Source organism: Lepisosteus oculatus, chromosome 7 (genome assembly GCF_040954835.1).
Source record: "Lepisosteus oculatus isolate fLepOcu1 chromosome 7, fLepOcu1.hap2, whole genome shotgun sequence".
In the NCBI taxonomy this organism is placed as follows: Eukaryota; Metazoa; Chordata; class Actinopteri; order Semionotiformes; family Lepisosteidae; genus Lepisosteus; species Lepisosteus oculatus.
Genome location: NC_090702.1, coordinates 28,911,177 through 29,040,180, shown reverse-complemented (window position 1 = coordinate 29,040,180; position 129,004 = coordinate 28,911,177). Strand labels below are relative to the sequence as shown.

The 129,004-nt window shown below is 36.9% G+C and overlaps 2 protein-coding genes across 2 annotated transcripts; one reads left to right on the top strand and one right to left on the bottom strand.

The window, feature by feature from the left end:
* Positions 1–10,848: 10,848 nt before the first annotated feature.
* Positions 10,849–86,892, top strand: arid2 (AT-rich interactive domain 2). The gene is made up of 21 exons (XM_015352936.2): positions 10,849–11,393; positions 11,518–11,611; positions 12,423–12,520; positions 54,153–54,286; positions 55,783–56,001; positions 56,657–56,724; positions 57,467–57,536; positions 57,661–57,911; positions 58,274–58,370; positions 58,472–58,681; positions 59,562–59,729; positions 67,282–67,363; positions 67,571–67,705; positions 70,045–70,238; positions 71,924–74,664; positions 79,550–79,707; positions 80,314–80,452; positions 80,540–80,622; positions 81,882–82,005; positions 84,304–84,395; positions 85,002–86,892. Exons 1-21 carry the CDS (start codon positions 11,302–11,304, stop codon positions 85,111–85,113), a joined length of 5,361 nt encoding a protein of 1,786 aa, XP_015208422.1. The 5' UTR covers positions 10,849–11,301; the 3' UTR covers positions 85,114–86,892.
* An 8,477-nt stretch (positions 86,893–95,369) lies between these two features.
* On the bottom strand, positions 95,370–128,438 carry scaf11 (SR-related CTD-associated factor 11). The gene is made up of 15 exons (XM_069192366.1): positions 128,190–128,438; positions 116,434–116,496; positions 115,818–115,978; positions 114,330–114,407; positions 113,290–113,396; positions 113,088–113,158; positions 109,917–109,975; positions 106,206–106,312; positions 105,636–105,758; positions 105,044–105,147; positions 101,723–104,203; positions 99,469–99,818; positions 98,315–98,518; positions 97,064–97,183; positions 95,370–96,907 (listed from the first exon to the last, which is right to left on the bottom strand). Exons 2-15 carry the CDS (start codon positions 116,474–116,476, stop codon positions 96,788–96,790), a joined length of 4,128 nt encoding a protein of 1,375 aa, XP_069048467.1. The 5' UTR covers positions 116,477–116,496; positions 128,190–128,438; the 3' UTR covers positions 95,370–96,787.
* Between the last annotated feature and the right edge of the window lie 566 nt (positions 128,439–129,004).

Below are 129,004 nucleotides of genomic sequence, written 5' to 3'. Positions count from 1 at the left end.
GTATGTTGTGCCACCTCTTCTGTTGGAAGGAATATGAGAATGAAAATACATTGGAAAATTTAATTTAAAATCACTGCAGGAGAAGTGGCACTCAAGGTCGATCTTCACCCAAGAGTGGTGGCAGGAGAAATGCAAAAATACTGAAAGGACTAATGTTTTTTTTTGGAATGACAAACGCATTCTTCACAAACACAAAAAAGATTACAGATTTAAAGTCTGCTAAACTAACTTAACTTTCAATATATTGTTTTCTACATAAGACGTTTGGTGAAGGGCAGCTTTTATTTATGGTTTGTATTTTTTGTTTGTAGATTTTTGTATTTTGGAGTACAGATGTTTATATTTTAAAAGGGAAACAAGGTCTTGTGTGAGTAGCTGTTAGGCGAGGAGCGGTTTCTTGGATAGCTTGAATGACAGTGGAGAAACAATGAGTGAAAAAAGAACTGTGCTGCTCTGGTTAGGTTTTGCTTTTAGATTACTATTGCCTTCTCTGTTTGAGAGAAGAAATAAAATCAGTTTATTGTAGCTTGATATCACATCCGAATTGCCAGGAGAACACAGAAATCCCTTTTAATTGCTGAAATTTTGAAAGAGTATCACAACATATTTTAAAATAAGTAGGTTTTGAAACATGAATGACTTAATCAGTAATACAGTTGGCCTTAAGTTATCACTGCTCCTCAAATCAGTCACTTGTATGGCCTGTGCTGTTTGTTTCTTTTTTCTGTTCATCCTGTGAGATTTCCTGTTGTTTGTGCTACATAGAGTAGTTCTCTTACTGTACCTTTGATGCATAAATAGCATCTGAAAAGACTTCAGAGCTGTTCACAGGAAAGGAGGGTTTAGTATACCCTAAAATCCAGCAGTGGTTCACAAACTCGCAGAGTTTAGTCAAAATAATAATACAAGAATCACACAAAAAAAAAATACATGGTAGAATTTAACATGCAGATCTGAAAATGAAGATCCTTATAATCTCCTGAAACAGGGTTAGCAGGGCTCAATGTTCATTTCACAAAATGAAACTAAATCAAGCAAAAAGATAAAACCTTTCACTACCTTCACACTATCAGAAACAATAGGACTAAGGATCTTTGAAATCTTTTCATTTGTAAAAAGGGATATTTTTAAAATTTAAGAACTTAAGATCATTATTGTCACTTTTTGTAAACACACTACCAGGATAATATATATGATTCTGTGATTCTAAGGCAATGGGATGCAGACCAGGATTGAATGACAAGCAGTGAATGCCAGGACAAGACAGGATTGAGAGCGTTTGTAAAATGATTAGATGTTGCCATAGAAAACAATGATTTTAGAGAAGACAGAAAGCCTTGTCCCATATAAGGTACTGGAGTAGTTGTATTTTGAAAAAACTTTTGTGCTACAAATTATAGAACAAAGTAGGTTGTACTGTTGCATTTTAAAGCAACCCTTTTAGTGCTTTCATAAAACGCATAAGATTTTACTAAATTTAAGTAAAACATAACTTTTTCTTGTCTGAAAATTGTGGTTAGTACTTTGTAATTCCTGACATGATATTACTTCTCATTGATGCTGGGAGAAAAAAAACACAATAGAATAACATGGATATATTTATTGTCAATGAAGCTTGGAAAATTTATCTTGTACATAACTGTCAGACTCAGACCAAATTTGTAATTAAAGCTTATATCTCAGAGAAAACCTTCATGAAATTGTGTCATCACAAATTCAAATGAAATCTATCAATTAAATGCTTGCACATCATGTGAATCAATTTAAGCTGTAGCCCCTTTGCAGAGTCAAAACTAAATTAAATAGATCTGTCTTTCCTTTCTATCCCCCAAGAACCAGCTCTCAATTTATCTTTCCATATTTAGAGCTTGCCCCCAGTAAAGATAGACAACTGAGAGCATCCAAAGTAGACCTACAGTACATGCAATCTAATTTTAATGTATTTTAGTTAATCTACTTGTAGATCAGTAAATATTCCTATTCAATAACAAAGTGAACAATCTGATTTTTAATTTTGTTTAAATGATTTTGAACTTTTTATACTCAGGAAACAAATACAGTAGACCAATAAGTAGATTGATGATCTGTGTAGATCTTAAGAAGTTGGTTATAATAGTCCATCCATCCGTTTTCTGACTGCTTCATCCAGTTCAGGGTTGCAGGGGTGCCAGAGCCTGTCCCAGCAAGCACCAGGCACAAGGCAAGATACACTCTGGAAGGGACACACAGACACAAATGGACACACAATCAAATCAAGGCCAATTTTCCCAGAAGCCAATTAACCTGCCAGTGTGTCTTTGGATTGTGGTAGGAAACCTGCGAGTACCCAGAGAAGACCCACGTAAACACTAGGAGAACATATAAACTCCACACAGATAGGACCCAGGGTCAGAAATTGAAACAAGGGCCCAAGCACTGTGAGGCAGAAATGCTAAACACCATGCCTCCGTGCTGTGATGATAATTATAACTATGTAATAATTATGTGCAGTATATGCACTATACAACCTAGTGTCAACAATGTAGTAGAAAGATTATGACTATAAGCTCTTTAGAATACAAGCCGCTTGTTATCTAGTTGTTTTTGTTCTCTAAGGGAGGGATTTTTTTAATGTAAGAAAAATGTTTCTTGCATTGTGAACATCACACTTTGCTAGTAATTCTAAATTGTGAATCCCTACTATTTTCATGGAATGAAACTTTTACAGAACAAATTTCTTCTTCCAAGATTTCACTTGTTATTTCATGGTTTTATAAACATTACTTCTATTACTCTTTAGTTTGGGCTTCACCATGCAGTATTGTTCTTCTGTTTGAATATCCAGAATTGACCATAAAACTATCAATAGCTTAATAAATACTGAGTCACTGTCTGAAATTTTTTATGATGCCCAGAGTCATCACAAACACATGCACAACAAGAAAATCAATATTTTTCAGTGTTATGTAAATTGCTCAGACATTGGACATCTTTCTTTATTTGATACAGTAGTGATAAACATCAAATGTAACTGAATTCAAATTCAACTGTAAACAAATTAAATTTCCTAAAATGTGCATGTACTAACATAGCAAGAAAACAAGAAAATAAAATAACAAATTGGATTACATAACACTGAAAATGAGGACGATATTTAGCTGGATTTTGCCTTGCTGATGTTTAATTCATAACCATTCTGCTTATAAATGAAGTAGCCTAGACCATTTGAAAAGCAATAGCAACTCCTTTAGAAAGTTGATTATAAAATAAGAGTTTAAAAAAACAGTCTGAGAAATGAGGAGTAATTAATTCAGAAAACCTGTATAATAATTTCAAAATTTGTTGGTATTCTATTAACTTAAGAAAGCCTGGTTTACTTGATTTGAAGCTGCCATTTCAGAGTTAACAACAAATGTAATTTTGTAAATACATCATGTACTGTTCTACAAGTGTTTTCTCCTTTTTGTTATGTTCTTCTGTTAAAGCTATCAATAGCCCAAAAACCAAGATGTGGTTTACAATATATGTTGAATGTCTTCTCTTTCTCTAGATTCATATACCTGTATTTATACTGCTAACCAAAATGTGTATCTGTTCCATGTAATTGCAAATGTTATACCTACATTACTATACAGTAAATAAACTTGATACATGTTCTGTATTTAAATTGGTTTAGCCCTAACAGGGTATCTATTTCAACCAATATTAAGGAAAACAGGAACAGCTGTTTACTAGAACACAAATTTCTGCCACTAGATGGCAACAATTGCAATTCCAAATATTATAATTCTACTTGTGGAGCACAACCTGGCTTATTCATTTGTACAGTCATAACCTCATGGCCTCAGGACCAGTTGACACAGTAACAATGAAACAACAGTAACATTTAAGAATCTGTGTAAAATGTTGATTTTTCTATATACCGTATATTGTGATGAAACTTGTAGTTTATGGGTTTTCTCAGGAGGTTTTACTTGTAGGTAAACAGAACCTGGTAGTGCTCCTTAGCTCTAAGCACCAAGTGAATATCTCAGAGAAAATAAGGAGATTAAGACACAACAGATGCTTGGACAGGGGTGAACATTGATGAAATTCACCCAACCAATACTCTTACTCCTACAATGTCCACACAACTTTAACTCCTAATATAGACCTCATAGAGCAGCCAACGAAAATAAAGTGACAGGTACCTACTAAAAAACATCCACTACATGAGACAAAGCCTTTATTTTCTCAAAGAAGCACTTATCGCAGTACCTTATTTGTTAGCATGACTGCTTCCCCCAGTGTCCAGACCTTGATGCACAACAACTGCAGTTCAGTGCTTAAACATTACAAAACCCAAACCCTTATTTTCTATTTCACAGGGTTCTTCAATGATTTTTAGGAACTAACTAAAATTATAAGGCTACTAAAAATGAAGTACTAGTTTATGAAATAATTTAATACATTTACGACATTTACAACCATCTGTCATCACATTTGAGTGGCAAATGTCCCTGCACTCCTTTAAGGTATCAGCTGGTCCCATCAAGCAAACACAATTGACACCCTCATTCTCATCTGGCCCTCTCACATTTTGAGTTCAACACGGGGTCTGACATTGACGTGCAGTGAAGGTTAACCATCCAGTCCATAATGTCTCTTATATTAGCCACACCCCTAGGAGATGCACCGAGTTGCTGGGTTGCAGGGTTCTGGCTGAGCCACTCCAGCACTCCTTTGCTGCTCAGGTGCAACAGTGTGGGGCAGATCTTCCAGACCCCAGGCTACTTGCAGAGCTCCTGAAGTAGCAAGGATTCAGAGTTCAGTTCCTGTTCACCATGGAGCAGGGGACTCTGTCAATACCATGGCATGGAGCCAATGATATCCATGCAAGTATCTATCAAAGCTGGGGGAAAATTCCTCATGGACAGAGATTTAAGGAGCTGAGAGAAGAACATCCAGGAAAATCCGAACTTTTTGATAAGCCATATTGTCAGTCAGCTAATCCCTGAATGCTGACAAGAAGCAGAATTTGAAACAAAATCTCCTCAGTGACCTAACCTGTCTTCTTTTCATCCTTATTTTGCTCACTTGCCCTTGCAATCATTACCAAGAGGCAGACCTCTGCAGCAGGCCTCTGATGAATCAGGAGAATGTAGGGTAAGTCAATCTGAAATCGGGGGTAGGAGAGGCTCGTTGACGGCCTGTTGAACATCACACTAAGTTTATCTTACCTACAGTACCTGCTGGACAAATTCATGAGTTTCAGACCATCATCTGTCTAGGACTGGTTGTTACTAAGGAACTTCTGTCATTTCCGTCTGGCTTCAGGCAATAGAACTTTCGAGATGTCCTCTACTGCTCAGTGTAATTCATCTAAATGCTTGTTGAGGTGCTCCACCTGACGTATGTCAGTGTTGGCATGCTCAGACCCTTCAAGTCCATTGCTGATAACTGTTTATTTACCATAGAACACATGTCTCCCCAAGGTTATTCTCCCATCACCTGAGATAGAGCCCTTATTTCTGCAGAGAAGCACCTCTCACACTATAGTGTACCCAGACAACCTTGTCCAGTATTCATCTCCAAAGACCCAAGCCGGAGTGCATAAGTATTACAATATTTACACTTTTTTCTGCATTGTAAAATCATTACATTTATATTTAACATGGCACCCCAAAGATGTTCATGAAATAACAAGAATTGTAAAGCTACTGGGCTAGGAACAAATGTTAAATTTAAATTTTATTTTGAGTGACTTCTTGAAAACATTATTTTTACATTTAGCAAATACAATGTTGTACTTTAAATCTTTCACAATCCACTTCTATTGTTTTTCGTATTCATGTGGTTTTTTAACAAAGAATCTATGCAATTTAAACTATACAAATAGAATTGCAACTCTAGAGGTAACATTGAAAGCTCTTTTTCTATAGAAATCAATTTGCTTTCCACTAGTGGAGCTAAACATCTCTGAGATCAAGAAATGCCACAGTGAAACAAATGTTCCACTCCCACTAAATTCAGGCAGAAACCGGGGGCACAGGGCAGTTTGTCACCTTGTATCTGACATAGTTACGAAATCAAGACACTGGTCTACAAAATGTTTGCAAGCGTTTGGGATAATATGTACTTGTAAGCTCTCCAGTGAGCTGTCGTCTGCTCTTCACTAGGGAGGCAAAATTTGGTGCTCTAACCTGAGTGGGATTTTTAAAAATACTAGAACAATTCTGAAAGTTTTAAAAATAATTTTAGAAATCGGTTACTATATAAATAGAATACATTGATTCGCCTGTCCTGCTTTAAACGATTTAATATTTTACACATCTCACTGTATTCACGCTGAGGCCATGTTTTAATTGTCGGAATGCAGGCAGTAATTAGACCAATTACTACTTGACCAGTTAATTATCTACTTAGTGAGCAGATACATAGTTGTAATTCTTGATCTAACTTCGCGCTTGTACTGTAGGTGCAACAATAGAATATGTGTGAATAACAGACAATTAGTTAAGCAGTTCTAATAATAGAACATTTTAATATGACTGGAATATTATTGGCCAACTATTCTATTATTATAAGTTAAATAATAAATACTATGAAACTATCTGTTTGGCTGCTGCAAACTATACCACTGGTATAATTGTGTTTGAAGATTTACTTTAAAAAAAACATCTCTATGTTGAGAAAACAATATTACTTTTTTATAGTTTCGTGTTTATAAAATAGTAGAATATTTCTGGTATAGTCTTCATTGAGAACAGTCACAGCAGTGCTGTATACTCTCCTAATCTGTATCGCTTTCATAAATAAACTGAACTGCATCTACCCTGTAGAGGGAGCTATAAACTAATTTGTTGGCGACAAACCTGGCCTGCAGCTGCAACAGTCAGGTGGGTACAGCTTATTTTTTTATAGTTCTGAGGCTGAAGGTATTCTTCAGCATTCAAGGACCTGAAAATTAACTAATCAAAAATGTTGACCTAACCCCTGTAATGCAAATATATCATGATTTGTAGAGAAATGTGAGTCCAGCATTCTAACACTATTTTTTACATTACCAATTTACAATGACTTCCTAAAAATCTGATTATTGCTACTTCATTAGCTTCCTGATTTTTCTTGTTTAGTTTATTGAACAATTGCAATGCTCTTAAGCTGTACCATAGTTAGCTAAAAAGCTCATTTACATTTGTTATCCCTGGGCAGGACACAACTAACAAAATACAAGGCACAAACATATAAAAACAACAAAACATTTAATGATATATGGTATAATAAATAGAAAACATATATTACAAATTGTAAAATGCTCAAGAATAATTGCATGTTAAATTAATATATCAAAAGTTGCAAAAGGATCACTTTAGAAAACAATAACTTGTTTCCAGATTAACATGAACATTAATCCAGATTAATGACATGACCTATTTGTATACAGGTTATTTGCCTGATTGCCTGTTCAAGTGAATGTCAGGAATTATGCTCTCAGTTGTAAAAAGAAATCTGTTGAAGAAACTTCACTTCTGAGAACATCTATATATCAATTCTGATTTATGTTAATTCAAAATGTGGAGATTCCACTTTAGTCACTTAGTTTAAGATATACAACAGATATGAAGCACTGGAAAGTAACAAAGGTAGGCAAATGCAACATAATCCAAGTTTTATTTCATTTTATTTTCATATAGTGAAATGTTGGTGTGTTGTAGTTTTTCATTTCAAACTGATTAAATGCATGACGTAGTATTTGTGTAAATTAATTTCAGTTACAAGTATCAATTTTTTATCAGTAATTTGAGAAAATGTTGTATTTTGTACTCTTAAAAATTGCTTATGCATGAAAACAAATGAAAGTGAAAGGCTAGAGGTACATTTAGTTACGATGACAAATTAACAGTTACACTTATAAAATATATATATATATGTTTCCCTTAAGAGCCAGTTAATTTACACATGTTTTCAAGTCCACTATTTTATACTTCTTTGTCAAACGTAATATGTGATAAAGCCAAGAATATTAAGGTTTTAGGGTAAGGGAAACATATGCCTTTTCCTCCCACAGGGTGGAGCACTGGGTCACCCGTTGTTTCAAATTTTGCTCAATTTCCTCAATTCAGTTTCAACATTCTGAGATAAACATGTACAGACCCAGCCGATATATTTTAAACAATAAAATAATTATCTGTTGTTTCTTCGGAATATATTTATATATAATGCGAATAAATTAATTTAAAATTACACATCTGCTTTAAATATGTATAATGGTCAGATCAAAATGTTATTTTGTGTAATTAAGATAATGTAATTGTGCACTAGAGTAAATTAAAACTAAAGCAGTTAAGAAACCGTTTAAATATTTCCGTGAAATCTCTAACCAACCGCCTGTGAAGAAACATACTCAAATCCTGCCGACTACTTATGTTTCGGGGCTTCACTAAACCGGAAGCACGTGTTCAGAACAATACAACAAGATGAACTAGAAATTATCCCCATTACCTCGGTTAAATATGCAAAATTTGAGTCGGTAACAACAAAGTACTATTCACTGGTAACATTTTAGCACATGCGAGTTTCGTGTGCGTCCTCGAAAAAGCTAAAAAGAAACAGTCTAAGAATACGCTACAGCACACCACGTGCTCCTGTTAAATTAGTTTCTTAGCTTTCGGTTATAACCATTTACAAACCGACAAGACTATAACGTGGACCTATTTTCTATACAGAGGTGCGTGTGTATACTTCTCCTGACATCTCCCAACAAAATGGGGTCTGTCAGACGCCGGGTTCCGCCATTTTGTGAAAGTGCCGGAGCGATAGGGGTACGTGTAATGGTTGAATACGGTGACCCCCTCTCGCAGATATGCGTCTGGCAGTTATGAAAAGGGATCGTGAGCAATTTTCGATTTTCCCAGCACAGACAGATCCTCCCCCAGCGTCCTCATGAAGTTAACGCAAGCATACTAAATACCTCCGTTACTGTCCTGTTGTTTTTTTTTCTGAAACAGCTTTCCAAGACTCGCTGAAATCCGGCTTCATGAGACCGTGGTTATTTTAAGGGATGTGCTTTACCGACATTACAAAAAAAAAATAAGACAACGTAGCCTTGTCTATAGCAAAATGCGAGGAAAGACGAAATATCACAAAGGGTGCTTGTGGTACACTTTAACCTGCCGTCGCTTGAACATGTACACTGCGTCTCTGTCCCCACGGCTGTAAGAAATGAAAACCCAACAGTACCAAGTCCAGCTCTGCTGCAGGCCGGCTGCGCAGGAGCAGCCTAGTCTGATCGCCCCCTTCCGTCACGAAGCTTGGTTGTTCTGTGAGGCAGTGCTGTGGTTAAGGGCCGTTCACGGCGGCAAGAAGGGCTATCAGGGAGATCCCTTGCCGAAAAGCACCACTTCGCAGATGTAAACACTGAATATGGGAAACTACAGATTCGCCGTTTTAATCAAACGTATAGCTTCAGTGCTGTCAGTGCTGAGTTCATGGGAGATTTCCTATTATGTGCAGAATACGAATACTGATACTCTGTGTAGAACAACAACAATTCTGAATCCTACAGCAGCATAATAAACATTGCACACTTTGAAATGACATCTGACAGATGACAATAATGATATAGATGATGATGATAGAGTGCTGCTCTGCTTAAGTCATTGATTCACACAGTTCACACAAGATCTTCTCTGTGCTGCCTTGTTATAGCATTTATTTTTAGTTTTTGTCGAAATTTACGTGAGATTTAAAATGAACACTATTCAAAAATGAACTTAAGATAGCTTAGTAGTGGATAGTGGAGTTTAATATACGACTTTAATACCCTTTAAGTAATTCGCATTGATCACTTCAGAGTGTACATGATTTAACATCTGGACAATTGCGCTCCAGCTCCAGGGTGAAATTGTTATAACTGAGGTACAGTGACGTAAGACACCTTTCAAACTACTACTACTACTAATACTACTACTGTATTGCTCTGTCGAGGAATTTCGCGGGGGTGACATTAGGAACAGGAGCACTTTGGTTTGCCAATTTTAAGCTTATTAATTTGATCTGTCTTCAGCAATAATCAACGCACGCATTAGAAAATGACTGCACTGTAACAGTTTCGGAATATCCTGACCTTCTATTATTCACTGAAATAGTATGAATATAGTAATAATTCATAGAGCATTTATAAACTAGACAATCACCTAATATAACTATTATTAGTAGTATAATTCAATAATAGTGTTGCATATAGGCCATTAGTGTGAAACTTCGATCTCAATTAAAATTTAACTAGACTTATTATTAAATAATAAAGTGTTTTTTTTTGTAAAACATGATTCTCTTCATGCTTCTTTTAACAAGTCCCCCATGTCTTGATAAACATCTAGTAGTACAATTACCAAAAATAATTTATTTTTCTGTTTAAGTGTATAGTTATTACAAGTTAGATGGTTACGCTACTTACAAATGATCATTATTGTTCTCAATTGAATTATCTATTTTCATGCACTTCATTTAATATTAATATGAACATTAACCAAGGACTCCTAATTTGCACTGGTTACAAGGTGTATTAGTATGTCACTGTTCAACTTCTATGCAGATAACCAGAAAATGAAAGCTGAGCAAAAACGAACAGATTTCAGTGAAATGTGTAATGTGGAGTCCGCAGAGTACTCAATATGTTATTTTTGGCTGATGCTGACTTAAGAATGTCGATTCAAGGTTTTTTTATAACTACCTGTAGCAAGTTTCATGGAGGAGAAAAAAAAAAGAAAGGCGTCCCATCCCCCACCAACATTTAACACGGCCTTCTGTTTTAACGGGTTTAGGAAGTTTCCGATGAGCCCTAAGCAGAAAACACTGTCTATTGTTCTGGTAACCGCTCAGGGTAGTGCAGTGCCGAGCTGGCTGCTAGAGGGCGCTGCGCGACGCTCGGAGCTCTCGGCCTCAGGATCTTTTTGTCTGAGAACTGGATCCCGCTGCCGCTTATACAGTGTGTGTGAGATTGCATGGAGCCGCGTCTGTAACACACTGTCAAACCACTCCAAAACGAACACAATAGCAACCAAAACAATTCATTTACTATACAGAACAATGTCAATTTTAGTTTGCCGTCAGAATCGGTCGTAATTCGGATTGCTTGGTGGAAGTTATAGTAGGCTAAATCGGGTCTTGTTTTCTCTGTGTGCATACACATTATTATCACTCTTCTCGCTCTTATTTCTTTAACTTTTTAAAACACTCAGCTTTCTCGTCAATGACTGAGCGCCGGCGGAGTATGGGATCCTTGGTATCTTAGGAAGCGAATGAGTGGGGTTTTAACTGTTTTTTAATATTTTTAAAATGGCAAATTCGACGGGGAAAAATCAACCTGATCAGCGAAGGAAAGGACTGGCTTTCCTGGACGAGCTGCGGCAGTTTCACCAAAGCAGAGGGTGAGAAGGGGGCGGCTTTTAAACCTAAAAATATAACTTTAAAAACACGTTTAACGACAAATAAACATAGCCGGGGGCTCGCGGAAAGGCAATCCTGTATTAATTTCACGCTTTTCCCTTGTAGCTCACCGTTTAAGAAGATCCCAATCGTGGGTGGGAAAGAGCTGGATCTTAATGCTCTGTACACCCGAGTCACTACTTTAGGTGGATTTGCTAAGGTGAGTGGAAGTTTATATTCGCATTTCCCACTCTCAGCTCACGATATAACTGCCCGGGTCCGCTAGGAAACTCGTGGAGAAGCGGCTGGGCTCCTGCAAGGTGTTTGGCTGGCTCTGAATCGGCGGTGGTAAAGACGGGTTTGACGATGGCCTTGCGCTGGTCCTGTGAGTGTAGTGCTGTGTTGTGTGTCTGTGCGAGAGTGCTGGGTTTGCATTGAGAGTCAGTCTCTCAGCTGCTCCGCTTGCTCGGAGTCTGAGTGCAGTTTTAGTGCAACTCAAAATTAGCGGGCATGTTTAACATCGATAATCGGCACAGAGCATGGGCTAGGAAATGCTCCTCGCCGCGGGGAACGGCTCTCCTGCCTCGATTTTAAGCAGAAAAATCACAAAGAAGCCAGCCATGAGCCATAGCCATCTTAGGCTTCATGGCTGAAAACAAAATGTAGGCCTCAGACAGGCCTATATTTATTGAATACCCATAGAAATGTAAAAACGTCCCAAAATCATGACAGACCGTTATTGGAGGTATCGATCGCATCAGAGCGGTCTCGAAGTGTCACCGAGAGTCTGGACCGCTTTTTAGTTGACATTTCAGAGTAACGGGGGGAGGGGGAGGTCCATTGTTTCATATGGGAAAATAATACAAAATTGTAAACAAAATACATTGGATAGCTTGCTGACAATTAATATTGTAACACTGCGGTGTTTGGATACTCAAAAGTTTTGTTATTGACGTTATTGTGGGGCTTTTAGATACTCAAAGCGTGCTTGTTGAAGTGAATTTAATTAAAACACTGACTTTTTATTGTAGGTTTCTGACAAGAATCAGTGGTCTGAACTTGTCGAGGACTTTAATTTTCCAAGGAGTTGCTCCAACGCTGCTTTTGTTTTAAAACAGTATTACCTTCGGTAAGTTCTTCTTTCTTGAAATATTCTGTGAAATGTAGCCTTATTTAAAACAGATGCATGCGGTGTATGTTTACAGGATTTGATTCCTGTTGGAGGGAATGACCAAGAGATAACCCGAGACTTTTGTGACCCTGTTTGTTTTAAGTTGACTGCCTTGGGAAGCCACGTGTGTATACAATATCCCATTTGAAGAAATGCCACATTTGAGAGATTTGGGATATCTGCTAGGCATTACATCTACAGATGCAACGTTGCTTAGCACTTGGGGCTCCTGTCATTTTCAGATTGCTTACATCTTGAACAAGTGCACTTATGTCTTGAACTCCTTAGAAGGTTTCACAAATATAGTCATGCATGAGTTCTGTGGGTTCTGCAGCAGGAAAATTCTTCTTTAAATCTTGCTCACTTTTACATCTATGTTTTATTTTGCAAGTCCCCATTTTGAAGGACACAAGTTTTTTTTAACCAATTTTCACTGCTTTAACCGTTTATTTTGACAAACTAGGGCTTGATGGTGCTTTTATTGGACATGTGTCATAAAATGTAAAAGAAAACAATATAGAAACATTTTAACTCTTTATTTTGGGGGTGCACAGAAGACAAAACTTTGCTGGGTGAGAAGGCTACATTATTAGAGCTCAAGTGAATGTATCAGGAGTTGACTTACCCTACTGTGAAACAAGTGAAAGGTAGTTTTCATTTTCAATGAGTTTATTCTTTTTACTATAAGATGCGTAAGCTCCTTGATTATCTTAGATTTCTGAAGCAGATATGTAAAAATATCAATGTAGGTCTTATATATGGCGTTAGTGTTGAGGTTTATGGCTTTTTTTCAGCTGCACTGTTTTGCTGTCAATTTTAGAGGTATTGGCTTATACTTGGTGTAGGTCATAAGGGGGACAATATATGTTTTGGGTTTTCTGCTATAGTCAACGAAGCAAGCACTAATATCTGTAAATGCAAGAATGTTAACCTTGACTTGTTGTGAAAAGGAGACTTGTGCCTTCATGAAACTAGCTTCTGTACAACATATGCAATACGAACTTGATAGTATGCAGACGAGCCCTATTGATTGGAGTTGTCCTTAAAACCCTGTTTCATTCCATCACTCACAGCCAGCCCCCGAGCTTTAGAGTGTGCTGCATATGTTGGCTCTGACAGATTTTCCCTCCAAAATGTCTTGCCTGCATTTTTCACCCAGCTTGTTCTGGGTTTAGTTGAGTTGCAGTGGCACAGAATGACCATGTGTTCATGCGTTTGCACAGTGCTTGTAGTAAATACCAGTGCATAAGATTAACAGCCAGAACATTAGAAGTGGTGTTATGACTTATCCATGCACAGCTATCAAACAGCACTCGGTCGTGCCCACCGTTAATTTGTTGAAACACAGAGATGGCACATGTTAGTGGTTCTTCTGAATGTGAAATAAGATGCCTAAAAATGAATAAAAGCAGGAAAGTTCCAAACATGGGGATGAGTCTCTGCGAACAGTGAATTGCAGTAGTTTGTCTTTAAACCTTTGTGCTCCTTGATTTTTAGTAATTGTATTCAATCAAGAAGATGAAGTTTTTGATTTAAATTGCAGCATTTCAAACTGTTGTCACTGACAAGGCTGCTCAAGGATAATGACTTTCTCCTTGTGGAAACCTCTCTGCCCTTCAGGCACATTTGTGTGTGCCCTTAGTGACCAAACTCAAAGAGTGGGGTTCACCAGTATGATGGCTAACCTCAGTTGACTTGAGCAGTAGAGACTGTCAGTCTCAGCGTAATGTGTTGGGGTTATCTTGTTTCTCACTGCACTCTGTAACCTGCCATTAGCAAGCTGTATGTATGTAGCTTTTTATTTTATTAATCCAATTTCCAACAACAGGTCTTCTCCCATTTTGCACTTTTCTTGTAATTCTGTAAATAATGGCATAGATTAAAATAGATTTGCCACCATTTTTTGTGATTTTATACAGATTATCGGTTGCCTCAGAGGTCTGGTTTACACTTTTTAAAACTTCTTAGATTTTCAGTTAGATTATTTTGTGTAAGAATATATGATTTTTAGTTTTTAGTTATTTTAGTTATTAAAAAGAAATCCCATTTCCAGAAATCCATTTTATGTTTGTTGGATACAGTGTTATGTGTCCAGCCGCAACACATCAAAGACATGCATTTCTAATTAGATTAATTAAGTGATGTTTGAGAAAAGTCTGTCTTGGTTTGAGCTCCTTGTTGAGAAACCAAGAGACTATGCAGTTATTTACTACACTGTTCACGTTAGATATAAAGGACTATAAGAGATCAAATGTTCAGACCATTCCTGGTCTCTAGTCCATGCCAGGGTACTGTGAGATTAATAATGAGGTTAATAACAGTACACTACACACTGTTTTGATTATATTTATGCATGAATGGCATAGACCCCCTTGCCTAAAATTCATTGGTGTTGTTTATGTGCCCCTTCAATTCCTGTGGTAAACATTGGTGCTCTTGCAATTTTTCATCTAACCTAAGCTGGAGAAGTTAAACTGTGGGAGATCACAGCTACAAAATCACTGCCTGGTTTAACTTCATTGCTGTCTTCAGCACAAGCCAGAACATCTTGGGAGCTGTTTGCATTTGCAGTTACATCCATCATTAGACACTCTGAATTGCTGAAAGAAATGAAGAGCACAGTTTAAAATAAATTTGAAAAGCATCAAGTGTTTGAACAGGCCCTGTGTTCATACTGGTAAAATGTGCATTTAATGTGTATCAATATATGAAGATATGAAGCTAAGATGATAGGGTGTCTTTCAGAAAAATAATCATAATAATATGTGACTTATTTTTATGAACCTACCATGTATGGTTTATTTTCCATTCAGATCTGGCTAAAAATGTGATATTGGCTGAAATATTATAACTTTAATCTGTTTTTTGGAATGTATTTTACTCTTCCCCCTCCTCCTGGCCTGGTTACTATTTAATGCAGACTTTTTTGTGCTTTAGTTGCTTTAGTTGCTTTCATCCTCTATCACTTTAACTGGTATCAGTACAACAGGACATACTGGGAAGTCCTTTCTACCCTTTTTAAAATAATTCTAATTTTCTGAAGTCTTTTGGAGGCAATTATACCCGTGTGCTGCAAGCTTGATATCCAAGGAAGTTTGTGTTCAATTCAAGCATGTTACACTCTGATTCTCATTTGCAGTTCATTCTTGTGGAAAATTGAGTAATGATAAAATGCTTTTTCAAAGCTAGAATGTTTTTAAAGGTGTCCAATGACAGTAAATTTTGCCATTGATGTTAAATCAAATGTGTTAACCCACCATTACCAAAACTGCAGTATTGATACAATAGGAGTTTGGACCACTGACCTTACTAGAAAGCAGACTGGCAATACGTGATGGTTTGTGATCAGATCTTATGTGTGCCTACTTTGTACATTCTTAATCCTGCACCCAAGAGCCAAATTATCATAATCCTGCTACAGCTCAAATTGCATAGCAAAGGTTGTCCAATAATGGTTTGGTTTTAAATGGTTGATGTACTCATTTTGCATTTTAAAAAAGTTTAGGCAGCACCGGCCTTGTATTTCATGTTGTTACTTTAAAAGATGTACCTTTAATTTCTCCTTTTTATACATTTTCAGTGTGTATGAACATATGTGAGTGTGTACAAAGTCAAACTATTTCCAACTGTGATAAAACAATTAAGATTTTAATCTGGCTGTGCTCTCCTGCCTCCTGGATTTGAATAGTTTTGCATGAGGCTGTCAGGCAGGTGCAGCATTTAAGGGTGGCATTCCGACTCTTTGTTTGCAGCACTTTGTTACTTGTGGCTTCTACTGTTACTGAAGCATTTCAGGCTGAACGAGTGCAGTGCCCGAGGAAGGAGCCGTTTCAAAGCTGTTTTTTTTACAATGAAACGTATCCTGCATGTTGCAGGTGTGTGTTAAGATTGTAAACAACAAAAACACGCAGAAATGTTTCAGGCTGAAATTCTTAAGAGAGTCACAGTTGAAGGCAGCTTAGACCTGTCTGACGTTCATTTTATTGGTTCTGAATAGGAATAAAAACGCACCAGAGTTTCCTTGAGTTTGCTGATGTGGTCATGCCAGTGATTTTAAATTCCCTGAATATGGGAAGCCTCATATATTTCTGAATAAACGATTTTGTGAAAGAGGAATGTACCTAAGTAAAGAGTCTACTGCTAAGCCTCGGAGCCCGATTAAGTGCTTTATCTTTAAAGATCACTTTTTATTGTAAAGGATCCCCATGAGTCATACCTCGGGCAACAGGCAAGAAAGTAGGAGTCCAGGTGCTTTATCGAACATTTCCAATTTAGTTACCAAAAGTACTAAATGGCAAGAAAAGCAATTTTGTTGTAGAGTGCAGAATGGCTCATGATTAATCAAAACTCTTGCTACTGTGAGAATGTTGGCGTGTTTGAATTTTTTACACATGAATATGCTGAGTGTGCCTTGTAGAGGTTATATTGTTAATGCAACTAATGTATCTTAGTTTGTTGTCATATAAGCATTAAAGACTATTTGCACTTCACAAAACAAGACAATTTAGCAGTTGTAGCAAATATAGCCATGATTCATATAAAACTTCAGTGAAGTGACAGCAATTGAATCGAAATCCACAAAACAAAAAAGCTGGCACTCGTTTTGTTTTAAAGGACATTTTTTTAATGTAGCGCTGTACAAAGTGTTCGCATCTGTAAATCAGACAAATTATTGCTGAAAGTGTCAATATTCATGCAAAACCCCCAGTCTATCAATGTGATTATTGAATACGATTAGGCAGGAACTGCTGGCAGCACTTTTGCCCTTTAAACAGTATCTCCCACCAGCACCTCAGGCTAGTCTCAGTGTTGGTCCCACAGATTATGATGGTGCATCCAGCATTGGTGTAGCGGAAACTCATTTACCTGTGTCCAGTTTTCCAAAAACATTTAATAAAAACACACTTCCAAAAGCAGAGCAAATCTTACTGTATGCAGAGTCATTTTGTTGTTCTTTTGTCACCACAGACAGTCCTCTGTTATATAAGCTAGCAGGAGATGAGTTAAGACTAGGCTACTTTCGAAGTGTTTTTGCGCGTTTCCCTTTTCAAACCTTTTAGGCAGTAATTTTAGAATCGCCATGAAACGTGCATTATAAATCAAAGTACTTGTGGTCATGCACATGGCCAGCCTGTCCTACTTAATGTTTGTGGAGGTGGTTTATTTATGTTTTACACAAGGTCTTTCAAGATAAAAGCTTTTTGTGCTTGTGGTTCTATGAATTACTTGCTCATACTGTATACAGTCATGAGCCTTTTGCAACACCTTTTGAAAATAAAAGTTTGTGCAAACCTAATGAAAAAAAAATTCAATGATCCTCTTGCAGAAGATCAGTTTTGTTTTTATAACTGCTGTTAAAAGTTTGAGTTGAATATTACGTGTAAGCATGTTTTGCCTTATTAAGTGCAAATAGCAGTGTTGACTTAATTGTCACATTTCTTATTTTTTGTTCCTTTTTTCTAGTCCTGTACTACATTTAAACTGCTCTAAGCATCTTTTGTAGTTTATATGTGCAAATAGTCTTACTATGATATAAAGCTGTAAAGACTTTCCAGCACAGGTATACACTGTTAAAATCTGTGAGAGACAAATGCTTGCACAGCACAAATTTATGTATCTATTACCGTTCGTGGCAATGTGCTTGTGATAATGGTCAGTATAATCCATATCTTTTAGAATGCAAAAGTAATTTAGAGGGATATTTTAGGTGGTTGTACCTTAATATTATGAAGTTTTGCACATTTTGTTTTTTCATAAATATGTTCTGCATGTTCAAGAAATGTCCAGTAACCTTCTGCTGATTTACAGAAATGATCTATATAAAGTGCAGATACTTTGACTTGTAGGACCATGTGTTTTGAACAAGATTTAGCAAGGTTGTGAAGTCTTGCCAAAACTTTCACAATATTTGTTATTGTAAATCTGTCCTTTGCTACTGCAGATGATTATATAGTGAGTGCCTCTTCTGTACCCACGGTCAAGAACAAAGAGGATGTCGGTTTGCTTGTGATATTTGCAGCAAATCAGACACAGACTGTGTTTCCATTGGACTCCTAGTTTTACTTTCAGGGAGGGTGACGAGTAACTTCCCTATTTGCTGAATGACAAGCCTTTGGATTTAGAATCTGTGAAAGTCCTATGCACTAGTCTATAGTATTCTCTATAAATGTAAAAAAAACCCTGTGATGCTGAGATACCAGGTTAAGAACAGACACTTTTTAATAAATGTATGATAGTTCTTAATAAATGCATGATAATCAATAGGAGTGACAATGTTTTGGATGTAGGTTAACTACAAGATATTATAAACAATGTGATATAGCCTGCCTTTGGTAGCTCATTAGTTCAGGTGGCCTGACGACCAGGCATGCAGTGTGGCAAAAGATCTTCTGGTATGTGTTGCAGATTTTTCATACGAACAGTGAAGAACTTGACTTTGTTGAGAAGATTATGTATAGAAAACTTCCCAAAACCTATTTTAAAATTGAATCCACAGCTGGAGAGTTTGTCCTTTATATAGATACCTGCATCATTTTTCTTCATAAACTTGACCCGTTTTATGGTGGCACAGCGCAATTAATTATAGCCCTTACCACACACGTTAAGCCTTCTCAGCTTTGCTTTATACGTGTGTTGCTGGTGGCTGAGGTGATTGGGAAGTACACAGACTATTATTATTGGATTGTAGGGGACTTGTGTGAGAACTATATGGACAGTGTTCTGTTAGCTTCCAGCTTCTGCTTGAGTTCAACACTATGGCATGTTTAGCTGATTGTTCTTCTTTTTATAATGTGAAATCTGCACTGGACTTAGACGTTTTCAGAAAGCCCAGGATTCTTGCCTCATCACACAATTCTGAAAAACATTTGAAAAAATCTGTAGATTAACTTCAGTTTTAAGTTAACTTTGACATTCTCTGCTCAGTGCAGCATGATTTTACATCACAACGGAAATCACAGATTGCATTTCCCAGTGTTATTTCTCCCATAATCACCCCCCAAAATAAAGGGATTCTGTTAAGAAGGCAGCCTTCTGTTGAACCGGATCATAAATGTACAAATCCTTTAAAGGCTGCAGACTTCAAACAGTTTGCTTGATTGTAATGGGCATCCCTGGTGATTCTTAATAAAAAGTAGCCTTTGTAAGTCTTGTGTGTTAATGTTGGCTTGACAAGGAAGAGATGGTGACTTTGAGGCAATACCTTAGTTTAACCTATCCAGACTGCTTGCGTCTGCTGTGCCACTTTACTGTGCTGAGCCGTGCTGAAGTTCCCACTCAGGAACATGGCCTGATTATTGGAATCCAGTTTCTGCGCTTGGCATCTCTTGTGCCAGTGGACCCTCTAACGCAGATGTGTAGGCTGGTCGGTAAGTGCGCTGCATATAGCTGGGATAGTAGGTCAGAGGTCACCGGGGAAATCCGTCAATGGGCTGCAGCCGTCTTGGTTTTGCAGAAAGCTGTGGTGAAGGTGGGATTCTTCTGGTTACACACAGAGCAAGAAAGAAAAATAACCAAGTCCTCCCTACACGAGCCAGCCAGCAAAGCCTTACTCATAGTCTTTTACAGTGTCCGTTTATATGAAGCAGAGATAATAAACCACATGTTCAATTTTAGTATGCAGATGTTTTTGTTTCATTTATTTTGTCCATAGCCTAGAAAAATACACTTCTTACAGTATCTTTAGATGGATTATTATTTAAGTGAAATTAAAGTGTAATTAAAATTCAAATACGTTTTTTTAATTCATGAAACTAGGCCTGTTCCTTGTGAGGAGAACTATTGGTATTTAAACTACAGATGTGAGAATTATTTGGATTTTTATGGCCTGTTTCCACTTGTGGTTGGGCTTTAATGTTTTTAGATGAATCTTTTAAAATGAGCTATAGAAATATTGATTGACATGGCATGTTTTCAGGTAAATCTGTAATACCAATAATTTTTTTTTCGAAATCAACCAATTAGCTGCATTTTAATGGCATTCCAAATATTATTTGGGCCCTTCTGATAGTAGTTTATGAAATGTCCAGCTGGACTTTTTTTACCACACTGTATCATACCACACCTGAATCATATTATACTGTTATAATATGAAACTTATAAGTTTATTTGTTGATAGAGCAATTATCTTTCATTTAGACAGACCAGGATCCTGGGTAAGTGGTCTACAAACAGCTTATGTATTGAAAAGTGACTAATTCAGTGTACCTTGATATAAAGCACTGGTATTGTGGTTTCTTAAAGTAATGGTTTTACATATGCTGTCCAAGTTAAGTGGCATCTTTAATTGCTGCATATGTGTTTGAGTGCCCTGTGATGTGCCCTTCTTCCATGATGTTCCAATTTGCACCCCGTTGCTGTTGTTAGACTCTGGACCACAGCATGACCCACTAAGGATATGCTGTGGACCCTGAAAACTGGTAGATGGATGTCCCCATGTGTTGTCAGTCCTTTAATTTTTCTTTTAATTTCTGTTATATTAACAACTTTCAAACACCTGAAAATTTTAACCTCTGCCAAAAAAAGATGTAATCTGTCCAATGCTATTGTTCTGTAATTTGCCCAATGATATTAGTTAAGCACTCATAAAGTAAAATATGTTCCTTTTTTCTCTGTGGAACTTACTGCCACTTTAAAATGTATACAGACCTTTTTCAGTTTTAATGCTGCTGTCTTGTTTACATAGCTGGTTTTGGCTGCCTGGAAATATTAATTCAGGAAAGAAACAATGACAAAAACTTCATCACTACACCATTATTTGGAAGGTAAATGTTCACACTCTATCGATCTGATAACAGTAATAGTGGCTCGAGGCGACGAGCAGCATTACCACCTTGTAGCTTCATATGATCAGATTTCAGAAGGTAAGCGAGGCCAGCTCTGGTTTATGCTTAGATGGGGTAGCTTCAAGGAAAACCACGCAGATGCTGTAATTGGTACTGGTGGACCAGTAGGTGGAACTTTTCCCTATGGATACGAATTTCCAAACCAATGTCCCAGTATGGTGATGGAGTCGCTCTGCTCGAAGAGGTGCCATAAGCGGAAGAGATGTTATACTGAGATCCTAACTACTTGGTCACTAAAGATTTTTTCCCCTGAAGTGTAGGGGCGATAACCAGGTCTTCTTGCTAAATACCTCTTCGTGCTTTTATAGTCCAAAAACTTCACAAAAGTTATACATTTTTCCACCTGGTCTGTTGTAAAGTGGGCAAAGGAAGGTTAAGGTGGGCGCTGTACTGCAGTGATGGATAAAGTTTGTCCCCTTCTAAATGAAAAGGACTATTTTGGGATGCTTTAGAAAAAAAATATATTCAAGGAATTATTTCCAAGGTTTCTTCCTGATCATAAATGATTACACAAATTGAAATGAAAGGAATTTCTCTCTTTATGCCTTTGAATGGAGAGGGTTATAAGGAGACTCGATACAAGAATTCATAATCCAAAAAAGATACCGTATGACCCAGTCTCAATAGTACAGTCAAAGCCAACCCCAAAAAAGTATTTTAGAACCCAAGGGTAAAAGTATCTTAGGACTCAAGTGGACATTGTGCTGTTAGGGATGAAAGCAGAGTAATTTGCACAACATATTGTGAGTGTCTGAAAGAAGCTACCTAGCCATACAGCTGAACCAGATGTCATGGGATCCTTTAAGAAAAGTTTGAGATCTTAAGGTTAATAAGCTACACTTACAGTGCTAGCAATGAAACTAACAATAAACTTGTAAAGATAGTTTAAAGCATATACATTTACTGTTTTTCCAGACTTTTAACATTTTACAAACACAGGGATATATTGTAGACTTCATGTGAAAATTTATGTGAAAATGCTCATACCTCCCTCATTTTCTCTATTATTAGTCCACAGGAGACAATAAACATGTTTCTTTAAAAGTTTCACAATGATCACTTCTACTTTTCTGATGTTATGAAGACAGTTAAAAGCTGCATCAAATTCTATCATTTTTAGACCCTCAAAAATCTTCTGAGCCGTATGAGATGTATTAAAAACCAGACAGAATCCTAAAGTAATCAATTTCCTTGATTTTATCAATTGATAGTGCAGTGTAAGTAACATCTTAGTAAAAACATTGAGAGGGAAAATCACATGGGTAGCAAGTTGAGATAAAATGTCTTTACAGCACTTAAAGGATTTTTATTACATTCCCCAGGCAGTAGAGCAGTTTGTTTAGCTCTGTGAAAGGAACATATACAGTCACCTTGTTGAATGTTTTAGTTATAGTCACCAACTGCTTTGGCTGCTGAGAGAGATGACTCATGGAGTGAGAAAAATGAGCATATAATTTGCAACACTGTTATGGTGATACAATATGTTTTTAAATATTGCAGCAAATTGTACTAGAAAATAAGCAAAAATGGAGAAAATTAACTCAAGTCAGAACTGACTTGCTCTCTTTGTTTTGGGTGTTTTGACTGGCAATAAAGTATATAGTGTTTTTTTTTCCCTTATTTAGATATAGCTAACAAATTTCATATAAACAAGTCTTGACACTATTCATTGTGGGTCAAGGTATATTACTCTCACATCCATCATAGGGTTTAATGTCTTCAGAGAAACTGATTTTCTGAGATTGAAAAAATGTTCTAGTACAGGGTCTTCCATAAAGTCCAAGTGTATAGTCTAATATACTTAGTTGTATTCAGAAATATAAGGATTTTAAATTACAGTAAATGCAGTACCTTTTAACAACTGACCTTAAGTTACGTCATCACTAATATTTATACTTATTGGACACAATAGTTAAGTGTTTATGAAAAAGCATACTGTAGACACTTTTTAATGATACCCCCCAAGAAACAATTAATTTTTGGGAAAAATGTAGAAGCATGATATGAATTATAAGCCCTTTTGAAAGGCCTTAACACTGTGTGCTATGGAGCACAGCCTATGGAGAACTGAAAATCTTGCCCTCTCAAAAATTACATTTATAAGCAGTTAACTACTTCTTGTCACCTGGAGACTTTTTGTCCTCTTCCCCATTTTCCTAATCAGTGTCATTTGGCTGTTTTTCCCTTCCATAACATTGCTTAAGGCAATATATTATCCATGTTCTTTTTGGTGGTTCAGAAGTAATTACTACAGAGCAGAACAAAGGAAATTTCACATTGTCCAATGAATGGTCTGAAAAGTAGAGTACGTAGTTCTGAAAGTAGTGTTTTGATTACATAGTCATTTAATTCTTACATTTTGTAAAAAAAAGAATTGTTGATGTGCTTTATTTGGTTTGGTAGTAGCATAACATACCAGTTAATCTATGGATATATTTAATATGCATACATCTTTCAGAATTGGATTCCTTTGTTATTAGATTAGGTTTATCATAAGGTGGGATATTTGTTGTATTAATGTAAACTAACACAAGGATTTCAATTGAAGCAACAGAGAACAAAAAATCTAATTTCAGTTCAGCCCTGTCAGAAGTTTTGTATTAACATATTTGAACAAAGTCGTTGTATTTCATGGGCCGTTTTGTGAGACCTCCCCCTGCTCTTACGAAGCATTAATTTATATTGAGTCCTATTGTTCATCCTTTGCAATATTGCAGTGAAAATACTACTATTTGCCATTTTAAGTAAAAGTGTGAAAGATTGCAAATTGTTTAATTACAATTTAGTTAAAACATCTTTGTGCACCTTTGCTGTCTGAAAGTTTAGTTTAAGCCACAACCTTATCAAAGTGCAAGTTAAGTCATTGCAAATCTCACTGTGACAATCTATAAATAGAATTATAAAAAGTTTGTATCAACTTTATCATTGAAGTGCGCTTAATTCTGCATTGACAAAATGAAACAATACTAATCAATATATCAGAATAAATGTTTTTTCAATGTTTTTACCAGTTTTTAGTTATTGTAACTATGAAAATTATTTAATTCTATGCTTGTTTTCACATTTGAAAGAAAGTACATAAATACTTTCCTTGATAAAGATCACTGAGTTTAATACAGATATGTGAAATACTGACCTGACATTTTTTCAGTTTTTTTTTTATACATACACTCTGTATTGTGTGTATATCTAGAGTGTACACATTCATGTTTTTCAGACCACACTCTCAAATACTGTACATTTGAGTATTGCAAACAGCATTAAGTGAAAAGATGCCACTGGTTTAAGTGGGAAATGGATCAAAAGGAGTTTGCCAAGACTGGCACTTAGCCGGCACATACAGTTCAGTGTTAGTCTTTGAATGCAGTTGTCTTTATGCTTCAGTGCTTTTGCTGTAGTGATAAAGGTGCAGCACAGTGTGTAGTCTTGTTAGTGCAGAAATTACAATAACTTCCTCCTGACAGTGGCTGTAGATTGCACTCGTGTTTTAACTTCTTGAGTTGTATCCCAGCATTTGGGAGAAGAGACTCCTGCAGGCTGCGCTAGTGTAACAGTTGTGACTTGCTTAATTATCTGTAGTAGTGCGCAGTTCCTAAAGTCTTGAATACAGAGCAGGAGACAAACTGAGGTCAGCACACTGCTTGTTCTCATGCCTGCTCTACTTCAGCAGCTTCTCTCAGGGAATGACCTGCATTGACAGTGCTAACAGCTTTGAGCCTCACAAAGCAGAGACTAAGACAGAGGAGAGCTCCTCACGTAAGATTTTTAGCAGTTCTCAAACCTTCATATTTTTCTGTACAGTTATTTAGTTTTTTTTTCTCTAATCATATATAAAACCCACAATTCAGTATACATTAATATGGCTACTTATCAAATGCATTTAAAAGGCATTGGCAGTATGTTTTACTGAAGTCTGAAATACAGAGACAATGAAGTTACTATGAAAATAGCTTTAGTGTAGCTGCATGTTCAGTCTTTTGAAACTGGATTTAGTTGCTGTTTTTTATACTGGTGTTGATTTTTTCAGATGTGGGTATGAATAAGTAAGTTTTTACTGTTCTATATGAGAAACAGGTTTTGCCATGGAAGAGAGTCCATGTACACACCGGAGAAAGTTATTGAATGAAAAGATTCTGCCTCCTACTTATGAAAATGCAAATTACATCCCACTTTTATTTTAAAAGGGCAAGGATGGGCACTTCCAAAAATGTATTATACAAATTGTTGATTATAGCTTTACTTTTCATTGGTTTTTTACACATTAAATAAAATAATTGCATTGAAGGGCTTCTTTTTAGACTTTCACCAAACTAGATTTAAAAAATATCATTACAAATTATTGTGTACAATAACACAATACAGTAATTCAGAAATCTTCACTTTATTCATCTGGTAAATAACTATTTTATACCAACACAGTAGAAACCCATGATTATTAATTAACACTATCTTTAAAGTTATTCATCTCTCAGGCCAGTGTCATCTTTACAAGCTCGGTAGACCTTTTTTTCAGTTCCAAGTGAAACAGTTGAATAACTCCCTCTTTCATTTTGGCAATTGGCCATATTCACTGTGGACTGTGGTCCTGACTGTGCTCCTTACTGTTGTAAAATTATATGACGTACATGGGAAATATTTATTCTTTCTAAAAATGGTGCTCTACATGAAATATTTTAAACAGTTTTAGCATAGATAACAGAAAATCATTTTTAGGCATATTAAATAAAAAAAATGATGTGATGGAGTTGAAGTGAATATTACAGACTGATGTTTGTGGTGAAGGCTGAACAGTGTTTATTTGAGATAAATCCATCAGGCATTTTTACAGCAGCTCATATAGGCCTCAGTATATTATACAATATTTTCAGTTAAAGCTTCAGTTAAATGTCACAAACTAATTTCTAAACGATCTATAAATATGTCATAAAATTTAAAATTGCAATATGTGCTTCAGATGTTATAAATACTAGTTCTGTGCTGTTGAGTGCATGTCAATGATCAGCTCTTGTCTTTCCCTGTAGCTGATGTCTGCCACACACAGCACCGTGTCATTGCTTCTTAGGCCTGCGTTGGCAGAGGGATTAATTAGCACTGTCTTTCTCATGCACGTTCACTGTGGATGAGGTGGGTGTTTGGTTGACTATGCCAACGTTGTTCTCATGCTGAGAAGCATGGCTCGTGGTGGTTCAGGAAACTTTTAAGAACATTTTCATTGGCAGCCTCTAAATTCAGGTGTCTATGAACACGAGATAAAATGTTTAAGGAGCGTTTTGGAACTTGTAGCCAGGAATGTGGGGCTGTTGTCAAAAGAAAATGAAAGGTGCAGCACAGGCTTCATCCTTATGGGAATTTCTATGAGAGTGAAGAGCCAGAAACATTTAAATGTAAGATGGGAAATGCAGAGCTTGAAGCAGCTACTTACAAAAATCTTGCGTTTTTTGTTGACATTGTTCTTGCTTTCTAGGCAGGGTTGTGAAGAAATGAAAATGGCAAACAATGTTGGAATATATCATTTACAGTGCATTTTAAACAAGGAATGTTATGTTAAAATTATAGAATGCACTAGTAACATCTGTAGAATATCATGTACATTTTGGTCACCGTCATAGAAACCAGATTTTGTTGCTCTAGGATCAGTTAAGAGAAGAGCTACCAGGTACATTATGGGGCTCAGAAGAATGTCTTGCACTGACAGACTAAAATAACTGATTTTTTTAGGTCCATACAGAAAACTTAAAGGGACCTGAGTGAACTACTGAAATCCTAAAGGCATTCCAAAGTTAACCTTGTGCCTGACCAAATAGACATCTGTGTTTCATCTGTTGATACTGAAAGTAAACACAGAAGAAAACTACATAGAACTGCATTTAAAACTGAGACGGGAGGCAGTTCTTTACAAAAAGGCTTGTGGGAGCCTGTAACATGCAATCTGCCCACATTGTCAAAGCTAATTCTTGGCTTGAAGAGATTGCCTGCTCGGTCAGCTACTGGAAAGCAAATGAACTAGATGGGCTGAACAGTCTCAAAAAGTAAAGAAAGGGGGCGATCATCTTTTTCTCTTTGTTTTCTGAACAAATAAGTTAAATTTTTGTTAGTTCAAATACTCAGTTAATTAACTGCAAACATTCCCTCACAGTTTCCCTGCCAGCCTTTAAAACATTTAAATCCATGTGGTCTTGTGCTCTGAACTTTTTCCTTAATAGACCTGAATGTTTTTTTCCTTTGGGCAGGTCAGCTGAGAACAAAGCCCCTTTATATGATGAAACACTTTATGTGATGTAGGTCTCAGAGATAATGGGAAACGTTAGAGAATGAATGTAAAATGGCTAATGTATTTAATTAATATTTCACTCAGGTGTCTGTTAAAGAAGAAATGGGCACTACGCTTTTGGCTGAGCAAGAACGAAGTTCTGTACTTTATTAAATGGTATTGGAACAGAATAGACAGAAGTGTTATAGGTATTAGAAGATTGTAAACAAACCTTCAGGGCCAGAAGGTTATCTGCCAATTGTACTTAAGGAAAGAAGAGATGTTATTCATAGACCTTTAACAAAACTGTTTCCATACTCATTGGAGGCAGGGGTAATACCTGTTGACTGAAAAATTACTAATGCAGCACCTGTTTATAAAAAGGCTGACAAAGCCAAGCAGTCATAGACCAGTTGTATTGCTTCTTTTGTGAGGTAGGTTTTGGAAAGAACTACATTAGAGGATCGTCTGCAATACAGTAAGATTCTGGCAGATCATCTGTGTCTTTTCAACAGAGTTTTTCTTTACTTTGTTACAGTTCTTGGAACAAAAACTGCCCAGAATGATGCAGAGTATAAGATATGATATATTGAGCTTTTCAGAAGGCTTTTAATACAATTGTTAAATTGCTTACAGTAGGCCTTCAGGAAAATAGATGTATTTAGATTATGAACTAGTAATAGTTAGAAAACAGAAATGGGCAATATGGGACAAATACTCAGTCATGTAATAAGTGTAGTAACACATCTATATCTGTATCAAGAACTCTGCTTTTCTTCACATCATCTTGCATCAGTGATCTTAATTTTGTTGCAGTTAGTAAATTGATCTTTCTGAACATGGTACCTACGTAAGAGGATTAGGAAACACCATAGAAGCTGCAAAGGAAATAGAAAAGATGCTTTGACAGAATTCAAAACTAGACAAACACCTGCCAGATAACATGTTAAAAGGTGTTTATTTTGGTTTCAGCCCAAAACAAATTCTTATTACCTTCTCTCTTTTGGAGTTTTTTTATTCTCTGGATCGTGCAAGTGGGATTTCTATGTAGTGAATCAGTAAAATGTCTGACTCTGCTGGAAATAAAATGTTTGAACATTTATTGGGGTAAAGCTTAGTATGCAAAAGTCTGAAATCATATCACACAAATGTAATGTTTTTTCATCTTTTTATATTCTAACACATTAAGTAAAATATATGTTTGAAGTTTAGATATACAGTAGCTCACCCTGTTAATTCTTCCTTTTTATTTACCATTGGCGTGCTCCCACAAAACTCACCTGGATACTTTCTCAACTATCATCACATATACCAATGCAATACATCCATATTTGGATTTTATGAGGTGACTCCATGTTTTATCAAGATGTACTAAAACATGATACAGAACTACAGGTACAACACTATCTGGGATATTGGTAATTTTAAGTGAATACCAGCCATTGAGTGCCATTGGTCAGTATCCAACCAATTAAATGTTATTAAACATGTTTTAGTGAAATATTCAAATACATATAAAGGGTATCTGTTATAAAATGTAGAGAAATTACTTTTTAAAAATTGCAATTTACGGGACTTCCTAGGAGTACTTCCATGTATAACTTAATTGGAGTGCAGAATGCAACATACAGTTTGGACACTGTCATTAAAGTCACACTTTTGCATTTGCGTTATCACTAGGAGGGAAGCTTTCCACTCTGGGTTCAAGATTTTTCTTAGTTATCAATTTCATTGAATTATTTGTACCAGGTAATTTATTATTTAATTTGGAGTCTGCAGATTGAGTAAAATGCAACACATTGGCAGATAACTTTAAAGTAGTATTGTGTAATGCAATGTAGAGTACGGCACACGAAACAGAATAACCCTGATATTGTGATGTTAACATTGAAACAGAAATGCAGATATAAATATGGCGCATGCAATATATAAAATAAGGAGCAGCGTTATGTTATAGTAAATATTAATGACTTGTGCTTCAGAACAGAGTTCAGCAAAAGGTACATGATATTCTGTTGTGCATAGTGTCAATTAGTGCAGCGCTAGATATAATTTACTGCTTCCAAGACATTGTGATAAGTTGTAATGTAAGGTCTACGGGTGTAATCTGAAAAGATGAGATTTGAGGAGGTCCCATAGAATGCTTAAAGATGGTGCTGATGTTTGCGGAATGCTGATACAGGGTCTAGTCAGGAGAGGTTTCTGTTAGTCCTGTCAAGAAAAAGGTCTGGAGCAGCGCCCCAACTGGAGTCCGTTCTCAAAAAAGGATTGATCTTGTTTAAGTTCCTCAAGAGCTGCAGCAGCATGTCTGGGAAGAGATCCACTGGCATTAGGAAGAGAGAGAATTATGTAACGGAATTCAGATTCCAACAGCATAACAATTACCTTATTCTAAGGGCTTTGTTTTACTTTACGTTGGAGAGTTTTTTAATTAAAATAAATAGAATATTTCTGTTGTGTGATTTCACAATGATTTTCATGTGATTTCTATTTGCATTCTAATACACCTAATTCTAACATTCTGCTGTGAACCGAATTCACTGAAATACAAATTTGATACAACGTAGGTTAGTATTCTAGACTGGAATTCTTACCAGTGGATATATATTCAATGTATTTCAGGCCATTTGTGAACTGGGCATACAGCAGCACAACTTGCCAATGATTGAAATGGCACATAGATTTTGCTAATAAGGGAAGAGGCCACTGTTGCGACCACTTGAAATGGCACACATCTCTTTAGTTCCGTAGCAGGTTAGGGCACAACGTTGATTCACATTGCATAACAAAGAGACATTCCAAACTTTCTGAGCTTAAATAAATACTGGTTACTTACAATATAAAACAAATACACAGGGTAATTATCAGGAAAATCTGATTTTTTTTTTCTAGCAGCTGCACTGACATTTTATTGAACATACAAAAGAGGCAAATTCATTATGCTGCTTAATATTTGGCATCAAAAGGGTTTATACTAATGAAAGTTGCAAGCTAGTAATATGTGTGGCCACTCCTGTAAGCAATACAAACTGTGCGTCTGCAGTATATGTATAAGACAACTCAGGGTTCTGAGCATGTTACAGCAGTGATGTTACCCCCTTAAAAACCTAGACTGTGTAAACTTCTGCTACGACAGGAGACCTGGTCTTTTGGAATAGTTGAGTTCGTCCCTGTCCATGGAGTGACACTGCATATGAGGTTGAGAGTGACCATGATCAAACCCCTGCAGGGCCAGAGCTACACTTGTTAGACATGTTGTGCACCAGGTGAGATCATTTCCTATTCCTATCGTAGAGTTTTTTGAGCTCTGGATGCCAGATCTTTCGAGCTCATCCCTCAGGTGCCTAATGGGGCTTGCGTCTTGTGGAGTGGGAAGCTACGACAGCATATCTGTTAATTCTCATCTTGCAAGAGAGCCATTGTTATACAAACAGCACAAGGGTTTGTGTTGTCCTACAGGATTGTAGTTACATCAGGATAAACCTACAGGAAGGGCTTCAAGTGACATCCCAGGACTAGGATCAGTATATTGTGATGAGGTTGGGTTTCTGTCAGTCACTATAAGTAGTTCTGGATTGAGCAGACACTCCTCCCTAGACCATCCCTTTCAGTTTGCCTGTGGCACACAACAATTCGCAACATACAGTTAGCATCTTGTTCTGCACATCAGTGCTACACTTGCTGATGTCCATCAGAGTAGTTTGCATAAAGCCTTAATTCATCATTAAAAGACGACTTCATGGTAACATGGCTTGAAGGCATTGTTCTCTTGATGAGCAGGGAATATTGGTTGCTATCTATATTTTTCTTTCTTGATTTTCACCAACCTGAATATCGAATAGATTAATCATCAGTTAAGATCCATCAGCTCGCTAATGAGGTGATTTGCTGCTTTTGCAACAAAGTCATTTGAGTGCATCATGGTCAGTCATGAATGATCAATTAATCAAAATAACACCAAAAACACATACCGTAATTAGTATTAACAATCACTATTTCAATATTCTAAATAATAAGATATAAGATGTAGTGATTAATATTATTTGAGGCTCAGTATATATCCACTTCTATTTTTCACATGCTTATATGAACATAATTGATGGTAACTTCATTTCAACTGCTTGTTTTTTGCAAATCCCATTCGCAACAGCACAGACTAGCTCCTAAGTACAGTAGTTTTGAATTGTCCAGTCATGCATTGTTGGACTGAAGACTGATGTAAAAGCAGATTGATTTTAACCAGATAGAGCACTGAAGTGGTCACAACAGCAGCCCAGTTTTCTGCTCTGGAATGTCTCCTTCGAATTAGACTTGAAATGAACTTTTAGATGCCGTGTACTATTTGGGTGCATGTGTGTCTAGAGCCTGGATTGCCCTTTTGACTTCATTACAATGAGATTAACTGGATTACAGTCTCCTTGCCATGAATCGGTCCTTTATTGTGTCACCACATTTTCTAAATTGTGTTTAAATAAGTGATCTTACTGGGGCACTTGTGTTCTTCTGAAGCATGGTTCTAAATAAGCAATCTAAATTGTAAAATAATTGATTGAACATGCTTACATTTTCCCAGTGAGAGAAGTTCATAGTTTTTGGCATATTTTTGTAAGAGTTTTTTTTGCATTGGTTGTTAACAAATCCCAGTGAAGACAATCCATATAAAGTGAATTCAAGTTGTTTAGAGTGTGTGGTGATGCATTCACAAGGATGGTTATAAAAACATTTTAATGGAAACTTAGAGAAGCAAACTATATTGACATATCTATTTTTGGTGGGGACATGTAGGCCTTCGGTATAAACGTAATGTTCCCTCTCACCTCAGTAGCCAGCCATTAATTTCTTTAATCTGTCCAGCAGGGAGCAGCCTCCAGTAAAGATCAGTGCCTCTGTCTCGTTTCTAGCACTTCCTCTTACATGAATGAGGTCTCTAAAGTGCTGTGCAAAATATCAGGATTCACAGAAGACTAGTGTGTCATGTTCATTCAGGCACATGTGCGGATAAGATGGAAAATTTAAAGTGTAAGTGAAGCTTTACCTCTTTCCTGTTAATTATGTGTAACTAAATGTAGTCAAGAAATGTTGATAGTGCTACATATAATCAGGTATGAAGTGTTTTGTTATTCAGAACATTTCACACTGTTTCTCATAATGGAATTATGTCGACTCAAACTTATCATTAACTATTTAGAATTAGCTGTCTTTAATTACTTGCTTTTAAGTTTGGAAATACCATACAGACCATAAACGTGCAAGGGAATTCGCATAGCTTGTTCACTCTTAATACTTTTAATTAATTTTATTTTTAGAACATGTGCTAATTTCTGGATTGAGCTGTGATGTGTGACTGTCAGGTAGGCTATCAACCTCAATTCTAAACACAGAGGGCTAACTTATGAAGTGTGTTGTAGGTAGAATCTCATGGTGTGAACTTTTCACTGCTAGGAAGTGATCTTTGTGAAAACCAAGCTTTACATTTATGTATATTTTCATAAATGCATATATGACACACCAGGCAACCTACTGTTAATAGAAATGTGGTTGTGCCAACTGTTTTCCTTCCGGGTGTTTGCGTTTTTGAATCAAGGATTGGTATCTTCTAATCAAAACCCTGCCTGGTTACAGTTGAGGAATGTAGTTTGTTAGATGGCATTCCTGTTTATCATTTTTTGCTCTGTGCATGCTGCTTTTCTCAAGCTGGTAAACCTTGTGGCAAGGCTAATGCTGTGAAATGAGTATAAATTTCCTGTTTAACTGTGTGAACTGTGTGAAAAAAGTGTCCTTAAATTTACAATGAGTTTAGATTTATCAGTTGCCTTTTTCTAATTTGAAAGTGTCACCATGCTTAATTATGGCAGTAATTATTTATTATATCAGAAAATCTGCACTTCTTTTAATTTTGGTTGTTCAGTTTATCTTTTTATATTAATGACATTTAAGCTACGACAGGTGAACCAAGGTGAGTATTAATATTTAAACTGCAAAAGGAGCTCAGTTGCTTTTACAGTGGGATTGAAACAAAATTATAAGATTACACATGCAATGCTGTTTTTTTCTAAAACTTATCAGTTTCTTCCATGCTAGAAGGGAAGAGTAAATTCGTTTGTAAACCTCAAACAAATTGCAGTACTGCTTTTAATTTTGGATCTCGCTTCTCATCTCTAGCAGCTGTTCAGGCTCTATGCTTTCAAGTGTTGTATAATTGAACCTGTGAGGGGGGGTTCTTTCAGCACTGTGGGTATATACAGCTCAAAACCTCATGTGCTAAGGATGAGACTTACCTTTAACACAGAAAGTCCCGTTTTTTCATTTCAAAAGCTGCATTGATTGCTGTGGTGGAATCCTATGTGATTGTCCTTCAGGAATAGTTTCAGCACAGTTGCTGCTTTGATTCTGAGGTTTGGATGTTCACTGTATGATAATTGATCAGAACTCTTTTTGGAGAGGTAGTTTCAGATTTCCCACCCTGCAGTCATATTCCAAAGTTGCAATGCCATGAAGTCAGAACGACCTTTTGCTGCTGAATAAAGATCTGAAACCTGTTCCTTTCATTAGGATTTAGGAGTGCAGCTTAGTGAAAGGAGCTATTCAGGGCATAGGGACTTCTTTAATTGTTTTGTGCTTGGCCACTGCACCAAAATTACCTCTACCTATTGCAGATTTGTCATTTATAATCATATGCAGAACACTTCATTCAGTTTATCATAAAGGGATACCATTAACTATTTGGAACTAATGTTTTTTGTTAATTACTTACCCAAAGAAGGAAGGTTTGCTCTCTTTTTTTGGTTTGGTAAGATTTAAATGGCCATGACTGAAAAACAGGTCTCTTTTTAAGCTGTCATAGAAACTGAAATATTTATAATTTTTAGTCATTCAGGTGTGCTAAATGAATATTTTAAAAAAAAACTTGGATATTTTAGATAAACCACATGGGTTTCAGAAGTTATGAAATATACTGATTATAACTGTATTGACCAGTTATTGATTTTGATTAATTGAATAATAACATTCTGAATTTCAGTATCAAAAACAGTATATAAGGCGTTCCTCTATTTAGGAATATCTACTAGAATATAGCAGAACATGATGTGCTTTCTGAGATTTTTTTAAGTAAATATTTTTTCACGTAGCTCTGAGATCGTTTATTACTTATTCAAAATCTTAACATTCCTGTAAGTCTGTCTAGTGCTATTATTTATTTAGTGTCGATTGAATACTAAGTTTAATATAATGATAGTTTGATTAACTGTAGTTGGAAGTTCATATTTGTAATTGTATTTTTTTATTTTGCAATCTTTATTAATTGCTGTAGAGGATGTATTATTGTTGATCTCAATTACAGAATGTTGTCTAATGACTTGATGTTTTGTATAATAATAAAGGAAAAGCTGCCAATGGATGAATGATGAATTATGGTTTACTTGGGACCCTCATAAAAACAAGATGAGTGAATGGAATTACATTTATTCACACCTCATTTTTCTGTTAGTTTGTTAAACAAGATTAAAAAAAGGATTATCAAATAGGAAAAAATACTCTTGTGTAGGCTACAAATTTGTTTTATAGTAGGCTTTATAATAAATGCCCTCATTTTGCATATTAAGACTTGTTCTGAAGTATGTACCCCACAATGCCACAAAAACAAAAAATAAGTTTGGGATTTGCAACTTTATACTGGTTAAAATAAAACAGTCTGGTGTTTGTTTATAAATATTTCCGTGCCCTTGGATCAAATTGGAAACTGACGACTGCTAGAAGCTTAGTGTTTTAAATCCATTTTATGGTGTAATACTAATTTAAATATCAGTAACCTGAAAATAGTTAGGTTGCCTTTAAATTTCTAGTAAAGTGGCTTGCAAAAGTATTCAAATCTTTCAAATTTTGTTGAACTAAAAATAATATAGACCCATTCTCATAAACCTAAAGGTAAACATCAATAAAAATGGCAAAGAAAAAATTATTGCCCTTTCCTGTGATAAATATAAATTCAGATGCACAAAATTACATTGAGATGTCATGATTATTTGATTGGCTTTGGCCTGTGTGCAATAGTTGTTTCACATGATCTCAGAATAAATACACCTATCACTGTAAGATCCTCAGGTAGTGAAATTCATTTAACTATGAAACCATTGAGCTTTTAGGAAGGATAAAGTTGTAGAAATGGACAGATCATAAGGGTATACAATTCCAAAGACATGGAATTGATAAATCCAAAGACTTTGAGAACGGTGAAGTTGATTAAGAAGTGGAAGCTGTAGTACCTAGATCAGATGTCCAAACTGAGCATTCAGGGAAGAAGGAAACGGGTTAGAGAACGGTGCAACATCAGAAATTAATTGGAATGTTGAGAATGAGGGTGAAATTGTTTTTTTAGATACTCTTATCAACTACAGTTAATGGCTCTGACTTCAAAGAGTAATGGCCCAAAGCCCAAGAATTGCAATACCCAGAAATTTCAGGATAAGACAGATCTTATTTAAGTTTTTGAGAGGAATAAATCCTTGCTAGATACAGAGTGACAACAAATACAGTGCTGTACTATTCTCATCTGTTAATGTGGATTTAGTCAATATGTTGTACTTGAATGGAGTTTAGCATGCCACTGTAGTATCTCTCTGAAGGGGGTAACACTCCTCTATTATATGTGAGTTTTGTCAGTTGTTTTAGAAGGTATTGTGTTAAGTGTCCCAGGCTAGTATGTCCTTAGACATTTACCAATGGAACTTTTTCATATTCTTCAAGCAAATGCTTTCAATTGGTCTTTCCCTTATATTTGTATTAATGCTGTTATGATGATTGGAAATGGGTTGTACCTTGTCTGAGAAGATGATTGTAGAAATGGTTTGAAAACATAAGTGCTTTACTTCATCTGTAAGGGCCACGTTCTGTTAATGTTCTATAGTTATGGTACTGCACCGTCTTGCAGCAAATTCCTGAATAACCTTTATTTAATACTATAACCCTCAATGTATACCTACACGTTTTAATATTTTGCTCATAACTATGCATGTTGCATTGGAAAATAATAGAGATTGATTTATTCCCATGTCTAGAACGCACAATTGTTTTATTAAGAATACTTTTTAAAGAAGAATAATCATGGTCTGTTAGAGTTTTTATGAATTATTTCAAATCCAGAAATGTTAGAAAGTATGTGATTTTATATTTTCTGAGATGCTTCCTTTTATGTAGCAATAAAGCACAATCTAGCTTGCCTTTAGACATGAATTTGTTTGCTATTTTTATTTGTTTCTCACACATGTTAAGCATAACACCCAGCTCAAAAGAAGTTGGACATTTTTCAGTTATGGCACCTTGTCGCTTAGGAACTGCTTGGCCCTACAAACTGATAGTAAATTCATATAAACTCTTAGCTCTAACTAGCAGTCCAAAACACTGATTGCTCTTAAAGGGCAACAGCCTGCAGTCATCAGCTGAGTTGGGGTAGAAGCTGCTGAGGGGCCCCTGGGGAAAAGGGGTGGAAACGGGCTGAGAAGTGTTTCTACAGAGAGTAATCAAAAATGGACCCTGAGAGATCAGACTTTTTTTTCTTATCTTTCTGTTTTGCTATATATGTATCATGTTCTCTTTCTTTCCCAGGGGGTTACTTATCTAGCTTTTAATCGTGTATTTTAAATAATAATTCATCTTTTCCCAATTTGCTTTTAGAGACATTTGTGTTTTTCTCATATTTGTCTTCCAATATGACATTATTTTTTCTAGAACTTGTAAGGAGGAGGCAGTCATTTATTATATTGAGAGAATTCTTAATTACATCCCCCCTCCTTAAAGTAACATTGTAATATTTCAGATATTGGGTATTAAAGAGAGGAACCTATTAAAAAATGTATAACCTGCATTTTTCTTTGTTCTCAGTATTGTCTGTAGTTCTGTTGCAACAGCAGTGATGGAAAAATGTCTTATGGCATTTTGATTCAAAGGGTTTATTTGAGCAATTTCATATGCCAGTATTTGTAATTATTGCATGTGCCAATTAATATAGTCCAGTGAAGGAAGCTAAATATTTCTCTAGTGACATTTTAAACAATACTTCTAAGTGTTGTCTGTTTCTGTTTTCTGCTTCAGGCAGACCAGCAGAAATGTATTGCTAGAAAAAAACTCTCACAGCTGGTTGATAGGTGACAGATAATTCCCTAATGTAAATATATAGGCTTTGTAAAGCTGGTAATTGGCGTTTACCTGTTTTTTTTATGTACTCATTGACTTCTACAGGCACATTTTGTGCTGTTCCATTATAATCAAATCCAAATATGATATACATCCAAAAACTAGAAATGCAAACGACAAAACATAAAACAGTATAATGTTGTGACTTTCATGTTTCACTGAATTTAACAGTGAATGGTAATTGCTGCAATATCTATAGGAGCATAAGGAAACAAATCAGGCCTTTCAGCCTAACCCGTCTGGTTGCTACTAGTTAAGCAATATGAGAATCTCATCCAGACTTTGTTTTGAAAGACACTAACTACCTTTAGGTAAGAAAAGTACCTTTTGTTCTTAGATTGTGTACCTCTTTGTGGTTTCCACTTCAAAACTAAAAAGATTCTTTTAGTACAAGAAGGATATTTAATTCCAAAAATTCTATCTGCAGGCTCTTCTCTGGACTGATTCCAAAATTAGCACTATCTTTTTTTTATGTGGTGACCAGACTTGTAAACAATATTTTGAGGTTACAATTTAAATATCTTGGTAGAGCATTGTACAGTTTTAACATCCCTTAATTACAATCTAAACTTTTATATATTTTAATATTTTGTGCTTCTTTGTTGCTTTCCCATATTGTCTATGAGAAGACAATTTAAAAAAACACCAACAGCTATTTATGGAAAAGACATCAGGCTCAATATTTCCCATCTTATATGTCTAATTTGTTTATGCCACCTGCTTGTAATACTCTGCACTTGTCTACATTAAATGTCATCTGCCAGGTGTTTACCCAGTCATGAATTTTACCTAATTTTTTTACTTTTATATGCTACTTCTACAGTATTTGCTATTTTTGGATTGTCTGTAAACATGACACGTTTACTAACTAAACTATTTTTCTAACTACACTATACTGAAATCTAGATGATTGGTTTACCTTAGAAAGAGCAGATGCTTATGGCACTCTCCTAATGACATCACCCTTTCTATCAAAACCAACCAAGAGTCTTCTTAACCAATTGCAGAACCTGCAATTTTATCTTGAGTTGTGCAGTACCTTTAAAGCTTTCTGTAGAATCAAAATATGCAATAAGTATAAATTATTGCAATCAATTATTCAGAGAACTTATAACAAGTTCAGCAAGGCACTTTTTCTTAATATTTTTTTAATCCATGTTGAATGTCCTCTAGAATCCTACTGCCATATGTATGATTCTGTCATTTATATTGAATTAGTGTTTCTGTAACATCAAATACAATAAAAATAAGACATTTTGGCCTGTTACTTTGCTTTTGTAGTTGGTGTGAATTTGTTGCCTTCTTCATAAATGAGGTCTACATTAGCAATTTTCTAGTCAATAGGTATCCCTGTCTTCAGTGAGTATTGAAAGTGTTTTGTTAGTAGTATAGTCATAAGATATTAAATTGATCCAAAAAGACATTTTGAGTTAAAAGGGAACTGCAACTCTATTTTTATATGTTGGGGTCAGAAAGAAATGGCATTGAGTGCGTTTCAAACCTCCATAAAAGTAAAGGTAACATTTCCCGGTGATGTGAAGCAGCCTTAGTACACTGTAAAGAAGCAGGTTTGTGAATACATCTCTATAATCTAATAGAAATATTTATCTTGACTTTGAAAATGGTTTTGTCGATAAATGAAATTTACGTGTTAACTCCATGCAGATCATTTCTGCGGTGAAATATCTGATACACAGCCTCATACATCGCATTACAATAGTCATTACAGTGACTAGTGAGCTGGAAGGGCTGTTTCATGTTGTAAATCATGGGAGCTCTTGCTCGTGCCCATGGCAGGACCAGGGGTTTGCAACATAATGGAGACTTACAGTACCTTCACAAAGTTCACGATTTTGTGCTTAATTCGAAATTTGTAAAAAAAAAATGTATACTCTCAGTGAAATTATTTTGTTGCTGAGGTTTAAGAACTGGTCTGAGGAATTAGGACTGGAGTTCCCCTTTGAGCTCCATTTTTATATTTTCCCATGTTTACCATTGGGAGAACATTATAGTCTAATGTAAGTGTTATGTTTGCTATTACAAGAAAATATTAGGCAAGTGTTCCTCCTGTTCTTGAGCTCTAAGCCATCAAATCAACATTTGATGCGTTTGTGACCCTTCTCTCCCCTCCCCCCACATATCTAACCTTTACATGGTAGAAGCATTATGGCAGCAGAATAGCTTATTAAGAAAAGTATTTCCTCAACAATGGCATTTCCTACATGGGTTACATTAATCAAAATGGATTTAGAAAGGGAAGGTTTAGCGTCATAGATTTCTCCAAACGAGCAACATGGATAGCTGATAACATTAAAGCTTTAGTTTTATGTTCCAGAATGATTGATAAGTTCTTAAGGGCCTTCATAAAAGTTGAATTCTTAAATTGAAATCCTAGGAATCTAAGGTAATATATGCTCAAGAACCGAGAATTTATATCAAACGGGAGTTCCATGGAATAGTACTACGTTGAGACTGCAGCAATGTGTGTAGCAGGAAGCCAGAAATATTTTGAGCTGTATATTTATTTTGCCATAAAAGCCAAAAATGTTTTAATTTAATTTTGATGAGATCTACAGTAACCAAGCAAAACAATCAGGCATTGTGAATTATGGATTTTTGCAGAGGATCTAAAAACATTTTTTGATTAATTTAAGTATGGTTGTGTTGTACTTCAGTTAGAAAAAAAACACCACATTTTCTCCAAGCTGACTGTGGTCTTCAGTTTGGTGAGATTTTAAGTGAAACTTTGAGAAGGTTGTTTCTCTTTCTCCTTATGTTTTTCTTAATGTATTCAACCATATGAATCACTGCTTTCTAACTTTTGATTTTTTCTCTCAGGATGGATGGATTCTGTGCTTTCAGCACCACACATCTTTAAAATATTTCCATCCATTCTCTGCTAATGCCATATTTTTCTTGTCCCTGTTTACAGTCTTTACACTCTTGCCTCATTCCTTCATAGTCTACTTTCCTGAAAGTGTAAACCTTTATAAACATATGACGTTATGTTCAGACCCTTTTGGACTTTCCTTGAATACATGCGTTTAGATTACATGCTAAATTCCTCAGGACAAAACCTCGCTACTACTGTTCCCTGTTATTGGTGTTGAAACTGCAAAGAATAGCAGTGTTAGATGGGTGATGCTGTGGGCATTTCATTTGAAATCATGCTGTGGGATTATATTGTCAGGGTTATGGCACCGTGGCTAACTTCTTTGTGAGGGCTGCATGCAGAACTCTTCTAATGAATGAAGTCCACTTGAGTGTGTCTAAGCAGAGCTCAGGCTCCTAAGCTGGTTTGCGCTTGGTGCTGAATATTTTTGAGTGTGGTGGCCTATTGTCTGTTAATAAAAGCCTACACTCGCCTTGGACAATTTCTAGTAAATCACGACGGTTTTAAGTTTTGGTAGTTTTTTCTGCTCGGTTCATTTAGGGAATATATGTGGTCGTATATAGAGGTGAGGATGCTCAGATTTAAATGTGCAAGTTTGTTTGTTGGCACATTCACAATGAAGACAACAAATAAAATATTTGTATGTACTGTAGTTATAGCTGAGGATTTCTATAGATTTTCACATAGGTGTGCTGTACTATTCATGACAGGCATCAGATGGTAAAACAGGCGATTTTGTAAAACTTGGTGCTTTTGAATTGCTTTGTTGGCTGTTTACAGGGCTGAAAATTTCATTAATTGTTCCAGGTGAATCAGTGCCAAGGACACTGGATGAAAGCATCTGGGGAACCCCTTTCAAGTGTCTTGAGTAAAGTGAGCCTTGCAGGAGACAAGGCACTGAACCTGGAGGAAAATGTGTCCTCTTGACATTTTCAGTTGAGCTGGGAACGATTTATTACAACCTGTGTGTTCACATTGTTAACCTTGAAATAGTAGACTTCATCTGCAAATGCAGCTTCTATGTCCTGAAATGGCATGTACGTTGAAAAAGAGACTGTGTAGCAACTCCTTGAGGATCTGTGAATGAAACTTAAATTTTGGATTCCTTTTGTATTTGTTTCAGTGACAGATTCGGGTATTACTTGACAACGTTTTCAGCACACAGAAAAACTGCTGAACCTCTGCACTATAAAATTCACCAATGTTCACATTTGTGTAATTTTATCCATATCCTTATTTTGACCAATTTTTACATAACTTTCCATGTCATTGTTCCTAATCATGTGCAAAATTAAATGATATTCAGTTTATTGTAATATTTTATGGTCAGTAGTAAGGATCCTGTGTTTTTAAATAGTTGAGAGTTGATTTAGCTTCTTGGTTTAAGTGGGTTGTCACCCAAGGAACTTCTTTAAAGTAGCATGTCCTGGCGTATTCAAACGTACGTTTCCTTAATTTATGGAGAAAGGGACTGGAGCTGTTATTTCTGTAATGTTTCTTATTTTATATCTGCAGCAAGTACCCCTATTGTAAGCCAGTAAATCTCTAATGTACAGAAAATGTGACTGTTTGGATTGTTAAAGAGCAAAATAACATATTTCAGTTTCAATCTGTAGGTCACTACAAAATCATTCAAGGACTGTTGCTTATAAAATCTAACATGGGTTGAATCATACTGTGAGTTTCCTCAGCGGGATGCCTTCAAGTTTGTCCTGAGAAGAGATGCAGAATTTTCACAGCTCAGCTATAGGCTCAAAGTGCTGGTTAAAGTCATTTCGGAAATATTGTCACAAGTATATGGGGACTTGATGTTTTATATTCTATTCTGAACTTTCTTTCCCCTTAAACTAATTTTCAGTGTCCTTTCCAGTTAATATTTGCCATCTTCAGTATATAGTAAATATACTAGTACATACAGTATACTCTGTATTAAACTAATATAATTAAGCTTGTCTCTATGTACAAGTTTCATTATTGCTTGTTTGATGTAACCAACACTAATTTACCAAAACCTAATACTGTGGATTTTAGCAGAGGCTGTGTCTCAATTCAAAGACGGGGCCTGTGCAGTGCTCACCCTGTTGCTGTTCTTGAGAGTTTGTCCCTTAAATGCATGATTTTGTACAAATAGAGATTCGTGGTTAGGACAAGAAATTGCGGGCTTCAGGTTAACATTCCTCAATCTTAAATACCTTTACCTATGACAGTGCAGTCTGTATAGTTTTGGTGGAAGAAAAGCATTGCTGGGGAGAATATTCCTAAAAATATAGCTAGATACAAGGGAGCAATTAATTTGTAGTGCCACACCTTTCCTATGTTATTGTGAAAAATAGTCACACGCAGGTACGAGCCTCGTATGTTCACCCTTACGGTTTAAGACTGCTGTGATTTTTGCCAACTTGGTACTGTGTGGGATTTTTCATAAAAACAGGGACCATTTTGACTTTAGAATGCAATACTTAAAAATGGGCAGAGGGTGAAGTTGTAGTGTTTATTATACTGCTTCACTCACAGACCTCCAACAAAATGTGATTTTGGAGAGAGCCCTATGCTTACAGGATTAGGTGGTTCTTGTCTTCATTCTTTTGTTTGACCTGGTCCTTTTTAGGGGAGATTTTGCGGAGCTTTGTAAGCTTCAGCTGTATCTTGTTGACTGAGTAGAGATCACTGAAATCATATACTTGATCTTTCTGAAAGCTTTGTGAAGTCATGCACCGCACAGCCTATTGAACTTGTTTATATAGAGTATATACAATACTGTCAAGCTGTGTTCCTCCCCTGTATTCCTACTGCTGCATTGGAGAATTTAATCACTCTTTGCAGCAAACTGTTAAAAAGCTCATACATTTATATAGAATTAGGTGGAATTAACTTACATGTAAAGGTACTTTACATTTTTGTTTGCAATCACTAGAGATGACGCTGAAATCTCAGTCTAATGTTTGGAATTTTCTTTACAAAATGCTGATCAGTGCAACATAAAAAGGGTAGCTGGCAGTGAGATACTCATACTTATCACTGGAGCATAAGTAACAAGAATGTTTGATGTGAATTCATTGCTCAGTTTACTCAACACTACAAATGCAGGCAGGGCACAGAGCAGTCGAAGATTCTGAAGTAAGAAAACATGCTTACAAAAATCTCAAGGTTACAGAATACAGCTGTCGATTTCATTACAGCGGGGAAAAAAGATTTTAAAGTTGAAAGTGTTTTGATAATGCCGAAAACTTGCAATCCTCTACGAGTGCAATGTAGAGGGAAATAGAAAAGGGGAAAAAAATCATTACTGAAGTAAACACTATACTGGGAAAAGACTTGTTCAGACCATACCACAGGCCTCCTGTTTATCTGAAGTTTTCATTTTCTCAGCTATTAAAATCTTGATTTTATCACGCTACCATTTTTTTTTTAACAGAAGTGAACAAGCATTTATGTTTGCATATATATGTATAGATTTAAAATGTATTCTGCACCTGTCAACTAAAAATCAAGTAGCACCTTTTCAGCTCCAAGTGTTGGTTGTGCTTTTCTCTTTAAGAACTGTGTGTGAGAGGGTAATTACAGCAGTGTGTTCTTGAATTGCGTGCTCTTTCCTATCCAGTTCTCCCTCACTGTAGTAGATGTCAGGCAAAGGTCTGCTTTTGCAATCTTGAGCTTATCACATTATTTTTTGGACTATAGAAATCTGACTGCTTTAGGACTAGAAAAGAGGTTAGGGGGAAACTCCATATCGCAGTCTAAAGCAAAAGCATGTCTAAGGTATAGTGTTTGGCTTTGGTATTAAGATTATGACACTTGTTGCATAATATGAAACACTTAAGTGGAGCTGTCACTGAAGCACTGAGCATTGCTTTGCATTTGCTACACACTCCAGAACAGCAATGTAGTCTTTGAGCAGCCATATCTACCAGGCAGGGCTTAACAAAGCAGTCTTCGTTGACTGCATTTTTACTTATACTCATATTATTTAAGGCAGCAATAGTCTAGAATGAAGGATTTTTAACGTTTTTTTTTTATTTCAGAGCAGTTATTTTGAACTCATCCTCATGTACAGAGCACACAAGCTGTTGAGCTGTTGCCATATGTGCTCTGTGTCAGCGATTGGTACTTGCTTATCCATATATCACATGTCCATTTCTGTTTTTCTGGGCTTCCTTTGTTATCATTTTGGTTACTGAAACTTGGTAAGCACTGAGTTTAAGTTGTAAGTGAGGTTTGTGGATGGTTTATGTGCTGTGGTATGCTATTGCTCTAACATGAAACCAGCAACTCTTTAAGCTGCACAGTCTTGACAGAACTGAGAGTTTTGAATCACTAGGAAAATAACTTATATATAGATTATGGAAATGATCAGTATGTTTAATTAAACAACAGACTGTTACAAGCTCTACTCGGAAGTATTCAGACATCTGGTTTCTGTGCAGTGAAGTAATTATTAACTATTGTTTGTAGCCTAATTGTAATTAAGTGTTGAACAAAAACTGGTATTTGAGACATTAATTTGGTAATGCAAACTCCCATAGCTGAATAGTGCATGAGCTTTCCATGTCAACTCAACCATAGCATCCTACCTCAAGGTTTTGATATTAATACTGTATTCTCTGTAGTGGAAGAAAGAGGTGACATGTAAAATCAAGGTAAGTGCTTAAGTCTAATGTTGTGCCTCGCAAAAAGGGCCTACTTCAAGAAATCATCATTGTGCTTTCAGTTCAAGTATTTGACTTGTTTCAATATCTCAAACTTTGAGGATGTAATTTGATTTTGGTTGATTTGGATGACACCCAGGAAGTGAACCTATGTCTTTGGTGTATAGGCAGCAGAAAAGTGCGTTTGTGCTTTCTTGTACACTTCTGATGTGAATCCATGAGAAATTATCAAGAAGCTTTATCTTTGCGTGATTTACTGACACACAAAAGATGACACCTTAGAACCTCCACTAAGTCTCTGAATAGCCAGATTTTGCTGAATGACAGCTATTTCTATTACTGTAGATCAGCTATCCCATAGGTGGTTGGAAAATATCAGTACTCCTTTGGTTGCCATTTTCTAACACAGCTTTTCACATGTTTCATCTGGGAGGACTTCAAATCCTATTTTACAAAGGGTTTTTGCTGTTTTTCGAGGTAGGGACAATGGGCTTTATGTATTTTTCTGAATTTTTGTTCCAGTGATTGTTTTGCTGGAGAATGGATAAATTATTGATTGGTTTTGGAGCTTCTCTAAACTGCTATGCCAGATAAATATTCTTATGGAAAAAATGTTGCATGACATTATTTGGTTATCTAGTTACAAAATACACTGTTGTGAAACTAAGGTGGTGTTTTGAATTTGCTGGTAAAAAATCATGGAATTCACCAATTGTGCTGTCTATGTATGAAGTACTTCAGTCAGCACCACCCTATTAATTTATTTTGTTAGAAAATAGTTTCACTGCTACTATAAAAAAACGTGATGGTTGTATTTTCTAGGTTTTCCTGATTTCTTGCACTACTTTGAGAAACCATTGAAAAACATGTTTATGGTTAAGAAAAGAAAACCATTTACAGCAGATTTATGCATTGGGTCAGATATGCCTGAAATGGCTCCATAATGATAACTAACTGACCTGTTAAAGGCCCTGCACTTGATAATTGTGGAGGCCAGTATCATCGTGTCAGATATTGACAAAAAGCTAAAATGCCATGACTAAGTTGGTGAATGCATTATTGCTGAACGGATGGCCAAATCCTTCGCAGTGTAGTATAGATAGACATTGGCTAAAGTAAAGATCACCAATATTATAGAAAGCAGGTATTCTGGTATTCAAATTGACCACATCTACAGTACTGCATCTACATTGAAGTATATCTCGATGTTTCTTCTCTTCCCTTTTCTGTCACAGCCTGTACCAGGGGTCAATAACCTTTCATAGGTGGAATGCCAGTAATTAGTTCACACACTTGTTTTTATGATTCTGCGTGTCATTGATACTTTAATGTCAATAATAGCACTTCTTACATTTTGATTAATAAAAACTTAAAGTATATTATAAAAAATAACGAATGCATATGTACATCTTACCATTTAGTGTGATCCTTGCTTTCCCTTGACGAGTTCTACAATCTCAGGCTTGTAGCTTGACACTTCAAGCAGCACACAAGCCTCTGAGTGTTCAGTTGTTAACAGGCTATGGTAGAGATAAAGAACTCACTTCACCTGTTCACAGAGGTATGTTGATCCAAATGCTGAAAAAATTGCGATGTTAAACATCAGTGGTTTGAAATCTGTGTATTTTCCTTGCAAAGTTATCAACATCTGAAACAGTGTATCACTACGATGCAATACATTGGTGATAAATGATAAAGTTCTGAAAAAATTCAGGAATCACCGTCAACAAAATGCAAGAAGTTTGACATCTCCTGGTGATTTTGTTAAGATGCTGTTGATGTTCCAAAAAATGAAAATGAAGCAAATATCAAACTTTAAGCTAAATTTACTGCAGTGCATTAAAAAAAAATCCATGTCGCTGTGTGGATTAATCAGAAGAGAAAACATCGGCCCGAGGAGTTGGAAATCCTGAAACCTGACAAAATTATGATGACGTTCTCACATGTACACTCCAAAATCAGCAGCATGGATTATACGTTTTGAAAGTTCTTTAAGTTGTTGATAATAGTGGATAATTGAGCTGTCAATATCCCAAGAAAAAATGGCAAGTTTTGCAAGAAATGCATTCCATGTTTCAAAAAAACATGTAACAGTTTGATCTACAACCTGCAGACGGAGGTTGAGAATTTATATGCGTGGTGATGTCGGCTAGAAACATGAGTTTTGCAACCCATTTTTCATCATCCAGTTCGAGGTAGTTTTGACCCTTTTCTGATAAATCTCGATCTTGCATCAAGACTGTCCTCAAAACATGCCAAAACCTTCCCACAGCTTTACAGTGTTTGGCTTTACACTTAAGTGTGAAAAATGTTATCAATGCCACGGATTGCAAGGTTTCCTGTGGGAAAAAATAGGCTGATCTCTCTAACAATATAAAGCCAAATGAATAATTTCTTTTCTACACCAAAGAGCTTTTATTGGAAGCATGTTGTACAGAATTACAAAATGGTAAAACGTAGTTTTTATCTTTTTTTTAACTTAATTTCTTTGTGGTTTATTAGACTTTTATTTGCAGTTAAAAATCCCTTTGCATGACAATAATGGCACATGTGTCTTTGATTGTTGATCCCTGGTATATGCCTTTCCCTTATCAAATCTTACAAGGGCAGCAAGGTGTTTATTTGAATATGATTTACATTTTTAGACAGTGTGAGGAAGCAATTAAAAAAAGGAAACAAAACATATAGTTATATAGGGTAGAATTTAAAGTAAAAAAATATGGGATGTTTTGTTAACATTTTATAACTCACTAGTGCGGCTGCATATAGAATATTGTGAACAACATATTGCATTTCTGGAATCGCTTCAGAAAAGAGCAGCCAGTTACATTCTGAGGTTCAACAAAGAGTCCTACATTGACAGGCTAAAAACTGAACCTTTTTAGTCTTGAACAGAGTGAAACATACAAGTCAAAATCTTCTAAGGCATATACAAAGTCAACTCAGCAAACTTCTGTAAAGTGAAAAGTGAAACACAAACCAGAGGACACTAGTGGAAACTATGTGGAAGTACATTTAAAACTGACACGTCTTTACCCAAACAGAGTATGGAACAAGCTTCCCTGCTATGTTTTTGAATCTGTTACTAACTACCAAATTGGCAAGATGGGCAAAGTGGTTTCTTGGTTGTATCCATTCTTACTTCATGTTCTTAACAGATGACATGACCTTAAACACAATATAAATGGAAGACCTTCTTGCTATCATTTATTCCTAACGATATTTGACCCTACTGCAATATCTCGAGTAATAAAGAGCATTGTGAAAGAAAGAAAGCAGGATTCCTCATGGGGTTCTTGCTGCTTTTATGTTTTATACCTTCCAAGAGCACGAAAAGATTCCACCATGAGGAAATTCCATTAAAATACTTCGGTGTGCAGTTTATCACACTGTGATGATGTTCACCTGGGAACTTTAACGATTAAACTGCTTCCTCTCTTTTTAGCCAGTTACACAGCACAAACTTAATTTGGCAGATGGCCAGGCTCTCTTCCTTAGAAAAAGTGGTATTGGGCTGTTAGTGTTCCAGTTACCATTACAGGATCAGGAGCACATTATTTATTATTTGTGCTTTTGTCTAAGACTGGTGTTACGAACATTTTGAATTTCTGCGATCGTCTTTTTTTAGTCTTTTTTTTTGCTAATTGAAATTCAGTTGCAGTCTCGTTAGAAATTGGATGTCTGAGCCACATTTTTAAATGAGATTGTTTGGAGGCCACATCTTCTTCCCATGCCATTTGCTGAATACAAATACACATGCATGCATATGTGTTTTTCCCAGACCTTTGGCCAAAGTCTGCATGCTGTACTGTAGAATTTGCTTCCTGTGATGTGTGCTAACCCCTTATTTGCCCCTCCTTTCTGGAATGTGTTATGGCTGTGGGACTGTTAGGCTCAGTCTACAGGGAGCAGGCAATTCAGGGAACCACAGTAGCTGCTGAAAGCACAGAAAGCTCCATGGCAACGATTACAGTGCTCATGAACCTGTCTGTGTACAGAACACTAAGTGAAGCTTCATGTTCAGTGAAAAACCCTGAAGCATTGCAGAATTTCTCAATGATGGGGAGGGTGGTGGCAGAGTCTTTATAACGCATTAAAGGCAGCATTTTTTAACTGTAATAGAGCCTACATAAAAATAGTCATAGCTAATAGAATCATTTGTGGTACTACATAGTTGTTGGGAGCAGTGATACAGCAAACATATTGTTTGGCCTGTTGCCAAATTCCCAATACTGTTATAATGAAATTATTAGGATTTCCTGAGGTTAAGGAAGCAGTTGTGAGCTGTGGACGGTTGGTCGGGAGTAGTGATTAAGGTTCTGGACACCTAACTGGGATGTCATGGGTTCAGATGTCACTGTAGTCTTCAGCAAGGTGGTTTACCTGGATTGCTCCAGCACAGCCTAGATGTAAAGACTGGGACCAAAATTATATGTAAAAAAAAAACATTCTAGGTTGTTTTGGATGAAAGTGTCCACCAAATCAATATAATTTCTCATTCTTCCTCTTGTAAAAGGTTCAACTTGAAATACTGATGTATCTGTTCTATTTACCATCATCCACATTATGATCAACATACCACCCTGTAACAAATATGATGGACTTAAACATTAGTCTCTATTCATTTAGGTTGTATTATTAAAAAGATAATAAGGTGATTAGAAAAATGTATATATATATTTTAATTGAATCAATGTGTAGTGCTTTAGGAGATAAAATAAATAAGTACGAATTTATGGCCTACTGTATAAGGCGAGAGAAGTCCTTCAATGGGGAAATGCAATTAGAGGATTACAACACGGATCTGTATTGGGATTTTAGATCTTTTTCATTTATATCAGTGGTGTAGATTTTGATATAGTTGGTAAAGTTGTTAGTGTAGCTTGTAGACAATACCAAAATAGCAGAGTGAGCAATCATTGTAGAAGCAGCAAATGTAAGGTTTAGAAAGTTAACTGGGCAAACTGGTAAATTGCATTTAATGTAGACAAGTGTAGGGTAGCTAACAAAAGCTAACTGAATACAAACTGGCAAACACTGAACTAGAAAAAGCTGTTGATGTTTTGAAGTGTTTACGTTGACAGATCGTTTAAATCTCCTCTACAATGTGTGTAAGCAAAATTTTAAGATGTATAGATAAAAATATAGAATTTAAATCAAAGGATGTTATGGTAAAACTGAATAAAAGATCAGGGTGCTACATACAAATAATATTTAAATGCATGAAACAAAAGCAGGAGGCACTTTTTTCCTCAAAGCTGTGGGACTATAGAACCAGCTGTCCAGCTATGTCATTGGAGTCTATGCCCTTGCTTCTTTTAAATAACATATAGGTGAGCACCTCAGATAGAATATTAACTACCAAATGGGCATGATGCACTAAATGGCCTTCTTGTGTTTTGTGATCTCATAATGGAATAGTACTGTACATACTTTCATGGTTGTTAGTAAAAGTTTCTTGTTTGCACAAGTATTCCTTTACTTCAGATTCCATTGTAATTTTAATGTGTAGGTTTCAAAAAAATTTTATGAAGGTATATAGTATAATGAACATATGTAAAGGCCTATACATTTAAAACCTTATTTCTTTGAATCAGTTTATGCTCAAGTCTATATACTTTCTGTAGCTCTGCATTATATATCTTCCTAAATTTCATTGATACAGAACAAAAACTATATTAAAAGGCTTACATAGTTCTCAGCAGTAGTTGCATAGTATTCTAGAGGCTTGACATATCACAGCTTCATTTGATATTTCTCTGTAACAGTAATTGTTTAAGGAAAGGCTTGAAGCAAACAGCTAATATTTGTTAAAGAACAGTTTTTCTTTTCTGGGCAGAAGTACCAACGTTTCGACTAATTGCCTGTGCAGTTCCACTTTAATAACAACATTGTTTGAAAAGATTTTGATTGCTATGACTACTATCTGTTTTACCTTGAGGGGTTCAGCGTTCGGTGTCACTGCATCTGGGTGCCTGTGAAAGTAGGAATTCAGTCATATCTGTGATTGTAAAGGGCAATTTGAGCCATTATTCATATCCTCTGTGATCTTGATACTTACGTTAACGAGGTTTTGCGCTTCGTGTTGACTAATTTTTAGCACCTGGATGGCACCATGAGAATGTTATTATCATCAATATAACATAATATAATTAAATAGTGCCATGCACTATACAAACTATATCATCTTGGTGTATTCCTTTCACTTTGATTCCTGGAATTGTCTATTGTCACCACCTGCTGAGAGTCCATTTTCATTGGGTAAAGTCACAATTAACTCACACTTCTATGTACCCATATATGGAATTTATTTTCCTGATGGAAAAAAAGACTAATTTGTTTGTATAATGCAAGGATAAAAAGTCTATTAGCTCTTTTCAGTGAAAGCCGTGAGCTCTAGCTGTGTTTGATTTATACATGCGTTGAGCGAAAGTGCATAGCTAATCCAGGATACACTGTGACTCTGCAGGTGATTATTCTACTATTAGTCAGTTTCCACATTGAATCAATGAATGCCTCTTAATTCCAGTATGAAAATAAATAAGGAATTAGGCCTTCCATTTTGAATCTAAACCAATGCCATTCTCTCAAACCTTATTCCACTTTTGTATAAAATGGACAGTATCATAAGTGCTTGTTATTTTGGATTGACTGCAGTGTTTGATCAGATTTAGTGTTTCTGTCTGTGATGTCTATTATTATTATTATGATGGCTAATCTAAATTGTATGTCTTTTTGCAAATGGGTTGTTATCCTTAAGGATGGCAGTTCTTTTTCTTTTCGACTTCCCATCATCTTAAAATTATCATCAAATGATTCACTCACGTTCTTTAATATTTTGACTTGAATACACTTTTATTGTAGAACCTTTAGAGGTGCTTTGTGAATTGTTGACAAAAGTTAATTTTCTTTTTTGTGCTTAGTTTAATTGCATATATTATAATTTACATGCACATGGCCTATGCTGCATAAATTATTATTTTTTTAAATCTAAAGCTCTGGTAAGATCTGACCAACATTGTTTGTAATTCTGATTCATACGCCTGCAATTGTAACTGCTAAAAAAGTTAGTTTGTATGATTGCTTTCAAAGCAAAACAAAGGGAAAAACACATACTAGCAGTATTTTCATGATTGCCATTACATTCCTACTTTTATATGTTTTTTTATCTGACTAACCAACTTTGAGCTTTGAGACGTTAATCCAGATAGTTATAGTACCAGTATATGAGTGAGGCCACTTCCCATTTTAACCTTTGTCTACCATGTTACCTCAGTAGGTGGCCGTTTATTGCTCCAGGGACTGCCTCAAGATTATTTTTGAAGAATTCTAGGAAATCGGGCACAATAGCAGTGGACCAAAGGCCCATAAAAGATGCTTTCGAGTTTGTTCCTGAAAACACTTCCAATTCTCTCTTGTAGTCCCAGTTTCTGTGCTTGATTAGAAGTATGCAGCTGTGTGATTTGCTTTTTCTTACTGTTCAGTACTTAACCTTTTAACATAAAATCTCTTTTTAAAAGTAGCAGTGAGGTGCATTCATTGCTGTTTTGATAAATAACCTGCTTGCTGTGAGAAAGAATGTTTCTTCTTCTTCACCAGTCCCATTGACAAACATATTTTTGCGCCCAGTGTATTGGAGCTCATAAATAAATTACATCTGTACCCTGGTGCTTCTTTTATGGTAGTTGTTCTTTTAATATGGCAAGATTAGCTTTTTTTTTTTAGAACAGGAAAGGGCAAATGTTTTTCAGTGGAAACCACTATGATTGTGGATGTAGCTTGCACATCACTGGATTTTAAAGGAATAAGAAAGTCACAAAGCAGGTAGATATAGTTTTGCTGAAGAGAGTTTTGAAACCATTCTTTTCAGGTCCCCCTCTCCTTGCTTTCTCAGCAGGCTTCCCAGCCTCCTCTGCACAGCGAGGTCTTTGATGCCAGGAGCAGGTTCTTTATTATTTAAATCCTTGCTTGTTTTGAAGGCTTCAAATCATTAACAGTGTGACAGACAACACAAAGTTTTAGTTTTCCTCACTAGATTAATCCTTTGGGTCACTTTTAAATAGGAACAGTACTGAGTATGAATATTTGTTTTATTTTGTAAATACTCTGGGGCGAAAAAAGGAAATTTTCCTTGTTACACAAAGGATGCATGTCTATTTGATCAGCTCACTAAGGGAGTTTCAACACTCAAATCATAATTTTCCTTTTCCATTGCATATTTCAGGAGACAGAGTATCAGTTTTTTATCTCTTCTGTGTGTGTGGTGAATGTAATTTAGATTGCAGTTCAGTCAGTGATCGGTATATTTCCCTGTAATTTCTAGGAATTGGGAAGGTGTCAGTTTTAACAAGTCTAAATTAGGATACTGAAAAAACCACTTTTCCTATTCAGGTTGTGCACACAGTCATTTTAAAAATGGGTAATATTCAGGGGTTCTATGAGCTCAGTACTCATGTTCCTAACTCTAATATGGTAAAATCATATATATATATAGAGAGAAATTCCAGGTATTGTGCTTGAAGAAGCAAAGATTATGTGAAATTGAAAATGGTGTAGAAACCTTTTTAGGTGATCAAATGTTTTTTTTTTTCTCACGTTGTATTTCAGAGTTTAATATTTATTCTGCTTGCTGGGTTCTGTTTAAGGGCTTGACAAGTGGTATATTATTTGGAGTGCAACAGATTTAAACCCAATGCCCTAGTAACAGTTGCTGGCCTCTTTCCGATTGGCAAGGTGTAATTCCAGCATCTTTTTTTCTATGTCACAGCTATTTGGAAAAGTACGAAAAAGTGCATCATTTTGGAGAAGATGACGAGGAGGTACAGCCTGGCAATCCAAAACCATCTCTTCCCATTGGTGCAATACCCTGCTCCTACAACTACCAGCAACACACTGTATCAGGTAAGCCATTTCAGCAAGGGCTTGGGTGTTTTCTCCCTTGTTGTCTTTTACCTTCTCCTTCTACATTTATTAATCTGTTTGTTTTGTTCCTACAGTTTTGAGTTGTTGTCTGAATGTTTTTAACTTAAAATAATATTGTTAAACAAGTGGTTATCTCCTGATCTTAGTGTAGATTGATGGGTAAGAGAGTACAGTGTGGAGGGGGTTCGGGCAATTTATACTGGTTGGATTATACTGTTGTATAGCACATATATACTGCCAAAGTGGTACTTTTTGTAACTAAGTCTTATTACCAGACACTGATCTTTTTGTGAGCATTTGTTATAGTAACCCTTTCCATCTTATACAAGGCAGCTCGGATTATTCGATTGTTCTTTAGCCTCACACGTTGCTCGCTCTGTCCTGCACTTGTTGGGTAGTATTTCACTACGTATATCTCCTGAGGCCACCTTAGGGCAGGCGTGCAGTGAGTGCTCGTACTGAGATGTTTATATTTAGGAGTGCTGTCTTGAATACTATTGGGAGGCTTTCCTGTTACAGTACTGGTAATACATAGTAAACAAGCCCTCACTGGCAAGTGTGTTGCCTGGCATCAGGAATGTCTTTTATTAGAAGGTCCACACTTTAGTATTTGCTGCTAGATTAAACAGCAGTTTAACATTAATTCACCCTATATGTATAGTTCTATATTTTAAAATAATGTTGACTGTGAAAATCATTAGGACAAATATATTTGCCCTCTTGTCTGAAATGGGGAAAAATGAGAGAGTAAACTGTTTAAATGTAGGTCAGAATAACATGAATACTGACCTGACCTGAATCCAAGGGAGATTCTTACTGGCTATGAAAGAAGCCACAGCTGCTGTAAAGTCAACCCTTTTGAATGAGCTCAAAGTGACTCACACTAAAGAACTGGAAACATACTGATCTCGGCGAAAGCTGGAAGATTTGAACACTCTTAATAGTAGATTTATATCCAAGCATTTTGTTGGTTATTGCAGGACTTTGTAAAACTATAATTTAGTTTTTTTTTAATAAGATTGCAGAATTGTTATTGATCCTACATAAAGAAAATAAAAATGTCTTTGAGGAATCTTGTTTACTGTAATACACTACACTTGGAAGGGTTTGATTGCTTAATGTTTTGATGATAAATTCTACACATTTTTAGTTTTCCATATAACAAAAAATCATCAACTGGGGAAAGAATTTTAAGTCCATGTATTTCCAGACCTTTGTGGCTTAACAGCTAGCCTATTCCTGTTTTTGTAAAAACTTAAAGGTGAAAGAAATGGAAATACATGAATAATTCATGAAGTCCAAAACACTACAATTACAGTGATTGACCGTAGATTATTCAGTTATTGGTTATATACCACCCAATTAAATGTCTGCTGTGAAACACCTAGGAAAGGTTAAATGTATACTTGTTAGAGGTTTGACAAACTTGTTTAATCAACATTTGATTAAACAAATCTTGCATTTGTCTCCTTCAGATTATCTTCGCCAAAGCTATGGGCTCTCCATGGAGTTTGTCACGCCGTGTGACTACAACAAACTGGTGCTCTCTCTTTTATCGGGCCTCCCGAATGAAGTTGATTTCGCCATTAACGTTTGCACTCTTCTTTCAAATGAAAGCAAGCACGTCATGCAGCTTGAGAAAGATCCTAAACTCATCACATTGCTACTAGCACATGCTGGAGTCTTTGATGACAGTAAGTCATTTCAGTAGTTTCTGACAGTCAAGTCAGTCTTCCACTGTTTTGGTATTTGTTTGGTATTGCCTTCTTGATTTTTTTTGTAAGGTAATTTTTTGTTGAAATTGATATAATGACAAGTAAAATGTCCCATCACTCTCAAGATTTCATCCTGATGCTTTTGTATTTGGGGATGATGGCCAGGATTATCTAAAAGTAGCTCAAAGGTAACATAACTAATAGCAGTTCAATGTCATGTGACTAGCCATTTCTGAATTCAGTGTTTTGAACCTGTGATTATTACTCTGAACAAATGATTGAAAAATGGTGATTCCCCAAACAACATTTAAAATAAAAAGACTGTTACATACACCACATTCTTTTTTTTTAATTTCCAGAAGGTTATTGAACTTTAATGTTACTTCTTAATTTTGAATTTACTATACTGAAATATTTCCAGTCTGTTTCCAGTAAAATTACATTACAGTCTAAGCTAGATGCAGGGTCTAGATTTGGACAAATTGTCCCATGGTAAATGTAAGCTTATTTTTGAGAATTGGTACATTTATGTCTCTTTTATCATTTAAAATAATTGAAAGCTAAATTATTGCTCTTTCTGATGTCTGAAGTTTTTTTTAAGCTTTTCTTCGTGTTTGTGTGCTTGTGTTAACAGCACTAGGAAGCTTTTCTGCTGTATTTGGGACCGAGTGGAAAGAGAAAACATCTCGAGATTTTGTAAAGGTAATCTTTCATAAATGCACCCTTATCATTTAATGACAGTGTATAATAATGCTTAATTTATTTCCATTTATTAGCACTGTTTTTTGTAAGTCTCTGAAAGCCATTTACTCAGGTAGTATTTATTAATAGAAATGATTTTGATAAACCAGAAAATTGCTTTAGCCTTGAACACCCCAAATGCATTTTAGTGCATTTTTGAGCAGATAGTAAAATAATTCCTATTTCAAACTATGTAAAGAAGTTTGAAAGAAGTTCTGTAATAAACTACTTTGCCTTACCCATGAACCATTTTTCCTCGATTTTTTTGTTGTTTGTGAACTTCATCTTTGATGAAGTTTAGATAGCAAAAGTTCAAGAAGAAAACCTTTGCATGGTTTTTTGGCATCCCATATGTTGTAACCAACATTTTTCACACCAAGTCATTTCTCTATCTTGCTTTCATACTTCATGAGCAAGTGCAGTACTTTACCACAATGCCATAATTAACTTCCTCTGCACAATTTTTCTCATTTAGATTAGACGTTTCTGTGGGTGTAGATTACTACAGTACTCTACTGTATGAGCAAATCATTCATAACACGTTTCTCAGGGAGAGTATTCTCCTGATGCTAAAACTCTTTAGCATCAACAGTTTTGCCCTTTTTTGTATTTTAAATAGTCTTATCTTTATAAATAACTGAAAATACAGTATGCATCACTGCAGTTGTGTAACAATGAAATATTTTAAAACTTTTTCTGATAGTTATGGAAGGACATAGTAGATGATAATGAAGTAAGGGACCTCATTACAGACAAGAGCAACAAATCACAAGGTAGGTGAACTGAATTTCCATTGTTTCTTAATAAAGCTTGAGCTGAATTCAAATTTCTAAAACATTTTTCTAGAGCTGAGTAAATGATGAATTCATAATTTGTACATTTTCTTTTTCACTGAAGATGGTACGACTACGGAGGGCAGCTGGGATTCTCTTTTCCATCCTCCTCGGAATGTCGGCATTAACGACATTGAAGGACAGCGTGTGCTCCAAATTGCAGTTATCCTTAGAAATCTTTCATTTGAAGAAGGAAACGTTAAACTTCTGGCAGCTAATCGGACTTGTCTCAGATTCCTCTTACTGTGTGCCCACTGTCACTTTATTTCTCTAAGGCAGCTGGGTCTGGACACTCTGGGCAATGTAGCAGGAGAGGTAAAGATCTTGTTTTTCGGTGTGGACATTGTCATTCTGATTCTTGTTTTAAAGTTAACATTTGCCAGGGGTCCGTCAATTTTAAGAGATTAATTTCTTTCCCATTAGTATTTGAAGTAGAAAATCTCTCTTTATATTCTTTTTGAGCAAAAAATAGCCTCAGATGACAATAGTATAAAGATAGTGACTGTTATTGGGAATGTTTTTAAAAAATATATATTTCTGTCTTTTTCTATGCCTGTAAAAAGTCACAGATTTTCAAGATAGTTTTAGAGGAGATGCGAACTGATGGCAGGTATTTCTTTCTTCTTGGTTTCTCTTATAAATGTGATCACTAGTAATGATAATTTTTTACTTTGCAGCTTCAGTTGGATCCTGTTGATTTTAGAGCTACTCATCTTATGTTTCACACTATTACAAAATGTTTAATGTCAAGAGACAGGTTTTTAAAAATGAGGGGTGAGTATTTCTTATATAAACACAATAGTTCTTATTTTGTTTTTACTTGAAACGTGTAGTGCATTTGGCCCCTGACCTCCTTGGTTTGGTTGTATTTTCAGCAATGGAAATCTTGGGGAACCTTTGTAAAGCTGATGATAATGCAGTCCTCATTTGTGAGTATGTGGATCAAGAATCCTACAGGGAGATAATATGTCATCTCACTTTACCTGATGTGCTGCTTGTAATCTCCACACTAGAGGTGCTATACATGCTTACAGAACTGGGAGATGTAACTTGCACAAAGATAGCTTCTGTGGACAAGAGTATAGGTATGTACAGTTTTACCCCCATCTTTTCAGTTAAGTAGAAAATAAGCTTTAATGGTCTTTTACCTCAATGTTATTTTTTGTACCTCTTAATGGTACAGCTGTAATAAAATTCTAATTTTGATGTGGAATCTGTCCAAATCATTATTACTTACACTTGCATACTTTATGCAATACACAGTTTTGTTTATCTGACTTCCATTGATGTCATGCCAAGATAAAGTAACAGAAGGGGTTTTATTGAAAGTGAATGTTCTTTGGCTGACCATAACTGTTCTCCGGAAGTATCTGAAAAATACTTCAATGTGTCAGGCAAGAGTTGAGGGCAAAATATAATATGTTGTAATTAAATTGTTATTTTTGTGAGTTTAATATTTATAACTAAATCTCTTATGGGATACGTTTTGTTTTCAGTTTGAGTCTTTTGTCTTACAATATCTAAGTATTATTTATCTCCTTATGTGCTAACACAAGTGTCTACCCGAATATTTATGGAGAGGCACAGTTACAGTATAATTAAATACATTTTTTTGAAAGACTGCTGGATATACCCCTGTGTGCCAACACTAAACAAATGCATCTCTGTAGCTGGAATCAATAAGTTGTAATTTCTATACTCTTACCTCGAGTATTGTGCCTGAAATGTAAGCAGCTGCGTAATGGAATATTATGATTTAGTTTAAGGAATTATAAACAGATGTATTTTGTTTCCTGTTGGTGACATACTTTCCTTCAAATAAGTACAATAGGGAGGAAATTAGACTATGTTCTGTTTTCTCGGACACTTAAATGTTTTTTTTTTCATGTTTGTTTTAAATGCCCAATGGCAATACTAATATAGAAATTCCACAATGAAATTATTTCCTTTTCACTCACTTCTCAGATCTTTTAGTTCGTTTGGTATCGGTGGACATCCAGACCTTTGGACCTGATGCACTCACAGCAGTGAAGCTTATTGAGCACCAGAGCTCCAACAGCCAAGTGGTGTCTGAAATTAGACCCCAGTTGGTAGAGCACGTCCCTGCACAGCTACATGGAGCTTCTACACCAGGTAAGAGATGCAGGATATTTACTACAATGTTACAAGATAATAATAAGGCCTTTGCTTCTCGCTGAACTTAATCTTTGTCATCTGTGTTTGTGTTTTTGAAAATTCCAGAACCACTTGTGCTACGTTAAGAGATCTAACACTACACATAAACAGTAGTTCTCGCATGTTCCCACAAGCCAAAGGAGATATACATTTTAAAATATGCCTAACTTAATTAAAAATCATTGGTTTTGTGTTGTGCAAAAGCTCTCAAGAGTAAAGATATCTCAAATATTGCAGTACTTTCCAGCATTTACGTTTGTAGTTGATATTGATTTAATCTCTGAAATGTGTGACTAATTCCCTCTCTATTCTAGAATATGGACATTACCAGTAACCTTACTTATTGCACTTTTTGGTATATAAGAAAGGTGGCAAATGACAGAAGACCTTCTGGCTCATCTTTTTTGTTGAGCAAAGTAATCCTAAAACCAGCTGAATGAGACACTTGTTCCAAACACACACATCTCCTTGTGTAGTGTCTTTCTCTCTACCCTTCTGAATTCTCTCTCTTCTAATTGTAACCCTATGTCAATACTAAACATGAAGAAGTGTCCTTGGTTGACCCTGTATGTACAACATAAGTTTTTATGTACTTTGATCAAATCTATTCTTAATCTATTCTTAATTTAGTTCTTGCAAACTGTGTATAACAATCTCTTGAGACTAGGAATCATTCTCATTGCTCTTCTTCTAAAGCTAGAATACTACTTTTGTGGTATCAATACTGAATACAGTATTCTAAATGAGGTTTTGGTAATGGATTGTTAAACCTGAACATAATTTCTCTAGATGTAAACTCTACACTGTTTCCTATAACCCCAAGCAGGTTGTTTTCTTTATTATTTCTTTCCTACATTCTTAAGAAGTACATAGAAAAACCTACATAAGCACTCAGATCCCTTTCATGCATAGCTTCCTGCAGCTCAAAATCACCCATGCATGATATGCCAATTGTATGTTCCTACTTTTTTCGATCACTTTACACTTTAAATTTCATTTGCCAGGCATATTCTGAATCCATTATTTTGTCTAACTTTTTTGGTGGAAGTAACTTGCATTTCCTACTGGATGCCACTCCTCCCTGCTTTTCATCATTAACTCTAGTTAAGTCTGTACTCTAAACTAAATCATTGATATAGTACAGAAAGAGCAGCAGGCTTAAATTTATCACACACATTTATTGGCAAGCTATCTTCCAAGTAGAATTATCCTAAATCAATCCAAATGTATTCTCTGTCAGATTGAGTTTTCCCTGCATGTTGCATGGCACTACTACTTGATTCGGTGATGGTACACTATTTGTGTGATTGCGTTGCAAATCTTGCATTTGTTATAGGCGGATGAATAGGTATAGAAAACAGGTTGATTTTGATTTGGAATCGGTTAATGTTAGTCCAACGCGAAAGCTTCAACATTTATCTAGTAAATTTGATCGTTGGCTAAAATAAAGTCTACGTCTGAAGTAGGCAATCTCTCATAAAATGCCCATGAACCTGAAAATTAAAAATGAAATGACAGTGATGAGGAGATTGAGTTCTTTCTCTTCGCTGTTTCTTTTGTCAAAGATATGTTTCAGGCAAGTTGGCTGAAAATATACCCATGGCTGAAAATGAAAGACGGAGAATTGAGATGCTCAGCTTGTAACATGTTCAGTAGTGTGAGGTTTACTAGCTGGTGTTAAAAAAAATTTAAAAAGCTATTTCTTTAATGTTGGATGGGTCCACTGATAAGTAACAGTAAGCAGCTCATTATCTATGTAACGTACATACATGAAAACAAAGTTTTTTAAGAAACTCTGAAATTGCAGATGGAAGGGAGGAAACCATTTGATATGAAGCAACTAATGAGCGAAAATAAAAATAAATGGCTGCCAAAGAGTAGTTCAAAAATTCAGGGAAGAATTCAGTTCAGAATGAACCAGATTGTACTGCACAGCTCTCCGGCTTGCCCTTGCCACAAGTGATGCGGTCAAATCTGTGGACCAAGTGAAAAGGTTCTAGAAAGACTTGAGGGCTTCTGAAACAACTGGAGAAGCCAACACTGAAGTTTACCACATACAGTGAAGTGGTTGTGAATTCAAAGTGCAGTGTCCTTTGTATGTAGATCATTAGAAGCCCTGTGAGATCTGCTAGAACACATGGCTGCCTCCAGCACTCAGGACTCTGAAAAGCCAAAGGTCTTATTATTTCTGTCAGACAGTTCAACTTTGTGGCCCTCTGTCACTTGATGAAAGATGTACTGGTGCCTATAGTCCTACTCTCAAAGCATTTTCAAAAGGAAGACAGACTTCTCCACAGTCCAGCCTATGGTTCCGTATACTAAAGGGGCACTGAGAGCTATTACTAATAGAATTAGTCCATCCTGGTCCTTAAGAGCAGGACTTTTTTAGTTAGCTCTCTTGAAGGGAACAACTTGAAAGGAGACAAACTGTTTGATTGTCCTATACAAAAGCCTGCCTTTGATGACAATATGAAAAGCAGATACATGGGTTGCTTGATGAGGAAAAGAAAAAAAATAATCATCCTTCTCCTAAGTTATGTTCTTGTACCTTCAATGGAGAGGAGGTTGGTAACGAAAGACAGATTCACAAGGTAGGACTGTATTTACAATGAACTTATGAACCTCGTGTTGTGTATTAATTATTTTGATGCACTCGTTTCATTAGTCTGCTATTATTCCCCTCCAAGATGCTGAAATCCCCCCCATGAGCTTCATGTAAAGAATTCATTTCCAAAATGAATTTTAAGCCCTGGTATTCTCTTGGTCAACCAGTTATCAATCCATGTGCTTACATTACCTTCTATTCTTATATCTTTTGATGTAGGAATTAATTTCTGATGAGGGATTTTATCACAATTTGAATAGATCTTGCTATGGCTTTATTGGTAGTAACTGTGCTTGTTACTGATTCAAAATATTATATTACTGTACATACAATGTTCCTGTACTTTATTAGTATATATATTTTGTGGCAATTATTCTATAGAATAAAGTGTAATGCTAGTAATTGTAGGGCTTCAAATAAACAGCAGTCGTGAAGACATAGATTCCTAAATGTTTACAGTGAAATATGCAGTACATTCTCCCGCAGTGGTGTGGATATACAAATATATGGTTCTATATATACCAGGACAACATATACTATATAGCAGAACTCCTGCCAGAAGTTTGATGCTAAAGTAGTGATACCAGGCATTTCATTTTATTGATAATTGGTGAAAGATAGTTGAAAAGTAACATCTCCCCTCTAGACACTATTTCCTGCTTGTGTGCAGAAAATTATATTATGGAAATGTAACTTTACCAGCTGAGTGTACCAGATTGAAAATCTTTAGATGAAACAACTCTGCACACTTCTAAGATGATGGTGTAACTCACTCCGACAGCATTCATGAAATCCAGTCTGCTTTTGTCGTTTTTTTCAAAATAGTAGCTTTGCCACCTTATAGTCTGATCTTGTCAGATCTCAGAATCTAAACTTGGCTGGGCCTAGTCAGTACTGGGATGGGAAACCTCCAAATAAAACCAGGTTGCTGGTTACAAACCAGTGCCATACTATAGTGACCAGGGGGACACTGTGTCCTTCGGATGAGACGTTGAACGGAGGTCCCAACTATATGACTTACATATCCCATAGCAATTTTCAAAAGAGTAGAGGTATTAGTCCCAGTGACCTAACTAATTCCATCCTGGGCTTATATGGTTGGCCTTCTTAGAGTTTCTTCTTAATTCATTTGGGGTTCTGGTGCATAATGGCTGCTGTGTATCACAAAGGAAGGCACTGTAATTCAGTGTTAGATCCTGTGTGCAAAGTGCTTTGAGATTCTTCTATATGAAAAACATTATATAAATTTAAGGAATTATTCTCCTCTCTGGATTCATGTTTGCCATAACACAGTTATTCACATAGGTGAAATTTATATAGAGCTTCATGGGTTGGTCACAAATTTCTCTTCTCATTTTGTAAAATGTCCAAACAGGGACAACATAATTTTTGGCTACAAATTAGAATACTTAACAATCTCTGTGTAACATTTCTTTAAAATGTTGTTTTACAGTAATGTAATACTGTCATCTTTGCTTGAACATCATTTAGTTATATTACACATAGTATGGTACCAAATCCATTGTTTGGTTATCAAATGTGAGGTTTTGGAGGAACCAATGATGCTCTTGCACACTCGCTCATTTTTCTTTTTTTGGAGGAAAGGCGTTTCCTCTTTTCTGGTTGGGTAATAAGCTCACTTGATAATTTTTGTGGCTTTTGTCTTTCATTTTTCAGTTCTGGGGGATTGAGTCCCCTTCACTATAGTGACACCTGAGTGATTGCCTGTAATTAGTGCTCTCATTAATGTGTTGCAGGTGCCAATGGCAATAAGCTTAAAAAAAAACAGCTGGTAAAAATTATTTGGATGCACTTGCAACTTTTCATATCAAAGTCCAGAGCCTTGCACTTTACTTTTGTTATACGTTTATTTTCTTGAATGGTGCCCATTGATTTGAGTAAATAATGACAAGTTTTTTTATAGTGAATGAGAATTGATGAAGTCTCTTCAAAAACCTTCACTTTTCCTCCACATAAATTGCATTTGCCTTTTGAAGGAACATTTCTGTGTTTTCAACACATTATCAATTGTAAATGTTGACAGGTACAAGAAATATCATGAAAAACTGGCTGTTTTATTTCTGCCAGACGCTTACAAGTAGAATTTTTTTTAATTTAAGATTCTCTGTAGCCTTCTATACAGACTGTTTTTTTCCAGGACAGTAACCATCTGGACAACACGGAAACTTATTCTGTGGTCAGATTATAGTATAAAAAAACTGCCAGAAGCAACTTAACCATTTACTTTTCTGAACCATTGTATGATTAAATAAACATCAAATTATTTAAATAAAAAGGCAGATGTGAACTTGGCAGAGAGATGCTCTTCCTTTTCAACAAAAGAACCTGCCTTATCACTAAATAGCATTAGGTTACCACATTTTAAAGCAGATAAAGGCTAACTACTCTCAAAATTATTTGCACTACAAATGTTCTATGTAAAACAGGTAATTATTTTTCTATTAAATTCCTTTAAATCTAGTAAGGAATATGTAAACATTAATAAATATTTAGATGCCTTTTGACTGCCCTCTTTAGGATGTTAAAGGGAAATGCTTTTTTTTAAAATTGGTGCAGGATTCACAAGTCTGTAGACACTTTTCAGTATTAAATTTGATAAGATGGAATTCTAAATGCCAAAACAGCAGATTCATTTGACATGTAGAAGGAAATTTGATTGGAATTAAAGAAGTCTTGAATTCCAAAACCTTAAATTGAATCCTAAGGCATATAATGTTCAGCAAACATTATGTTTTGTTCAGCAAGACAGGCTCATAGCATGTAAAGCTGGACATATTTATTGAAAACTCCATACAAAAAATGTTGTGTTTATTTGTGCCTGAAGCAAAGATTTATGATTGAATGCATCAGACTCTGTAAATAGGACAGGACCTGGCTGTAGTTTGTCCTGTAGATAATGCTCATTTCACAATTAAAACAGATTAAAACAGAAGTTTTTCTTTAATGATCTGAGGTTCAGGTAAAAGAAATCTGCTTTCATTTGCCTATGTTACAGAAAAGTATATATGTATATAGAAGAATTCTTTGCAAAAATGATTTCACTGCTTTTCACTGCACAAATGATCAGTAATAGCTACTGATCACTCTAAATATTGTCCTGAAGCCCAGTGGATCTTAACAGTTATATCTAGGCTTCTGGTTTTGTAGAGTTGGGGTTTCTCAATTTAACCTACTCTTTAACATTTTATCATGAGTTTATCTACATTATTTGAACTGGTAATGCTATTGCTGGTTGTATACAGTTAGTGGACAAAAAATGGAAACACCTGGGGAAAATGAGGGACACTTTATGTATTGAAAGCAATGGCTTCCACAGAGGTGTGACTTATGTTAAGTAAACAAAATCTCAGAATTTGTAGAGTGAAAATGCTGGACAGGGCCCAGGTGCCTATAATTATGCACCATGGCTACAAGAGGAGACCTCACTGACTTTGAAAGAGGGATGATTGGATTGGTGAGAAAATGATTTTGGCAGGTGCTTCAGTGACCAAGACAGCTCAACATGCTGATGTTACACAAACCTTTTTGTCTAAGGTGATGTCAACAAGGAAATCAAAGGGATTCCTCATCAGCAAAGGGCAGCAGTGGGCAGGATGCCTTAATCAGGATTGTGATATCCATACGTTTATTGAAGTGCACAGCAAAACAGGCAAGCCAAAGCAGATCAGTTTTCTGCAAATTTTAATCTGGGGTTTGAGCAGCTAGTTCAATCAAAAATAGTTTGCAGAGAACTCCACAGAACAGGATACTGTAGTCGAGCTGCAGTGCACAAACTGCTCATCATGCTTGGCAATGCATGTTTTGAAGTCCAGAGATTCAAAGTGCATAGACAGTGGACTACCCAGCAGTGCAACAATGTGACATGGTTAATTAAATCCTCCTTAACAATGTTCTTGACTGATGAAGTACACATGTGGCAACAACCTGTAGAACTCTATAGTGTTGTGCGCTTCGCTCCAACAGTGAAGGGTTGAAGTGGTTCAGTAAAGCTGTGAAGTGCTTTTGCCTGGCATTGTGTGGGTGCATTCATTAGAAGGCAAGGTCAAAGTTAATCACTACTTTATGGTACTGAGTGATCATTTTCACCCCATGTTGCAGCATTTCTTTCCTGCTGGGAGGACTATATTTCAACATGACAATACCCCCACCTCACAGAGCATGTGTGGTTGCTTAATGAGCAGTACGGTGATATGTCCGTGTCATGATCTTCTCAGTCACCCGATAAAAACCTGGGTGAACATTTATGGAATATTCTGGAACAATGCTTGTGATGGTGTTTTCCATCTCCATCAGCCAGGTGTGAGTTGATTGATTCTCCCGTTGAAGAATGGTATCGCATCCCTCCTGAGGAATTCCTGATGCTGGTAGACTATGTGCCATGGCACATACAGGCCATACTGGCAACACGTGGTGGCCTAAGGATGCCATTGTATCGGGGCTTCCATTTTTGTGTCCACTGCATGTGCATCTTCAATTTATCTAAACGTAGAATGATCTGAACGAACCAAGCTTAGAACTAATCCTTTTATACCACTTCCATCTACATGAAATGTGCCTCGCCTTTGATGTTTTAGAGTAACTCTATAGCTGTCAGAAATATTTTATTACTCTATGCACTTTATATATTCTTCATGATATTGTATGATTTTGCAAGTGGGAATGTAGGCCAGTGTTTTAAAAACAATAGGGCACATTGTAGTCTATCTCTTAGTCTATCTCTAATCCTATGTCAAACTGTCCTTTTTTTAAAATGAGAACTGAATACCAAAAACAAGGTAAGACCGTACACAGATACTAACTCTTTAGACCAGGATCAACTTTTTTGAATGTGTAGTTTAACAATTCCAAATACATAAGTAATTTGATATTGCCTTTTCTCCAAAGCATCAAGAAATATACCTGTACAATCAGCTTCTACTCCACCTGGCATTGTTGAAATTGATGGCGAGAAGTTTACAACTCAGTGGTGAGTCCAGACGTGACACTTATTGTGTTCAGTCACCATTTTCTCTCTAGCATTTATTGTACTCTTTATTTCCTAGTAGTTTCATCCTGTTTGAAACTGTACTGATGTCTTTATCATCTCAGCAATCCTTTGTGAATTATCAAAAGAGACCTATGATGAGTGTTAAATTCAAGCTAGCAAAGATGACCTCTTTTGTTTATTTTGCAGGTTAAATGCACATTTTGAGGTGCACTCTGACAGCTCTGTTTCTCGGTCAGAAATGTACTCAGAGTACCTGGCTACTTGCAGCAAAATGGCACGAGGTGGAATCTTGACATCAACCGGATTTTATAAATGTCTAAGGTACACTGCACTGTGCACTGTGGGAACACCATTTCTGTGCCTTCATGAATATTTAGTTCACCCATATCTCAAGGGAGTTGAGTTTTCGTAGTATTTTTACTCTTCCCTTTTTTTAATCCAGAAGAGGAGCAGCTATCACCATTAAGAAACTAGAACATTAAACATAAACATAACATAGCTCTCACAGCATTCACTGTTGTTATTTTTATAATTTTTAAAAGAATATCACAAATGGGTGTTATCGGGTTTTCTGTAGTAATGTAGGGTAAACTTTTTTGTGATCTGTAGTTTCTCATTTTAACTTACATTGTGGTGTAGTCTTAGATTCCAATTTCTGGCTCTGATACTGGATGTATTCACTGAAGTTTTAGTTTTAATTAGCCAGTTGTTCTACTCCCCTTTCCTCTTAGATTAAAAGTGTATCTTATCCGGTAATCATAGTATTCCAATTTTTAGCTCTATCACATTATTTTTGAAAGATAATAAAGTGGAAGAGATGTAGATAATATCTATTCCACATGGTGCAAAGGACAGAACTGCTATGTAAGCACTCTGTAAAACACTTAGAAGTGAAATGAACTGTATTGACAACACAGATGGTGATATGGCAGAGGCTTCCGTTCTGCCTCCCACTGCATCACAAGACCACAAAGACCAGTTAATCTCTTAACATATGTTGTCAAATGTAAGATAGTACCTCTTACTGCCTGTAAAACGAAAGCAGTGGTTTTAATTTTGTGATGTGTGTTTATTAACATCTTGTATTTCGTGCTTGACACATAAAATCCAACTTGGTTTTTATTTCATTTAAAACAGTCAAAGTAGACACTGGAAACATCCTTGTTGTCGCAGGAGCCAGTGTATTTTACCGCATATTACACCGTCATTCCCTATTTTGTGCGTGATCCCTACTAGAAAAGGAAATAGTTTTAGGAATTTACTAAAACTGGGAAATATACCCATAGTAGAAACCACCATTCTTTTCATGACAAGGCGTTTGAGTACCCAAAGTATAAAAAAACAACAACTTAGGACCACTGTTTAGTTTTAGAATATCTTTAGTATTCATAGAAGTATTGATCTTTTTTGGGAATGTATTGGTTGCTGACAGTTAAAGTATCTCAGAACTACTTTAGTTTTTTTTTAAAAAGGAGTTTTTTTAGAGGAGAAGGGGGTAAGAACACTAAATGTGCACAATGAATTGTATTCAAATCACTCATCTTTGTAATTCTAAAGAGCCTGAAATGCTTCATATGCTTGTGTAGCTGTGTTTGAGTCATAACTGTGCCAGGCAGGGGCATGGAATTACTTCAGAGGACTGCAGGAGATTGGGAGGAATTGAGTGAGGTTTGAAATGCATTGGTTACTACACGCATCAGTCTACCACTACACAGGTGCCCACCCAGGTGTTTATTAAACTAGATCTTATCAAGGATTGTGGCGTTCTTCAAAGATCATGAGGGACCACCCGTTTATCTTATGGCAGTGGTTCTCACCTCTCATTATGTAGGACCCATGTGTTTTCAGATTTTTGCTCCAACTGAGTTCTTAATTACTGAGGCTAATTGATCCCTTAATTACTTAAGCATTGAGTTAAGAACTTATTACTTAATCTTTTCTGGTCTGTTTTTGTACTGTATGTGGTTTCAGAAACTCTCCTGCAGGTTTATTGTTGTGAAGAAGGCAAACAGAACTCCATCCATTCTTTTCAGTTATCTTTTCAATTTGTTTTGTAAGTTCTTGTGTTATTTTTGTCTAAACAACTAACGATTGGAGACCACTTTGTTAAACTGTGATGTGTGGGAATTACATTGTATCAGACACTCCTAATTACTCAATTCTACACAACTGGAATGAGACCAGTTGTGAAACCTAGACGTCGGTTCAAGGTGGATACTAATTAGTGACCCTAATGCCCTAAACCAACTTATTAATGAGGGGGGGTTAAGAATGAGAGATCAATTAGTCTAATTGATTAAGAGGTCAAAAACTCAGACAGGGACTTATTGGACCAAGCTGGAGAATCACTGTCTCACAAAATTAGTTTAAAACAAATGGAAAGATATACAAATAATTTGTCCCACAGATCTGTGTGGATCTTAGTGAGGTTATGTGCTTCTGTCAGAGGTGATTCTACAAGAGACCTCTTGTGGAGGAAAGCAGTATATGCTATACCTGGCACAGTTTCTTAAGCAGGCTAACACTTTAAATGTTGTGCATTTTTCTGACATTTTGCAAACAGTAGGGAAGGACACTATTTCTGAATTTTGATGTTTTAAATACGGAGATAAGTTAATAGTTTTGATTTTGAACTTTTTTTTTCTTTTCTGATTTACTAGGAGTATTTTCCCTAACCATACAGTAAAGCGAATGGAAGATCCCAAGACCAATGGGCAAGCTCACATCCATGTGGTTGGAATCAGAAGGAGATCGATTCCACTTCCAATCCAGCTGTACTACCAGCAGCAGGCTTCCCCTGCACCTGGGGCCAGACACGACGCAGCCTCAGAACCTTCCCAGACTCCCCCCACAGGTAAAGGAAGACCTGTGTGCATCACTTGGGCATCCTGAGACTGCCCAAAGCTTTCCCGGAGACTTTTCATACCCAATCTTAGCAGGATGCAAAGTCAGTACTGTCACAACAGAAAAGCTCTGACATTGCTGTGCTTTTACATTTTAGCAACAGTAACATTATTTCTAATAACCTTATAATTACAATAATTATTACAAGTCAGGCTTGGTTAACAAGTCAGAAATGGTTGAAAATCCCTGTTGTATATGTGTGCAATGTTCAAGTTCAAATTCAATGTCATTATACTCGTATACAGGTATATGGTATAACGAAATGCTATTTAGCTAGCTCGCAGACGGTAAGAAGTACAAAAAAACAACAACAATACAGTTGTATAAGAAAAGAAAGACAGAGACAACAGGCACTGTGCAAAACAACAGCAGGTAACAGGTAATGTGCAAAACAACATCAGATGTGCAAAATCATACATCAACAGAATGAAATAAAGGGATAGAAAATTATGGGGAGTATGAGGTAGAGGTTGATTTCAATGTGTGTTTGAGTTTTGGTAAGAGAGAAGGCACTGTGAGGGTTCAGGTTGTAGGTGAGAGAGACTGAGAGTTTAATAGTTTGATAGTGCCAGGGTAAAAACTGTCTCTGAGTCTGGTAGTCTGGGCCCGAATGCTCCGGTACCGTTTCCAGATGGTAGAGGGTCAAACAGTCTGTAGCTGGGGTGTGTGGTGTCTTTGATGATGCTTAGAGCTTTCCTCAAGCACCGTCTGTCATAAATGTCCTGGATGGATGGGAGAGCAACCCTAGTGATGGACTGGGCAGTTTTCACCACCCACTGTAGGGTTTTGCGGTCAGCAATACTGCAGTTGCCATACCACACTGTGATGTAACCTGTCAGTGTGCTTTCTGTAGTGCATCTCTTAACGTTAGTGAGGATCTGGGGACATATCTTAGCCTTCTTCAACTGTCTTAGGAAGTACAGGCGCTGTTGCGTTTTCTTGATCAGACAGGTGGCGTTGAGAGACCGTGTGAGGTCTTCGGTGATATGGACGCCAAGGAATTTGAAGTTACTGACCCTTTCCACTTCAGTCCTGTTGATGTGGATAGGGGCATGACTGTTCTGCAGTTTTCTGAAATCAACGATTAGCTCCTTGGTTTTGCTGACATTGAGGCTGTTGTCTTCACACTACATTGTAAGGAGATTTACCTCATCCCTGTAGGCCCTCTCATCATTGTGTTGGATGTATAATAAATTCTTCAAGGGGAAAGATTTGCACTACATTCACAGTTTACAGTATATTTTTACCACCTGTAATTGATTCATTTGTTGAGATACATTTTTTTCTTTGTTCAATATACACTTTAAAAAGGGATGTAGCAATTTCAGAGCACCACTACTGTTTGCTGTTAATATTAAATATTACTTTTGTTAAAGGCAGTGTAGTATTTCAACCAGGGAATATTTTGTGTTTTCAGTATATTTCAGTTTCATAATATGTCTTCTTTGCTGTGAACTTTGATTCTTTTCTGTAACTTTCTTTCCTCTGGTTATTCATTTTTTATTTATTATTTTATATGATAAGGAACATCTGTTTGTATGTTGAAGATCTGTAGCTTTCAATTTCTCATCTCTGTACATGTTTTTTGTTTTTCAGTAACAAAATCTAAGAGCCATCTTTTTACTTTCTTTTCAGGCTTGCCACATGGGCCTCAGAATTTGGGGAGTCAGTTCCCAAGGACACCGGTCAGTAGCCTTACTGCCAACCCGGCAGCCTCACAAATGGCCTTCACCGTTCCAGGAGTCCCGAATGTGGCTCAGACTGTTTCTAGGATATCCCAAAACCAGCCTGCCCAGGCCCCACAGCACCAAAACCCAGCAATGACTGTGATCCCCAGCAAACACGGAGAAGGCATGAAGACAGCGGTGATCCAGGGCTCCATTCCTTCATCTGCAGTTCCTGTCAGCCTTTCTGTTGTTCAGAACCACAACAGCATAGTTCACCAGCCTTCAGTCACTGTTGTTACTTCCCAGCCTCTGCTTCACCATTCTCCAGTAATAACTTCCGGCACCCCAGTGACAGTCTTTCAGCAAGGGCTCCCTCAGACCCATATCCTCGCTAGCAGGGTGCAGAACGTTCCTATGGGCTCCACAGTTGCTGTCTCACAAGGACAGCAGCTTGCATCCACATCCTCTCAGCCCATACAAAACCCTCAGCAGCCTGGGCCTCCAGTCCAGCAGCAGGAGGCTGTCATCCTTGCACCCCAGCAGTACATGTCCACTTCCACACCGAACATAGCCTCATGCTCCTCAGTACAAAACTTCCAAGTGGCTGGCGGTCAGGTCTTTACCATTGCTGGCGTCCAGAATCCGCAGAGCTCTCGAGTGACCTTTCAAAACATCGCACCCAAGCCTGTTCCCCCTCAGACTACCATGGTGTCCCAGCCCATACAACAACAGCAACAGCAGCAGAGCGTAGTTATTGTCAGTTCCAACCCCCAGCAGAACCAAGCCTACGCACCAGCTATTCATCAAATTGTACTGGCCAACCCTGCTCCAACCGTTCAGCTTGCTGGGCAACCCAGTATCACACCCTCCTCTACACCATCACCCTGTCCTCCTGCCGGCAGTCAGATACCACAAGTCATGGCTTCTCCACCAAATACCCCCCAGACACAAGGCCCACCCCCAACAGTAAGCCAGATGCTGTCTGTAAAAAGACAGCAGCAGCAGCTCCACCACCACCCTCCTCCACCGCCACCTATGCAGGTCCAGCCCCAGCCAGCACCCCCGCCTCCAGGCCAACCTACCTCCACAGAATCTAGTTTGATCAAACAGTTGCTTCTTCCAAAGCGAGGCCCTTCAACTCCGGGTGGCAAACTTATACTTCCTGCACCCCAGATCCCTCCCCCAAACAACACCAGAGCTCCTAGCCCTCAGGTGGTCTACCAGGTAACCAACAACCAAAACCAAGGTTTTGGTGTACAGGCTCAGACACAACCCCAGCAGTTACTGGTAGGCCAGCAAAATGTGCAGCTGGTTCAGAACCCTCTTCAGTCACAAGGAACTGTCCAGGCAATGCCCATTTCCAATTTACAGTTATTGCCTGGACAGTTAATCTCAACTACTACCCCTGCAGCCATCATACAAGGTACTGCTGGTAGCCAGGTGACTTTGACAGTGGTGCCAAATACCAGTTTCACAACTGCTGCTGTTAGTCAGGGAAGTGGGTCACAAATTATTGGTCCAGCTGGACTCTCGGTTAGTGGATCTCAGCCGGGGGTTGGCTTGCAAGTACAGACACTCCCTGCTTCTAATGCTGGCACCACAAGTCCAGCTCCAACCCCACCATTTAAAGGCGATAAGATCATCTGCCAAAAGGAGGAGGAAGCAAAAGATGCAACGGGGTTACATATACATGAACGCAAAATTGAAGTAATGGAGAACTCTTCCCTTATGGAAGGGGTTGCCAAAACAAGTAATGGGGACTCCAAGGAGGCAGAAGCACCTGCAGGAAGTCTTGTAAATGGGAGAAAATATGTTGACTCTAGTCTACCTCCTTCTAACTCAGGGAAAAGCCAGTTGGAGGCCAGTCAGTACATACAGGTCACTAATGGCCCCTTGACCGAGGTCAATGACAGTCCTGCCAATGGGATGCCAAGAACAGAGCAGGTGGATGGGCAGGAAATGAAAAGTGACCTGAAAAAGTTCCTCGTAAATGGGATTTGTGACTTTGATAAAGGAGATGGTTCTATTTTGAGCAAAAACATTCCAAATCACAAAGCTTCCAAACATGTAGGAAATGGAGAAATTTCTCCTCAGGAGCAGCAAGAGAATTCAGTCGCCCCTCAGCAAGATACTGCCAAAGCTGATCAATTGGAACGAACATCAAATGGGCCTCTATTAGTCAGTAACTCTCTGCCTATTGCAAACACACCGCTGGAGGCTGTGCAGTTACCTAGCCAAAAGGTTAGCTGTAATAACTCCGAGCATTTAAATGGACCTGTTGGATCAAGTTTTAACTCAGATGTGCCTCAGCCTAAGCAACAGCAACATCAGTGTGTTGTAATGTCATCACAATCCACAGCCTCACTAACAGTGACCACTGTAAACCCCTTTACAACAGCACCCCAGTCTGGAACAGTAGCACCACAGTGCATGCAGTTATCTGAGCCTCAGTGCTCTAATGGCTCAAGTGAAAACCGGGGTGTAAAGAGGCCGGCAGAAGATACAGATAGAGGAACTGTTTCAGGAATCCCCAACAAAGTAGGGGTGAGGATTGTTACAATAAGCGACCCCAACAACGCTGGCTGCAGTGCAACGATGGTAGCTGTGCCAGCAGGCGCTGACCCAAGCACAGTAGCGAAAGTAGCAATAGAAAATGCAGCCCAACAAAAACCGCATCCATCTTCCTTTATACAAGCAGTCGTCACACAGGTACGAGTCCTTCCTTTTGATTTTTTTGGAATCCTTTTCATATTTTCACTGTTTAAAAGTTGTCTTGATATCACTGCTGTGTACACCGTGATCAGAAGAGTAGAGATGCTTGTTGTGACCTCAGTGGAATCAAATGCAATTTATTATTTTGCATCTCTACACTATCGGAGAAAAACTGTTCATGACTTGGTGTTCACAAACTGTATTAGATGCTATATTTGTCTTCTTGGTGAAAACTTTTTAGATGTTTTTGGTCAGGTAAGTCAGCTAAAACTAATTTTTCATTTACAATGACAGTATGAAGAGCCATTTATGCTACAAGGAATTTGAATACCTTTCTTAATAATACAGTAGCAGCATCTCACCTGGGATTTGAACCCTCTCAAGTCTCGAGCTCACAGCCCTAACCGCTACTCCACATTGCAAGTCTGGAAAATTATGTACCATAGGGGTCTCACAGGGGAAGTCTCTTGGAATGGGCTAGTATCATAAGGCTTGAACCTGTGATCACAGCTCAGATTCAACCTGTACCCAAGTGAGTGCCCTGACCAGTTGTTCCATTTGGGAAGCCCCTCCGCAGCCTCTTCTTGACTGATTTGAGTTGGTCATTGTCATGGGTCTTGCAATGGGATGAAAGTAATTTTGTAGTTACTGTTAATCTATGAGAGGTGGAGATGCTCCCTTTTTAGAATGGTAGAGCATTTATGGACAAAAAAACGTAATTCTTTTGAACTCATCTCACAATGGTTTCTAGATTACCATTACAGATGTCAGTAACAAGCAAATGTATTAAGTACATCGATAAATTCAGTGGGTCAGTAAGTCTACAGTATCTTTTACACTTATTTTTGATAAAAACGGTTGAGTATTTCCTCTTTTGATGCTGTAACAAAATGAAATACTAGTATTTTGAGAACTCTGGTGATTGCTTCCTTGAAGTTTTGAAGTGTGAACCTAAACTAAAACAAGACTCTTACATTGACAGTTTGAATTTCTTCTCCTTCTGAAACCAGTACATATGGTTTTGATTTGCCAGTGTTTTAATCGGTTGCAGACATCAGGGAAATGAATGAGAGCATATTATTTTTGTATAATAGTAGCCAGAAAAAAATTGTAATAATTGAGGTCTATTTTTGGAGAACCTTAAATTTAATTTTAAATAAATCCTTAAATTTAATTTTAATACACTTGCAAAATTAAATTCTGTAATTTTGTATAAAATACTCTTTGAACTGTAGGTCTAAAGGTTCCTTTTTTTGCCCATTTAACGGTCATCATTTTCACTTCTTATTCTGTGTTTGAAAGCACATGATCTTTTTATCCCCTTCTTAATTTTTAAAAGTTTAAAATAGCATGTTTTTGAAAAACAAATACACACATGAGAAATTTAAATTTATTCATTTTATATTCCTTTATTTTATCATTTACGTCATTTGGGCTAGTGTGCTAAAATAAATACAGTTGAATTATTCGATTTTGCGCTCCCCATGCCAAAGCCACCTTGTTGTGTTATTGTGTTGGAATCGGTTTTTTTTGAAGAATGTTCCAGTCTTTGCTTTTGATGTATCCAGCAAAACATGCACAGAGCAAATGACTTGATACATTCGAGCCTGATTGAAAAAGATCTGCTTCACTTACTTTCTGATCCTTTGTTTGTTTTTAGAGCTTGTATTATTCTTGTGTTGTCTTTCTATAATAATAATAATAATGATGATAATTGCTTACACTTATATAGCGCTTTTCTGGACACTCCACTCAAAGCGCTTTACAGGTAATGGGGACTCCCCTCCACCACCACCAATGTGCAGTATCCACCTGTAGCCAATATAGCCACTGTGTTTCTTTTTTTACCTTTAAATGTTTTTTCAACTTATGTGGAGACTCTCAGTACTTATAGTCATGTGCGGATGGTACTAAAACTAGCTTTCAGAGACATTAAGTTTATGACCTTGGCTTTCATTGATTTTGCTACAACCGTGCTTTTACCATGATGACTACCAAAACTTATTTGAAAGCTACGGAAAGTTAATTGTAGACTGTAATTGCACCAAGTCTGATAAATTAATGTTCCTGAAAATGATTCTCTCCAAGTTGACTTCGATGAATGTGGTCAGCATAATGTGTGTTCTCTAACACTGCAAGTACTGTAACTGCAAAGAGGTGCACATCAGATAATTTCGTCTATTTTGGAAATGGTCACTGAGCTTGTCAATATAACTAATTTCTCCATTAAAATTCTACTTCAAATACACTCTTTCCCCGGGTTATGCAGGATTCAACTTAAGCAAATTTGACTTAACATAAAAACCTCCAATGGGTAACATTTTTTTTTCTCAATAGTTATATATGGGTGAACAGCATGGAGTAAGTGTGATGTGGTCTCTGTCTTACTCTTCAGTTTTGCTTTGCTTTTGCGCGCTTGTGGTAACTACTGCATGTTATCTTATGCTTTTTCACTGAAATACGTATTGCAATCATGTAAGGGAAGCATTCAAGTGATTTCATTATCTTTATGTTTTATTGTAGTGTAGAGTTTGTATAATTTCATTTAACAATTATTCTAATTAATTTACTGTACTATATATGTTTTAAGTTGTTCTGTGTTTGGTGTTTAATTATTCTAATTATGGGGTTTTAAAACAATTTTTCATTCTTCATTTCATGTTTCTCCCACTGTATGAAAGAGGGAAGTTTCCTTTCATTCTCTCTTTATCTGCTAGCAACTGGTAGCTACTGCTGGGTTCTCTGTCCTTCTCTACCCCTCTCCATCATTAGCACACACATCTGTTAACCATTAAAAGACAATAATCTCTGGTGAGCTTGTGATTCTGCTCTCCAGTCTGCCCTTCCTCACTTGCAGACACAGTTGGGACAAATAAGGGAGGGTTGCTGCAATATCATGAATGGTAATTATATGTATTCACGCAACAGCTACGAAAGTGTCACGTTTAACATCCATAAGATTCAAGTAACCTAAAAATTTGAGGAACTGAACCCTTGCATAACCTGAGGAATGAGTGTAGTGTAATTGGTTGAATTTTAAGTTAAAAGGGGTTTCGGTAAGAAAATGCCTGTTTTCACAGCAAACAGTTGCAACAGAGATTGCAAAACAACATTTATGTTTTGAAAATTGAAATCACTGCGTAGAATTAAGACTTATTCTTTGAAAAACAGGCTTTAAATAGAATAATAGGCTTAATTCCATTTTATTTTAATCTAAAAAAAGTTTTAGTGAGTAATTATTTTTTATTACTAAATTACAAAACGTTATTAATAGCTTTCTGTTTGTGCCAAACGTTTTTTGAACTTGGACCAAGGCCTCTTCTACATTTTCGAATCACTGGGAATCCCCAGGCAGCAGTGGAAAACTGTCTCATTGCCACCAGGGGAGTGACTTGGCCTCGGTCCTATTGGCTCCCGGTAAAATTAAGACACCTGTGACTTGCCAGACACCACTAGGCTTGTGTGGAGACATTAGAGGGGGACTGAACCTTTGTATGTCACAGCTGTGCTTGTAATTTGTCACAAGTCAAGTGGCTTCTTTATTTGGACGAAAATAGGAATGATGATATGTGGATATTGGGGCGTTGCTCTGAGCAGAAAATTGGTAGTTCGAAACTGGCTATGTATGTAATCAACAAATTACCCATTCTAAGTGTCTAGTTAAATTTACTAATTATAATATTCTGTTTTACACAGGTGATTTCAAAACTTATTTCAGAACTGAAGTACTGTCAATCACTGTGAAGCCACATCTTCCTCAGCAGTTTCATGTCATTTTAGTTGTTGCATAATAGGGAATAAAAATTAAAAATGTTTGATTTGTAATATGTTGATGTAACTAACTTGTCAATACATTTATTGTAGATATATTTTAAGTTATAACTATTAGAAATATGACTTTTTCAGATAAGTGTATCTTTATTTGAGCTCTCACATTTTGATCCACAATCTTGGCTGAGCTTTGAGTGATTACAGAAATGACTTCTGAGTAACTCCACTTGATGAAGCACTGCTTCAATACAGCGGTCAGCCAGTACACTGCCATGCTGTGTTTCCCAGGGAGGGTGAGAGATTCATCTCACTCAATAGCTATTATTCCTTTCACAGTGGTATCCACAACATAGTGGTATCTGCAAGACTACCAGCACTGAGCTTCCAAGCCATACAGCAAGTGTATGCACTAGTCAGCTGCACACCTAGCAATTTCCTTCATGTCAGTTAGAATTCTTATGTTAATTGAGAGATGTGTGTTAAAACTCGAGGTATTATGATTCATAGCTTGAGGGAGACAGTGTGGATTTGTTTACACTGTAAAAACTAGAACCGTTAAGGAACTGTCCACAAAGAAAGACAAGAAACATCTTTTATCTGTTGAGCATAAATGGTATCAGCCTGAATGTTCTGTGCTGTTCAGACTGCACTGTCTGCTAGGTTTTTTTATCCCACTATAATGTATAATTGTGGTTTAAGTAGTCGGACTATCCAAAATTCATTCTCATTATTTTCCTTAACCATTCATAATGTTTGCCCATGTAATGAATCATCTTAATCAAATGTGGAAAAATGTTTGACAGACATGGTAAAGCTTTATATTGGAGTCCTCCAAACCATTTTGAAACATACGTGACTTCTCTAGAGTGTTTTATTGACAATATTACTCTATTCCACAGAAGTAGTCATTCTTTGATTAAAAAATTGTTTTATGTCAATAGCTACTAACAAATGTAGGTGTTAGGTGGGAGTTTAAGGAGTTCCTTTTCAAAAGTGTGTTTTCTAATGGGCATTGTTTTCTCCATCTGACATACATTGTCATCTAAGATATTTAAGTATAGCAAACAACTCTGATGATAAAACAAATCTTCCTGCTCCTATCCTTGTGCAGCCTTCATCCATCGTATCACCACCTCCACCACAAAGTGTACAGGCATGCCAAGTGAGCTCAACACCCCCGCCTCCTGCAAACCAGGCCTCAACTGCACCCTCAGAACACGTCAGGAAGCCTGGGCAGAACTTCATGTGCTTGTGGCAATCATGTAAAAGGTATTTGTTTCCTCTTCCTGGAGCTCAGGAACTGCTTTTGGTTGCTGTGTGTACTATATAATGGTTTTAATCATAAGCAGCAGATTTATTTAACAGTTTATCCTTTTGTTGGTCATTTTATAGCACATATTCAGAATCAGTTTAATTTTAGTTCATCTCCTTTCTGGCTTATGGGAAAATAAGATTGACTTCTTTACCTTTCATTAGAACTGGAATGTGATTTTACTAAGACATGTGGCGTATCTCCGGAATGTGTGAAAATTTCAGGATTAGTCCATAGGATGACGCACTTCCTGTTTTTGTTTAGTGGCTTTCTGATGTTCTTTATGCTGTGCAAGGGTGTCGCTTAAAAATAAAGAAAAAAAGATCATTTCGGTCTTAACAAGACCTTTACAAACGCATTATTGAGAGGTTTGAGTAGTACTGAAGCATTTCGATCCCGCATTCATTTTCAGTTTTACCCAGATGCTTCCCAGCATTCAATAAGCCAGAACAAGTATAGTTTGTATTTTGATTTTTGTATGCAAAAGCAGGGTATTTTTTTCTTCTGACCAGTTAATTGTTTGGAAGAGAAACTGTGACTCATGGTTTTCTTGGTCATTTCAGATGGTTTGACACTCCGTCTCAGGTGTTCTACCATGCAGCCACCCAGCATGGAGGCAAAGAGGTTTATCCAGGACAGTGCTTCTGGGAGGGCTGTGAGCCATTCCCTCGCCAGAGATTGTCCTTCATCACTCACTTACAGGCAAGAAACCTAACCTCTTACCGACTACCATTTCTCCACAATGTTTCTGCGTTTCCAAAGAAGTGCTAATGGTGTTTAATCATGCAGGATAAGCACTGTTCACGGGAAGCCCTACTCGCTGGATTAAAGCTAGAAGAGCTGGCGCAAGGTGGCAATCAGAAAACTTCCAAGTAAGATGGTTTCTTTAGACTTCAGTTTTGCTTCTGGTTTTCACAGGACATCTTTTAATTATTTTCCTTGTACCTTCAGTAATTTTGGGTACCTTATTGAATCCTCCCAACTCTTGTGTTTGTTCACAATTGTATTGAAGGTTTTTTACGTGTGAATGTGAATCAGACAGGCCAGTAACACCAGTTTCATTGTCACAGATGTCTTAAAACAAGCTCTTGTAGTAAGCAGTAGATCAGAATTAATTTCTACTCATGTCAAGGTTTTTTTTTTAAGTTATTTCTTTTTTGGCATTTTATGGACAGTGTGAACTATTCTGAGAATTGTATGAGGGCTTTCAAAAGGAGTATTGAGCGTATTCATTAGAAAAGTGAATTAAGATCATATGGTTGGGCTTTTCATGCTGAAAAAAAATCTCTTGCTATTCCTAGTGTATGTATCTTGATAATTGTTATGCACTCCTTAAGCACTTACATTTTTATTGAAATATACAAATGTATTTACAGTTTATGTAAAAATTACAATTTAAGTACATATAGTTTAAGATACAACATTTGTTTTAAATTATAACTCCAGATCATGTCACTTCCATCGTTGTATACTGCATATAATAATTATGATCTAAATCTGTAAAACTTTCTTTCCATGTCCAGTACAAAGTATATGATAAATCCTAGTTTACAGGTTGTTTTGAATACCGTAACAATTTTGGTCAAGATAAGAGAAAAATACTGCTCCTCAGGAATCATTATAATGACAAAATTAAAAAAAACTATATATACAAGACTGAAAACATATAAAGTCAATCCTGTGATCTTCAGAATCGACAATAAAATATGAATTAGGACAGATGTGGAAACTGTGAAGAACTGCCTTTAAAATCAAGGTTGGAAAGCACGTTAGATTAAAGGGTTGTCGGAGCAGAGAACTAGGAGTATACCCTGATGTCCTTCAACAACTGGATAAAGTAGCTAATGAATAGAAAAGAGCTACACTAGATAAATGGCCTCTTCTAATTTGTAACCTTTTTAAGTCAGAATGGAGGACTGAGGTGATGTGTTGCTTAAAGGTTCATCATTGTTTGAAATTATGGAGACACTAGTAATATTGCTTACCAAATAACAGAGTAATTGCAAGGCTGAAGCTCCTGCAGCTGTTAAAAGACACAGTGACTGAGACCTGATTCTCTCCCTGAGTGTAATTTGTTCAGGACATGGAAGTTAACACTGTTTACACTGTTCTATTTTTTTTCCTTTTGTAGGCAACAGCCAGCTGCAGGTAGCACTTCCACCCCTAGAGCACAAAAGGCCATTGTAAACCATCCCAGTGCTGCCCTCATGGCACTTCGAAGGGGATCCCGAAACCTAGTGTTTAGGGATTTCACAGTGAGTATTAATGGATACTTCTCTCTGAACATAACTTTGTTAATACTAGCCTTTAGCAAGAAGCAAAAAATATAGCAGCCAGAAAAAAATTTTGCTTACCAGCTTCTCATCTTCAGTAAGCCAGTTATGTTTGTAAGAGGTATATTTTTAAAAGAATTAAGTACAAAAGTTTGACCGTTTAAAGTTCATTTAAAAAAACATGAACATAATAAGACCTTCCAGGACAGTTTTTATGATACAGTAAAAAAAGAAAACAAGTTCTAATGTTTCTTTCTTCAGAACAATGTAACCTGCTGTTGCGATGAGGTCACATACACACTCACCTTGATTCCAGTCTCACGCTCTCAGCACATGATTTATTGCTGGTGGTTGACGCATGTGGATAAAGGTGGAAGGCACATAGTCAGATACAAACATAATCAGAAACAGCACATAGGTTACAAAAACATCCACATCGTCCTGATCAGTAGTACGATGAGAGTCTTCTTGGTGTTAGAGACCTCCACATGCTTTAGGTTTAATAGTAACAAGTAACTTTGTGATTGGTTAGATGTGAACAAGCGTCTATGTCCTGTGTGGCTGGGTTAGTAGGAGTTTTTGGAGGAGAGGTTTTGGTTGAGGTAAAAGGAGTTCTTGGAGAGGTACTCTATAGAGAGTGAAGAGAGAGTTAATAGTGGAAGTAGAGAGTGGAGCAATGGTAAAGTATTGCTGTTGTAAGGATTTAACATTTAACATCTTAACCCGCATATAGTTTGTTTTAACTTTATTTTTCATCACACTTAGTGATTCTGTTCATCATACCAACTAGTATACTAAGCTGATCAATTAGAACTGTTTTGGGAGACCATATTTTCTCCATCGATGGGACAGTCTCAGATTTTTTTTAAATACACTCCATTCCCAGCTGTTTATTCTGATTTAATCTGGGATATTTTTAGTTATTTTTAGTGTTAATTTACGTCCCATCCAGTGTATAGGCCTTGTACCCGTTGCTTGGATGGATATGCTCCAGCTGCCCCATGTGCCGTGTTTGGAAAAGCAGTTAGTAAATATGTGGATGCAAGCAATTCTGTGTAAACGCATATAGAGACATTCATTAAAGTGCAGAAATCTTCCCTTATTTGCTTTAGTTGTGTCTGGAGTGAGGAAGCAGGGACAGGAGAGTAGAATTGCGGGCTCACCAGAGTTTATTGTCCTGTGATGGTTAACATGTGTGCGCTAAAGTTGTAAGGGGTAGAGAGAAAGAGAGAAACGTAACAGCAGCTAATAGTCCATGATGTAGAAAGAAAAAGAAAACTTCCTTTATATATGGGGAGAGAAATAAAATGGCAATGAACGAAAAAAAACATCCTATAATTAGTATAAATACTTAATATAACATACATTTAGTAACTATACAGCAAAATGAAACATTGGAGAAAGATATTGAACTTTTAATTAATTTCGAATTAATATACTGTACATTTCATTGCCCTATAAGGTACGATTCTGTAATTATACACAAAAGAAAAACACTTTGGAGCTTCCCTTACATGATTGCGTTACAATTCACTGTGGAAAAAGAGCACGACAGCACGTAGAATGTAACACCACATAAAAACACAGTGAAACTGAGAGTAAAATGGAGCCCTGGTGGTGAATGTTATGCATACTCTGCATTAATAAACCATAGAAGGAACCTGCTGAACTACTTGCTCTTAACAGATCTAATGTAAACTTTCCATAATTCAAAGGTTTTACTGTGGGACCCACGGGAGGTTTTTATGTAAAGTGAGATTTATGTAAAAGTGGATATCAAGACTTACAGTGCCTTGGAAAAGTATTCAGACCCAAACAGCATATTGCAGTTTTTTTTTTTTAGGAATATTTTCTAACATAAACCAATGTCACATTAAAATAATTTTGAGTTTCAGTGCTTTGAAATAAAAGTATCACAGAGAACTAAATTTCAATGTAGATTTGTAATTCAGTAAAATGAGAGAATTGTCAGGTGTCTGAATACTTTTGCAAGGCACTGTTTGTATCCCAGGAGAGGGTTTTTCACTCAAGTAAATTTGAGTACTAGAGTCTGTATTTGTATTATTTATGCTGACACTCTCAAAGTGCACAAACGTAAGCTGCTTTTATTTTAAATTTGAAAAGAGATTGCTAGTATGCTTTTGGTTTATGCTTTATGCTGACTTATACTTATTAGCCAAAATTAGACATTGCAATTTGGAAGACTGAAGAAAAATTAAGACATGTAATTGGTTGATTTTAGCTAGACCCACATTATTTAAAGTATTTTTTTCTATTTAGGATGAAAAAGAGGGACCAATAACCAAACACATCAGGCTGACTGCTGCCTTAACGTTAAAAAATATTGCAAAATACTCAGACTGTGGCCGAAAGTAAGTATAATGCTGGATATTTTTAATTAAGACTTTACATGTGAAGATACAGATATATCAATTAATACAAAATATCAATGACAAGACAAAACAATATCTGAAATTTGTCAACTGACAGTGAACTCGCATATGTCTGTTGAAAAACCAAGAGTTTTTGTAGACTCATAATTTTCTGTGACTAGACAGTGCAAGGAGGCAGTAAAGATGGCAACAAAATGCTGTATTAAGAGTTTTGATTTTAAGTGAAGCAATGTCAAGTTAAATTTTAAACAATTTATTACTTAGACTTCACTTAGAATGTAGTGTACAAAGTATTGTGTTGTCTACTGCCAATTCTTGGCTGGTCACATGGTGAAGCTGATCCCTGTAAGAAATAAAATTCTTAGATCATTAAGCTACTAGATGCCAAAATGAGCAAGATGGGCCCAAATGGGCCTCTCATTTTTATGTTATGTAATAAAAGTGAATTATAAATATGACCTGACATTGTTCTCAGATTCCTTTTACATTGTCAATTTGAAAGTGTTTTTTTTCCTTTTTGGTTATTGAAGGCCTGGACGTTTCTTTAATGGCCCCTTGTCTCATGCATGTTTCTTTCCTGTGCAGGTTGGTGAAACGGCATGAAAACCACCTGTCCGTACTAGCTCTAAGTAACATGGAAGCTTCCACCACCCTTGCCAAATGCCTTTATGAACTCACTCATTCCCTTCAGCCCTGAGTCCGCGTCAGGACATAAGACTCTTAACGAGAGGAAAGTCTTCATTTTTCCCCCTAACCTGAGGAAAAAAAAGTTGAAACAAAAAAAGGAGGAAAACCACATTTCAAGTACTATTACTGAAGATAGAGTCTTAATGGAAAGGAGACCGTAGGCTGGCATATTTATCTGCTCCCGTGATGCAGATTGTAAGCTTTGTATTCTGATCACTGAAAGAATCCCTTTGTTCTTCATACAAACTGCCATGGGATCTTCCACCAGCTGTCTGCAGGATGCCACTCAAAAGCAGCTTTATCCTAAAGGAAACTGGTATGATCAGAATTCAATACCATCCACATTGGAACAGATAAATTTAAATATTAAAAAACTTTACAATCAGACAAGATATGAGCATTATTTTTATTCTTCCCAAAACGAGCACATTTTTATATTGACGGAACTGTTTGACTAAGATGGGTTGAATACATGTTTCAGCACACCAGAAATAAGCCCTCTGGTTTTTTTTCGGGGGGGGGGGGTTGCCGGGGGGGTGGGCACCAGGGGACAACTGATGACTAGCTACGGATCGTGTGTTTTTCTTTAGAAATTGGTAGCTTGGTTTTCTTACTTGAGCCGATATATTTTCACTTATTTATTATCAAAATTACCAATATGATTAAATGAAAACCTATGTAAATATTTGTGAATATATATTAAAAAACAACTTTCATGCCACTGCAGCCACTGGAAACACACTCTGTGGTGTCATAGAAGCATTATTTGGGTAGGTTCCAATGATTTTTTTTATGATCCCAGTCACTTGTATCAAATATGATTATATACTCCGCAGTGGATGAATGTTAAAAAAATCTGTGTAAATAATTCTGCAAAGGTACTGATGCTGTAAAGTTGGGGGGGGAGAAACAGTTTTTGTGGAACTGTGATATTTTTTTTTGTATTATAATACCTTGTAGAACTCATTTTGCTGGCTGAAAGAGTATGGAATAATATATCTCATGTCATTTTTGTAGAAGAAAAAATATTGAAGGTATTTTTTGGTTTTTCCCTAACATGTATCCACTGTAAACGTTTTTGTCACAGTACAAGCACAATGCTTGTACAAAATTATTTTGTATTTGTAAATTGGTTTAAATACATGGAGTTTTATACAGGTTTTCTCCTGTGTTATATTTGCTTTATGTGCAGGTATGATATTTTCTTCACTACTTTTTCTATCTTAATATAGTGTGGAGTTTTATTGTACTATTTTTTCATTCTTAATACCATTGCCACATTCCTGCTCACATCCCCAAACTGTGTCCTCTTTACAGCGTGTTGTGTAACCATTTATAACTGCCTATTGCCTGTTGTATTAGCATCCAAAAACGGGGAAAATCATCCCATCACCATTTCTGCTGTGTCAGTAGGATGTGCAGTATAAATATAGATCTAACAGTTTATGTTATAGAATGGCTTTATTTACTTTGGTGACTGTTTATAGTTTTTAAATAAAAGACTGAACATTTTTTTGTCTTTCTTTTTATTTTAAACTTTACCCATAAAACTTTTTTGTGTGCGTGTGTATGATAGAAGTGGAAATGGGGAATAGAGGGTGAGCTTCCTTTTTGCTTTTTCACACCGTAAGTGTAAAACATTCCTTGTGTCCTGTAGTTTTAGGCTGCTGTATACTGAGAAGGAAGGTGATGTGGACAATATAGCAATATTTTTATGTTTTTTTTATATTTTAAAGGGGATTGTCTTTTGTTTTGCCAATTATTTTATAATAAACACCAATAAAGCTGATCTAGATGGTCTTTAAACAATTATTAAAGGGTATTTTAGTTCATTTTTATTGTTTTAAGTGCTCTTTGTGGTTTGTCCATTTTTTCCTCTCCAATTTGGAGTGTCAAATTCTGTTCTCATTTTATGTCTGTAACCCCTAAACTACAGTGATTGAAGTTTACCTTTCTCACCTTTGAGCTGCAAACAGGTCTTTTCACCTGGCAAACTCAAGGCACCTTCTCACATGCAACATGAGGCAAAAAAAATACTTCAGTGAGTTTTGGGAGCCAGCACTGCACTGAACTGTAATGTAATGAATTGTATTATTAGTGTTAAACCTTCAGTCTAATATAATGTTGCCAAGAAGCTTCCGTAGTTCAAGCTGCTGAAGAAGCTTGGATGGCAAGATGTACAGTGATCTGCTGCCACTGGGAGTAATTGGGAACTTCTGTGTATAATCTCACCACGGTAGTTTTGATGAAGGGCGGGACCCCATGGGACCCCCGGCTTGCTGTTTGATCAGTGAATCATTGGCCACAAGCCTATGAAAGTCCGACTCCACTGTTAGGAGTTCTGGTAACACAGTTCAAGTGAAAGTGCTCAGGCTGGCAGCTTGTCTTTGAGGAGCCGTTTATGGTGTCCCATTTTAGTTTAGAGATGCAATGACATCAGATTCATAACATTAGTCACTTCCTTCTGACTAATTCGGATTAATATATAAATACTGATAAAACTAAATTTATTGGTAAGGTCCCTAAATTACTACTTACAATGGAAAGATGTATTTGAAACCATTGATTTTTGTAATAGCTTAAGAGGCATATACTTGCATTTATATAAATTGCAGTATTGACCGAAAACTCTAAATCATTTAGGAATTTATCAGCGTTTTGGAGCCAGTGACTGGTGTCACAATTGCCTTGATGACTGGTGTCACAATTGCCTTGAATGATCATTTCTTCTAAACTAATTGGAATTCACCACACTATGCAAAATTATATGATTAGCAAATATGTACAAATAGAATAACTAAAAGACTGCATAACTGACAAATGTACAATCATACAATACATGTATTTACTGTAAAAGTGAATGCCATTCTACAAAGAATGCTCTCAGTCTTTAATTCCCGGTATTATGGCCAGTCATACACTTCACATAATAATATGTGGGCAAGAGATTTTAAAACTCACGCTGCAGTATGAGAGCTTGGTTTATTCAATTCTTAAATCTAAAACATTTTACCTTTGGAGTTGTTGAGTGGTAACCATAACACAAATTGAATATACAGTACATTTTCAGCTTCTTAACTGTGGCATGCATTGCACCTGATTGCAGCAGAAACTGTACAAACTCAATATTAACCATGTTGTACAGCCATCCAAGTTGATAAATACAGCTCTGCGGTGCACACCTACTCTTATCTCGGTTGCATTCAGTTTTTGTGAGGTTTTAAAATCAGATATCCTCGTTCTTTTACACAGTATATATACAAATGATAGTTCCACATGTGATTATGCTTTGCAAAATTATACTGTTTAATGGTCATTTGTGCTGTTTTTGTGTCCAGCTCATCAGTACTGTGTTATGAAATGTGAAGGGTGGCTTTTCAGTTTGACACGTGAGAGTTCTGGCTTTGAGAGGATCAATGTTATTTGTTTTTGTACACAGAATGGTTGTGATGTGTAAGAATGGTGCCAGATTGATTGCCATGGATACCAAAGGCCTTAAACGAATTCAAGCAAAAGCCGAAAAGGTAATCCAGAGGCAGCGGCTGTGGTGCCCAATTTCTGAAGGATGTATTGCTCGAAGATTTCAACCAGTACTAATCTGAGCTCTCAAAAGCTGCAGGATCTCCCTAATTTTATTCCATCTGAATTACTAATTGCATTTAAGTAATTCAATTATTAGTTAACTGAAACAAACTGTTAACAGATTTTAAGCAGGCTCGTATCTGAAAAATACTACAATTTGGAACAGACCATTAGACAGGTTAGTTTTATCCTACTGGTAAAAACTGCAGGTTCAGACATTTGGTACCTGTGCTTGGCTGAGGGGCCAAAGGTGCAAAGCTGCCATCTGTGAGAATGTGACTAAATATCTCCAAGTCAGAATCCCCATAGAGGGTAACAGGACAGAAAGAGTACTGCTTTACAGTCCTCTGGGCCAGCTACCCACCACCAATTTAGCCTGGCAATCGGATCCTCTTTTCTGAATCACAATAACCACATTTTAGATGTCAGAGTCTCCCTCTTCATATTATTCAACGTTAGTAGTTTTTTGTGTGTTCATTATCAGTTAAAGAGACTCATTGGATGTACAGAGAGAGCAATGTAACTCATTACAATTACAAATTGGCTTCAGAGTTTAATGGATTTGCAATACAATTAAAAAAGCAAACAGTCTGATCAAAAGTCTTAAGAATGAAGTATGCTAGTCCCATCCACAAGTTACATGAGGATGTGCTTTATTTGTCCATTTAAACAGCCTCCTTGATAGTGACTAAAAAGCTGTAAAGTGTATGTGGATGTATAAATATTCTTTGTTCAATTCAAATTTATAACCCTGATATATTACTATTACCCATATCCCAAATTAAATAGAACCTTCAAAACCAAACAAAAGATTTACCCTTTACCAGTATTTTTTCCTTAGGGAGCTGAAAATGCACATTATCGCTACACACTCAGTGATGTCTTAAGAGCTTTCCAGATGACTGCAGTTTTCTTCTCAAATATTTTTTTTAATACAAAAAAGATTTTTAAAGAATTCATCATCCACCCAATAGCTAAAAGTATCTTGAAGTAAAACCTTCAGATTATGTTATTTTTTAACATACCTGAGTAAAGTTACTTAAAGCCCACTTTAGGCCAGGTGGCTGTGTCAGTAGTCGTTCTTCCCAGCGTTCAAAACTGTAGTGTCGCCACTTCAGGGGCACTTCTCTCCGCTTTATAATAGCAGAACAAATGACAAAGCCTACCTGACTGAACCAGAGTATTGAGCTCCTGGGACACTTACTAGTGTGTTATGTATGAGTGAGGAATCTAGAGATCATATAAATAATATAAGTAAGGATGACAGAGGGGAGGCACCCCATACCAGCACTGCTTGCTTCAGATGTGTCAGGACAGAAAAAGTACTGCTTCAGAAAGTTGAAAGAAATTCAGCACTGGATTGCGTTACAAACTTTTTTATTTCAGGACCTATAACAACGCGAGAGAAAAAGTTAAAAAGTCCCATTCCTGCAATCCCACCTAAAATGTTTACTTATGTAAGGTTTTGGGGGCTTACTGCCTTTTAAAATTCTGTATGCTAATCAGTAATGGATTTACTGCTGTCACTTTGCAGAAACGCCTTCTCCTGGTGTTGGGGTGGACATTGAAGTGGTGCAGCTCATTTCCACTGCTATTGCCACTACAGCACACAAGGTGATCGACCCATTCCAAGCGTCACTGTGTCACAGCAAGCTGAGGATGGCAATGAACCCAGCTTACCTTAAGGGTATTCGCCTAGATGGGTGCTTCTAATGACAAGAGTTTTGTAGCAGAAGCTCGTACTAATAGAGACAAATACAAATAAATTTGTTTTTTACAAAAAAGCTATTTGGCCTATCAAAGAAATTTGCACCTATCTGGGGTGGATACACAATCCATACTTAATTGGAAAATTAACAAAAAACCTCTAAATCTTCCTTTTTAAATCAATTTTCTAACTTTACATTTTGTGGAATGTTTGGCTAAGCACTTCTACTCAGGGCAATCAGTACCGATTCAAACTACTACTTTAAATTATTCCTAATTACCACAATTTAACCCTTTCCTTTCACATCAGTTTCTGTCTATTATTGCATGCAGGATTGGTGCAAACTTAACTAAAGGGTTTAAGAAGGGATAATGAATGTCAGTCATGTGGTTCCAGCATGCTAATCTGATGGAATAGAGGAACTATGAATGTATCACTGATTGCATTGGTGGGTTGTTTTTGGAAGCCCAGAAAGATCAGAAGAGGACAGGCAAACGGCTGAAGTATATCACTTCATTCAAACCACATCACAGGAAGAATGCAACCCATTTGTAAAATCAAAATAATTTTTCACTGCTCTCCAATGGTAGTAAAAAAAATGGGTCACATCAAGCTAAATATGGGCAAAAATATATATTTTTTCCCCATTCTTGAACTTGGATTAACACTATTTACAAAGTAATAATCTCACTGAAATTTCAGATCTAGTAATAACTACTTTTTTTCTTTATTTTTCTACTTAAGAAAAGCCTGAGAGCTGATAAACCACACAAAGATCACAGAACAACTTGTGTCTTGTGAATCTAGTTTGGCCAGGGGATCTTGGTGAATCCCAATGGAAATGAAAGAATTGATGGGAAATGATACACATACACATAGGAAATGACATATCCTGGACAGGCATAATGTAATTTTTTACATCATGATGTACACTTCATTGATGGTGCTTGTCACCGTGCAGCATGACAACGACTTAAAACATATGGCCAATGCAAGCAAGGAGTTCCCCAGGAGAAAGAAACAATGGAAAATCTTAAGACTGGCCAAAACAATCTACAGATTTAAATCCAGTTTAGCATGCTTAAAAAAAATGGTCGAGACACTCCAAAAATAGACCAGAACTAAAAATTCTTAAAAAGTAAAAGCTTGGCAAAGCATCTCAATTACGTAAGAAGTTTGGAGAGTTCAATGGATCACAGAATTCATGTACTATAATTATTGCCTTAAAGGCATATGCAGCTACAGTAAATACTGACTTGACTTAGAATAGTGCATGTGTCCTAATATGTACGGTCAAATTAATGTACTGGGTTGAACACAATGTATGATTTTGTTCTAATATGAACAAAAGCAAGCATGGAATTAGCCAAGAATAAAATATATTGCATGTACTTACGCAAATCTTATGAAAACACACACACACATATATATATACAGTATATAAACTGCTGGAGGGTAAAGTAGAAATAACTGTTTTTCAAAATGTATGCACTTAAAAATTGTGATGACAATTTCTTTTTCCCTGGATAGCAGATATCTCTGTTACTTTTTCCAAGTAGTGTTCCTGACTGTTAAGTCAAGCTGGACTCTGCTGTTCCAATACCTTTGGAAGACACTTTACTTTTACATATATTCTCATAAGCAGCCATGTTATAATAAAAAAGTGATGAAGCCCTTTCAACCATAATCATGAAGAGATCTCAGAAACAAAGATGGCATAAAAATGCATTATTATAAATTACCTCCCGAATTCTCACATTTGTGTTTTGTGTGAAATGCCTGTTGCAACAGCAAGAATAATGTTTAGACCTGGTAATTTTAATATAAAGATAACTAAACATCTACCATGTCTCAGTTTCATATTGTATTCTTTCTAAATAATTTTGATGCCAACAGTGCTGTAACAGCTCTTTCCCATTTCATACTTTTTGCAAATCTGACGAGCATCCTAGTGAGACTTGCATTATCTTTGATGCAAAAATCATTAGCATTAACTAATATTTTCTTGTCTCTTCTCAAGAAGCTAAGCAAGACCACGACTTGCAAATCTCAAAGGAAAACCAGGTTGCTGCTGTAAGCGAAATTTGTGGACCAGTAGGTGGCAGTCTTCTCTCAAGACTGGAATTTGTATACCTCTCAGTACAATGAGCAGAGAAATTGTGCTGGAGGTGCCACTTTTAGGAAGAGACATTAAACCAAGGTGCTGACTATTTTGACAATAGCACTCATTGAAACAATAAGGATTTTAACAGGTTTCTCACTAAATTCCCCTTTTGGCTTGCACAGCTTTGTTCAAGCTTCCCCTCAGACTCCATTTGTACATCTACTGGTTCACCACAAGGCTGTTCTTTCTTTGAAACTCATTGGCGAGCCTGTTAGACCCCTGGCACAGCTGTATACCCACCAGATCCTAGAGGGAGTTCCTGTGCCATCATTGAAGATCCATCTCACATCCTTCATCAGAGGCCATCAGTCTTGCAAACAATGACTGTAAAGAAGTCTCATCAATATAATGTCTAATAGACAGACCCCCCCCACAAATACGGATGTACTAATATCTCCCCAAATACTACAGTTACTTTCAATCCCTTCTATGAACTGTCTGCCATTTTTATATATGTATACTCTTTTTTCATCGCAGTTTTTTTGTTTTTGGTTTAATAATGCACTTATATAGCGTTATTCTGGACAGATTTCTACAGATAATGGGGTCTCCCTTCCACCACCACCAATGTGCAGCACAAACTCGGATGACGCGATGACAGCCATAATGTACACACTACGCTCACCACACATCAGCTATCAGTGGGGAGAACAGAGTAGTGAATCCAATTCATAGATGGGGATTATTAGGAGGCCTTGACAGGTAAAGGCCAATGGCAAATTTGGCCAGGATGTCAGGGTAACACCCTTACTGTTTTTGAGAAATGCCCTGGGATTTTTAATAACCACAGAGAGTCAGGACCTCAGTTTTATGTCCCATCAGAAGAATGGCACCTTTATACAATATAGAGTCCTTGTCACTATACTGGGGCATTAGGACCCACACAGACCGCAGGGAGAGTGCCCCCTGCTGCCCCCACTAACGCCTCTTCCAGCAGCAACCTTAGTTTTTCCTAGGAGGACTCCCATTTAGGTATTGAGCAGGCTCACAGCTGCTGAGCTTCAGTGGGTTGTCAGTTGCAAGTTGCAAGGTGATATGGCTGCTGGTCATATTGTTTTGTGTTGTATGTTGCACCACATAGTTCTTAAATTCACCTGAGGTTGAACTGAATGAGCTCAAGTGGTGAATTTCACACTTGACCTGATCTACTGTGTAGTGGGACTACCAGTACATAAAGGCTGCTGCATTTCAGTGGGGGGATGAAGTGGGCCTGTTCCCACTTATAAAGTGCTTTGGGATTCCTGTGTATGGAGAATGCTACATTTACAAAGCATAAAAAACCCTCGTTTCCAGAAAATCAAGATTTTAAAGGATTAAATATTTTTGGCATAATTTTAGTCTTCGTGACTTGACTATAATGCACTCAGCTGACTGTTGCACATGTATTAAATAGCCATTAATGAAACTGAAAATCCAAATAGAAAAAAATATACACCACTTTGCAAGAGGACAACATCCTCTCACTTGATCATCCTGATCTTGCAACAACAATGCAGGCTGGTTGAAGACAGCAGAGCCAAGTCCTCTTCAGCGATGAATCAATGCTGTGTAAATCGCAGTGTGGTGTGGAATGTGAAGCTAATTAATGTGCACAAATGAACAATCAATGGAAAGGTCCAAGTGTGATGGTCTGAGCAGGAGTGTCCAGGCACTGTAATACTTGTATTTACTGATGGTTTGACTGGATGGTGTTACACTGATCAAGTGTACAGATGCGAGAACAACTCGCATCCTCATGCCGCTCATGTAAACCATGACTTTCTTTTCCTTGAAAGATGGGACAGAAAAACTGCGTATGCCCTACTTGCCAGACAAAAGTCAAAGTGAACATACTGGGATGACACGCGATATCTAGAGTGCAAACACCAGTGCACAGGCAGAGGCTGTTGCAGGCATTATGAATCGGACAGGAAAGCATCTGCAACCTTGTAGAAAGAATACTTATTAGATTAACAGCTTGTAAGGCTTTCAACCCTGGCTATACATGCGTCTAGCCTGGTACTTTCACTGTAGATGAACCCTGTTAAAGACAAATGTTAATCACCATGATAAATTTAGCTGTCATGCGTGTTTAATAAGATGTCAGTGCAACTCCTGTCAATTTATTGCAGTTGTAAGGGAGTTCTCTTGATGCTCGGTGCAAATGCAAAGAGTTAAAATAAAAGCAGGTGGTCATAACACCTCAGTAGGAAAAGATACGCATTGGAAAACCACAAAGATACATCATCTTTATACTCCTTGCTTCTGTGAATTTAATGAGCTAGAGTGACATGAATGCTCCCAATTGACCTTCGTCATTCCAGTACAAGTTGATCACCACTCTACAAGATCAGCCGAGGGGAATCTCACAATAATTAACTGACTCCTCGACTGGAAGCATGCCTCATTAGTAAAAGACATATGGTTGAATTAGGATGACCACACGCACACTGTACAGTACTTATCACACGTTTAGCACAATAGACATCCTTATTACAGTAGAAAATTAAAAACGACAAAAAAATGCTGATGTTTATACTGACATCCAATAAAAAAAGTCAAACAAAATGTTAGGATATATAGTTAAAATCATAGAACTTAAGGGTTATGTTAAAATTGTATAGACTGCCAAACATTTAGAATATTGGGTAGAATTTCTTAGAACTATATTTTTTAAAAGATATTGCCACTCTGCAATCTTTTCAGAGAAGACCAATGCAGCCATGGCTTAAGAGAATACCCTACCTTGGAAAACCCATTAAAAATTCAAAGAAAAGGACTAGCAAAACTAAACTTTCAGTAAATACCCAAAACATTAATCAAAGAGTACAGGAACCTTTTCATTTTTTTTTATTATGCCTGTTATCTCTCCTATATATACAAATCTTACAATTACATTCGTCTAAAGAACCTGATGAACGCACATCTTCTACAAACAGTATTCCCTTGCTAATGTTTTATATGGGATATTCACGGAAGGAAAGAAAAATGAACAGTCAGTATAGGTTTTCAATTTGGATGCTGTATTGCAAAAAAGCCACGGAAGATATTGCTTTAAAGATGAAATGCTGGAGCAGATAACTGAAAATATAAACAAGTGACTTCAATTAACTGTACTCGGGTACTATTGCAAGGTATGGATACCTCAATGACTTGCAATTTAAGCAGAACACTACTAAAATCAGCTCTTTACAGATAACCTCAGTATGCCTTCTGAATAACTGCAAAAGTTATAAGTTATAAGTTCTGCATTCATTGTTTATGGTTACAATTCATCAGAAGGACTGTTCATAAAAAAATCTGCCACATACATACACTTCATTATTCCAACACAAAATAAACATACCCAAAAGAAGAAGCTTACAAATATAGCCTGATTTTCCAATTTAAAAAATCTAAACCAGTTCAGTGTTATCTACATGATGAACTAAAAATCCAACATAATTGCTAGCTATAAAAAATAACACTGAAGTTGTATCTGCTGGTTTTAGTCTAGACAGAACTCCTAAAAACAATGCACATGAAAATCACAATAAGCAGCATATCATTTATTTCAATGCTTTCTGGATTATAGGTACAGTGTCCACGCAGCACATTTTACAAAAAATTAAGGGCATGGATTTCTGATCAGCAAAATGATTTGTTTCTCGAACTACACTTAAATGCCTAACCTAATTTGAATATATTAAATCCTTAGAAAGTGACAAGATTTCTGACATGACTGAACACAGCAGAGTCCTGCACTCATATTTCCAGTTTTTGCTACAAATAATTATGAAGGCAACACAATTACCTAGGCTTTTAAGAGAATCCTTTATATAAAAACAAAAAAGATGAAAAAATTGTAACCTAAAAACTTATCCTGATAGATGAAAACTGTACATACCTGTTCAGTACCAATTAGCTACAAGAGAAGAGATCGATGTGATCTCACTACTGCAGGTCCTCAATCTGTACAATTTATAAATCAGAAGACATTCCACTGGCCCAGCATGCTAAGCTTTAACCATTAACAGGTTCAGAGAATAACAGTAGTTACCAATTAAACAGACCTATTTAAAACAAAGGGTTTTACGATCTATAATTTCAATTTCTCTTATTTTAAACAAAATATGAAATCTATAGAAAAAATTTTATATTAACATTACGTTGGCGATATCAAAACCTTATTTCCAGTCTGTCCCTAAGAGTTTGAATATAATGTTACAGTTGGTAGAAATTGCACTTAGCAAATATTTAAAGAAACATGTTTCATAACTTTCCATGATCTTCTGTTTTATTCTTGCGGGCATGTTTGTATTTATCGACGTATGCCTTCACCAGATTTGCCACCTTGGCAGAATTGACTTCTCCACTCTTGCTATGACAAATCTGAAAGGAAAAGAAACACTTAACAGAATATCATCTCTTACGCTAACTTCTAACCATGCAAACCTATGCAAAATGCTATTTTTATCTACAGTATGTGAAACACTTTTTTCCCCATGTTTGCTGCACACCTATCCCACTAAATCCGTCTTTACTTACTTTATCCACTGCTTTGCGTACAATCTCTTTGTATTCATCCTTGGTGATGTCCTTGTTTTGGTAATATGGTTTAATTGCCAGCTTAACTTCTTGTATAGCTCTTTCCTGAATTTGCAGCTTCTGGAGATAAATGAACACAAGCATATTAGTTTACCATTCAAATCTGAATCATTAAATGCATGGCAACAGAAATACTAAATGCAGTACATTTTTAATCTACCACTATTAATTGCCATAAAACATCCACCTGCTTCATCTGCACTGAAATGCAATTTTAGTTTATTGCATACTAGATAAAGAGAAATAGGTTTTATTGCTGACTTCTGCAAAATGCAATTAAACCGGCATTAATCACTGTGTACATAACACGGTTTAGAAAGTGGATTACACATTTGTACTTCTCACTAGATTCCAGTTTGAATCTGGAGAAGGTTTTGACAGTATGTTGCTTTCATATTTATTTTTACTATAAAAGTTTGAAACTACAAACACAAATTTGTGTAACTGATATAACATACAATTCAATGTCAATTATGTACCTACTGTACTACTGTCTTTTGTATTAAAATAATTCAATGAAGATAGAACATAATCTTAATTTACCTTTTAAATAACAGATCAAAATCTCTGCATTCAGTTGTTTAAAATTAGGATACCAGCACTACTCATCTCATACAACTTTCCACAAAATTATTAGGTGGATAATACTGACGACTAATAACAGCTAACACAAATGGAATCAGTGCTTGACAACAGTGACACGATATCACAATGTACTTTAAATACCTGTGCACTAGAATATAAACTCAAAAATATTTACCTGAAATGATCGCTGTTGTCGGATTAACATATTTCTAAAAAATGTCACAAATCTCTGCTATTTTGAGGAATTTATGCTATCAAAGAGATGTTATTCTAATGCTTCATCAAGTTAGAAACTGGGATAAATTTAACTCATGACTGTATACAATCACTACAGTATCTGAATGCCCCATTTCATTTATTGTCCTCAAGAAGTAAAATGCTTCAGATCCTATTGTGTTATCCAGTTAAAATGCAAACAACACCAAACATCTTTAAATCATGAGTCAATGGTTTCACAAAAGCTCATAATTACTCAATTGTTTGTGTACAGAGAAAGGAAAAAAGTACAATGAATTTCTCTGGAAACATTTTTGTATACAAATTGAAATCCCTGCTTTGTTTCAGCCTACAATTAAATATACATATATTCACAAAGGTGAAACATGCCTTTTCTTTCTTTGAACTGTCAGCATTGACTTCAACTCTGATGGTTTCTTTACTCAAAATGGATTTTCCAGCCGCGCTGCTCTGGGTGGTGGACGATGGAAGAATGATGCTAGGTGGTCCCTGAACTGCACTTCCTGGGACTTTGGTTGGATTGGGCAGGAGAGGGGCGCTGAACTTGTTACCCCCCTGGGCACTGGTCACTGCCTGCTCAAGATGGAAACAAGATCAGCAAACATATCCAGTTCATCATTTTAAAAATAAAGCTATATTTGGAAAAATGTCAGGTTCACATTTTAATATCTACACCCTACTCAGTTGAATTGATAATATTTCTTAAAAAAAAACAAAAACAAAATAACCAATTGCATTTTACATAATATGCATTAAGGAAGATCACTCAGTCACACTTGTGGTTTTAAACCACAACAAATCATTTAAGCAACCAGCATCTGCAGCAACACACGATTCAGTTTGGGAAACTGGTCCGTAAACAGTTGTTAGGGTATATATTATTAAACATCTATTAATTTATCTATAGTACAGCATCAGTCTGGACAATTCAAGTAGAAAGCATCAGTTTAAAAATCAACAAAATTGCATAAAACATCCCTAATGATCTAGCAACCAATCATTTCAGACTAAAATGCAAGTTCTGAGAGGTGGGACACCAAACTTTTTAGCATGTGTATTTGAAGGATGTATGAACAAATAAGCTTGAGAGTGGGAAACAATATATACTGGCACAATTCTTTGAAACCAAGTGTTGAAATACTATGAAGGAAAACCTGGATGTAATCTCTGAAAGAATATTTTCACAACGATGTCCAAGTGTATTTACCTTTTCAAGACAAGATCACATCTACCCAACTCTAAGTGGGAAGGTTAAAGCAAGAGGTTTCTTACTTCTTTCAGTCTAAGAGCCTAATGAACTTTGATTGCCACTTCATTGTCAATTGGTTAAGAACACCAATTGGTCTAAAAAAAACCTGAGACTGAAAAACCTTTTCTAACACTGTCTGCAATTGTGTCGCTCTCCGAGAACATTCAACTCTCCTCAATTCCTTGAGTGTACAATAAGGTTAAAAAAGTCAACAGAGCCACTGAACTCTGTAGGATAACCCACTGATAGCAAGGACTGCGCCATGCCAGCTCACCTGAGGCTGTTTGCTGTCCAACTGCGGGGCCACAAAGCTAGCCTGCTGTGTAGGTGGAGGAGGGGGTGGGGGTGGGGGTAGACCCTGAGACCCAGGAGCTGGCACCTGCATGAGGGGCACCGCAGAGTGGATGTGCACTGGTAACTGGTGGGACATGTTGAATGGGGCAGGCTGGATGTTCATTGCAGGTGTGGGCACGCCCATAGGGAACTGCAGGATGTTCACAGGCTGTGGGTTAATAGGCTGTGGATTGACTGGCTGCGGGATTACATTCATTTGGTGATGCATCACATTAACAGGAAGCTGCTGGCAGTCACCGGGCTGACTGTTCTGTTCGTTGACAGTTGCATCTAAAAAGACAAAAAAAATACTGTAATTAAAATGTTTTGCAAATATAATTTCATTCTGCAGTACCAATGAAGAATTAGAGTGCATTCTTCACTTCGGCACTACAGTTTAGAATAAAGTAGGCAGCTGCATTACTAGTTAACGTTTCCCAGTTTTTCAGCATCAATTGTTCTAGACGTTTTCTTATTATACAAAGGAACAGGTAATATTTTGTATAATAAAAAAATGTCTAGAACAATTGATGCTGAAAAACCAGGAAACATTTACTATCACTTCTGAACTCTGGGGGGGGGGGCGGGGGAGTATTCATTAACCTCACCAACTGTTTTATCATGATCAATTTTGTTGACCTATATTAAACATAAAAATTTAATTGACCATATAAGTCTACATGTGAACATGGACAATGTAGCCTTGATACTAATACTAGTTTTGATTCAGTATACAAACCACCTGATGATGACTAGTTGTAACCATATAAGCACTGATTGTACCACAGCATTTTTTTCCAGATGCATCTGATGATTTGTCCATTTTTCCCCAAAACATCCTCTCTGTAAAGGATTAGTTCTGTAAAGGGTGGAAAATTTTGGCTAACTCTGCCCCTCTGTAGAATTAATCTGAATTTCACTAACTGCTTCTCTGCTGCTGCCTTGGCATCTGTTGTCCTAACTTGGGACATCACTCGCATACTGACTTAAACTGCTTGCTTGCATTGACACCAGTAATTTTCCATCACTTTTAAAGAAGCTATGCAACATGGCTGTCATATTACTTATCCTAGAGTTTTTATTAAGGATATTAATGTTGTGATATTTATTATGAATAAACACCTATGATCTCTATACTACATATTCTACTCAAGAATACTACATATTCTACTCAAGGGGACATATTCTACTGTTACTAGTGGAATTTTGATCTATGCTGTTATACTTTTTCTTAATTATCTAAATTTTTCAAGTTCACGGATTTGTTAATAGACGCTTAATCAGTGTTTAAATGCATTTGCAGATCACAGTTTAAGTCTGTTCAGTTTAGTAATATTCTTGATTTCAGTGATTTGCTGAAATCAAGAGGCAAAGAAAGAATTACAAAATGGCAAATAAAATTTGATATTGACAAAGGCAAAGTGATCCACATAGGCTGCAAGAACACACATTATATGTATTTTGTGGGTGATGCAGAGCTGTAGGATTCCCTAGAAAAGAAAGTGATCTTAATGTTTATGTAGACTTAGCTATGTTCTCATCAATATAATGTGGGAAGCAGAAAAATTTAGTTTCACCCAAAATGTTGTGGTATCTCGAGTAGCTTCCTAACAATGTGATTGGGGCACAAGCTCCTGTCTTTTAAAATGGTGGAAGTGCATTATTAACTTAGCTATTAAACTACTGTTCACACAAAACCACCTGTTTCAGAAACATTGTGTTAATTTTCAGATAGTTGGCATTATACTAAACCTTCGATACAAATCACTAGGTCCCTTTCAGACATGGTGTTGTTTAAATGGAAATACCAGGAGAGTCATATTTCAGGATAATTCCTGGACTACTGAAGATTTAAAAGCAAGATCTTAATTAAGTTTCATAGGACATGCTTCTGTCTATTGAGCAATTTCTAGGAATTCAGAATGTAATTATAGGTGGTTATATTTAATATGTTCTGAAATAGGTTATAAAATTCCAACATGTAATGAAAATTAGAAGCTACTTATTTAATTTATAAACTTTTATAGAGCATGTTAAGAAAACATTCTACTACTAACGGGCAGTTCAATATTTAAATAAACCCCCTGTAACAAAAAGTATAAGTCAGTACTGTTCAGAAATAGTTCTCAAGGCAACACTGCTTTAAAATATCTATTTTTGACATGTCTTTCAAAGTGTAAACCGTCAAGTCCTACCTTGCCCAGGTGTCTCCTCCTCTTGTTTCATCCACCCCCCCTGTGAGCCTGAAGAGTTCCTCCCCTTCCTGGAGTAGTAATTCTGCACATCGGCTGGCAGAGTTCTGCGCACAGCCCAGCTGGAAGCAGAGGACCAGCCAGAACGATCCACGGGAGGTTCGGCTACAAAATCCTGATCGCCCTTCCGTCTATTGTGACGGTTTTCATTGAACCGACTGTAAGAGTCATTCCCTGAATTGTTAGAGATCCCTGAGAAAGAATTTCTTGGTTGCCAGCGGTTTTCTATTGGTTCCGCCTGCCCAAAACCTCCCCTGAAGCCACCACCACGCCCAGATCCCCCACCACGCCCACGATCCGATTTCCAACCCCCTGGGCTGAAACTGCGATTCCAGGAGTCTCCTGCACCATCATTCTTATTTTCATCCCATCGAGATTCATTAAGAACTCCAGTGTCACGGCTTCTCAACTCCAAGTCAGACTTTACTTTTTCTTTTACCCAGTCTGGATTTTCTGTCCTGCCTCTTTCTGGAGGGATTTCAGCATAGCCTCCACTGTCAGGCTCATTAGATTCTTTGCCTAAGAAATCACTTTGCTTTTCCTGATCACTTCTTCTCTGTCGGTCATTTCCCCTAGAGCTCCTCCAGCTATCATTGGACCACCTGTCCCTTCTCCAAGGGGAATGACCACCCCTCTCGGTCCTCTCTGAGGACGAACCTCTACCATATGTTCTGGACCGAGATCTGCTTCTAGACCGTCTTCTCCCTCTTCTTTCTCTCTCACGGCTACGGTCTCTCCTATGACTATCACTTTCTCTGTCCCTACTGCGTGTTCTGGACCTTCGCCTAGTAGGTGGGGTTGCGTCACGCTCTCTTGACCTAGATCTTGATCTTCTTCTCTCCTTTTTGGAATCTCTTTTAGGAGACCAGGTTGTAGAAGGAGAGTGAAAACGTGATTTGCGCTGCCTCCCTTCCTTTTTCTCTGGTTCCTTCTGTTCTGTTGTGGAACTCTCTGTGGTCTCATCTGGAGTTTTCTGTTCCATTTTCTTGTCATTTTCAGTAGCTTGGCTGTCAGACACAAGACGTACTGCTGTAGAAGAGGCATGTTCAGTTTTGTTCTCTTCAGTTTTCAGCTCACTAAGTTCACTATTAGGAGAGTCACATTCCATTGGTACCATCTCATTATTATCTTCAGCGAAAGACACTCCGTTTTTACATTCACTACTGTCCACAGATTCTGTAACCTGAGGATCAATATGGAAATGTTCACATCCCTGTAAAGATTTCCCTTCCACATCCAATTCCTCCTGAGATTTCTTGGGAATGGCTCTGTTTGGTTGATCAGCTTTTGATTCATTGTCTACAGTTTCTTTACTTTCTTTATCAGAATGATGAAACTCTTCTAAATCATCTGAACACGCTTTAGGGTCTGTGTGCTCACTTGACTCATTTACAGGCTGAGGTGATATGCATTTTTCAGATGACCATTCTTTTGCTTCTGACTCTGAACTAACACCATGGGCTATAGCTTCCATGTCATCCATGTTAATGTCCACAGGTGAGTAAGGCCGTTCACTGCTAAAGGACATAGAATCTTCTTTTTCTGAAGCACTTTCAGCCCTTACTTCTTCATATTTTTCTAAAGAGCTTAAAGGAGGATCACAGCAAACTGAATCTGCTTTATCTTCCACATTTTCTCCTTCTAGTGTTAAAGACTTCTGGCTGCAAGGTGAGACTGCCGAATCTTTAAAAACTTCTTCATCGGAAGACAGAAGAAAGCGATTAGGTTGGACAGCTGGATCTTCATCCTGCTTCTCCTTCACAGTTAATGGGGGAAGGTCATCATTAATTTGAGACGTTGACTCTTCCTCATCAGAACTGTCATCTTTTCTTTTGTCATTTATCATCATCTCAGCTGAGGATCTGGTATTATTGTCTTCATGTTCAGAAATGTGACCGGATGTTTCTGTGTAATTATCTTCTGGACTTGAATGCTGACTGGAATCATCCATTTGTGTGTTTGGATTTTGATCACCATCTGACAGTAGCAAATCTGAGCATTCAGCTGCCTCTTTCTCTTCTTCCTCTTCCACCTGCTGTTGTTCAACATCACTCCCCTCTGGACTACTCGTGGGTTTATTAGAGGTGTTTCTAGTGGCTCTACCTTTTCTTTTCACTGGACGCTTTTCTTTAGCCGCCTGCTTAGACTTCCTCTTTGCCGCTTGCCTCTCTGGCTTTTTGGAGATGCTGCTGGCTTTTGCAGAAGTATTTGTAACAGACGAGTCAGAATCCGAGTGGTTAGACTGTGATGAACTTGGATCCTGTACAGGGGATGATTCGTCTGTTCTGCTGTTGCGGGTCGACCTTCTTCTTGTGGTGGAGGACTCACTTTTGTTCTTTGAACTCTTCGGGCCAGAAGCACGTGAAGAACTCTTCTTTTCTTCTCCCTTGGAACAAGTGACAGCACACTCTTTGCCAACGAATACTGGAATGAAATAAAAGAATAGAAAATCAAAGGCATTATCGAGTCAGGGTAGTTGTAAACATCATCAGCTATGTAAACATCATTAAAATATTTTAAAATTATGGGTGTTTAAAAAATACCAGCTCAAAATCATAGGATTAGCTTACTTCATCATTAACACTAGTTTCTTTCGTTAACATTGAATATAACATAATACAACCCATTAAATTGTACAGCCACAGCAATCTAATTTAATGGTTGGTTTAATTGGAAACAATGATTTTAGTTTGCTTGGAAGCTATGAAGTAGTGTTAGGGAAACAAACCAGTTTCCTTATAAACTGGAAGCAAAATCACGACAATCTGCCACATTTACAAAAAATAAAAAAATGTTTTGATTGCTAATGTTTTGATTTAGTATAAATTAAAAATGCATATTTAGGCAGAAAACGTGAATAGTTTTTTGAGTTGTGAACCTAATCTGTACCATATGATAAGCACAAATGCAAGATGAGTTTAATGCAAAAACACACTACAAATACATGCAGTAATAGCAGTTTCCTTTTACGATCTACAGAAAAGTGCATATTAATCCCACTGAGTACACATTTTCCTGGATAGAACTGCACCAAAATACATGGTCTTGAGAACAATCAGTGCAAACAATTAGTTTTTTTATCTTTTTTTTGCAGATGTTTTATTATAACTGCTGATTAGGTCAGTGATCTAAGGGTATAATTTTTTTTTTACAATTACACATTACAACCCACAATGGATATACAGTATATACTATCATACAATGCTACCAGTAGATTAAAAAAAGGAAAAAAAAAAACAAATTAGATTTTTCAGAAAGACTCACTGAAATGTCCGGCTGCAAAAGGATTCGTTGGAGAGGTAGAGTCTGGTAATAATGATCTCAAGGGAAATAAACCATTTAGCATTTCAGAAGGATCAGAGCACTGCCTGTAAGACAGAAATAAAAGAAAATACTAAATTGGTTGAAGCTGAAAGCTGGCATTCTGTCACTATACTGTTAGATCAGTTTGTGTAAGGCCTGTGCAAGATACTGAAATATTATTTGTAGACTTCTCTGAGCACTTAGTTTCATAGTGAATTATTTTAATAGAAATCAAAATTTTCCAAAACAAATTCTGTGTGCTTCAGATGTTAAATGTAATTTACTGTCCAAGTTGTAACCACAACTTCAATGAAAAAGCACTAAGTAATGCTAAACTGCATTCACTTTTTTGAAAAATGCCCCCAAATCAAAAACGTGTGCTTACACCCAATTCAGTTTTCTGAATGTTTTGAAAGCTTTTTACTTCGAAACTTGCTGACGCACCCTCAACAGAATTCAGATACTTGTCTCCAAACTATGCTGAAGATGAATTTTTAGGAACAGAAACAGTTCCATGTCCGAGAGGGTGGAATTGACGGCGTGCGGAGCTCACCGAACGAGTCCGTCGGCGGGTACTGCAGTGGAGACAGGCAGCCAGGGCCGCTCACACGTTTCCAGCCTGCAGCGCTTCTGTCGTAACAGAGGCTCTCCTTCGTACACGTCCAGGAAGTCTGCACTGCAAAACATTTTCAGTGGACAGTAAAGTCAGCCCAAAGCTCAGAAAGCAGTGATATATTTGACATTTTGCATATTTATTCCACATACAGTTCCTTATTCAAATACTTTTTTTAAAATGTAGATCTTGAAAGATTCCCTGGAATTTACATCTTTTCTGAAATTTCCTGAAGAACTATAATGCAATTCAAAAGCTAAACAATTTCTGGGCAACGTTAACATGATTAAATGGTGTTAAACCTAATATGTTACATGGATTAATAGAGTTAAAATCAGCAAAAACCTCTGACTTCATAAGCAACATTTAAAGTGACAATATCAAGGATCAGTGAGAAGCTCCATTTTATAACCATGTGAAGTTGGGAGAGTAACATTTTTAGAAAAGGTTACAATCATACAGGTAAAAAAACTTTTTTATATAAAGGAAGGGGTTTAGATGTGTACTAACCAGCTTTCAGAAACTGAGATACACGATCCACTAAGCTGGCCACCCGAAAGGGATTTAGAAGAGAAATCGTTTTTAACAAGCTGTTGAGAACAGGTCCCTCTGTTGACCTATTAGAAAATGAAAAGAAAACCTAAATTGGGTCTCTGAAAAACAAGCATAAAACCTGGACCTCCTGAAAGAAGTAAAATGTTTGAGAACATTCATGTTAAAACTTCTATACAGTTAGAATGAATAATGTATCCACTGTGTAATGCTGAAAAGAGAAGAAAGGAAACAATGTTTCGGCTATGGAGTTTTCTTTGGGTGTGACACGGGTGTAAGAACTGACACCCGGAGAAGGCTCCACAGCCGAAACGTTGTTTCCCCTTTCTTCTCTTTTCAGCATGGAATAAACCTTTACTTGAACCTTTGTAGACTACATATGCTGACACAGATACCCACCTGAACTACTTCTACATTGTGTAATTCCCAACGAACATTGTGGATACAATAGGCATCTTAGTACCCTGTGGTCTTTCAGTCTTGAAATGCAAAAATGATTATCATGAAGTGTTTTACCAAACTGATTGTATACTGTGCATTCATGCAGAGTCAACAACTATAGTACTATGAAAGCTGCCAGGACCTTCCTCTACTTTAACCAGCTCTGCTAAAATATCATAAAATATCAATTAAACACTGTGATCAAGGTACATCTGGCTTATATCATGCACAGTTCATATGATCTATGGCAAAATGTGAGAACTGAGTACTGTCATATTAAACTTTCTAAAATATGAGCACATCAGCAGAGAAACACAGATGAGGGAGAAAGGGTGTGAGCATCACGCAGTGTGATGTAGAGTCATTTACATGACTGACACCATGAGCTAGGGAGCAGTGGGGCAGATGAAGTAATTTCAACATCTGTGTTAAGAGCTCACTGCAAGACGAGGTGAACAACAAGGTAAAAACCCAAAGTTTAATGTGGCAAAGAAAAGCATTTTCACTAGATTAAAATGTTTTTAAAGTTTGTCTACAATTATTAAAAATATACAAGCTAAACATCACTATCTATTGAGCACTTTTTGAGCATTTTCTGTATTTGAAACCAGCCAATTATTTCTTCGCTGTAAGAACTGACAATGCAAATGTTGCCCATCAATTCATTTGGATTGGATTTCAAAGTTAATTTCAAGTTTAGAATAAAGCCTTAATCAGGGTTCCACCGGTTGAATACATTGCCAGTAAACCCAAGCCTGTTTCTGTTTAGAGTGACACAGAGCACCATCTTTTTGACGCTAGTTTCTTGGTGATGGTTACCAAATGGTAATACACACCTACTGTTTTTTAAATAATCAAAAAGGATAAGATAAGATGTATACCACTGTGAATATCCAAGATATTAGATAATCAGGAGTAGAGCTGGGATAAACAGTTTAAGATGACAGATATAAAGCAACTATCCCACTTGTATAACTAAAAATTAGCATAATTCGATTATTGTTACTTTCAAAAGATTAGTTTTGCTCATAAAGATTTTTATTTTACTACAGAAATGTAAGAGATTTTAGATTTATAAATTGAGAGAATCTACTGGGACCCATGGCTTGTAATTTGCAACACTGCATTTTTGATATATTGAAACTGCCAAGTAATAGTGCATAAAATGTTACTTTGTAGCACCCACACTTCCCAAATCTAGGTATAGAGCTACTGCTAATTTATTATAAAAAAACATAAGAAACTATGCCACTTTCTAAAGCAATAACTGATTAATTTAAACTGCATGCAAATTGAAATGTACAGGTTGAATGCTAAGAAATACTTTGCTTTACTTGGCTTCATTTTCTGACACTTAATTTTGCCATTGTGATGGATCTCATTTTCGAAATGTATTTTCAATGTAATGATTTCTTGTATAACTAACTCAAGCAGTAAAGAGTCATGTACAGTATGTTAAAACCAAGGTCCGCAGCAGGATCAAAACTAGCATCTCAGGACAGAAGGAATCAGAGCAGATAACTTCCATTCATTTTTGCTATAGATCTCTCAGTAGTAATCTTAAACTTTACTTTTTGCCTCGGCATCTGATCATTCTGCAGTTGATCACAGAACACTCTGAGAAAGTATCTGAGTAGAAGAATATCACAGTGTTTGTCCACTACCAATTGGTGACTGAACTGATGACCAAGTGAACATAAAGCTTACAAATGAGATTAGGTCATTTGGCCAAAAACAGTGAAATAATTATGTAGTGAGATTAAATAAAACACTAAAGAAATAATTTATATAACCTTAAATTATTTACCATAACGCATTTATCTGAAATAAAACTATGGCAGGGTATGTTAGCCAAAGTTTAGGAGTTTGTTCAGAATATACTGCCTTCAAACTTGGTTCGTCATTTTCTGCAAAAACTCCATACATTTAAATAAAGCCACCTTTCACAAGGTGGAATTTATTGATATAAGGCAAGTTTCTACTTCCTGCTCAAACATTTGAGCGTTTTAATGGCAATCTTCATAAAAACATTTACATGAAGTACAGTACCAGTCAAAAGTTTGAGGATAGTCACTTAATATTTAATTACATATTTGCACTTATAATCTTAAGTGAGGTAAGATGCTAGTTAACTGTTAGAACATCTAAAAAAGAATTTTCAACTTCTTTTAGTGTTCCAACACCATTTCTGACTAACCTGGGCTTCAGACTGAAATCCACTTGCTTTGGGTGTTAATTTTATTGAAAATGAAAAATTAACATTTTCAATGCAGTTCACTTAAGATAAGTACTCAAAGTTTAAGCACTCAAACTTTTGACTGATACTGTATATGTGGGGTCAAGCTGGGTCACTAACTTAAGCTACACTCCACTTTTTTACAATTAATTAAATTTCTAGCCATTTTATGTTACAAAAGACATATCTTACTGGATGCTATACAAAAAACTGCTGGATCTGAGATTCAGAGTGATCTGGAAACAAATGCATGAATATTGTTGTAGTCAGGAGATATATATATTTGAGCCTTATTCAGGAAGTCAGGAAAAACTAACAGTTGCAGCTATTTGCAGTGTAACCCATTCATGTCTTGAAGTGAATGTGAAGTCATGTGATTCTGTACAGATACTGCTTAGAGCACTTGTGTTTTGCAATGCAGTTCCACGAGAAACTGCAACAGAAGCCTACTACTGCCGTATCCTGAAGACGTGCCTGCACTTTTTGTAAAAAAGTAAATACAGAAACTTAAGTTTATTCCATATTACTGCTGTGTGATTTCTCTCTCAATTTCCATAAACTACCAAAGAAATACGTGGAAGTGCATTTATAAGTGAGAAGAGGCAGCACTTCTTTACACAAAGGACTGTGGGAGTATGAACAAGCTACCCAGCCATGTTGTTCCTTCACGAAATGGAAGAAATAGATGAGATACTTGGATCAATAAGGCATGACCTGTCCAACAGGTTAAATGAGCCAAATGGTCACCTTGCAGTTGTAGACATACTTAGGTTAACATTTGCAAAAACTTTATTTTAAAAAAATTTTTAGTTAGAAAGGAAAGAAAATATAGGTAAAATGTAAAAAGTGAATTACTGCTTTTATTAAATACAGTGCACATACTCTACCAAAATTCTAGTAACTTTATTTACATCTGAGCAATGAAAGAAAATGTGGAGAAAAAACTTAATCTGCTTTTATACATAAGCATGTGTACTGGAAACAGCACAAACCTTTTTCTTCCTCACAGCTGTAGTGTTCTTTCTGTACTTGTGGCCGATAAAAGAATTACCTGTAATACAGTACATAGAAATGTTATGATGCTTATGTGGATGAAACTGGAAAAGAAGATGTTCTGAAAAATGGCCAACACTAACTCTGCTGATGGAAAGCTAGGCTAAGGAAGGCTTTTAAAACCAGAAGTTTAAGATAAAAAAATTTGACGGCACACAAAAAACACTAACCTAAATAAATTGCATCATGTAATTTAAACATGATATCCTAGCTCTCTTAATGAGCAAGTGATACTGTTCAGTAGTCACACACATTCTTTCTCTTGTGTGAGAAACAGAGGAATGTGCAACAAAAAAAAAATCTACAACACTCTTCTAAAATTGTGAAGCGTGTAACACCTAAAGGTCTAGATGGAGAAGAAACCCTTCTCTTCGTATTTACTGTGACTTAATTTCAAATGTCTTTTATTCTGAACCATGGCTATTGTGGTACACCATTTTAAACTTTTTTTACAGCCAAGTTATTTAACCATTTAAATATTTCTCCACAATGCTGAATGACCGTAGCCTGTATTTCTTCTATGATTAACATTTCACAACTCATATTTCATTTCAGCTAACATATTTTAAACAAGACTAGAACAGTACTAATTGTATTGACAGCAACGACAGCAATTCCAATCTAGAGTTATCCCAAGTTACGTATTAAATTAATGTCTACCAGGGAATAGTTCTGTGCTGTTTCACAGCCCTGAAATAGTGTTGTCTCTTTTCATTGCAAGCTTTTTATCTTACAGATCCTGTATTTTTTAAACATCTATACAATCAGTTGAAGCTGAATGTGGCTGATTTAAAAAAAATGTGATTAATTGTAAGTACATTTAAGGTCAGTAGAAAAGGCTGATTGAATACGTTCATGTATGGCAAATATTTGTTCACATTGCATTTTGGAGTATGTTACCCTGACAGGGTCTTTGTCAGAGGAGTGGAATATAATAAAGGTGTCCTCAGCTCCTCTCCCCAAGGGCAGCTCCCCACAAGTTTATTTGACCCTGTTGCACATCTGGACAAAGGCCCAGAATACTACAATTATACAAACCATTAGCTCATCTAGGCAATTAAAAGCTTGTACAGTGCCTTGCGAAAGTATTCGGCCCCCTTGAACTTTTGCCACATTTCAGGCTTCAAACATAAAGATATAATTTTTTTCTTTTATGTGAAGAATCACCAACAAGTGGGACACAATTGTGAAGTGGAACGAAATCTATTGGATTTTTGAAACTTTTTTAACTAATAAAAAAATGAAAAGTGGGGCGTGCAAAATTATTCGGCCCCCTTGCGTTAATACTTTGTAGAGCCACCTTTTGCTGCGATTACAGCTGCAAGTCGCTTGGGGTATGTCTCTATCAGTTTTGCACATCGAGAGACTGAAATTCTTGCCCATTCTTCCTTGCAAAACAGCTCGAGCTTAGTGAGGTTGGATGGAGAGCGTTTGTGAACAGCAGTTTTCAGCTCTTTCCACAGATTCTCGATTGGATTCAGGTCTGGACTTTGACTTGGCCATTCAAACACCTGGATACGTTTATTTGTGAACCATTCCTTTGTAGATTTTGCTGTATGTTTGGGATCATTGTCTTGTTAGAAGATAAATCTCCGTCCCAGTTTCAGGTCTTTTGCAGACTCCAACAGGTTTTCATCCAGAATGGTCCTGTATTTGGCTGCATCCATCTTCCCCTCAATTTTAACCATCTTCCCTGTCCCTGCTGAAGAAAAGCAGGCCCAAACCATGATGCTGCCACCACCATGTTTGACAGTGGGGATGGTGCGTTGAGGGTGATGAGCTGTGTTGCTTTTACGCCAAACATATCGTTTTGCATTGTGGCCAAAAAGTTCGATTTTGGTTTCATCTGACCAGAGCACCTTCTTCCACATGTTTGGGGTGTCTCCCAGGTGGCTTGTGGCAAACTTTAGACGAGACTTTTTATGGATATCTTTGAGAAATGGCTTTCTTCTTGCCACTCTTCCATAAAGGCCAGATTTGTGCAGTGTAAGACTGATTGTTGTCCTATGGACAGACTCTCCCACCTCAGCTGCAGTTCTCTGCAGTTCATCCAGAGTGATCATGGGCCTCTTGGCTGCATCTCTGATCAGTCTTCTCCTTGTCTGAGCTGAAAGTTAAGAGGGACGGCCAGGTCTTGGTAGATTTGCAGTGGTCTGATACTCCTTCCATTTCAAGATGATCGCTTGCACAGTGCTCCTTGGGATGTTTGAAGCTTGGGAAATCTTTTTGTATCCAAATCCGGCTTTAAACTTCTCCACAACAGTATTACGGACCTGCCTGGTGTGTTCCTTGGTCTTCATGATGCTCTCTGCGCTTTCAACAGAACCTTGAGACTATCACAGAGCAGGTGCATTTATACAGAGACTTGATTACACACAGGTGGATTCTATTTATCACCATCAGTCATTTAGGACAACATTGGATCATTCAGAGATCCTCGCTGAACTTCTGGAGTGAGTTTGCTGCACTGAAAGTAAAGGGGCCGAATAATTTTGCACGCCCCACTTTTCATTTTTTTATTAGTTAAAAAAGTTTCAAAAATCCAATAGATTTCGTTCCACTTCACAATTGTGTCCCACTTGTTGGTGATTCTTCACATAAAATAAAAAATTTATATCTTTATGTTTGAAGCCTGAAATGTGGCAAAAGGTTGAAAAGTTCAAGGGGGCCGAATACTTTCGCAAGGCACTGTATTTAATAAAAATGAGATCTCATGGACCCAAGGCCAAACATATCAGGGCTGTCTTTAACCTCAGAAAAAAACATTGTAATGTGATTTAAAATAGCATTATTAGTGCAATTCAAAATAGCTTTTAAATCTGATTGAAGTTTGTCCTCTTAAGCTTTTGATAGAAAAGACATCATTAAGTCACATTTAACGTTGCTGCATTGTTTTACAAAATGACCAACATGCTGTAACACCGCTGTAAATTCATAACATCCACTTCGCTGCTACACATTTTAATCTTAAAGCGAAAGTTAAGACTTTAAAACCAAAATTCTTAAGAGTATTTCTTCAGCACCAAAATATGCTTATACCTTTAAGAAAACAACATGTGAAAAAAGTTCTAACTTTCATTTGAAAAAGTTCTGGAGAAAAAAAAACTTACACTTTCTATTAAGATCTTCATTTATTTTGGGAAGTAATGTCCTTTCAGGTTTCTTTGCAATACTCCTCCTCCTGAAACAAAAAAATATATACTCAAAAGTGTATGATTTTTTACAATATAGTTATTGTGATAATGCACAAAATGCACAATTGTCACGCGAACAGTGACATACAGCCGTGCAGGCTGAAAGGTGTTCCCCCACCTTGATGTGCAGCTGCATTGTGACATGTAGTCTTTCCTTTTTTCTTTCTCCTTGTTGTAGCAACACAATGGCAGCTCTACTTCTCTCACTTTTTTCTTCACGGGAATCTGAAAGCCACATTAGATAAGCTTTAAACCTTCTAAGGACATCAAAGATCACATTAAAGATAAGCAGCACAGATTTCCTATAAATTACACATTCTTTGATAGTATTCAGGCAATAAACCTGTGCACACCCACCACCCCACTAAACACCAAAAAATAATACGGAAATGTTCAAAGTGTAATTTCTTTTATGCAACCAAACATGATGGCCTTTGACCTTTTGAGATTTTCATTACAGAAAACACTCCAATAACCTCTTAAGTTTCTTTTATAATCACTGAGGCTGAAGAGACTGGAGCTCAATAATGAGTAATGAAGACTGATTAATTGTTACAAACAAAAACATGGCTAAGGAAGCCTACAGGTGTTCTTTACATTGAAAATCTGCTACAAACACTCCTTGCTTTAATTCGAGGTTTTGTTCACAAGCTGAGAGTAAATGTGATTAAATGGGTAAAGGGTACAGTTTCTGTAACACAATACATCTTTCAATCCTAGAAATATGCATTGGAAAAAAAAGCACAAACTACATTTGCTTGCATCCACAATTTAGCTGAACAAATCATTCTAAGGACAATTAGTGATATATCTTAAGTTCAGCTTCTTCCCATAACTAAGATACTCCACAGATCGGTAGGAGAATGCTACCTCAAACTGAAATGAACTGCATATTGTATCAAATTCATTTTTATTTATGAAACATTTCATAATGCAACTGCATGAAAAGCCATATATGCACTACTGTTTGATATCTGCTCAGGGATGCAAAGATTTTAGTGAATCTAGAGACCATAAAGAAGAGTAAACAACATTCTCTCACTGAAGTATTACGTAGGTAGTTTGGAAACGTTTTAACATTACTGTTTATACAGTCATACAACCATCATACATAAATATTTTGAAGACTACAATATGAAACCAAACATAAGCACTAACCTTTATGCATCCTAGGATGGCATCTTGTTTGAAAATGGCGTGGAAAGGCTTCCTGTCTACAGGGCAGGATGGAACTGTCTGCAAAGCAGATTACTTCATTTGCAAAGTCCAAACTCAAAACACTTAACAATAAAAAAAGCAACTTATAACTTTAACTTAATAAATATTATCTTGTGGCGCTGCCTTTAGCAGCAATAACTTCAATTAAACCTTTCCTGTAAAAGTTGAGCAGGATCACTTCCATTCTGCCTCACTCTTCCTTACAGAACTGCTTCATCTCTGTGATGTTGGAGGGCTTTCTTGTATGCAGCTCTCTTTAGGTCCCAACACATCATCTCAATGGGGTTTAGATTTGGACTTGGCAATTCCAAAATCCTGAATTTCTTCTCTTTGAGCTATCCGGTTGTAGATTTTCTTGTGTGATTTGGATCATTCTCCCGTCACAAAATCCTCTTTTGGTTCAGCTTCAGCTGTGAGAAAATTTCTCACATTTTTTCTAGAATATTCTGGTATACTATGGAAATCTTGGAAGACTCAATAATGGCAAGGCACCTAGATCCTGGGGCAGCACAGCAGACCCAAAATACCACCCTTATTCACGGATGGTATGAGGTTCCTCTGGTCAAAGGCAGTGTTTGGTTTTCGCCTAACGTGACGTTTGTGGCCAAACAACTCCACTTTTGACTCAGCCATCCAGAGCACATTCTTTCAGAAGTCTTGTTTTTTATTCAAGTGCTGTTTTGCAAACTTAAAGTCTTGTGGCAATGTTAATAAGGGTTGATTCCTGGCTGTTCTTCTATGAAAGCCATTATTATTCAATCTTTTCCTAATGGTGGAATCATGAACTCTGACATTTACCATAGTGAGAGAGGCCAGCTGATTAATGCATGTAATCTCAAGAGTTCTTTGAGACTTCAAGGAGCACCACAGGTCCAGTACTTGGAAGAGAATTTAGTAGAATGACCACCCTGGTAGATTAGCAACAATCTTACATTTCCTACCACGGAATGATGGGACTTCAAATTGTTTGGAAATAGTTTTATTACCCTCCCTGGACTGATGAGCTGAAACAATTCTTTCTATAAGACTGTCACAGATTTCTTTTGATCTGGGCACGATGTGTGGTTGAGTGCTTAAGACTAAACAGACAAAGTTTCCGATTACAGGTAGACTCACTCCAATGATCAACTAATTATTTACACATCCTTTGGTGCACCTGATTCTACATGCCCCCAATGTGGTGGAATTAAGGGTACACTTACCTTTTCACAAAAAGATACTGGATGCTAGGTTACTTTTTTTAATTAATAATGACAAAGTAGAATTGATGTGTGTTATCTTTCAAATGAGGTTAAATTTACCCATTATTAGGACTTGGTTAGGAGTAGGCAAAGATAAAAGTTTGTTAAACCAGTAAATCTTAAGGGTGTGTACTTTTTCACCACACTGAATATCATACATGTCTAGTGACAGGTAAAGGACACTTACTTCAGCCCACTTTAGGATGCAGGTCAGGCAAAACACATGACAGCAGCTTTCAGGGACAGCCAGTTCTTGTCGTAAGAAGAGGTTAAGACAGATGGGGCACCGATCTGCTTCATCAGTCTCTGCAACAGCAGACTCATTGTCATCCTCTCTGTTCTTTTCTCCTGTTGGAACAATGTTCATATTTAACATTTCTAGACTTGTTTACTGAGCATAATCTCACAGTGAAGTATTACCTTTCTCAGTGAACCAGCGAGACAAAATTGTACACTGTAGCTGAAGAGTGTACAAGGTCATCAAAAACAAACTCTCAATGATCCTTACTTCTGTAATTGCAGGTGGACTGAGAATACCATAATTTCAATGCTACTTATAAAATCTACAATAGCATTGAGCCCCAGAGCTGACTAGTTTTCCCAATCCTCTACACACTGACACCAACTGCTTGGGAAAAAACTATTCGATGATATTTATAAAAACTGAAGAGTGAAACATCTTTAACCTCCAGTCATTATTTTTCATGTAACAAAGCAAAAAAATATATATTTTTAAATATCACTGCATATTTTTAAAATGGGAGAGAAAAGTGGTCATCCATTTTGGCAATGGTCAGACTCACCACTGTCTGTTTCATCAGATGTCTTTGGCTTGTTGCTTCTCATTTCAGGTTACTAGATGCCCTCTGAAAGAAAGGAAATATAACAGATGAAGTGCATGATTCAATACACAAATATATACTTTATCTAGACATACACCAATATTCATAACTGTTAAAAATACTACGTCAACGGGATTATCAGCACTTCCGTATTTATGAAAAATACATAGTATTCACGGGTTTACAAAATCAACCAAAGACTGCAAGTCAAAAACCTAAACTCACAGCTCACATTTTAACCGTGTTTAAAATTTTCATTAGTTATAAATAAAAACAGACACCTTTAATAACCGTTTTTGACAACGCTGTTAGAAAACAGCATATATGACATGGGTGGCAATGTCTTCAGAGATCCATTTCCGAGTTGCAGTAAATGTAATAAAACAAAAACGCTGACCTATTAAAGAATAAAACAGTAGAAAACACAATTTAGATGTGACGACTGATAAAATCAACAGCATTTAAGTACTGAAAGTATCAGTAAATTCATATTGCTAACCACTTTTCCCTACAATGCTTTCTGAAGTAAAAGTTAAGTCTAGGCCTGTATGTTGGAGCTTAACCTGACAGTGTAGGAGCTCATTTTTATAAAGCAATTTGCTGTCTGCATAGATAATTTAAAACTCATATCTGTTAGATTAACTTTACTATACCCATTTCTAACAAAATACCACACTTCTAGGTGTAAACCAATCCAAAACCAGACGAACGCTGAACAACAAAAACACATAGAACAGCAACTATCCATTTTTTAACCACATCATCCATTTCATAGTCATGGAGGGCTGGAGCCTGTCCCTGCAATCAACAGGCACAAAGCAGGATACACTATACACCCTGGACGAGATGCCTGTCCATCGCACAGCACAGACACAACAACATGCACACACTCACACCAGGGCCAGTTTTTCCCCAAAAGCAAATGAGCCTGTCTCTATGTCCTTTGACTGTAGGAGGAAGCGTCACTAATGGAGAAGGAAACATACAAACTCCATGCAGAGAAAACCCCATGCCTGGAACTGAACCCAGGACCCCAGTGCTGGGAGCCAGTAATACATACAGTAAGATAAAAAGTTCAGGAAAAGGAAGTGGACTGACAGGGGACATGGAAATATTAACCAGCTTACAACTACAAAGGAACCTTAACTGAAGACAATACAACCTTTCTTGAGCTCCCAAACAGAACTGACATGTAGGTTTCCAGTATACTCTAAAACAGACAAGTGACACTGACTAAAGATGATTCAAGATGTTTAAGTTCCACTTGTAGTGGATTCACAGACTATCCCAAAATCCTGTGCTCAGCTGGTTTTCAGCAATCACATTATACCAATGTGATTTTTAAAACATTAGACTACATATAAATATAAATATTCTTCTGTTTAACACTTTGTGCAGGTATATCTTAAAGTAGTGTCAAGTCTTTATAATGGTGGACCAGTGTGTCTGCTGCTTAAAGACAAATCAAACCAATACTGACTTCAATGGACCAATTTAACTACTTAAATGATAGCTTAAGAATTCTCTTACATATGTTAAGTAAAATAAAGGCACGCTCACAGGTGAATTTTACAACTCAGAAATGACACAATCTTCAGTATTAAAACTTTTGAGTATAAAGCACTGCACACGTTATTTAGGATGACAGACTCTCAGGTATCGAGCTGTGTTATCTTCTTGCTTGCCAACTGAAAGATGCACACTCACTGATTAATCTTTGTGGCCCTAAAACCACCATATGATTTTGACAGAGTACATTTTTTTCATGCTTTTACAAATGCATTATGTGCTAGGCTACAAACAGCCAAGTATATGAAATATTTTTTTTATATATATTGATAATCAACCTAAAACTACAAAAAAACACAGTAGACAAATTAGACTTAAGGAGGTAGGCTGACTTTGTCCTTTCCAAACAGTCTTTGTGCATAATGAAAGAAGTGGTTGTGTGGGGAACCCCCTATCTTTGCAGTTGTTGCTTGTATTTTTCAGCATTTTCAGACGCTGGCAAATATACCTTAATTTACTCCCTAGACGAGACCATAAATCAATCCGCTTCTTCCGATTCAGGGTCACAGGGGAGACGGAGCCTATGACAGCAAGCAATGCACACAAGGCAGGGTACATCCTGGACGGGATGCCAATCCATCGCAAGGCAGACAGTCAAAGAGACTAGGGGACCGCTTCAGAGAACATGTTGGGGCTGTGAAGATTAAAGACTTCTCCAGGCCCATAGTTTCTCATTTCACCTCAGACGGCCATGATCACACTGATCTCCCCGTCTGTGTTCTCAAAGGAAGGTTGCTTAACTCCCATAGCAAACAGACACCAGAAACAAAAATTATCCTGAAACTTCACACCATCCCCCTTCTCTCAATGACAGACTTGTTTTTGTGTAATCTTCTCTATTCACATGCAGGTTTCAACTTCACACCTCTCTTCACCTCTCTCCACTTCGCACCACCTGAGCGGCCACTCTGCCTCTCCCCTGCTCCTACCTCCTCCACTCTCCCAGCTTTAGTTCTCCTAGGCCAGTGGTTCTCAAACCTTTTGGACCAAGTACCACCCGTGATCAAACCAAAGCATCCAATTACCACCTACAAGTCACATTCTCATAGGAACCCCACAAATTCTCAGACCAACATGGGCACGCGTACGTGCACACACTCACACACACATCATAAATATTATAATAAACTTTATTTTATATAGTGCCTTTAAAGACGGCTTCTCAAAGCGCTTTACAGAAAAAAAACAGGAACAACAATTAAAAATAAACAATAAAAAAGTGCCATTTCAGTGAGAGGGGTGAGCCTGTTTAGTTGAGCAAAGCAGATGTGAATTCATTTTGCAAGCCTTGATACAATTCACAACAGAGTCTAACAGATTTTAAATTGTCAGGCATTTTCTTGACGGCAAAGGTCTCACGGTGGATATTGCAATGCGTCCAATCATTTCTGGAGCAACCCCTCTAATTCGTCCAACTGCACCGCTGTGTCGGCTTGTCACTGCTCTAGCACCGTCTCCACAAACTCTGATGCATTTTATCCAGTTGATGTCATTCTCTTCAATAAATTCATTCAGAAGCTGAAATACGTGCGCTCCTGTAGTTCCTGTTGGTAGCGGCTTACAGAACAGAAAGTCCTCATGGGACGTACCCTCAAACTCGTATCTAACATAAACGAGCGAATAGGCCAAAGTGACTGTCTTTCAGAGGAGGCAGCAGGTTGAGCTGTTTAGCAGCTTTTTCTCCACACAATACATGTCAGCTCTTTTGCCAACGGTAAATAAGGGCCTTCGAAAATTGTGTGAGGCTTACCTGCTTTAGCAATCCGCAAGCTTGCATTTTTCCCCATTTCCGTTTCAGGAGTCCGTCTCAGAAGTTAAAATAAGTTTTTATTTCTTGTGCATGGGAGTGAAACACAGACGCTCGGTGTATTTTTCTAAAATTAACCTGGAACAGTTCTTAAATATTTTTCTGTTATCTATCACACTTTCCTGTGCTCACAAGATTGCCAGCGTTCATAGCACGCATTTCTATGCATTCTGTGCTTACAACATTGACATTGTTCCAAAATCAGGCACATTCTTCTTCCTCCCTATTTGCTGGAGATGCTTTTTTTTTAAATACAATTGGTCACTTACGTTACATAGGCTGCGTATTCGACATGTATTAAAATAGAAAATATGAAAACCCGTCCCGATTTTTCAGTGCACACAACAAAGTTCCAGGCTCATATGGCGTACCACCTGGTAGCGCTCCACGTGAGAACCACTGTCCTATGCTATTTAATCTTTGCTGTCTGCCCTGTCTTTCTCACACCCGAAGAAGGCTCCACAGCCAAAAAGTTGTTCTTTCTTCTCTTTTCAGCATGGAATAAACCTGTTACTTGTTCCTTTGCAGCCTACACATGCTGACGCAGCTACCCACCTGAACTAATTACGTAAGTGTTAACACAAATACTTCTAATAACATTTTAAATTCTTATGTCAAGAACGTCATCTAAAGGTTCTGAGTAGCATAAAGTTTAATTTACTGTGGTTATTGTGAATATGAATTTCAAATTGGGTGTGACCCAGAAATAGGATCATAATGCTTTTTGTCTCATTTCTTACCACAAATGCAGTTTAGAACTTTATCTGTTTGGGTTTTTTTTTCTAAAAATCAAAAAATCCTAAGTCAAAATGCTGAAATTTTTAAAGCTGTTAATTTTAATAAACTTTAATTGTACACGTACAGTATATTTGTCAATGTCTATGATGGTAGCAATAACTTCAGAAATGTGTACAAAAAAGGTGGGTTACAATGTAGCCCTCAAAATAGCCAATTTCATTACCAGTAAGTTAAAGGTCTATACAGGTGTTCCTCCCCGACATTGCAGAGGGCACATTTATCACTTATCTGAGCACACATTGCCCATGTCACCTCAGAATCACTCGACACCAAGACTAAAAAGTGGTACAAACACTTGATTTCTCAAGCCACCCCTTCTGTGGTTATAAGTACGAAGGTGGCTCATATGTTCTGTTGTATTGAAAAATATTAATTTGTAAAGAACATTCACATTTTCATAATGGCCCAGGAACACTCCCAAAGAAAAAACTCAATAGATCTTTAAATTGGTCTGTTCTTCCTCATTTACTTTTTCTTTTAAAGAAACTTAATTTCAGGGGAGGAAAAGCCTTTTCCATGGGTATCCTCTCTTTATGAAAGTATACAAGCCACTATATCTGCTTGTGATCCATTATCAAACATGTCAAGACTTCTGAAATGTTTATACTCCTTAAGCTCAGGCAAACTCAACTTACAGAAACTCATTTGAAAGAAGTATGTTTTTAAGCTATATTTTGATCAAACTTGTATTCATTTTGCTTTTATTACTTTTTCATGGTAAGTGAACCTGTGAAGGAATGATCAATAAGTAGATCACTTTATTAACCCTATACAATTTCTTGCTTTAGGAATTTCTCTTTTCGCTTAACCCAGCTTACTCTCCATGAGACACAGACACACAGACAGGGAGAGAGAAGCCTGGGGTCAGAGCACAGGGTCAGCCATTGTACAACGCCCCTGGAGCAGTTGGGGTTAAGGGCCTTGCTTAGGGGCCCAACGGAGTACCTTAACCCCCTTAAGGTCTTAACCCCCTGAACTGGCTTAAGGCAGGATTCCTCCTTGAACCGGCAACCTTCCAGCCAGAGTTGCAGATCCTTAGCCACAGAGCCACCGCTCCGCCCACCATTTTTAACAAAAGGTAAAATAACAAAAACCTTCCTGCCGCACTCATTAAAATCTAGAGATCAAGCCTTAACTTAATATTTTACATTTTGTAATTTTACTCTCGTCCTCTCTATAATCACACCCAAGGTTACCAATCACACAAAATAAATACTTACAAATCCAAACATAGTATTTCTACATCACAAACGGTGTCACATTTTATGATTTGTTCCCCGTGAATTAACAGTCTGATTCCACAAGATTTAAGGACCTATTTTTAGGGTTTCATTAGTTATTACTTTTAGGAAAATTTGAGCCTTTGTTTATCACTTGGACATTGTGTGTAATAATGTGTAAATAAAAGTAAAATTGATTTCGATTTAATGCATCCTGATTTCTGTCTTTTAGGATACAAAAGTTATTTTGGAAAGGATGTGGAGATTTTTCTATATGAAAATCACAATTTAAAACAATAAATATGAATATTACTAAAAATAGTCAGTTTAGGTTCAAAACAAAAACTATAAACTGTCAAATACACAAAGAAAAGCAGTAGTACCTAAAACCACTCAATGGAAGAACACAATGCGAAGAATAATTCCAATGCAACAAACGTATCATACAGAAATGTCAGCAACAGAGGGAGGAAAAGCCAGACAGCCTGAACTGCAGCAATAGCCGGATGTCGGGGATGGACAGTCCTGTAGCTACTGCGTATATCTCCCTGCAGGGTTGCAAGTGAAGAGAAAGATGGGGTACATGAAGGAGGAGAGGAAGCAGAAGCAGCAACTATGTGACCAGAAAAGAAAAACAGAGTGAAAGGAGTACCCTCTGCATTTCTACACGATATAGATTCAAATGTGTTCATCCGTTGGCAATCTATTCAGTGGACCCTACCTTGGCTCCAACAATGTCAAGAAGTTGCCAACCAAAGCTTTTTAAAAGATTTGCAAGCTTATTTATTAATATAAAACTTATTTAGTAGCTCTTACCCTGTGCTTTGTTTCTTTATTCTTTTGTAAAGTTCATTTGCACCCAAGCTTGAATTCCATGAAAAATGGCACCAGTCTGGGCTCAAAAGATCCTGGGATCCTGTTGTAATCTGTCTGTTCTTCAATTCAGATTGGGACATAGGGACCAGAATATGAAAGCCAACCATAAACCATAAAATTAAATTTGTTCATAAGCATTTGATATAAAACACATTTCACTCACCTGAGATTAAATGGGCGAAGAAGCTAAAATGCATTGAATTAAAAGCACCAAATGAAGTCACCACCACGTAACAATTTTTGAAGATACAATTCAGGCAAGAAGTATAGTTACAGTAGGATCATATCTGAATCAGGTACAATCCATTAACTTATTCTATCTTCCTTTAGGATGCAGAAACTAGATTTTCAAATTGATACAAAAGTGTGCACCACTGTAGTTCTAGTTTCAACTATGTAGTGTCTACTTAGTTCAAATGAGCAGTCTGTTAAGGCACTGCTGATGTAAGTGTTTCCACAATGCATCTGTATTCTTGCCTCTCCAAATTAAAAAACATGAATATGTTTGAAGGAGCCCGGGCAGTACCCCTCCCTATTTTTCTTGCATGTTGACAGACACATTGGCATGCACCACAGACAGTGCAATCTGATGATGCCAGTTTTTATATAACTCCCCAATGTTTGCATTTGAGTGCAGGTTAAACTCCCAATCCACTTTTCTGACCACACACAGAGTTAAATATCTTATTAGCCTCTACCTGAGGGGGCAGCAACCATCACATCAATCTTGAACTTCTTGATGATGAACTTTAGTCACAGAGACTCACACAATGTTGAAATTAGGGATTTTTTCATGGCATTACTTGACTTGTTGAGGTTAATTTTTTTTAACTTGGATCTTTGAACAATTTAAAAATCCCCATGATGACACGGAACTAAGTTTTGTTTCTATGTTCAGCTTCCTTTAATATCTAGTGGCAATTAAGGGGCATTGCAAAAACTCCTTTACACTTTGAAACTTTGCAAAAACATTACAGGATTAAATAAACAGGACATTGTAGTTTTTCACTGTACACTACAGAGTTAGTCATTTGTGTTATACTACTACTCCTTCAAAAGGAGTAGCCTATGGAATACATAGCTGTAATCACTAGCCTGGATTCAATTGTTTTAGTTTCTAACTTCCAATTAGAAAACACCAGTACACATTCAGTAAATGCTGAGGTGGTGCTGTAGCATTTGTTCATTCTGATGCACCTTCTCATGATCAACACAAAGCAGAACAATCTACTATGAATGCTACCTCCCTAGTACACTGAATAAGAAGGATTAATTCCTTTAAGTATTAAATCTTTAATGGCACTCAAAAAAATCAATCTGACCTCACTAGACTATGTATAGGTTTCGCAGAAAGCCATAATGTTTCTCACACCTGCTAGACTTATCACAGTCTAAAAAAAAATCTCAATTACAATAATTGAATTTTACTTATAGGGAAAATCAAGATACTACTGTATAATTTAAAGTATACTGTACTGGCAGAACTACTGTTTTGTATGAGGAGTGCTCTAACTTATTTACTGTAACCATCCTAATTCAGCTCACTGTGGTTTCTATACACTGCAAAACAAGAAACGTATCACTACTTGGATTTTATCATTTACATTTTAGATATTGATTAACATAACAGATATTGAGCAACAAAATGAATCTTTGTTTACTGACTACATTCCACCCCTGCCTTTCACAGTTGCATAAGAACTTAATTATTTAAATAGAGCGAGTGCTGAAATGATTTAACCTGCTGACTTTCATGCCCACAAGAAAAACGCAGAAAGGAACTAATATACCAGATTATCAGAAGAACACCGTCTTCACACCAATGGTATACAGGAGCAACACATTAGGTAGACTCACCGGCACTGGAGTCAAGTCATCCTCTAGTTACGAATAAAAACTTTATGTAGATCACCTAGATGAACATTAGCCATTGCCGTGCAGATGGGCAGAATTAAAAAAAACTAAGTGTCTAAAGGCTACAGAAGATAAGATCACTTTATTAGCAATATACAATTTCTTGCATTAGGAATTTGTCTTTTCACATACCCCAGCTTACTCTCCATGAGACACACAGGCACACAGACAGGGAGAGAATCTTGGGGTCAGAGCACAGGGTCAGCCATTTATACAGCACCCCTGGAGCAGTTCAGGTTAAGGGCCTTGCTCAAGAGCCCAATGGAGTAGGATTCCCCTGCCGCCCGCAGGATTTGAACCAGCAACCTTCCAGCCACAGGCGGAGATGCCAAACAAGTACAGTATACGGGATGAACCCACTAAATGATCAGTATGCGAGATGAGCTGGGACAACATGTAGCATCCAAGGCTTAGAAACCAGTGAACAGACACACACTTGTCCAGACTACAAAAAGTGAATGGGGCAGAAACCCACAAGAGACTGTCTGCAGAAGGTGCAGAGTACGTTGTACGTATGTTGTAGCTTGTGTTGCTTCCAAAAGAGACCAGTCAAGCTAGTAGTGAGTGACTTTCACAGTAGACACTCTGTTGATGACCCGTTAATGAAAAATATTAATGTATTTACCTGTAATAGCTGTTCACTTAAATGTCTGTGTACCTGCTATAAAAAATTAGTGTTATTTTAGTCATATCTTTGGTAATTGGTCGGAGTTAGTTTGGTAATTTGTTTGATGATCATTTACCATATATTTACACAAAGCCCCACACGAAGGCACATCATGAACCAAAACAGCACAGCATCTTGCAAAATGTACAACATTCAATTTAATTTGAGTGCATAAAACATCTGATTAAGTGTTTAAAGTTTTCCTTATGCCAAAGAGACCACCTACAAACTTTAAGCTACAAGTTTGGGTCTTAGTCACAGGATGCTTCTTCTTTTGCTGCTGCCCTGAAAGTCAACTAAAAAATAAGTAGTTATGAAGTAGTTTCAGGTTTACTTGACAAACTTACAGCTTTGCTGTTTCAAAGTTTTTCTGAGAGTACAGAACAAATCTGGATTTAAGTCAACTACATGGCTGACTCAATTTGTACAAAAGACTGTCGTACTTAAATGATTTAATACTGACATGGTTCACAGCCAGGAATTTTAGGCGACATTAACAGATGCTGTCTTTTAAATAAAACGAAAATTACTTCAATGCAAAATTTTTTTAAAAAGTCATGAGCAAAGTGATTTAATGGAACTGAATAAGTAGAAATTATCATAAAATAAAAGACACTTAAATTCTAACATTCAAACTGCAGAATTTTCATCAGCTGCTGGTCTGAGGTTTCACTGGCTCAATTAAAAGACATTGGTACAGTTTTAAAAATTAGTATTACAGTTCTTAGGACAGATGGCTGTGCAATGATGGAGAAGTTGGGACAAACTGTGCAATTAAACTAAGGCTATTGTCCCACAAGATATAAACAGTGACCAATGAAGAGGAGGCCATTTTGGAATCCAAACAGCAAAAGCATTAACCATCTGCAGTATATCCTTTCTTTTCAAAAAAGTAAATCAAGTTACTTACTATTTTCAACCACTGACAATTTATGCTGAATAATGCAAACAAATTAAAGATCCTGACAGCTGACACTTATTCACAACTGTGAAACTCACTGGAGTTGTCTAATGGAAATGTTTTAAAAGCTTATTACAGATGCCAGATTACCATGCTTACATCGAAATAAATTCCTATAGATTGTTAAACCACAGGGACCTAATTAACAAGAAAAAAGTGTAAGATGCCCGCACTGTTCAAAGATGCTGATTGTGCTTACTTATGGAAGCATTAAGCAAAAGAGACTTGATACTTTCACTCTCACATGCTAAATGAAATCCATTCTCGTTTTCGGAAGGAGAATCATTAGTGACTCTAAAACAATATTAAAAGTTACAACGTCAGTAAAAATGTTACGTGATTTGAAAACCTTTAGAGTAATGGAAGCGTATCTAGCACTTCTACAACATGCACCACCCATTCTCTTATTTTGTTGCGATAATGAAAAGAACTCGTGTATTTAATGTTATCTGAATTTTGAAAATGTTACTTCCGTTACGTGTGATTATGCAAAAATCGTACTCTCAATCTTCTTCTGTTAATTAACCCCATAACATACATGTTAAATCGCTCTAGTTAACACTACCACATCAATACAGTGACAATCACAAGACGTAAATAATCACAGATTTCAGGAATGAGACTCGATTATTTAAAGGTTAATTTTTACAAGACTTATGTTTCTAAACTATATTAAAGGGAGAACATGTGGTATATCACATTTTCAAATTATTTAGAATGATGGTCGATGTTAATTCACTTTTTCAGTTGAAAATTGATTTATACTGCAATCCGAAATGTAGGTTTTGAACCCGCCCGGTGAATCGATTTGTTTTTGCGCGTGTGGCACACTTAGCCGAAGACTCCGTTTCTCCTGCTCACTAAGCTAAACCAGTGCAAACTGGTTTAAAACTTGTGGAGTTGGACAGTAGTCTGAACAGATAATACACATCACATCTACATCTAGGGGTGAATTTGACTCTGTAGCAGCGAGTACAACAATTTCATTTTAATGAAACCTCAGCGAAATCAATTCTCAACCTTGTCAGTTGCCTATGGAGTCCTGACTGGCCTGAAGCGAGTCAGAAACACAGGCCTGTGAGCCGAGTAGCCTACACCTTTACCTCGCGTCTCCAACTCACATTTCGCCCTTTGTTCAGCTCAGAAGTAACACGATAACTGTACTCTAAACAGCGTGTTGCAGGCAAAACACATCTAAAGCCCAGCTAACCATCAGGTAGGAAGAGCTGGAACAGAACCAAACGTCCTGCTGGCCGTGCTATTTACATTTTGTTTACAGAGCAGACCTTTCCGCTAATCCCAGCCCAAACTCGTGAGGGACATTAACGATTGGCGTTGAGAAGCAGCACAACAAACTGGCGATTGCCCCAAATGTGGCGACTGTCCAAGACAACAACATTACCCTGGTAATACAGTTCCGTGCTTTTTCTGGGTTCACTGAAACACGATTGAGCTGTTAACAATATTTCCGATATGCGCAGTGATGCTCCCTAGTTTGCTAAGCGAACATCTTAAAAATAAAATACTTTTCCGTGCTAACGTGCATACCCAAGAAACTAGGCTTGAGCACTGACATTTTAAAATCGTTGGGGTTTGTATTCGACTTTACGTATGAGCAGCGATGGGTAAGGTTATTTAAACTTTGACTAATGGCAAGCCACATGTAAACTAAAATGACCCTTCAACTCTCGAGGCCTAAACTTTTGTCTGAACCAACTTAAAGGGAATTTCTAGGGGAAGATCAGAGTCAGATACCCACAGGCCACTTCGGAGCAATCCTAAATACATTACGAAAGTCATTTCAACTGTAAACACCGTCGCTTCTTAACAGCGAAATATCAAAAGGCAGTACGAAGTTCTCCTTCCAGTTTTATAACGCCACATATTTTCTATTCTTCCACTTACCGCTTAGAAAAGGCAGACGATTCAGGTACAAAACGCTATCTCCGGTTGTGCAAAAGCCAACATGGAGTCCCCCCTCGTCCTCTGTCAGTGTATTTCCGGGAATCCTGTCCCCTACACTGCGGGAAAAGATACGAAATCCCGCCGATTTGAATGCACGGAAAGCTCGCTGTAGGTTTGTAGGCTCCTCGGCCACATGTCGGTCACAGATTCTCCGTGCGTAAAGAAGTCCGCTGGGTGTCGCTGTGCAGCCGTCTCTTTAATTTTATGAAAAATTGACGCACAGAAAGGGAGGAGTGGTCGAATACGGTTTCGTCAGAAAGAGAAGGAAATGGGAAGTGGAGTCCATTTTCTGAGCCAAGGCCTGGGCTCCAGAATAAAATCACAGCGACGACTGCTGGACCAACATTGCGTTACACTTAAACCAATGCACCTAGAAAATGTTTTAATCAAATTATGGAAAAGCAACTGAAGCGATACATGGATTTCTGTTAAACTACTTACAATGTTTATTTTCATATTTTAACAATTGATGTGTAGACAGCTTCGCAACTGTTTTATGTTAAATGACGTACTTGTGCAGTGGCATTCTTTTAAAAAATATATTACAAATACTTTTCACGGAGTATCCTCATTTGTGTTTTACAGTTTTAATTGCACTTGAACATTTGAAGTTTAGCGTATGAAGCACTTGTATGTGCGCATTTAAAAATACGATTCTGTTCTGAAATAGAAGAACAAAGTTACGAATAAGCTTAAAACCTGTACGAGATGTTGGGGTTTAGTTCTCAAATTACGGATATGTTTTCAAATACTTG

Bases quoted from the DNA above. Each gene is read 5' to 3' on its own strand.
- arid2 (XM_015352936.2), top strand. From the start codon at position 11,302: ATGGCAAATTCGACGGGGAAAAATCAACCTGATCAGCGAAGGAAAGGA. The intron at 11,394-11,517 runs GTGAGAAGGGGG...TTTCCCTTGTAG, and splicing joins CAGTTTCACCAAAGCAGAGG to CTCACCGTTTAAGAAGATCC. The intron at 54,287-55,782 runs GTAAGCCATTTC...TGTCTCCTTCAG, and splicing joins CCAGCAACACACTGTATCAG to ATTATCTTCGCCAAAGCTAT.
- scaf11 (XM_069192366.1), bottom strand. From the start codon at position 116,476: ATGAGAAGCAACAAGCCAAAGACATCTGATGAAACAGACAGTG. The intron at 105,148-105,635 runs GTGAGCTCCGCA...TCTGTCTTACAG, and splicing joins CCCGCCGACGGACTCGTTCG to GCAGTGCTCTGATCCTTCTG. The intron at 96,908-97,063 runs GTAAGTAAAGAC...TTTTCCTTTCAG, and splicing joins TACGCAAAGCAGTGGATAAA to ATTTGTCATAGCAAGAGTGG.